The sequence below is a fragment of the Anolis carolinensis genome, chromosome 2, assembly GCF_035594765.1.
Source record: "Anolis carolinensis isolate JA03-04 chromosome 2, rAnoCar3.1.pri, whole genome shotgun sequence".
Lineage (NCBI taxonomy): Eukaryota > Metazoa > Chordata > Lepidosauria > Squamata > Dactyloidae > Anolis > Anolis carolinensis.
The window spans coordinates 35,227,736-35,371,914 of NC_085842.1; the positions used below are offsets into that span (position 1 = coordinate 35,227,736).

The 144,179-nt window shown below is 41.2% G+C and overlaps 2 protein-coding genes and 2 long non-coding RNA genes across 6 annotated transcripts; 3 read left to right on the forward strand and 1 right to left on the reverse strand.

Annotated features, from left to right (window-relative positions):
* Positions 1-10,874: 10,874 nt before the first annotated feature.
* arih2 (ariadne RBR E3 ubiquitin protein ligase 2) lies at positions 10,875-50,798 on the reverse strand. 2 transcript variants are annotated; one of them, XM_008105437.3, is made up of 16 exons: positions 50,645-50,785; positions 41,199-41,241; positions 38,048-38,392; positions 26,447-26,514; positions 25,642-25,705; positions 22,872-23,019; positions 21,983-22,104; positions 19,097-19,206; positions 16,839-16,956; positions 15,073-15,123; positions 14,924-14,945; positions 14,578-14,729; positions 13,826-13,969; positions 13,151-13,219; positions 12,231-12,314; positions 10,875-11,413 (listed from the first exon to the last, which is right to left on the reverse strand). In XM_008105437.3, the coding sequence occupies exons 3-16, from the start codon at positions 38,294-38,296 to the stop codon at positions 11,342-11,344; spliced, it is 1,473 nt and encodes a 490-aa protein (XP_008103644.2). In that variant the 5' UTR covers positions 38,297-38,392; positions 41,199-41,241; positions 50,645-50,785; the 3' UTR covers positions 10,875-11,341. The 2 variants fall into 2 exon arrangements, with proteins under 2 accessions (XP_008103644.2, XP_003217892.2); XM_003217844.4 differs by lacking the exon at positions 41,199-41,241 and having other exon boundaries at positions 50,645-50,798.
* Positions 50,799-50,822: 24 nt separating this feature from the next.
* On the forward strand, positions 50,823-52,301 carry LOC134297093 (uncharacterized). 2 transcript variants are annotated; one of them, XR_010003821.1, is made up of 2 exons: positions 50,823-50,913; positions 51,882-52,301. It is a non-coding gene; the product is annotated as an uncharacterized LOC134297093 (long non-coding RNA). The 2 variants fall into 2 exon arrangements; XR_010003822.1 differs by having other exon boundaries at positions 50,847-51,326.
* Positions 52,302-56,014: 3,713 nt separating this feature from the next.
* Positions 56,015-61,642, forward strand: LOC134297094 (uncharacterized). The gene is made up of 2 exons (XR_010003823.1): positions 56,015-56,649; positions 59,739-61,642. It is a non-coding gene; the product is annotated as an uncharacterized LOC134297094 (long non-coding RNA).
* Positions 61,643-62,595: 953 nt separating this feature from the next.
* Positions 62,596-89,269, forward strand: slc25a20 (solute carrier family 25 member 20). Its single transcript, XM_003217858.4, has 9 exons — positions 62,596-62,870; positions 69,964-70,056; positions 74,797-74,924; positions 78,364-78,454; positions 79,777-79,894; positions 80,403-80,475; positions 81,641-81,750; positions 83,530-83,654; positions 86,015-89,269. The coding sequence occupies exons 1-9, from the start codon at positions 62,754-62,756 to the stop codon at positions 86,075-86,077; spliced, it is 918 nt and encodes a 305-aa protein (XP_003217906.1). The 5' UTR covers positions 62,596-62,753; the 3' UTR covers positions 86,078-89,269.
* The last annotated feature ends 54,910 nt before the right edge of the window (positions 89,270-144,179 follow it).

Genomic DNA, 144,179 nt, shown 5'->3' on the forward strand with positions numbered 1-144,179 from the left:
CTGCCTCCAAATTGTCCTCGATTCCCCAAGTCTCTTTAAGGTGGTCCAAGAAGCGTTGCGCGGATCCTAGGTGTGGAGAGGCTTGGTCGAACAGTGCCGTCGCCCAGTTGGCCGCTGGCCCGTCTAGAAGACTGTAAACCCATGCCACCTTGATGTCTTCTTGGGGAAACTCGGCAGCACGGGCCTCTAGATAAGCTTGGCATTGGCGACGGAAAACATGAACCTTAGAAGCTTCTCCAGTAAACTTGGTTGGCAACGCCATGGCCGGAAGACGGATTCCGCGTTCCTTCAAACCTTTTATTTCCCCATCCTGTGCATTGAGCTTATCACGGATTCGGTCCACCTCATCCTTGTCGATGGTGTAGGTAAGCGGCTGCCCACCCGGCACGGTTCCGGTAGACATTCTGGCCTTGGTTAATTGGTGCTTATGGGTGGCGGAGTCAAACTGTCAGGACCCAGGCTGCAAAGGCACCAATAACCATACACAGAGGCCAGAATCTATCTAATATCTTTATTAAGGAAATATATAAAGTTAATAAAATCAAGTGTAGGAAATAGTCCAGAAGTAGACCTTTCAGGAAAGGTCAAAATTAGTCCAAAAAAGCAATGTCCAATATGAAATATTAAGGTCCAAAGTTGTAATCCAATAACCGAAACACTCACTTTGCCAGGCAAAGTGAGGGGAGATGGCAAGGTCCTTTAGTCCATGAACTTGAGCAAGGCTAGGAAATAACTTGATACTTGAAACAAGGCTTGAATCGTGGAACAAGGTAACGTGGAACAAGAACAAGGTCCGTGGAATAACTTGGTAAAATCCATGAAACAAGGCAAGGTTTAGTCCTGGGAAACAAGGCAAGGTCCGTAGGTAAACAAAGGCTGGGAAACAGGAGCGAAGGCTGGAAACAAGGGCAAGGCTTGAGCAGGAACGAGGCTTGGATCGGAGCGCGCTGTCCAGACACAACTCGCTCCGGAGGCTGACGAATTGACTCCGCGAAGTTACTACGCGGGTAAAACACCTATATAGAGTCTAACTTTCCCGCCGAAGCAGATCTCTGGGAACCAGAAACGAAAGCTAAACTCTGAGACCAGATGTTTGACTCCTTAAAGATTCTCACGAAAAGCAGACTTAATTGGCCACATTCTTAGCTGCTATTCTAGCACTCCTGCGCGAAGCTGCTTCCAAACCCCTCTGTTGTTTACAAAACTCATGGCGAGAGAACACGGGAGATGTAGGCTCAGGGTTTGTTTGACATACTTCTGGGACACAACTTTCTTGCAGGTGCAAGGTTCCCAGATCTGCCTGGGAAAGATCTGGCTGAGAAGATTCCAGTTCTGACTGGGAAGGTAAAAAACCCAAGTTTTCTTCATCATCAGGCATCACAATGTCATGAGCAGGACTACAAGGCCCATGAGTCATCACATTCGGTACCGTGAGAAACATTGAGCTCGGATGCCGATGGGGTTTGAAAGAGTCTATAAACCATCTCTGGAGAGGTCTGAGACGTAATCTGGCGAAAGGGGTAACCATGACCGTGGAGGCCATGTGACCCAGAAGAACTTGGACCGCGTGGGCTCGGATCCTGCGGTTGCGGAGGAGGAGAGAAAGGTGCTGTTGAAGGGCTAGGAACCTGTCCTTCGGTAGGGAGGCGGTTTCCGTGATGGAGTTGAAGAGAGCTCCAATGAAGCGGATCTCTGTGGTTGGGAGGAGTTGAGACTTTGAGACATTCAACTGAAGGCCCAGCCGTTGCAGGAGAGAAAGAGTCTGTGAGACGTGGTTTTGAAGGGATGAGGGGTCGGACGCGACAATCATCCAATCGTCCAGATAAGGAAAGACCATAATGCCCTGTTTCCTGAGGTGCGCTGCCACCATGGCGACCACCTTTGTAAAGACCCTTGGGGCTGTGACGAGGCCGAAAGGGAGAACTGTGAACTGGTAAGAGTGTCCCAGGAGCTTGAAGGAAAGGAAGCGTCTGTGGGATCGACGCACCGAGACGTGGAAATACGCGTCGCGTAAGTCTATTAGAGGCGAAGTAGTCTCCGTGTCGGAGCATCGGGAGGATGGAGGCCACTGAAACCATTCGAAATTTTGAAGGCAGAATGAAGAGGTTTAGAGCCCGTAGGTCGAGGATAGGCCGAAGACCTCCGCCCCGCTTGGGAACCGTAAAGTATCTCGAGAAGAAACCTCGAGTGTCCTGCTTGGAAGGAGAAGGCTGGATTGCGCCCTTCGCCAGAAGGGAGTCGACCTCGGCGCATATTTCCGGTGAAGGGTCGGTGTGGAGGATGTGACCCGTGGGTGGCAAAGTTTCGAATTCCAAGGCATAGCCGTCTCTGACAATGCGAAGAACCCAGGCATCTGAGGTGATAGACTCCCATTCGCGGTAGAAAGGAGCTAGGCGGTCGAGAAAAGAACAGAGAGGAAGGATCTGGTCGGGGCCTAGGAACGGCATGGTAGTGGCAGTAGTAGTGGAGATAGAAAGATCCCCGAGAGAGTGGGCGTCAGGCCCGTCGTTGGGGTTGTGGCATGGCTGCAGGACCTTTGCCCCGACCTTTCGGGACCTGGTGCTGGCGGCGAGGTTGTTGCTGATGACTGTGGTGACTCGAGCTCGACGAGCGTCGAAACGGCTGGTGACGAAAAGGCTGAGGGTAGCGACGGTACCGTTGCGGGAACCATCGGGTCCGCTGAGCCTGAGGTTGATCGGTCCCGCACTTTGTTGCGAGAATCTTGAAGTCGTGATTGGACTTAAGTTTGTCATCAGTGCCAGAATTGAAAAGGCCTTGGGTGTCGAAAGGAAGGTCTTCGATCACTTGTCGAGAGGAAGAAGAGAGTCCTGAGGACCGAAGCCATGCATGCCGTCTGATCGCGACCGCGTGGGCAATCATTTTTCCGGCGGTATCACCGGTATGCTTAGCCATTTGAATTTGGTGGTGTGCGAGAGAGTCCGCCTCCTGTTGGAGGGTCGAGAGGACTGACCGGTCTTCGTCAGAAAGCTTGGCGAAGAAGGGTTGGGCTTTCTCCCAGAGGATCTGTTGGCCATGCAGGCCCCGTAGTTTGCCATACGGCAAAGGAGGAGAGCACCGGAGTACAGCTTGCGGCCTACCGCATCGAAGCGTTTGCCCTCTCTGTCGGCAGGGGAGTTGGAGTGTCGACCCGACGATTGGGAGGCCTTTACCACCATGGAGTTTGGGTCAGGGTGATGCTTGAGCCATTCCAAGGCTTCGTCATCGGTTCGGTACCAGGCCTCTATTTTCTTAGAGGTTGGAGGTATCGAAGATGGAGTCTTCCAAGATGCCTGGATTACGTCCAGGAGGTATGGAAGAAAAGGCAGCAAGGTGGCTGGCGGGGCTTGGGCCTGAACCCTCTTGAAAACGGGGTCGGTAACGGCCTTTGAAGTTTGTTTAATTTCCATCCCCAGAGCGTCTGCCATTCTGACCATCTGGTCGGAGAAAGCCCGAATATTATCCGTCGGGGAAGGTGGGTCGACCTCGTAGGCGTCGTGAGGCGGGGAGAGGTCGAGGCCGAGAGAGACAACGGAGGCGGAGAGTATCGACTCGGGGCGTTCGATATCGGGGTCATCCTCCTCGGGCCCTTGAGGGGACCGGGGAGGAGAAACAAGCACAGAGTCCTGATGAGGTATTACCTCAGGAGCAGGGAGAGCCGGCTGTGGAGGAACGCCCTTGGACGCGGAGGCCTGGGCGGCGCGGGCTAAGCGCGTCATCTGTCTACCCCTCTTAGGTGTTTGAGCCGGGGGAAAGAGTTCTTGTCGAGCCGGAAGACGAGATGGTGCCGGCTGGGGAGCCTTAATAACTGTCCTGACCGACCGGTCGGGGGAGGCTTGAGCGTCCGCATCCGAGGACTGACCATGAGGAGAGGAAGAGGAGCGGAGGCGTTGTGCTGGTTGGATAGGAGAGGATCTCCTAGAGGAAGGCCCAGAGGAGGGGACGTCCTTCTTCGAAGACGCTGAGGAGGACGACCTCTGGATCATTCGTTTCTTTGCTGGGGGTTGTTTCGACACGACCCTCAGCGATTTTCCCGGCGTCGGGGGAATCGGGCACACAGCTGCCGAGTCAGATTGAGCCCGTCTGGATTCTTCCTGAGCCCTCTTGAAGGCAATCTTCATGGCGGAAGAAGATGGCGGCGAAGCCAGGCGGGATCGAGTGGAAATGGCCGAAGCCACCGAACTCGAAGTTGATGAAGGGCCCATCTTGCCCGACCGGGTGGATACCGTAGCGGTGGTCACCGTGCAGGGCGGTTTGGTCGGTCGCGGTCTCGAGGTTTTTGAGGTTTTAGATGATACCGACGGAGCAGGCCTGGACGCCATCGAGGCCGAGGTGGAAGTGGAAGCCTCAGGAGCAAGAGTTTTTTCGTAAAGAGCTGCACGGAGTCTCGCAGCGCTATTCCTTCTGGCCTGAGCTGTAAAGGCCAGGCAAAAACGGCAGGTACCGACGACGTGGCTTTCGCCAAGGCAGAAAAGGCACTTAGCGTGGCCGTCGGAATCTGGAATCTTAGTGGCACACTGAGTGCACCGTTTAAAACGCGTGGTTGACATAAGAACGAAGAGTCCGAAGTGAGCTTTGCGGCGGAAAAAAAGGAACTGGAGAGCGGGCGCGGAGGGCGCCCTTTATACCCTCCGGGAAGAGGGGCGGGGTTACCGCCAAATTTCAAACTTTAGCTTGGAAGAGTATCCATTGGAGCCTGCGCAGGCGCAGCCTTCTCCATTAGTGTGCATTCACAGAGTACACGAAGAAAAATCACAGGATATCTTAAATACACCTGTTGATAGACTCTATAATTTTTCTGGCATCCCCCCCCCCCCCCAATGTATGATGGGAAGTGGCTACTAAGTGCAAGAGAAATAAGGTTGAACACTGTGAAAGCCATCCACTGTATGGCTATCAGCCTCCTCCCAGTAGACTCCAATCAAGGAAAAGCTTCATGACAACCACCACTCCTCTCAACGTTCCTCCAGCAGCAGCAGGAGTATCCCTCTGGGCAGCTAAACCAGGCTATCCCAACTGGATGGCCCTGCATGAGGGTCTTCCTCCAGGGGCAAACTAAGAATGGGCAACTTGGAAGTCCCTGAACAGACTCAGAAGTGGAGTGGGCAGATCAAAAGACAACCTGGCAAAATGGCACTATCTAGAAGAATCCTCCACCTTATGCGACTGTGGAGCAGAACACACAACTCAGCATCTGTATGCTTGTCCACAATGCCCTGCCTCATGCACAGAGGAAGAATTGTTTAAAGCTACAGACAATGCGGTTGCTGTTGCCTGTTTTTGGTCAAAAATTTAACCGCTTGTTTCCTATTTTATATATATTTATTTATGCAATGCTTTTGACACGAAATAAACATGAATGCAGTTTTGTCTATCAAGGAATCTAATAGTTAAGGGTTGTTTATTTGGACCTAATGTTTGGGCACCAAACATTCATAAATGGTACCTTCTTTTCAAATAGAGCCTAGAACAGGCACGGGCAAACTTTGGCCCTCCAGGTGTTTTGGACTCCCAACTCCCACAATTCCTATCAGCTGGTAGGCTATTAGGAATTGTGGGAATTGAAGTACAAACACCTGGACGGCCAAAGTTTGCCCATGCCTGGTCTAGAAACTCTTGGTTTTCATTGGTGGACTCCTGTCCAAGTACTAACCAGGGCTGATCCTGCTTAGCTTCCAGGATTAGACAGGATCTGGTGCCTTTTGAATGGTTAGCCTCTTGGGTTAGTTCTAATTACATTATTAGTGAATAATATTCATTGTATTAGCCTAATTATCAAAGGGGAGAAAGAGACTTGAGATATAGGATTGTAAAGTACATTGAATCAAAGTACAGCAGAAACAAAACTGCAAAAACAGGGAGCAAATATAGTTAGAAGGAATCAGGTGGACAATTTCCATATCCACCCTCCCCCCCCCCAAAGCTCTGGGTTGCTGCAAATGACCATGCTCCAGAAGCATTCTCTCCTCACGTTTTGTTCACATCTATGGCAGGCATCCTCAAAGGTTGTGAGGTATATTGGAAAACTAAGCAAGGGAGGTTTATATATCTGTAGAATGTCCAGGGCGAGAGAAAGAACTCTTTGTCTGTTTGAGACAAGTGTGAATGTTGCAATTGGCCACCTTGATTAGCATTGGCTGCTTCCTGCCTGGGGGAGTCCTTTGTTGGGTGGTGTTAGCTGGCCCTGATTATTTCATGTCTGGCTATATAAACCCCACTTGACTAGTTTCCAACAGATCTCACAACCTCTGAGGATGCTTGCCATAGATTTGGGCAAAACGTCAGGAGAGAATGCTTTTGGAACATGGTCATACAGAACTATTTCAATGTCTTGTCTATTTTAAATGTAAATCATCTGTGGCCATTACTTTTATTTTCGTAATGTTAGACTATAAACACGTTTGTATTTTCTCTTTAACTTGCTCCAGTAATTGTTCCAAGTCATCACTAATTTGTGCTTGTACAAATTGAGCATCCTTCACCTGGAATTTTGAAATCTAAAATCATCAACATAGGTTGCTAAGATAATACTTTCACTTCCTAACAGTACACAAAACGTTTTTCATGTATACAATTGCTTAGAATATTGTATAGTTGCCTTTGGGCTATGTTTATAATATGCCTGTATGTTGTAGTGGTATCAGCCTTGACTACTCCTGGAATCCTGGATTCAATTCCCTGCTTAGTCACCTTATGTGTGTGTGTCAAAACACCCCCAGCCCTAGAAAACCCCTTAGGGTTGTCATAAGACAAGAATAACTTGGAAGACACACACACACACTACCACCAAGGGCATGTATATGAATGTTGCATTTAGATTTGAGCTCCATATCCAAGATATCTAATTGTGTACGTACATACATGCAAATACAAGTGTCCTAAAATTTAAAAAAAAAACACCCCAACCTGAAATCCAAAACATTTCTGGTCTCAAGCATTTTGGATAAGGCATATTAAATCTGTAAGTATAATTTATATATAATCCACTCTGTAAAGTTATCTCGGCAGATTAAATAAACAAACCAATACAATTCAATATCCAGGAGATAAAGAGCAAAACTGTGTCAGAGTCAAGAACAGAAGTGTGACCTGTAATCATTTGCAGGTTGGTGGGTCAACAGTCTTCCAGCTCCAGATTAATTCAAATACCCGTGCTTTGGTTTCACCCCACAACTTGTTTCTCATTATTCAGTGATACATTCCACATCAATTAGAATGGAAGAAAAAGACAAAACACCTCTTTTAAAATTAGAAATTCACAATTTATTTCAAATAAACAATTTCAGGAAGGGAAACTTTGAGGGCTTTTTCGCGGGCCCCTTCCCATCCCAATGCCGGAAAAGTGTTGGCAGTTTCTTGAGATTGCTTTCCCTTCCCCCATACCTCAATGAGGGACAGAGCAAAGGCAGCCATGATAATGTAGCACTCTGCGTAATAAAAAAAGCTCCCATAGCAGAAGCTACTACCTGAAAACTTGGAACAGTCCAGACTTGAGTGAGCACGAAAGAGCTTTTTCCTAGGGAAAAGCCACTGAGAAATGAAGCTGATCTGAGAAACAAACACAAGTTTAAGATGAAGTGAGACAGTGCTGTAATAGGGACAGAAGTCTCTGGTTCCTCCGGTAGCACACACATGGCACACCGATGACATTCAGTTTCAGGTTAATATACAACTCCTAGCTGCAGCAAAAGAGTAGAGTGCTAGGAGAGTACAAGCAAAAAACTGATTAGAAAGAAGATCTCTCTCCTGTTTGTTATAGTCTCTTTTGATGTCTGGACGCAAGCTTTTGAGTGACACAGGAATCTGTTGGCCAGGAGAATTCGGTGTAAACTGAATGCCTCTATGTTCATTACCAGGAGTTGGTGTAAAAGTATTGCCTTAAGTGTTCTGTGTTTCTTTGCAAAAGAGCTGTGACAGGGAATACTAAATGTAAGGTAAGTAAGCACCGGAGACAAAGGTGAGCTGAGCCAAATTCTTTAAAAAGCAGAATGAAAGATGAAAATAGCTGCCAAATCAGTTAGGGAAATAGGAGGAAGACAAAAGCTCTGAGAGTATAGGATCTTAACTGGCAATGAATGAAATAAATTAACAGGGCTTGGGAAAGTGTGACCCTCCAGATAATTTTTGACTTCAGCTCCCATCAGCCCGAGTCAACATTGCCAATGGTATGAGATGAAGGAAGGCCATAGGTTCATCGCCTCTGCTCAGCTCAGATGCCACGGATTCTTAATTTCAGTCTCCCCATCCAAACCAGTTTGTGACAAGAGCAGTGGGGATTTTCCAAAGTGGGGGAAATATCACTTACTCTAGAACATGCTGGTGGTAAAAATTGCGCTATATTTTTCCACAGTGAAAAACACGATACATTCCTAGGGCATCGCCTATTTTCATCAGTGAGAAAATAGTGTCTGAGGGATTGTGCAAAATAGGAAGGATACTGTGGGAAAATAACAACCTGCTCATTTTGAGACTAAAAATGATAGGCTTATACATACACAAATGCTAATAGTTTAAGACTCAATGGCAGCTATTCTGATGAAATCCAACAGTATCTACTCACTAATGAAAAAGAATGGCAACCACCAATGAAGCACTTCTTCTCCTGACCTTAAGTCATAGCCTTTCATGAAATCTGCTTTCAGAGTTGGATACCCTCTAAAGCAAATTTTGGGGGCCATGCAGGGAAAAGGCAGGAAAATCTGTTGCAGAAGCAGATGTCCACTTGTGCAATGTTGGATGGAGCCCTACAACACTTGCTTACAGAACACACCCTCCATGCACTGTATAGAAAGCTTGGTTTGACGTTGCAAGCTGTGAACGCACCGCCACCAAATTCAACCAGCTCTTAAGTGTTTGCCAGATGCAGTGCAAGTCATACATCATTCCCTTTACTAAGCGACAGAACTCTGAATGCCTTAACACAATAAATGCAATAAGTGAGAGGATTCAGTCTAAGTTTAGGGGGGAAAAGATGTGTACCTCTTTCAGAGACTGAACACTGTGCAAGCAAGAAGGTCAGGTGAGCTTTGAAGAGTAGAAACTGGGAAGTTGAACACCCTCCATCTCTGGAAGCCAATCTGACTCGACTGCCGCTGGGTTAATGAAATAACCCTGCACTAGAAATTTATACACTCCATCTCCATCAAAACCAGTAACAGAATGAATGCTAACATATCCTGTAGGTAATTTATATCACACACAGACTGAACTTTTCGTACTTGCTAAAAGAGTTTGGCTCTGTTTCTATATATCAAAAGGCCCAGGTGTGGACATCATGCAGAGAAAATTGAAACATCTATCGCCAAGAGAACACAATCACATGACCTCCGCTTACAGCAGACCAACATGGGTTAAAGGAGCAAGCCAGATGAGGTTGTCATGCTGTATTAGCTACAAAGAGACTTATAAAAGACCAATGGGATGGGGGAAAAGGGAAATGGAAGAGGGAAGGAAGAGGAGAGGAGAGAATGGGCCTATGGGAGGTTACCTCCTAGGCATTTATGGTTGCCTAGCGCTATCCCTCCTATAGTTTAATGGGTGGTTAATGGGCTACTGGATGGGGAGATAGCCGTATTAAAAGGGCTTGGGGTCATCTATTAAGGGAGCAAGCAGGTGGAGGGTATCATCATATTCCTTGGAGTGCCTGAGGTAGTAGTAGCAGCAGCTAAAGGGGCAAAAGGTGGCATGGCAGATGAGCTGCAAGAGCCAGAGCAATCCATGTCCAAGTTGCAAATACAACTCAAAGGTCAGAAGGGCAGGTGAAATGAGCAGAGGATAAGGATCCAATCCATCCTCCAAATCCAAACAAGTCATGATCAATTCACAAAGAAAGGCTCAGTGCAACAAGCTTTTATAAAAGAAAGTGGCAATGGTATTCTCATTTCAGATCAACAGAGCAACTTCAGGGGGAATAAAAGCCAGCAGTTCCATCTTCCTCTCTAAGTGTCCACACATTGTACAAAGCAGTTTTTACACACTATTTTACAGCTAGCCTTTACCATGAATGGAGGAAAAAATGACCTTAATACACATCCAGGAGTCCCCTGTCAATCAAAAGCCACCAAAAACCTTCATACTAATTATGCAGCACTCTACTAATCTGATTTTCTGCCAGCTTTAGAGTAGTATCTAGGACAGGAGTATGTATTTATCATTTCAACATGTTTCAAAGGACTTGTCATGCTGTCAATAGTATTTTTCTAAATAATAATAATAATAATAACAATAATCAAACATCATGTTAAATGGCACAGCTTTCTCTCAATAGACAGAAGGAAGCTTGATCTCGTCAGGGCAAGAGGAATCAAGCTTGATGCGTCACCTTACAATCATGTCAAGGACCAGGTTGTCACACGACGTGATGGGATTGCACATCTCTGCAAGGCATAGACATAAACATGGCTTGTCCTGCAACCCCAAGGCAAAACCAAAACACCGGTGACTCTGCTACCAAGAGCTGAGGTTATAACTCACAGAATCCCTTCAAGTATTCAAATTTTGGCAGAAACGGGAAGCCCAGAGAAACAAAGCAATGAAGCAAATCCATGCTTGGGGGGGGGGGGGGGGGGAGAAAAACCTCAAGTCAGTGGAACAGTAGGATTGAAGCCATTTCCCATGCTGCCCTGAGAATTACTCAACTGCCGCAGCATGGCCAGAGGAGAGCCCTCAATGGTATGCCGGCCTCGGCACTGCTCACCTCATGCAGTCACAGGGCAAGCAATACCAAAAGGGTACTCCAGAGGTGCCAACAGATAGACAGACAGACAGACAAACAAACAGACTGCTGGTCTATTTTATAACCTTCAGTGCAAAAGAGGGGTGGAAGGAGAGGAAAGAAGCAGCCATTAAAGTTTACAAGCAACTTATCCAAAAGGAAACACACTCCAATTCCAATTTATTTTTTTAAAAAGGGGGGTTTGTGTTATTCTAGGGTCATTTTTGTATAATTGTACAACCGTTGAAAAATTATGCAAGTTTGTAATGATCTAATGCTATTAACAGCCCACTCAGGGAAAAGAAAAAAAGAGAAAAGAACCAACTCTCTCCCAGAACGATCCCAAGAGTGGAAGGGAGGAAGAAGTCCCAGGAAAAAGGTGCCAATCGGAACTCCAGCCTCTAGCTTGGCAAAAACGAAAAGCAGAAAAAGAGAAGAAAAACAGAAGACTATGCTGCGGTGGTGCTAGCTCGTGTCTGGCTTGCAAGGGGCGGGTGAAGTGTTGTCCTCAGCCCTTCTTGGCAGAGGTGGCGATGGGTGGCCAATTCCTTGTGCTGCTTCTGCTGCTGCTCCCGCCACCATCGCTTGGCCCTTGGCTCTTGCCCCTGCACCCTGGCCACTCCTGCTTCTTTATGTGTCATGGAAGTCTTTCAGCAGGGTCCTCCTCCTCTGCTCAGCTATGTGCATCTGGTTCTCCAAGTCCTGGGCAGGGAAAGAAAAAGTAAGACCAGCTTTTTCCTGCTGGCAAGGAAACTGGCAAATACTGAATGAATAGAAGAGGTGGTTTTCAGAAAAGGATGTGTGCATTATTATACACGAATATGGTGAAAGTTCTATGGACTGAAATTAACACAATTTCAATTCTACAATCTCTCCCCCCCCCCCTCCACATTTATGGGTTTGGCTTTTGTGGATTTGATTAAAAATGTTCACAAGGAATCTTTAGGTCTTGCAGTGTGATTCTATTGCCAACTTTTGCCAGAAGTTGCTGGAGAACCTAGAGATTCCTAAAGAGGTTTCTCTAAGGCAAAACGTATGTTTTTTATTGTGGTTTTTTTTAACTTTCAGGGGGTGCTGTACCCATAATTCAGTGAATTTCCCTTTTGGGAAGTTTAGAACATGAACCCATCTAATAAACTCTAATCTTATGGAGCTTTTCATTAATTGCAGTGAGCAAAGAAAATGGCAGTTAAGTAATGTCCTTACAAAAGTTTCAACTCCATCTCTAATGTAATGAAATAACCAACGTACACCATGTTTCCCAGATGTGACAGTTTATGTTAAAGATAGGGAAGTTAAGTGTCAAGGATATCAAGGAGCTAACCATGTCTCCAACTATGATATTAGCTATCACAGTACCAAACATGAGATTTGTTGATCTCCTCTGACTAGACCAGGCATGGGCATTTGTGGAAGTTGAATTCCAAAACACCTGGAGGGCCCAATTTTGTCCATGCCTGGTGTAGTCACTGAGTTCATGAAATAGGCAGAAGGAAGATAGCCAAACCTTGTTACTCACCCCTCTGTCATAACTGTCTGCTCTCTCTACCTTCCATGAGAGATTTTCAATTTCTGCTTCCAGCTGAGCCTGCTGGTATTCAAACTGAAAAAACAAAAACAGAATAAAAATCAAAAGGAAAAAGATACTCTTTCTGTCCTCTTTCCCTCCCTTCCTACATCTCCTGCCCTAAAAAATAACTTGTTTTATGTCACTTGTCTTCTTCCCTTCAAGACAAATACAAAACAAAACAAGAATTCAAAGAAAATGCTGTTTAGCCTTAAAGATGAGGAGAAGATGAAAAAAGTTTAAAAGATAGTCAGAATACAGTACGACCAGCTTATCAATGGATTTCACATCCATAGTTTACTTGTATCCCCAAAAAAATTCCCACACAGTGGAAAGGTTTGTGGGCCTCTCTAAGTCTTACAGTGTGATTCTATGGTATACTTTTGGTTCATATACAGGCAAAACGTAGAGTTCGCTATTATCTGTACTTTCAGTTATCCTCAGTGTTTGTGTATCTTGGAACACATCCCTTGTGGATAAGATGGACATATTGTATTACATGATTTTGTCCATAGTGCTGCAAATAAATTATACTCAACATCATGGGAATATTTAATTTGTGATTGAAATGTTGTATTCTGCCATTATTGGTAAAGATAGTCACGGAAGACAAAATAAAAACAAAATAAGAAATCTGTTACACTTATATCTCACTCTTGCTTACAACATCTACCCACTGGCTTAGATGTTCTTCCCCAGTAACCTTCCATTCCAATTCTGCAAGGTCAGAACTTCCTTTTATCAGTTGATTTCCATGATGTGCCTTTGGGTCAATCTCAGATAAGGACAGGATAAGAACTTTTATCTGACCTTCCATGTTTCCCTCCTGCTTCATTAAAGTATTTACTTGCCATTAAATACAGATTTCTTACCAATTTCTTCCTGGGACCAGATTCCATGTAGTAGGCATAGGGATATGTGTACTGCAGCGTGTAACGACACTGTAGTAAAAAAAAGAAGAAGAAAAAGAATCAAAGGAAAATTGGTGAGCTTTTTTTTCCGTGTCAGGAGCGACTTGAGAAACTGCAAGAGCTGTCCTCTGCTCTTCTCCAAATCTTGGGGTCTGATGTCTGTCAGCTTTTAAGGTACATCCAATTAATATGCTTCAGTTTTATGATGTCACACAATGAGTAGAGCTACCAGTAAGATACACACACTGAATGAGTTGCATGTAGCCATCAAATGGCAAAACTAGCTCCAAGAGCTTTCAAAGGCTACATTTAGACACAAAGGCATACAAGAAATGCTACCATGCTCTGATTGTCCAACAGTATAATAGAATTTTAAGGTACAAAAAACCCAACACAGTTTATAATTCAGATTTCTAGCCAGTATGAATTCACACTACTAAGAAATGCAGTCTGATGCCTTCCATGATTGATGCCTTTTGTTTATGCCATCAATGTGTCATCATTTAAACTCTTCAAGTCATGGATAAGACTCCATGGCTAAATAATTAATGAACTATTACTGTGTCTGATCACACCATATCCCTTTCGTATACACACAAAATGGAGCTGCATTTAACAGTCAACACATATACACACCTTAGCCAGTAGCTTTGCCGCATTCTGTAGGTACTGCCAATCTATCCAAGTTCCCAGGTTATTCATCACCCTTTCCTGTATCTTCTCTTGAATCCGTTGGTATGTCTGCGCCTCCAACTGTAAGCTCTTATTGTGGTTTTCCCACTACAAATGTGAAAAAGGGGGTACTACAATTAAATGTTGACTGGGAAAGCAAGTAAAGAAGAAAAGCTGACAAACAAGAACTGATCTGAAAATACTCTAGAGAAGTTTCTTTTAAATTTAGATACACTTTTGTATCAAATTATCTTTTGACAATGGGATCTAGGAGAAATATAACATTTCCACTGGAGGGCCACAGAAAATGACATGGCATGCTGGATTCAGCATGACAGTCTTGAATTTGATGCATGTGATCTAAGGAGTGTTTTTAGACTTGGTGCAGGGGAACACAGATTTATGAAAGGCAAGCAGCATAGTCATGAAAGGCTTCCCTATAGAGCACAGGCAGCTCAATATTGTAAGATTGAAAGCAAAGAAATGCTATGGACTTCAAAAGGGAGCACTCATTACCGGCCTGACAGGGATTCTCTGCAGAGAAGCACCCATCTGGAAAAATAACCTTGAGCAAGAATCTAAATGCACTGATGTAACAACTGTGGCTACAGCACATTGCTCCAATGAGCATATGCAAACGCAGGCTTTGTTGGCATTGACCGTTGGCTCAAGACAAGATGCCTACAATTAACTCTAGCCAAAAAGTCATCACCTACCCTCTCAAAATAGAACAAGTACTTCTTAAGGGCCTCTCTGGCCTGTGCTTGCTGACTCTGGTTTACAATATCAGGATTTTCTTTGTACCGACTGCATTCGTAGTATTCACTGCCATGGGTCTTCCAGTCTCCTAGACACATCCAGCAGAAGTCTGTAGGAGATAAGGGGGGGGGGGGGGGTCCAGGTTACTGCAGGAGGCGTATGGGGTAACGGCTCATATTAGGAACAATCTCATTGCTACTGAAGGGTTTCCCACTTAAAAGTACATTACTGGATTGCCAGAGTATTTTCAATGGGGAATAAATCTTTATCCCAACGCTCAAAGACTCACTGCTGTGCACTTACCATGTTTGCATTTTGAACATTGCTGCACAAGAAAAAGTGGGAGGGGGAAAAACAGAAAAAAACATCATCAAGGTACAAGGAAAAATAGGCTTAATTAAAATTAAGCAATATGTTGAAAAGAGTCCTGATTTTTTTCAGGAACAGCTTACCATGTGATTGCAGCCACCATTCTTTTCAATACAGATATTGCACTTGGGACACTAGGGAGAAAATATGGAAGTGCATTAGATCTCTTCCTGTATTTCCAATCAGTAGACTGATCTTCAATGCCTACCATTCTTTCCTGTCTTGCCTTCCAGTTTCCATCCTCTTTATTCTCCCACTTGCTTTAATTGTACTTCAGTCATACTCCTGCCTTTCCTAGCAATACAATGTGATTTCTAGGAAAAGCAGGAAGAGGACTGACATGTACCAAATAAGCCTATAGGCCTATTTATCTATAATGGCTGGAAGTCACTCCTTGGGTCTCAGAAACTTTCTCAGAGATGCCAAGGAACTTCTTGTACACAAAACATGCTACTAACAGCCCATTCAGGAACTAAAAAAATATCTTCAATTGTATCTTGGGACTACTCACCCATTATTTAATGTATGCTATACACTATTATTGCCACAGCTGAATGATAGAGCACATGTGTATGTTTAGTCTGCAGAAGAGAAGGCTGAGAGGGGACATGATAACCATGTATAAATATGTGAGGGGAAGTCATAGGGAGGCGGGAGCAAGCTTGTTTTCTGCTGCCCTGGAGACTAAGATGTGGAACAATGGCTTCAAACTACAGGAAAGGAGATTCCACCTGAATATCAGGAAGAACTTCCTCACTGTGAGAGCTGTTTGGCACTGGAACTCTCTGCCCCCAACTGTGGTGGAGGCTGCTTCTTTGGAGGCTTTTAAGCAGAAGCTGGATGGTCATCTGTCGGGGGTGCTTTGAATGCAATTTGCTGCTTCTTGGCATGGGGTTGGAGTGGATGGCCCATGAGGTCTTTTCCAACTTTCTATGATTCTATTTTGCATACAACTTGCAGAAAGTACCAAAGTTTGAGCCCTGCTCTCTTCAGTTAAAAGAGTGGAAGGGATAATGGTGAGGAAAAGACTTCCACCTTTAGACTTGGAGAGCTTTAAGTAGATGAATCTATTGTGTCCCATAGTGCAAAAAAGAAAAATGTTTTCTCTTCATGATTTGTAATTCATCATTTTCCCATGCTATCCAATATGTTTTTGTTTCTTTCATCAGTACTCCCCTTTGTACATCTGACTCCAATACCACAATCAAAATAACATCTGTTCTTTTCTTTCACCCTTTTCATGCTTCTTATTTATACTAAGGAGCAGTAGCAAGTTTTTATAATCCAGTGCCAAGGGAAATGAATTCATTGTCAAGAGATGTTGCTTTCTTTTGTCACACCTAGTCTGGTTTTTCGTTTTGATGTAAATCTTTCATTTTTAACTGTTTTGCTTCCTCAAGGAAATAAGACAAATTTATTTGGCTAAAAGATCTGAAAAGAAAATAGAACCCAGTCTTTCCTTTTGTGAGAGGTAAGTAGTACCCTAACATTTACCATATCTTTAGAAAATTAAATATCTATATATACAGTACTCAGTCCTATATAATTTGGATACCAGAAATGGAAAAACTGCAAGCTACAATACAAACATTATTTACTGATTACAGGTAATCTAAATAATATCAGACTAATTTAAGCCACCTATATTTTGACTACTGCAATCATGTTTACTCTTAGTATACTTGATGAGTATTGGTAAGGGCAGGACAAAACACGGAAGAGAATGAAAGAAAGACATTAATTAGGAAATGAATCCCCATAATTATACACTATGTCCTTTGTTATTTATTACTTATTACAAAAAACAAAAGCAAAGTTATAAATGAAAGGCTTCCTCCAACACACTTACATCTTTAGTGTGAGCACTGATGTAGTTGGCTGTTTCAGAATCGTCCGCACACTTAGTGAGCCATTTTCGGATGGTGGCACAGTCTGTGGGAGCGTGGTACATCTGCCGACACTTGAAACTTAAAAGAGACACATGTAACCAAATTACTATTTATAACAACAAGAAAAAAATAATGTAGACAATCAGATTAGTTTTTCTAAAAGACAAAACCGTAATCATACAAATTGTGTGTTCTTTGCAATTCAATACAAGAGCTATTCAAACTTTGAGTAGGTCTATACATTTCACATATGACCCTAAATACCTTAAAGCCATGTGATCTCAGAATCAAAGTAGTACCGTACTTGGATGGGAATCTGCCAGTGAATATCCAGTGATGTAGATTATTTCAAAGGAAGAAACTGGCAAAACTAGCTGAGTGTTCCTTGTCTAGTAAAACCCTAAGAAATCTGGGGTCCATTAAGAAATAAATATTTTACTAATGCTTCAATATTGTAAAACTTTTCAATCTCTTTTTTCTCTTAGCAGAATAGTTCATATATGAAATAAATAAGATTTTGATAGCATTTAGCATAGCTTGCTCCACAGTTTTCTATTTTTTGTGCATGCGACCCCGTCTGTAATATTGTTGCCCTCTATCTCCCCATAACATACCTCCCTTTGATATTTAGTGAAAACAGCATCAGAACATATCTGCTTGATTGTGATTGGTCACTGTACCTCTAAGTTGCTTATAGAACATGTCCAATATAACTATGTATTTTAGTTAAAAGAATAAAAAAAATGAGTCAGCTTAACCATAGGTCAATGTGAATATTGTAGGTAAACTGTAATTAAAATATAATAATAGTAATAACAACAACAACAACTACTACTACTACTACTACTTATATCCCGCCTCTATCTCCCTGAAGGAACTTGGGGCAGCTTACATGGGGAACATGCCCAATTCAACAATTAAAACCAACCACAGATTGTACATAACTTAATAAAATTAATATTACAAAAACAATAACATAACATAAAACAGCATCATCAACCAAAGGAACCGCCCACTTCTCTGAGCAGAGTGGCAAAGGACAAGAGCTTAGTCCATCCTAGGAAAATCTAAAAGAAGCACCTACCCTCTCTACTTTCTCCGCCATGGCACTGCTTCTGGACTTTTTGAAAACTTGGGTGGGAAAATGGTAGTAGGGCACCAAGGCAGCATTGTTCTTGCCCCTTTCTGCAGAAGGACCCTCAACTTATCCATGGGTCATATCAAAATTCATAATTTTGTGCCCCAAACATGCTCTTGATTTAAACACAATGTCAACTTGTACATGAGTATATACGGTACATTGTATTTTGCAGTTTTGTATGTCTTTTCATACTGTAATCTTGATTGTACATTAAAATTCAACCACAGATTTGTCTTAAGAGTCAGATCTATGTGCCATTTTTGTTTAGAACAGGTATGAGCGAACTTCAGCCCTCCTACAGGCTGTTAGGAATCGTGGGAGTTGAAGTCCAAAACACCTGGAGGGCCAAAGTTTTCCCATGTCTGGTTTAGAAGGTTCTACAGTCATGAGACACATTTTCACTTATGGCTTAGGAAGGAGCCTTGAATATTCACTTAAGATTGATATTGAGCTCACTGTATTTTATCTGGCCTGCATGGCACCAGAAGAGGTTCTTTTCAGTTCTACTTGCTTGACATGGTGAGAGTAAGGCATTCATGAAGACTCCAGAGCAGGTCTTCTTGAATCTTTTCCACTCAACCACTTTCTGCCTGATAAATGTTACATGACCACAGGTATATAGGTATAAAAAAGGTATAAAAATCAAACACTGGTGATAATAAATCAGCATTTGCAAGTTTTTCGAAACAGGCTGATTTTCATTTCTGTGGAGAACAGCTGAAGCATTTTCTGCTAACTCACTATAATCCTTTCATGTTGTTGCTAACAGATTCGTGTAAATGAGTAGTGTTCTGAAAACTTTTACTGTTGCCAATTTTTGGGACCCCAATATTGAGCTAAGGGGACCCCAAATGGGGTCTGGACCCACAGCTTAAGAAGCAGAGATCCAAATGATGCCCCATATTTTAATACCCCCTAATCCCTCAATGGCCACATCTGCTGAGCAACTACATAGCCACTTCTAGTCAATAAAGAGAATATGAGCTGCATAATTTCCAGATCTATACCAGAACTAAGAAAAACCTATGCCTATAGTTTTCATTGTACTCAGTTCAACACGCCGCTCTACTTCCTTACCAGAAAACTTCATTGCAGCGATTGCACTGCACTCGGCGGGCTTTGGGCTCCTGTACCTGTATGACCATAGGGCAGTCTGCGCCAGGACAAAGCTGCAGCTGGAAATGGCTCTGTGAAGCAAGAGACTCCATTAGAAACACATCTAAAAATTGGCCTGTAGGGAACAGTTATTTTCAGTGTTCTATGTGCAAAAAATAAAAACAAACACAATCTCAAAAAATTCAATTTGAATTCGTACCTCCCAAAGTCCATCCTTACAGACATTCAAGGAAAGATGTAAAGCTTTCTTGTGGCTAGGATGTTACGCCAATATACCACCTTTATCCTTTTTTTAACAGTTCAACCACAACTGTGGTTTTATGTCCTTGTTTCTCGATATATTTGTTTTAAACACAGGTATACCTCAGTGTTACCTATTATTACTTTTTAACAGAAGTAACGATATCAGTGACAAAAATAACATAGAAAGAATAGAGATAATTTCCAACTCTACAAGAAGGAAGGGTGGTTCAATGACAACGTTATTGCAGTCAACAGACCATTAGGCAATGCATAAAATATATATTATAACAAATTGATAAAAAATATTCATCTTAAATATAAATACTATTAGGAGCACCTGGTGGCGCCGTGGGTTAAACCCTTGTGCCAGCAGGACTGATGACTTGAAGGTTGGGTTGCTGACCTGAAGGTTGCTGGTTCAAATCCATCCCGGGGAGAGCGCAGATGAGATCCCTCTATCAGTTCCAACTCCATGTGGGGACATGACAGAAGCCTCCCACAAAGATGGTAAAAACATCAAAACATCCGGGTGTCCCCTGGGCAACGTCCTTGCAGACGGCCAATTCTCTCACACCAGAAACGATTTGCAATTTCGCTCTCGACATGAAAAAAAGCAATGTAAAAGTATATTAAATGGTCATGTGTTATTTCTGCTATTATCCTTTGTTGTGCAGTTCAACAAATTGCAACCAAGTTTTTATTCAAAACTAACAATATGCCCAGAAGAAAGGAAATATCCAGGTCAGCTAAGGCTTACATTAGCAAAGAAAAAATATGTTGAATCTTGTGGAGACTATTTGAAAGTTTCTTCCAAAAGTTAACTTAGGGATGCTATCCTGTGCATTCACCAGACTCCAGTTTTCTTATGATTTCCATTTTTGTTATTGGATGTAAAGATCTATGCCTTTTAAAATCATATTGAGGGGAGCTGATGAGGCCATCGAATTTACTTTCATTGCTGTTTTTCTGTTCACACATATAGTAGAGCCATGCTTATCCGAGCTCCGTTTATCCGACACTCCTTATTATCCAATGTGCTGCCAGGGGCTTGGCGGTGCATTGTATTCTCCTCGCACCTCGCTTGCTCACCTTTGAGGCCTGGGCCCCGCTGTGCTTCCCTAGGCCGGGGCGCCTGCCGAAGGGAGAAGTTTCCTCCCTCCGGCAGGGGCCTGAGCCTTTTAAGAAGCACGGAGCGTGCCGCTAAGAAGTGGCACCCCCAGCGTTTCCACAGCTCCGGTTATCTGACAGATCTGGGCATCCAAGATTAGTCTGCCCGTTTAAGTCAGATAACCGAAACTCTATTGTACTTAGTAAGATTCTGGAGACAGCTGCTGTTTATCTTGTCTGTTGTAGGTAAGTACGCACAGCTAGAGTAGAATACCATTCTTTTAAAGGTCAAACTTTATTGCAATGTCTGTATCAAACCCAGCAATCTGTTTCTCCTGCCCTTCTTTCACAAACCTCTCAATGCTCAAATTACCAAAAATAAAATAAAATCTACCACCACCACCAACAACAAACAACAGCAACAATACTCCTCTTCTAGATAAACAAATACCAAGAGATTAAGCCTGGTTAGGAGTAAAAAGACTTTGTAAAAAGAAGCATCATTGGTAGATGCTTAATAATAATAATAATAATAATAATAATAATAATAATAATAATAATAATAATAATAATAATAAAATAATAATATTTTCGCATCATCCGAAAATACATCACACAGTCCTAGACACTTGGGAAGTGTTCGACTTGTGATTTTGTGAAACGAAATCCAGCATATCTATCTTGTTTGCTGTGTCATACAACGTCGTTGTGACAATAATAATAATAGTGTTTAATTTATTAACTACCTCTTCTTATGGCTCAAGGCAGAGTTAACAGAGTTAAATAATCATCATAATAAAATACATTCAATAAGAAGCACATATTACAACGTATTTCTATAAAATACAAATATTAAAATACATGGGACAAAGATTAACTGAGGTACACCTGTAAAGCCACCTGAGTTGTAAATCTATTTTAAGAAATAAGCTAATTCATATGTCTAAAGGTTCAGTGGTTTCCAACCTTTGGTCCTCCAGGTGTTAGGAATTCAGTTCCTAATAACTGGTAAGATGGCTGGGATCTCTGGGAGTTGAAGTCCGAAACACCTGGAGGACCAAAGGTTGGAAACCACTGATCAAGAAGGTACTGAAGATGCAATTAATGTATTTTCAGATGAGATGGGGTTTTGCTGTATTTGCATTTATTGTGTTTGATGAAGAAACTTAGTTGTAATGTCAGGAAGGCTAACTTATATTGAGTCAAGCTAACTTTACCATCTGTCTTGTTGAGTGCCTGCAATAACTGTATTAGATAAATGGTTTTAAATATGTTTATTTCTTATTGTAAATTTGTTTTTATAGGTTATTGTTTTACATACGTATTTTGTTTTGTATTGTCTTTTACATAATGTTGGGAGCCGCTTTGGGTTCTTTTTAGGGAGAAAAGTGGGATACAAATAAAGATTTATTATTATTATTTCTATTTAGACATTTTTTGGAAAAAAAAACCAGGGAGAGAGAATAGGAGGGGGGAGCGCCTCAAAGTGAGCGATACCTCAATGTAATCCCTGAAGAGGTAGCGTCTGTATTTATCTTTCAGCTCCTCGCTAGGTAGCAACGGAAACACAAAATCCTCTGGGGTCCGGAGCAGACAGTCCTGAGCCATGCAGGAAACGCCTGTTTAAAAAACAAAAAAAGTGGAAAAAAAAACCCTATTATAGTGGAAGTGACTAAACCAATGATATCAGAAGATTATGGCTATTCATTTTTTTAAAACTGCCAAATTCTCAAAATGCAATTTAATAGATTTCTGGAAAGTCGGACCTGGCATAATGTTACCAGAAGTGTTCAATTAGTAAAAAGCATTTGTGATTCTAGAGCAGTGACAGTTGAAAGAAAAATAATGAGAATAGTCCATACTATGAAAAGCTGAATTTTAAATATCTGGGAAGAATATTTAATATTCTTCAGCAGGTCACAATCAGAAATCAGAAAGAGCTGCAGGGAATTGGCTCACCCATCTCCTCAAAATGATCTGTAGTCACAGACTTGCAAACACTGTAAGGCATTTGCCTTTGATTGAACACATTTATGGAGCTTATTTCCAAATGGTATCAAATTCACCTGAACAAATTTGATAGGGATCAGGAAAAAGGTGCTGAGGATATGCATTCTTTTGTTATATAATGCAATTTTTGAAGTCCTGTGCCAAAGTGATATGATACATTTTGATCTGTACATAATATTCTACTCCAAGCCAACAATGTGCTGCAATCCATTTTTTTTGGATTTGGTTCTTTTTAGGAACAAGCTCCGCATCTATATTCCCTATATAAAAGGTCATCAAAGAAAGAAAGAGGAAAGAAGAAGATGGAAGGGAGAAAGTAAGGATAGAAAATCAGTGTAGCAAAACATTTCCAAATAACCCCTTGCTCCGAGCTCACCGACTCCGACTCCGTCCTTGACAAGTACTGTACAATGCTGCTCCCAACAGCTACGACAGAACTGGTGCTGACAAGTCAGAGACAACAAGTTTTCCTTTCGGACGAACTGCATACACACTGCACAGTGCTGGGAGGAATGTACCATGGCCTGAAATTAGAAAGAAAAAAAGTCACGGGCAAGAAAATGGGCCATAGTTGACTGCCTGAGCAAAAACCCTTAAACCCTTTGAAAGCATTCATTCAGAGGGAAATCAGATTAAAATGCAAAATGAGACAACTCTGCTTTCTCATTTTGAATTCAACAAGATTTTTTAAAACCAGGACTAATAGGTTAATTCAGGGCTTCTTAAACCTTTCCTACTCACAACCCTTTTCCACTTGAGAAATTTTCATGTTACCTCAGGTATATAGGTATATAAAATAATATAAAAACCAAACATTTACTGATAATAAACCAGCATTTGCAAGGTTTGCTAAACAGGCTGATTTTCCTTTTTGTGGAGTACAGCTGATGCATTTTCTGCAGAGTCCACTGTAAACACTGCATGCCGTTGCTAATAGCTGTGTGTGAATGGATGATGTTCAGAAACTATTACTGCTGCCAAATTATTCGTGATCCCAACATTAAGCTAAGGGGACCCCATTTTGGGTAGGGATCCCAGTTTAAGAAGCAGTGGGCTAATTGATTACAGCAGCTTAACTACATTTGTTTGGAATTCACTTTCTCTCTTGGGAGAGACTTCTATTCTCATCATGAATATCTTTGTTTTCAAAATTGGGTTAATGTATAACTCTCTCTCTTGTTCAGATGGGAGATGATGGACAGCACTGGAAAGAAAAAATCTGGCTTCATTCTGTGCCTAGATAAAAATTACTTGCTTATACAGATTGCCTTGAATGGCGTACTGGTAGCAAGGGGCTTTAGAAGCTGAGATCAACTAGTTCTCTGATTGAGAGTGAATATTGCAATGGTAATAACTATACTGCTTATACAATGACAAGTAGTCCTAATTGCATGGCTCAAACAATAAGAAAAACATGCATGGCGCCACTGAAAAGAACAGACAAAATAATTGTGAAATCTGCATGACTTGCCTTCACAACACATGTTTTTTCTGCAAACTGCAAATTCATGATTTGCACAAGAGTCTTTGTGTTGCACGGACTACTGAGACTTGGAACCTTTCTGTCCTGGGAAGCAGTGTTAAAATGACCTTTACATCTGAGAGTTACTAGTATCTTATATTACTGTCATGTGTTTGATACGCTGCACTAAAAACATAAATGTATAGGATAATAATAATAATAATAATAACAACTTTATTTTTATACCCCGCCCCATCTCCCCGAAGGGACTCGAGGCGGCTTACATGGGGCCTAGCCCGATAAAACAATCAATATCAGTAACACGACTATAAAACAATTATACCAGTAAAACATCAATAGCAATAAAACAATCGTTAAAATCGGCAAGAAGCATACGAAAAACATACAATATTAAAACAGGAGACTAGGATCTGGTAATAATCAAAACTGATAATAGCACAAGTTTGGCCAATAGTTGTCAATGATGAAAGGTGAAGCTTGTCTTTCAGACACAGATCTCTAGCTTGTTGCTGTGAATGTATGTCCACCAGCACTGCAGAAAATCAAATACAGACCATTCTAGCTACTGTAACAACTATTCCATTTTGTTCCAAAAAATAATTGCTCTAAATGGATATAAGGAAGTGACCCACTTTTTGTGGCGGACAACTAAACATGGCATGGCTAAATGGTTTGCTCAGGATTATAAACAACATTTCACATCAGCTGCTGTAGTGAAAGAGGGAAGCAAAAAAGATCTACAAGCTGACAGTTGGGGATAAGGGAAGAAAGCTAAGGCAACAAGTGTAGGGTAGGGCATTTTACTAAACATATTTTAAGTATTTGGTGAAACAATCTATGATGGAACAGAGCTGACCAACTCATCAGCAAACTGCAGGATGCTTGACAGATGGAAGGAGATCAAGGTTATTCAGAGTTCAGGGCAAATCATATGACTTTTAACTGAGCTCTACACAGCCCTTCCCTTTGAACTTCTTGTTTAGAGCATTTGGGGATATACTTTCCTCAGTCTCTAAGAAATAATGTCTGACTGTCACTTGAACATTACATCTGCACACAGACCTTTTCATCACACTAAGTGTCGAAGCCAATTTTCTAAATAAGTCTTTTCTTTTGGTCATAGGATTTACTAGATGCCCCGGCCCTCCCTGTCTGAACTTGAAACGGCTGCCTCTTTTTATACATGGTAATTTACTTATCTAACCCCTGGACATATTGGCTAGGAAGAGAAGTGTTATAAAAAAATCCACACATCCGTTTGGGAAGAAAATACTGCTCAAAACAACTATTACTAATTCTACAGAATGGCTTTTTTTAATATGCAAGAATTTTTTTCTTCAAAAAGTTGAAGATGCTAGCTTGCACCATTCCATAATTAGCAGTTGGTTAAAGTCCGCAGTGACAAGGGCATTTATATCTTTTTTGTGGTGAACATTCACTCAAACCTCATATCAAACCAAGAGATGCAAGCCAGGCTGCAAGGTCAAGTTCTTAGCTTCATGCTAGAATTTCATTACTGAATCCTCAAGAGCCTCACTTTTTGTACAGAAATAAAATCGGATTAGAAGTCAGCAGAAGGTAGACCAAAAGGGCAAGAGAACAGCCTTCAGAGGACCATACAAGGAGTTTTACTACCAAGAAAATACAATTGCCTGTTACTTACGTGTTTGGATGAGGCAGGTTGAACTCGTGCTTCCACTAGCAATTGGACAGAATTGGACTTGTGCCTGAAGGACAGGAAAAAAGCATTACAATTCTAGATAAATACAGTGCTGTCAATGACAAGCTAGTGAGATTAAGACAGCTACAGTATTTTGTGGAAGGTATCTATACTGGCTATGAATTCTAAACTTATCCCAATTCACAACTATAGGCAGTCATTGGGTTACAAACAAGATAGCAGTTTTTTTTAGTTTTGCATAGCATAATTTTGCATTAACACCCCTGTAAGACTTATTTTGCTGTCTGTGCCTCTCTTCAGAAGATTTCACCTTACTTTCTCTCCCTGTGACAACTGGTGTTTGACATGTTGGATTGTCATGGAAACAAGAACTGGTGAGAAAGCTTCAATGCAAACACCTTTTTCGCATCATAACTCTTTCAGGAGTGAATTTCCCTTCCAAGGAGTAGATTCCCTCTCACTTCCTATTGTCTCATCCCTGTTTGTAACTAGGAGTTGTATATGTGTTACTCAGGGACTGCCTGTACTGAGAAAGGAAAATCCTATTATTTGTAAACTTCCTGTTAATTGTAAGCTATCTTACAAATCAAGTATAAGGTTGAGAAAAAGATCTCTTTACTAAACCAGAGCATGCGTGTAAGCCACATATGGAACTTCATAAACCTTGGAGTGTTGTTTTAAAGTATCTTTGTGAGCTCTGAACAAGAGAGATAGCCTTTTTGAATTTTTTTAGACACAGAAAAGTGAGAGATAAGCAGCATCTCTGTATGAATTAAACATAGCTTACCTTTCCAAAATTTCTGAGATTTGCCAGTGGAAGCTAACTAATATAAGCTTAGCAACTGCATGTGAGACCTAAACAAGAAAGAAAGAAAATAAACTGAGGAACAGCAACATGGGTAGAGCATCATATGCTTTAGGCATATCCCTATGTTCCAAAGAATAAGGTTATTTTGTATTTTCACAATATTAATAAAATCCTTGAGAAAAGTCAAAGATTTCTCCTTGTTGATAATTTCCCCTTACATGAACCACAATAGTGTATTGGTTTGAGTGTTACAACTACAACTCTAGAAATCTCTGCTCGACCATAGAAACCCTTGGGCAAGTCACACTCTTTCAGCCTCAGAAGAAGGGAAAGACAAAAACAGCTCTGAATTGATTTTGGCAAGAAAACCCTATGAAAGGTTCACCTTAAGGTTGCCATAAGTCAGAACTGACTTGAGGGTACACAATAACAAATCATGCTATTAAGTTTTTTACTTTGACAACAGAAGCATTATTGCTCATTAATGTATATTGTAATTGCTTTAGCATCACAAATTCAGCCCTGAATAGAAACTTGATTCCTGCTTTCAGAAAAAGTCAAGTCAAAGGTACATTAATACTTTATTTTCTCTTTAGATCTAATGAGATGGAAACAAGGGGTAGTTCAGATGAGCAAAGCTGCAATGCAATTTAATTATTTATTATCAGTGTACTATCAGAAATGCATACAGCAAAGTAAGCCATGTACAACAGTGTACAAGGATGTAATTTGCTTGTTTTCAATGTATCCTATTTATGACATTCATCATCTATTCCATGTACTGATTACAGAATGCAGCTATGAGAGACTTTATATACATTGCACTGTATGCAAGATTTAAAACTCACACAAAACTGGGAATTATTTTGAAAGCTGAAAGCAGGGACTTGAGAAAAGGTCAAACAAGCATTAAGAGGACACAAAGGAAGAGAACTTCCCTGGATGATCAAGAACTGATTACCAGCTATACAGCTGCTTTGACATCTCTAGCAGAATTGCCAACTACTTGAGCTTCTCTGCAAATTTGAAAATTACATTGGAGTGAAGCAACATAAGCAAAAAAAAAGAAAGAAAAAGAAAGAAAGAAACTAAGGATTTCAGAATTGCTACTAATAGGGCAATAAATCCAATAATATAATTACATGGCAGAGGAGTTTGATTATATGATGCTTAGGCTCTGCGTTGTGTGGCTGCATTCAGATATTGTTTATTTAGGAAATCCCAAAGCAATTATTGGTTATTTTTGAAAAACAGGAAACTCCTAGAATCATAGAGCTGGAAGAAAACTAAAACTTGCTTGTTTTGAAGGTGCCACGGTTGGTTTTGATGCAGCAAATTATATCTCCTGGAAAGCAAAATAACTGCTTACATGAAGAAAGTACAATGGTGATTTCTTTGGGGAGAAACACGAGTATCCAAAACTATAATGGAAAGTAATGTCTTCTTAAACTATTCCACAAAGCAATTTGAAAATGTAAGAAGATGTAACTAGACTCATTAAGAGTTTCATATTGCAAGAAATCTGCAAACTTCAAGGGGTAGCACAGGCTTGGCCATTCGCTTCTACTGAAGTCAGACGTCTGCAAAACTGATTAGTAGGATACAACTCACAGCCAGAATCGTCCTATGTTCTGATGCCAGATGGGTTATTTGACCTTCATCTCATCATTTGATATCTCCATTCCTCCCATCAGACCCAGCTGGATGTGGAATACAGCTAGTGCTTGTTGGATTCAAAATGGCACTTAGAATGAAGTTTAGCAGTGGGCAAAAGAGCTTCTGGTTATATTGCTTTTTGACATATTAATAAGCAGCAGTGAAGGATTTCCTTCTGGCACACTGGATGCAAGAAATAAAATCCAAGCCACCATGGTTTGGTTTAGTTTCCCTGTCTTCTTCCGGGCACGGCAATTATAGAGAAGAAATCACACTTGAATTTCATCAATTCATTCCTGTTTTGCAAGGTTCCACTTCCTGTTGTCTCATCCCCATTCTTAACTATGAATCATTTCTAAGTCAGATGTTTGTAACTTGGGGTTTGCCTGTATATGCAAATACAGGTATTCTGAAGTCTGAAAATCCAAAACATCATCTTGTCCCAAGCACTGAGGACAGGGCAACCTGTAGTCCTCAGTCCCCTTGGGCTTCAACTCCAAGGGGCCATAGCCAGCTTGAATACTCAAGAATTCTGGGAGTTGAATTTCAAAACACCTGAACGGTCACAAGCTGAAGAGGCTTTATTTAGGATAAGGGATACTTGCCCTATTCCAAAGCTGCAACAGTGCTGTCATGATTTATGGGGGGAAAACATGTGAATGTTTGCAGCAGGGATGGGGACGATGTGAAACTTAGAAGATTGGCCATATGTGGGAAGCAAAGTGGCAAACAAGCTTCACTAAAAGAAACAATTGGAAAATTAGGTCAGAATGCTCTTGGTGATATATGCTAACATAACTGTGTGTTGCATTAAGTGACCTATATATTCATATATAAGTCTAGAAATTGTAATTAAAAAATCAGCCACAAAAACTTGGATCGACCTATCCATGGATCAATGTGAGTACTGTACTTTAACTCTCATAAAAAAAATGAACCACCCTCTTTTCTGAGTAGGGTGGCAAAAGACAAGAGCTCAGTCCATACTGGGAGAACTTAAAACAGGCATTGATCCCCTCTAATCTCACCGCTGTGGCACCACTTCTGTCCTTTCTGAATGCCTGGCAGGGAAATGGCGGCAAATGGCTGGAGTAATTGCCCCCCCCCCCCCAAGGTGACACTGATACTTTCACCTCTTTACAGAATAACTTATCCATGGCTTATAGCAAAATCCATAATATTGGCCCCCAAACCTGCCCTCAGCTCATACATGAGATCTACATATAGATTTGGCGTAGCCCAAAGGAAACACCTAGTAACTTCTTGCACAATTGTCCATATTTCACAACAGCTGCCAGGCAGTGCTAGAAATATTTCCATCTTGAACCAGCCGTCATTGAATGTGTACTGGGAGAATTCAGTTATGCTGTTGTCCCGTTAGCAGCTGTTGTCTGTACCGCCGCTTATCCTGGTAGAACATTAAATTCCACCAGCATTAAATGCACTCTTGGTCTTATTAACTGATGAAATCAGAAATGTATGGAAGCATGGCCATAAAAATGAACTGAACTGAGCAACTGCGGATGTTGTTGCTTACCTGGTAATCCCTTTGAGTATTGATTTGATAAGCATAGTAACCTAAAATATTTCTGCTGCCTTGGAAATCTGAGAAACATAGCAGTACTTCTGATGCTGAAAACAATACCCTCTTATCCTTGAGCCCTGCAGTTATGTTCACCAAAACTTCATGCCAAGTATTCATACAAAATTTCTTCATACAGTTTAGCTTTTTGTTGGCAATTATAAGCCTTCTCCTGTACTGATTATATACTGAGCTAAGTCATCATGAACAACCATTTAGTACTGCATTTCTCAATTTTATAGGCTCAGCCTAGTCTCTTTAATTTCTCTGTTTATACTGCACCATAAACAATTTAGTGCCAACTATTTGTTTGGAAAGAAAGATTCCCACCTCAGTTTCACTCTTTTCTATTGGAGCACAATATTTCAGGTCTCCTATCTATTCAGGATCATGGGGAGCTGTAATAAGAAAGGGACTGTACAAAGCAACAGGAGGACAGAAAAGATAGCACACAAAGAAAAGGAAAGAAAACTGAGCTCTGGTTTTTCCAAGGCTTATACAGTGGGAACCCAAGGATGTATTTCCAGGATGTGATACTTCCTCAAATATGGTCTGCCTTTTCAAAAGCATTGAATCACTTGTAGAGTATTATCTCCTGAACAAATATCATGTGGCTCAAATTGACAGGGTCTCACCTCCAGATTGACTTATCAGAGTCTGTTGTCATGGAAAAGAGATCTGACTGCCAATCTGACAACTATTTCTACAGCACAGGATTTCAGTGAGCCATGTCAGTCTGGCCACATGTGCACAGATGCACTAGATCAGAGACATTCATAAAGAAGAATGCAGGGTCGGTAAGGACAACATGCTCCAGGAAGCAGATGTCAAGCACTCTATTCACTCCATACCAAATTAGACCATGGACTGAAAGAGGATATCTGGTTAAACCTTGGAACAATTTGTTCTTTGCATTTAATCTGTGTGTACTAGCCTTAACCCAACTTATCTCCACAGCTAAAATCTCTTTTAACAAGTGCAACTAGCAGGATTCAACATGTAAGAAAAAGCAGAACTTTTCAGGTTAAGAGGGAAAGAACCCCACAACAAGCCCTTTCAAGGTAAATATGCTATTTTTCAATGATTCTTTCATTGACTTTATCAAGCAAAACAATATCATGCTGCAGAAGTGGCATGCCATGAAATTTCTACCTGAAGACTCATATGCAAAGCGTCTTTGTTGCTATATACCAAAAGTCCCCTCTCTCGTGCTTTGGCTGCAATGCTATACATACTTAATTTCACTGAACTCATTAGTCTGGATGCATTGGACCACCAAAATAAATCAGAGCTCTCAATTTTCACTAAATACTTCTCCCACCTTCAGTTCCCAACTGTAGTAGCTACTACTTGCCTGAGTATAGGCAAGTATACTCAGTTTACAAATAGCCCCCCTACTATTATGTGGTGACCTTTATGATAATGTCGTGACAGAGACAACCTTGACACTGGACAATACACATTTTAGTACCTCAAATGTTAGACCTGTCTCTGGGTATATTTGACTGCTGACTCCAAAAATGGCACGTATTTTCTCCTATCAGTTTGAGTTTTTAAGATATAGAACATACCAGCCTTCATCAACTCACTGATATAAAATTATTATAACCATATCTAGGAAATTACAGCTGACGCAGTCGATCCAATGCATTTTTCTAAATCAGTACCCCAAATAACTCCAGGAACAACCCTAAAAACGAAGACACCAAGAAAAATGATCCAAACTGTTATTCTGATGAGCAGAGATAAAAAGAAAGTTAACTGATTTAAAGCTTTACTCCCTCAGATGTAAACCTTAATTAGAAAGCAAGTATGGGGCAAGTATAAATTCAGGGCTAAGACAAGATGTTAAACAGGAATTTGATCCAAGCTTACCTTCTTAACCTGTATTTGTCTCTCTACAATTATATGCCACAAAGATATTTTCAAATTTTCAAACACAAAGCAGCATACAAGATCTTATTTAACTTTTTAAAATTTTTTAAACTCTTTTAACTCTTAACCTTATCTCTGGAAGGTAATTCATTCTCTAACAAATGGAAGTGAACGAGGATTATCACAAATAAACAATACCACCAGCCCAATGTTTATTAATTATGCTTAAGATTATGATATGCAAAAACCTAAAGTAGCTACATCAGCTATAAATAAGTCATAACATGCATTTTCAGCGTGATTCAAATTACAACATTGCTTAATGAGTTCCTCAGTGTTAAAACAGATTTCTTCTAAGTGAACAGCAGAAAACTAGCTTTAGCAGGGCTAGGAGCAAGGCTAAACATATCACAGTATGGCTCTTTTCTATTTTTGCAGGCAAGCTGCTAGACTTCCATGCTGTGAGCTTGAGATGCTATCCACCAGCCAGTGTTGCTCATTTTATACACAAACTGCAGAAGCACTAAGTAGTATATGTTGACAGATTATTTAGACAGTTTTATGGTGCTTCCCCAAGTCCATCCTATATACTATAAAGATCAATAGCTGTCAAATTATACTTTTATCTCCCCGCAAATCCAAAAAAAGGGGATTTTGGGGAGGAAGGATGAGGATAGACATTTGCACAGGTCTGGGTATCCGGTTTTGGACCTTTGAACCCACCAAGAGAACATAAAGAAAATATCAAAAATGCCACAAAACAAAGTATCGAGAACTTCACTTCTGTTCTTGAAAAACAGGTATTTGGAGGTATTAAAACGGTGTGGACAAACTGCAACCTATTTGTATGTGGTGCTCCTTTTGAAGAGACCCAGGCCTCCCTGGCAACACTATACGCAGTCTTGCCAAAGAACCAAGCCAGGCATTTTGAAGCTTTGCCATGTGAGACATTTAATTTTACTTTATGCAAACTGATACGGCATTTCCAATGCCAAGCCTGAGACATTTGTCTGGGATAGGAAAGGCCAAATAGACCACAGTTTGGCTGAAAAAATTATATGCATCACAGAAGCTTTCAATATTTTTACAATATGTTAACTTCTAAGGAAAACACGAACAGGATTGTTCCTACAGGTTGCTGTATTCTGTGCATACTATCCTTCCCGCCCAACACGTTATTGCCTCATCTATATTTTGAGGGGATCATTCAATGGAGCACATGTCTTTAATACCCCACCCTACAATTGAAACGATCGTATTACTTGAGGGTAAGTGCTCTATACCTATGAAATTCTTGTTATTAGATTGAGAGAGGTTGAGAGGAGACAAGATCACCATATTTAAATATCTGAAAGGATGTCATAAGGAGAAGGGTGCAGGCTTGTTTTCTGCTGCCATGGAAACTAGGACTCGGAGGAAAGGAGATTCCACGTGAACATTAGGAAGAACTTCCTGATCGTGAGAGCTGTTCAATAGTGGAACTCTCAGCTACCAAGTGTGGTGGAGGCTTTTAAACAGAGGCGGGATGGCCATCAATCGGGGGTGCTTTGACTGTGCTTTTCCTGCATTGCAGGGGGTTAGACTAATGGCCCATGTGGTCTCTTTCAACCCTAGGTGATGCCACCTTTATCAAAACCTTCATAATCTACAGAGTGGGGGTGGTGTCAAACTATTCTTGTGACAAAATTAACATTTTCTCATCAGAATAGCCTTCTTATAAGAAAAAAAATATTGCTTAGAATCATAAAGTTGGAAGAGACCACAGAGGCCATCTAGTCCAACCCCCCTGCCATGTTTCATCAGACAAAAAGCTTTACAGCATTAATAAGTGTGAAATATAAGCCAGAAGGTGTCTAGTTCAGGTGTTACTTTTGCCTTAAGCAAGTCCCATCTACTGAGACCTAAACACCCACTCATCTCCACAAATAATAACAATGACCTGTCCCCTAGGACTGTTATTAAAATAACACAGAACAAACTGAACTCCTGTGATATTTATTATTTTGGTACCACAGTCTACCAGATGTTCCCAACTGCAGTTCTGGACTGTCAATTATTTGGATTCTAACCAAAATCTTGAAATCAGTGAGGTATGATCAGACAACACTGAAAATTATGTCATTTTTACTGTTCTTATAATGTTTCTAATAATGATCATCTTATTCATAGATTCTTACTGAAGTACTGAATATCAATTGTAGGTATGGATATTTCATTATCTCACTCTCATTATCTTCAATTCTGCTATCCTTAGGGACTGTTACATATATAATACAAATTTTATTTTTCTCAATTACAGCTATGTCTGGTATATTTGTTTGTCACTTAGAACTTCTTCAGCACTCCTCCAATTTTAAAGTTTTTATTCCTATCAGTTTTTTGCAGATGGTAAATCAAACCTTAGCATAGATTCCAGTGCATCACTACAGCCAATTTACATATTTTCTTACATTTAGTCTGTGCAATTTAGCTGCATGAATAAGGTGGTCAAGACTTTCAGCCTTTTCTTTGCAAAGACAACAGTTACTTATTTATTTGTCTTGATATGATTTGTTTGAAGCACCTGTTCTTGAGTCGCAATTTCAATGTATTGGTGTGAAATTATTTCAACATATTCCCCTTCTCAACTTTTCATTCTAAGCTTTTACTTCACTGCCCATAAAATGATTTGTTTCCCCAAGCTTCGAATTAATTTTTCATTATTTTCTTTTGATACACATATTTTGTATCTTTTCTGTCCTACATATCTGTTAACAGCTTCTTTATTTTTTTTTCCTTGGAAGGAAAGCAAAGGCAGGCACAGCTCCATTATGCCTATGCCCAGTAGTAGTAGAAGACCCTCACATAGAAGGAGATAACAACCAGCATGTGCTGGCCTTAATCTCCTCCAACGTCAACCCATTTTCCTTGTGTATTATGTTTTTCTATATTGTAAGCCCAAGAACAGGGAAGTGTCAAATTAACAATTGTAAATTGCTAGTGTAAAGTACCATGTACTCTGATGGCATTGTATTAATGATAGTAACAGTCCTCTCAAGTACCTTTTCTCTTCTTCAGCAGTTTGTTTCATTGTCTGCCTATTTTATATGGTAGTTGAGAATGTAAAATACTATTTGCTGTCATCACTTGCCAATTTTTACAATTTAGTGCATTAAGCATACATACTCCTAAGTCATCTTCATGTATCAATCAAGGACAAGTTTTCAGGCCAAAATTATGGATTTTGATTTGACCAATAGATATGTCGAGGGTCGTTCCTCATACACAGAAGTGCCAACACTGCCTCAGAGGGACAGTCGCCTCTGGCCACTATTGCCACCATCTTCCTAACCATTATATCAAAAAGGCAATGGAATAAAAACCGCATTGTAATTCATGCAATTACTTCACAGTGGTCTTCAAATTAGTGGATTTTTCAGCCTTAATGGAGTCATTGTATATGCACTTGTTATACCTTTATGGTTTGTATATATGGTCTGATTTATCATTAAAAACTAAATTAATTTTTAAAGCCTTTGGGAACTCCACTCAGAGAAGAGGATGGTTTCTTTTTTGATAAAAGTTAAAATACATTATTAAGTCTTATAAAAAATGGCACCATCGCCTCCTCCAACTCAAGTAGCAAAACATGAAAACTTAATTTATTCCAGGAGAACCAAAAAGAAACACCACTGTTTCTTCAAGGGAAAAGCGTCAAAAAGAGCCTCCACCACAGTTTTGCTGCCCAAGCATTCAAACAGGACAGAAGTGGCACTATGGTGGAGAGAAAACAGGTTGGTCCCTCTTTTAGGTTTGCCCAGGATGTTCCTGGGCAATATTCAAGACATAACAATGGCCAAGTTCCTGCCAATATTCAAGACATAACAATGGCCAAGAAAAAGAAAGTTGGAATTAAAGCATTTTAGGCTTTCTGAGAGGGACTTCTAGAGTGTCTTTCTGCCAACACTCTAGCCTTCTTCTATTTGTTATATTTTCTTCTGGGGTAGCTTTTCTATCTATGTAGTGGCTTCTTGTGGATGCATCTCAGCACTGCCAATGCTCGTAGGCCATGATAAAAGTAATGCTACAAACAATAGGAATGGATTGTTTAGTTTCAACCCTGCCAGTATTTTAAGTTGGATAATGAAGGATATCTGTACCAGGTTTGGCCCAGATCCATCAAGCCATATAAGAGCCTTTGCAGAACAAACATACATACATATGTTTTTTGAATTTTATATAGATAATAGATAAGACTTACCTGGGTTGTGTAAACATTTCTCAGGCAAAAAGGAATCATGAATAGAAAAATCTTAAGATGACCTGGCATCCAGCACCAATTGAAGTATACCATCCAAAAATAAATGGTGGCCCTGTTTGCCTTTCAGTATCAGAGCATCCAATGCATTTATTAAGTTGTCTTTTGAGAATTTGGGATTCCATTGCTCTTTTCAGAAACACTTGACACTGAATGTAAACACATGCAACAGGACTGCTCATCTCTATTATGACTTGATAAGCTTTCTAGAATTATGAAAGCCCAGTTTCATTTGGAACATGATTTCAGACTAGTGACACCAGGCCAGGTTTCAAATATCGATAAAACAATCAAAAGAGAGACCACACACGTCTATTTTACACTTCGCACCACTAGTGATAACAGATTCAGTTGCTAACAGATTTAAAGTTCATGACAGGCCATTATGATGTGTCATGATGATACCAGATGGTTCAGTACAAGTGCCAAGTACCCTCAGCTTAGAAACTGAACTCTTTTCTGAGCACTACAGCAGGGCTTGCAAGCTTTATCAAGACTATGGCCTAAACAGTATTAGCCAAACATGGAGGCAATTATTGCTCTTTTCAGTTCAGCGTGTATAGAAATTGTCTTTCTTTATGAGGAGTAATTAGTCATTGGTACAGCAGGAGGCAAGAGCACATCCCTCTAAACAAACCTCTTGTCATGGTAATAACAGGGTTTTTGGAGTGCTGATCTGCTTCTCTTGAAGTCTATGATTATTCCTTCTCAAGGAGACAATGCAATAGCCAGTTGCCAGATTGGAAATTCAAATATTTTTTGTTCCTCTACTTCTTTTGGCCCATTTTAGATTCATAATTGCTTTAAGCTTAATAGGCACCTCAAAGATCTATTTTTTAAAATGATTTCCAGAGCAATATGCATTTTACAGGTAAAGGGGCACCAACTATAATGCAACTAAAAGTTAATACATGGTCCTCTTTCGTAACCCAGTAAGAATCTCAAAAGCAGGATTTCACAAAGAGGATAATTTCTTTATTTAGTGAGGATTTAATTTTTGGGATTAACATATTGTTTTGTATATTAGCAAAAAGTATCTTCAGGTCAATAAGTTGCCCACAAATTCCTTTCTTAGAAAGTTCAGCAAACTTCAGTTCTACTTCAGTCCTCTTTCCAAGGAACAAGACAAATGTAGCAGCTTGGTTTCAATGATGTCAAGGGAAAGGTCAAAGCACCAGATAAACAGGCAAGCCTCTTATTTCTATGGCCAGTAGGAGTAGTATTCTTTTCATACATCCGAAGTCAACCAGAAAGGGAGAGACATAAAAAAGAGACACTGCCACAAGTCTATGGGAATTTATGACAGTCACATTGCTTTGTTTTACAGTGGACAGCTGGTAAGGATTCAGATTAGAAGTTGGGAAAAGAAGGGATGATTGCTAAAAAGATAATATGGGCACCATAAGGATAATAAGACATTAAACCAGAAGTAGGAACTAAGGTTGCTGAACTGCATCCCCTAGATGCCATAACCAGCTTAGCCAACAGTGAAGAATTATGGGAGTTGTAGTTTAAAAACATAAGAATATCATACACTTTCCACTCTGAACAGCTGCTAGATGTGGACATTGGAGCAAGTAATCCACGTATGAATGTAAGTCGTTATAAAATAAGATTGTAAAAGACTCTTGGAGGCAAGATTAAATGTTGCATGAACAGATTTTCTTTTGCCTAATTGAACTTTTTCTTATTCTCTCCTTCACTCTCCATAACCCCAGCCCTCACCCCAAAACCGCTCTGAAATATTCTCAAATGTTCCAAAACAGATGAGGAATTGTCTGTTTCCATTTATCCCACCTGAAAGGAGTTATTTCATATGCAGGACTTCCTAGGTGGACACGCTGAATGGATGCTTAGCTGGAACTCTCAGCACTAGAAAACCTTTCATTAGAAAAAGGAAATATTCTATGTTGGGATGTACTTAAATAAGCAAAATAAAGAGAGGGGGGAAATTTTGTTCTTTATAATTATTAAATGACATTTGTATTCAAGAAACCAGAGCTATCTGAAAAGGTGCAAAAAATAGCTATAAGACAACAGCAATGACAATGGTATCTCAGTCACCCAGGATTTATAGCATTTTAGGTTAATGATCACTTACAGCTTTAATAGGAGTCAAAATTATTCAAGTTTCTTAGTCTGAAAGGTGCTGCTATAGTGCATTTCTCACCTTTAACGCAGAGGCCAAGCTGACCATGTGCTCATTCAAGGTACTCTCAGACTCTTTATAGGTCAGGCAGGTGAACTGATATTCCTCCGGATCGAAGGCATCTGCTCCCTGCTGCTCCACGTCATTTGCCACCCCCACATAGTAATCCTCAATGTCCCCAGGATCTTCATCCTCTTCCTCCTCATCACAGTTTGGATCATAGTCCTCTTCATTGCTGTCAGAGCCTTGGCTGTTCATGTCCACAGACATCTTAGTGCCCCGCCAAACTGCAGAGCAGCGATACAATGTCTCCTTCGTTCTCCACCACTTTATTGTTCTTTTGACTTCATTTGACTGGTCTGCCTCCTAAATTTGGGTGCGGGGTGGAAGACAGGTGGATAAGAGAAAGAGGAAAAAACAGCTCAGTTGTTATACTCACGAAGTATAAACAAATAGTCTACCAATAACCTAATTTTAAAAGAAAGCAAAAATGTGGCATAATTAAAATAAGGTTCTCACCTAAAATAGGCTCTCAGCCACTTTCTGGTAAGTGTTCAAATCTAGCCACATCATTCTTATAGTCCACTGCTTAAGGATTCACATTCAAATTCCTGCTCATGTATGCTCGTCATTGTTTGCCTGTTTACTTTCCCAACTTAGTTTCCTTCACAAGACTATCACACAAATACCAGCAAAAATAAGTAAATATAAAAGATTTGTCACTTGAGAAAGTGCTACAGAAAAATGCAAATGAAAAATGTCCCTGTTCTCAATTGTCGTCTTTGTCTCGGTTCCTAGTAAAGACATAAAATCAGTTCTTAAACTGTAAACTATTCAAGATTCATATCTTTGTAGTGCTTAACAGCTCTCATTTGTGCTATTTCCTATTTCAGACATCTCATCCAGATGCTATTTTCTCAATTTAAAAATTGCTTTTTTCTACTCCTGCCTTTGCATTTTCAGTTCCTGATGTTACATGCACATCAACAACCTCTTCCTTACCTTCACACCTACAAATAGCTCCTTTTCTGCCTTCAAAATGTACTTTTCTGCAACACGTATGTTGAAGCACCACAGCCTTGCCTTTCTGCATTATGTGTTAACACTTTATCCTCACAACTTTCTCACCTAAATGTTAATCTATATAGGGAAGAACTATGGCAGTAATGTTTGTGGCACTAGATAAACTGTGCACAGTAACAGTGACACCTTGTACCTTTGAAGTATGCAACTCATTTCACATGACTTTTAAGAGGTAAAAGTACTTGCATTACTCATAGTAGAAAGGCATATAGCCTGGAATACCAGTAGAAAAGGGAAATTGAGAAATGTGCTAGTTTATAACCCAATTAGAAGTTAGTGGCTAAAAGGCAAACAAACCAAGAGCTGTCACATGTATATGGGTTTTTGATAAAGGTGCCATCACCTAGATATGGCCGTAGTCTTCTTAAAACCATGATGAGAAAATATCTTTCAGGCTTACAAAATAGTACAAAACAAGTCTTCTACACAAGACAGATCTCTCACTTTGGGCCTAGTCTAATACAACACATTTCACACTCGAATACAGTGATAGAGGTGTTCTACTTTTAACAAAAGTAATTACAGCTTGGCTCAAGAAAAATACCATTATCCAATATAATACAGTCATCCATCCTATCAACGGATTCTGCAGTTATGAATTGAACCATCCAAACCTTGAAAACATATATTTATTGTGGGGGAGGGGGGGAGCTGAAGGAGGAAAACCATTTTCCCCATTTCAGCTGGTTATTCCCTCCACACTTCCCATATCATAAAGGAGGATTGTTTCCACAACGGGGACATGGGTGGGGGGAATAACAGGAAAACGGGGAAATTGTTTAACTTCTTCAACTCACCCTCCAACCCATAAAATGGATTATCCTTCTCTCTCTAGTGCCCTCCACCCAGATAATGGAACAGTACCAGAGCTTCTATGAAAACATAGTGTTTCTACAGAATACTGTACTGATTTCTATGGTCAAGAGCATGTCAAATTTCAAAAATAGGTTGGCAGTTCCAACATACTACTGAAAAGACGAATGCATACATACTTTCCCGAGGCAGACATTCATGTTTTTAGAAGAAAGTGGGCAATTGCCAAGGCACACAACACGAAATGTGATGTTAAAATATCAATTAACTGGGAGAAATGGTATTTAATGCCAGAGTTCAATAACCTTCATATTCTAGTAAAAGTATATTCAGAAGTTATGTCATTTCAAAACCAAACCCTATCCTCAAGTCCTTTAGAGAATAACATTTTCTGTTGCAACAAGAACTCAATATGCCACACCATTTAATTAAAACAAAACATTGCCCCTCAGAACAGTAAAGATTATACATTTTCAAAATACTTCAGTGTGTGTTACCAATAAATGACTGTAGAAACCCCATCATTTTTATAGATGTCCATGCCATGACAGCATGAGTAAAAGGTATGGATTGGGGAAAGATCAAAAATCATAGTACAGGGACTGATGAAGAATTGAGTACTCATCTGTGCACAGTGTGTCCCCCTTCTTTAATATTGATAGAGATCTACTCTGATCAGGTAAAAATTTAGGAGGGGAGGAAGAGGATAGAACCTGGCATAGCTAAACGTATTCACTTATAACACACAGCCTCTTTAGTTTTTCATTCTAAAATTCTATCTATATTACCATGCACAACATAACAAAAGTCTTTAACCTAACAAACTTATGTGATGGCATGGAATGCCATGTGTAGTACAGAATCTCTAGGAAGAAAAGAATTGATCTTTGCATCCTAGATTTTGTGAGTTGTTAGTTTGGCGAGGATTAATATATTATACAGATCCAGGAAGACTTTAGTAGGATTGAGAAAAGTGAAGAAGCAGTTTGGTTAAAAGAAAATTGAAAACCAGACAACCAACTGAGAAATAAAGAGCTGAAGGAAGGTTTCTGATGTTTTTGAGGGCTATGGATCATAGGCCATAGATAATGAAGTCTAGAACTTGACATGAACTACACAGATGGAAATTCTACATGTCAAGGCTTCCACTCTGTATTATACCACAGAGGCATGAAATCTTACAATGGATGCCTATTAAAAATATCACTCAATTACACGAGAAAACAGAAAGTACAGCTGGGACAAAACCAAAGAAAAAGGACAAATTTTTTCTTACATCTCCCTGTTCTTTTCAGAATAGAATGCTGAAGCCGGCTTATCTGCAAAGAAATCAAAAGTAACTACCAGCAACTTTTAACAATTTGTTCTAAACTACATTGTCTGACAGAAACTAACACGTAGCACTACATTATCAAATCATTGACAGTATCTCTAATACAGTGTGAAAATTTTTAGAAAGTAAATGTTATGGACTACTTTCTGACAGGATTATAAAGAATTTTTTTTACACTATAACTAAACTCCCATGGTTAAACCTTCATAGAATATTTTCTTTTCTTTTTTTTAAGATGGCAGATCTTTTGATCATTTTATACAGCCCTGACATGAAAAATTAGATCACCATGCCCTGGAAAATATTTGAGATCTCTGTTATTACTACACATTCAGACAGCTACCCTTTTGTCAAAATATCAATTATAATTTTTTTAAAATATCAGTACTAGAACAGAAATATTAATTTTCTAAAGAAGAATGAAGAAAACCCAATTTAATGCTTCATTGCAAAAGAAGGGTTTGCAAGACAAACCATTCTTTCCCATGTTTGCACGATGTTCACACATTGAAATCTGGAAATCTCACATAAGCTGCTGTCAGAGATTTTTCAACGGCAGTACAAAAGGAAATGCTTTCAACAAATTAGCTACCAAAACATGAAGACTAATCTGAGATTGACTATTTCAATTTAGGTGGTGCTCACCTTTATTTTGCCTAAGGAGTCGTTTATTAAGGTGATTAATGCAAATATATTACATTATTTGAGACAATGTAGTTATTTACAAATACTAGACTCTGAGACAGCTAGCTAACATCATAAGCTTGAATGCAGAAATAACTGCAAGAACATTCACACACAAGAGCATCCACCCATTTTAGTCTAAATCAAACAGGAAGATGACTATTACATAGACTTGTTAAGTAACATCAAGCCTATTCACTGTCGGGGAGGGCTTTGATCTCAGGAAGGGATGGCATTCATACATTTTGTATGGAAAAACCAATATTGAGAAAAACTTCTGAAACCATTTTATTAGGTGTTCCCTAATTAGAGTTTGGGATAGATATAAAAGGAATTTTTATACAAAAACACCATGATGGGTTTCCCCACTCGAAGCCAATCAAAGAAGATTACTTGGATAGGTGAAATGGTCACCATATAAAGATTTTCTGGTAGGGAAGTTAGACCTGCCTAGTTTAAAATCTCATCAAGAGATTCAGGAAAGATACAAGGAAGTTTCATGGCTTCATTACTTACAAATCAGGGAGCATTTCAATTTGGATAGAAAACTAGGATTCTCCAAAGATGATTATTGGGAAAAACTGACGCAAACTGAAAACAAACTAATAACATGGATATACAACAAATTGCTTAATTGGGCCACAGAAACAGAAGAAATAAAAAACTCAATGATAAAATGGGCTAGAAATATAGGCAGACCGATACAGCTCAAAGAGTGGGAAGAAATTTGGATGAACAAAATGAGATTCACTGATGCCTCAGATTTGAGGGAAAATTGGTTAAAAATGCTACACCGCTGGTACATGACACCGAATAAATTGGGAATGATGTACAAAGAGGCAGACAACAAATGTTGGAAGTGTAAGACCAGGGAAGGATCATACTTCCACATGTGGTGGTCTTGCGAGAAAACAATGGCTTACTGGAAAAGTATTCACAAAGAATGTAAAAAAATTCTTCAAAAGGATTTTTCTATGAAACCGGAATACTACCTACTAGGAATGTTCAACACTGAGCTCTTTGCGGATCGGAATAAAGACAAATTATTTACCTATTTAGTGACAGAGGCAAGACTGGTCTTTGCAAAAGATTGGAAGATGGACAAAATACCAGAGAAGACTTGGATACTTAAAGTTATGGAGATAAAGGATATGGATAAGCTAACATTCCTGCTGAAAGAGAGTACCGGTAGAGGAACTAAAATGACAGACTGGTCTACCTTTGAAGAATATTTACAGAAGAAATAAAGAACCGAAGGGGAAAGAAACAATTTCTATAAATATTTTCTTTTTTATCAAACCTGAGAATATAGAAGAAAGAAGAACGGAAGTAACGAACTACCCTTTATTACCCCTCCCCCCATTGCTCCCCCTTTTTCCCTTTTTCCTTTCCTACATGTGTGTGTGTATGTGTGTTTTTTTTCTCTTTTGGGGTTTTTCCTTTTTGGACATTTTTTTGTCTCTCTTCTACCTGTTTTTCCTACTTTCCTTTACCGAAGATGTTTTCCCACTTTTTATGTAGTAAAAACCTTTTTCTTTCTTGTAATAAAAAATATTTTTTAAAAGCCTATTCAGTGTAGCAAAGGCTTATCCCTGTGGAAGAAAAGTAGCTAAATCCAAATCCATCCATTAGTTTCATCTATTTGTTCACCTAGTCATTAGCATATCTTGCCAACATGGCTGGAATCACCAACTGAAGGAAATAATGACCCTCTAAATGGCACTTAACTAGGTCCCAACAGTGTTCATATATATAAAGCTGCAGAGGGGATCTGAATATTTTCACTTCAGTGCCTGCCATATTAACTGTCAAAGTGAATGTAGCAGGCCAAGAAGGTTCCTATGAATAATAGTGCCTTGTGTACCCCAGTGCAAACACAGCATACTCTCTAAACAGTGGCTATATTCATATTTAGAATCATAGAATCATAGAATAGTAGAGTTGGAAGAGACCTCATGGGCCATCTAGTCCAACCCCCCGCTAAGAAGCAGGAAATCGCATTCAAAGCACCCCCGACAGATGGCCATCCAGCCTCTGCTTAAAAGCTTCCAAAGAAGGAGCCTCCACCACAGTCCGGGGGAGAGAGTTCCACTGCCGAACAGCCCTCACAGTGAGGAGGTTCTTCCTGATGTTCAGGTGGAATCTCCTTTCCTGTAGTTTGAAGCCATTGTTCCGTGTCCTAGTCTGCAGGGCAGCAGCAAATAAGCTTGCTCCCTCCTCCCTATGACTTTATTTGTTAGCAACATTTACATCCTGACTTCTTTATGTGAGCTGAAGGTCGCATTTGTAGCTCTTCTACTCCTCACTTTATCCTTAGGCAGCAACCCTATGAGGGAGGTCACGATGAGAGACACTGAATGGTTCAAGGTCACCTAGACAGTTTCATGACTGTGGAGACTTGAACTGGAGCATTTCATGCACTATCTCAGGAGGAGAGGACTACTTTATTTTAGCTCCAAAGCATATTTGTCCGTACAGTACCTCACAAAATATTAAGAGAGCAATAATAAGAACATTTCTAAGAAAGCTCAGAGATGTCACTGTGGTTTCCCCTAAAAACAGGATTACAACAGTTGGAAGGGATGGCATGGGCCAACCAGTCCAACCCCATTCTGCCATGCAGGAACACTTATAACAGATGGTCATCCAAATTCTGCTTAGCACCGCCCGCCCCCCCCGCCCCCCGGCAAAAAAGGAGAGATTCCACCAGCCTCAAGGCAGCAGACTATCTCACTGTCAAACAGCTTTTATGACCAGGACATTATTCCTAATTTTCAGATATTGTAAAATGTCTTTCTCTGTAGTTTAAATCCATTACTCTGAGCTGGAACAGCAGCAAACAAGCAGGCTCCATCTTGGTCATCTTTTCAAATATTTAAACATGGCTCTCAGCTTTGAAAAGCCACTGGGTCATCCTTGGTAAATCATATTCTCAGGCTCACACAACCATATAACCCAGAATATCAAGGCAGAAAACCCCACCATATCTGCTTTGAACTGAGTTATCTGAATCTACACTGCCATATATTCCAGTTCAAAGTAGAAAATGTGGGATTTTATTCAGCTGTGTGGAAGTGGCCTCCAAGAAAATCCTGAGATAGGGTTTTTGCCATAACTTGGGAATGAAGTCAAGACACACAACAATACTCCCTAAATACACTTTCCCATCTGATATTGGAAACTAAGCATGATCAGCCTTGTTTGGGATAATGCCAATGAATAGTAGGTTCAGTAGTTTCTATTTCTGAGAGAAAAACTGGCCAATTCTCCTCTGAGTATTTCTTGCCCAAGAAAGCCCTGTAAAGCTCATGAGGTGTCCATAGGTTTACAGATGACTTGGAGGCACATAAACTCACACATACATCATGGTACCAGCCTGCAACAATACATCTCTTTCAACACCTCTCACTCCACATATTTTGTTTTCTCCCATTTACTTTACCTGATTTTTTTTGTCCAGTTCAAAAACAGGGATCTTGTAGGACAATACATAAAACAAATCTGGTAGCATGAGCTTTTGTAGACCAAGTCTTCCTGCAAATGCATCTGAGGAAGTAGATTTAGGTTGCAACTAAACTGCAGAATTAAAGCTGTTTGATGCCATTTTAGCTGCCATTGCTCAATGCTATGAAATTATGGGATTTGTTTTGTGGTGAGGTACTCAAATTCTTTGGCAACTAAGGCTAAAAACATAAAACTAGAACTTCTCAGGATTCTATAGCATTGAGCCGTAGCAGTTCAAGTGGTGTAAAACTGCATGAATTCCTCAGTGATTCCCAAACATCGGTACTCTGAGTGTTTAGGACCTCAGCTTCCAGAAGCCTGAGCTACATTGCCCAGCAGTTGAGATTTTGGGGAGCTGAAGACAAAAACATATGAGGGACCAAAGTTTGGGAGTTTATGATGGTGAACGAATGCAATTTGGCTCCACTTTAACTGCCATGGCTCAATGCTTTGGAATCATAGGGTCTACGGTTTCATAAGGTCTTCAGTCTTCTCGGACAAAGAGCACAGATGACTGACTAAACTACAATTCTCATGATTCCACAGCATTGAGCCATGACAGTTAAAGTGGGGCCAAACTGCATTCATTCTACACTGCAGTTGCTTTCTGAGAGAACACAATTATCAGCCGAAGCCTTTGTAAGATATCTACCAAGATTACACAGCATTCCACACATTGTAGAATTAATGGATGATGTACCTGGGCTACAACACGGCTGAAGTTTGCCCATGCCTGTACAAGACCCCATTACATACTGATCTTCCATTTTAAGTTGAATATCAACCTCATAGTAAAATAAGGCCCAGTCCTCGCCCTCTCATACATACTTTTAAAAATGCCAGCTTAAAATTCATAGTTTAAAATTGACATAACAGATGGGTCATTCTTTTTATTACTATGTAAAACAAGGCTCAGGTTGCTTCCCTAATGTCGCCCAGTCTTTTCCCTCTCATCCATTCTTGTAAAAATGCCAGCTTAAAATCCATAGTTTAAAATCAACATTAAAAATAGGTCTTTTTTATTACTATGATTAATGGGTGCATCTGAACTGTACAGTTACAGCAATCTGGCATTATTTCAATTGCCATGCCTGAACTAAAAACTAAACTAAACTAAAACTAAAAACACTCCCCCCTTACTCTCTTTTTAAAAAAACTGCTAAACACATTTATGTTCCATAGCATATAGAGGAAGAGGTTTAGAATATCATGTATAATTACCTCAAACTGGTAACTGCGTTTCACTCTAGGTTGGCTGGCTATATAAAAATCTTAATGAATTTTTAACAGATTTTAGATTTGTTTACATTTCTGTCGTGTTTTGATGTTAGATGTGTGGTTATGTTATTACTTAATTTTTGTTTATCTATCTGTTATGATTATAATTTTGTTAGTTGTGAATTTTCTTTTGGGATCTAGGGGGCGGGGGTTGTTTATTGTGTTGTCAAAGGCTTTCATGGCCAGAATCATTGGATTTCTTTGAGTTTTCCAGGATGTATGGCCATGCTCCAGAAGCATTCTCTCCTGATGTTTTGCCCATATCCATTGCAGGCATCCTCAGAGGTCGTGAGGAATTAGGCAAGTGGGGTTTATATATCTGTGAAATGTTCAGGTCTGGCTGTTTCCTGCCTGGGGGAATCCTTTGTTGGAAGGTGTTAACTGGCCCTGATTGTTTGTTGTCTGGAATTCCCTTGTCTTCTGAGAGTTGTTCTTTATATACTGTCCTGATGTTAGGATTTTTTTTTTTTGGAAGACAGGGAAACTCCAAACATGAAATAATCAGGGACAGTTAACACCTCCCAACAAAGGATTCCCCAGGCAGGAAACAGCCAGGCCTTGAAGCTATTTACTACTAATCAAGCTGTCCAATTGCAACATTCTCACCTCCCTCAAACAGAAAAGAGTTCTTTCTCCCACCCTGAACATTCCAGATATATAAACCCCACTTGCCTAGTTTCCAACAGACCTCACAATCTCTGAGGATGCCTGCCATAGATGTGGACCAAACATCAGGAGAGAATGCTTTTGGAACATGGCCATACAGCCCAGAAAATGCAAAGCAACTCTGTTATTTATCTTTGTTAGTGTATTTTGGCATTGAATGTTTGCCAATTAAAACTTGTACACCAGTTGTGCCCAGACCTTGGGAAGTCTGACTTGGCCATGGTGTTTCATGTTCTTGTTACATCTCATATAGACTACTGCAACACGCTCTACATGAGGTTGCCTTTGAAGACAGCCAGGAAACTTCGATTTGTCCATCAGGCGGCAACCAGATTTCTAACTGGGCCGGTGTACTACTCCTCTATTACGTTAGCTCCACTGGCTGCCAGTCTGCTACCAAGCCCAATTCAAAGTGCTGGCCTTAGCCTATAAAGCCCTATACAGTTCTGGTCCAACTTTCCTGGCCAAATGCATCTCCCTCTATGAGCCTATAAGACAGGGGTCCTCAAACTTTTTAAGCAGAGGGCCGGTCCACGGTCCCTCACAGTGTTGGGGGGCCAGACTATAGTTTAAAAACAAATATGAACAAATTCCTATGCACACTGCATATGTCTTATTTGTAGTGCAAAAAAAAAGGCCAAAGAAATGTTATGGTTTGCAAAGGCACTCTGCTATATTTGTGTGTTAACTGGAAAATGAAGTGCATGAAGCCGATTGGCTGAACCTGCAAAGGCCTGTAATTTGATTTGAAACTGTTTCTGTTCGGCTGCTAGAGAACCGGTTTGAACAAGTTTTTGTTCAGTGTGAGTCTGTGTGGTGACTGAGTACTGCCTGGGGAAGATGGCTCTGTACTCAGAGAGTCCTTGCTATTTCTGAGGCCTTGTTTGCTACTGGGAAAAGAGGATGAAGAACCAGGACTGTATTCTTCACTGAAGCAGATTTATGGACTGAAAAAGGGACTGTTTATGACTGCTGGGTTTCTGTAAGCAATCAGAGGGACCATTGTGAATACCATTGTTCTTTGGATCTCTTGGAATTAGTAAAGTTCTTGTATTATTTGTTCTGCAAATCTGAGTGGTGCGTCATTCTGCAGGGTGACTCTAGGCTCATGGGCACACGTAAGAGCTTCTGTTTACCATCTACAATGCGCAACATGAAAGAACAATACAGTATTTAAAAATAAGAACAATTTTAACCCACATAAACCTACCAGGATTTCAATGGGAAGCATGGGCCTGCTTCTTGCTGATGAGATAGTCAAGATAATTAGGATGGTTGTTGTTGTTGTTGTTGTGTGCCTTCAAGTCATTTCAGACTTAGGGCAAGCCTAAGTCTAAAACCGAGGACAGGGGCCGGATAAATGACCTTGGAGGGCCGCATGTGGCCCCCGGGCCTTAGTTTGGGGACCCCTGCTATAAGAGCTTAAGATCAACTGGGGTGGCCCTGCTCTCTGTCCCAATCTCTTCGCAAGCGCGACTGGTTGGGATGAGAGACAGGGCCTTCTCAGTGGTGGCCCTTGGCTGTGGAACTCCCTTCTCAGTGACATCAGGCAGGCCCCATCCCTCCTGGTTTTAAGAAAAAAACTTAAAACCTGGCTTTTCACGTAATCGTTTGGTGAATAGGAAACTACGGAATGAGACAGCTTGAATAATGGAATATGGATTTTGGAAAACTATTTGGATATGAGATCATGACTTTGCATGTTATCTTGTTTTCATCTGTTTAATTTAATCTGTTCTGAGTTCAAATTGTTTTATATACTTGTGCAGTGGTTCTCAACCTCGGGTCCCCAGATGTTTTTGGCCTTCAACCCAGATATCCTAACAGCTGGTTGACTAACTGGGATTTCTGGTAGTTGTAGGCCAAAAACATCTGGGGACCCCAGGTTGAGAACCACTGTACTAGTGGTTTTATTTTGTATTGTACTGTGTTTTTATTTTATGCGTTGTTTTAGGCACCTTGTGTCATATGTAAGCCACCCTGAGTCCCTTTGAGGAGATGGAGGCGGGGTACAAAAATAAAGTTGCTGTTGTTAATATTATTATTATTATGTATTTTAATTGCTCATGTTTAAATTGTTGATATTTTGTTGAGATGTATTTTAACGTTTGCAAGCTACCTTGAGTCCCCTCTGGGGTAGAGAAAGGCGGGATAGAAATGAAGTAAATTACAAAATAATGTTCTTTTTTGTTGGAAACCACCCTGAGTCCCTTTGGGGAGATAGGTAAAGGTAAAGGTTTCCCCTGACGTTAAGTCCAGTCGTGACCGACTCTGGGGGTTGGTGCTCATCTCCATTTCGAAGCCGAAGAGCCGGCGTTGTCCGTAGACACCTCCAAGGTCATGGGGCCGGCATGACTGCATGGAACGCCATTACCTTCCTGCTGGAGCGGTACCTATTGATCTACTCACATTTGCATGTTTTTGAACTGCTAGGTTGGCAGAAGCTGGACTTTAACATCGGGCACTCACTCCGCTCCCCGGATTTGAACCTGGGACCTTTCCAGTTCAGCAGCTCAGCGCTTTAACACACTGAGCCACCAGAGGCTCCTGGAGCCTCCGGTGGCCTAGGGGATAAAAGCCTTGTGACTTGAAGGTTGGGTTGCTGACTTGAAGGCTGCCAGGTTTGAATCCCACCCGGGGAGAGTGGGATGAGCTCCCTCTATCAGCTCCAGCTCCATGTGGGGACACGAGAGAAGCCGCCCACAAGGATGGTAAAAACATCAAAAACATCCGGGCGTCCCCTGGGTAACGTCCTTGCAGGCAGTCAATTCTCTCACTCCAGAAGCAACCTGACAGTTGCTCCTGACACAAAAAAAAACAGAGGCTCCTTTGGGGAGATAGGGCAGTATATATTATTATAATGCTAAGGAAAGATGAGAGTTATAGTTTGGTCTCTTGGCACCACTCTTTGGAAGGCGAATACAAACCACAGCTCCAAGGACCCCATAAGGCCAGGCATGGGCAAACTTGGGCCCTCCAGGTGTGTTGGACTTGAACTCCCACCATTCCTAACAGCCTCAGGTCCTTTCCTTTTTCCCCTCAGACGTTTAAGCTGAGGGATCTGAGGGGTTGCCAAGCTGCCTTAATTCGACGCTGTTGAATAGTGACAAGAATACAAAAAGAATGAAAGGCCTATCTTTTCATGAAGGGAGAAGCCAAGCACCATTCCCTTGAGGCTATGCGAGGCCCACAGACACCCCCTCCCTCCCTCCCTCCATGTAAACAAGGCCCGGCTTCTTCCCCTCAGAGACTCTTACCCTAAGAGCGGTGGGGATGGGCACGGCCTCTTCAGCAACGGCAAGCGAAAGGGAAGACCAAAGGGAGAAAGGAAAGGGGAAAAGATCCAATCACCTCCCCACCGAGGAGAAGAAGAGCTCCTCCATCTGTAGCCGGGCCGCTGTGGCCTGCGCACCGGAAGCCGTGGCCTCCAGCGCGGCGTCACTTCCGCCACCGAGAAAGCCGCTGACGTAGGAGGAGCTGGAGAGGCAGGATAGAACGAACCATTATTCGGAGCGCAAGGGGGGAAGTAAGGGAAGGGGAGAGAGAAAGCGTTCTATGGGCCGAACCATTTGGAGAGTGAAGAGGGGAAGGATCGAGTCTTTCTTCTTTCCTTCCTTCTTGCCTATCTTTTGCTGTGTTTGAAGGACTGCCAAAGGACGGTCCACTTTGTTGGAGGTTCTCAATAGAAGACCTACCCAGTTCAAGGCTGACATGAGCAGAGGATAATAATCATAATACATAACATTGAAAATTATATGTATATGTGTGTATATAAAAAGGTAAAGGTTTTCCCCTGATGTTAAGTCCAGTCATGTCTGGCTCTGGGGGTTGGTGCTCATCTCCATTTCTAAGCCGAAGAGCCAGCGTTGTCCATAGACACCTCCAAGGTCATGTGGCCGGCATGACTGCATGGAGCGCCGTTACCTTCCCGCCAGAGCGGTACCTATTGATCTACTCACATTTGCATGTTTTCAAACTGCTAGGTTGGCAGAAGTTGGAGCTAACAGCGGGTGCTCACTCTGCTCCCGGGATTTGAACCTGTGACCTTTCGGTCTGCAAGTCCAGCAGCTCAGCGCTTTAACACACTTCCCCACTGGGGCTCCTTTTATATGTGTGTGTGTGTATATATACACAGTAGAGTCTCACTTATCCAAGCTAAATGGGCCGGCAGAAGCTTGGATAAGCGAATATCTTGGATAATAAGGAGGGATTAAGGAAAAGCCCATTAAACATCAAATTAGGTTATGATTTTACAAATTAAGCGCCAAAACATCATGTTATACAACAAATTTGACAGAAAACGGAGTAATGTTATGTTGTAATTACTGTATTTACGAATTTAGCACCAAAATATCACGATATATTGAAAACATTGACTACAAAAATACATTGGATAATCCAGAACCTTGGATAAGTGAGACTCTACTGTGTGTGTGTGTGTATGGTATTACACATACACACACATATATATGTTGTGTATATATATATTTGCAGGACCACCTCAGCAAGCAAGAGTCCAAAAGTGGCAGGCTAGAACCCAGAACCTCAAGCCATGGCTGACACCCAATGAGAGACTCCCTCCTGGGCATACAGAAGACTGGGCGACTTGGAATGTGCTGAACAGACTGCGCTCTGGCACCATGAGATGCAGAGCCAACCTTAAGAAATGGAGCCACAAAGTGGAGTCTACGACATGCTAGTGTGGAGAAGAGAAGACCACAGACCACCTATTACAATGCAGTCTGAGTCCTGTCACATGCACAATGGAGGACCTTATAGCAACACCAGAGGCCCTCAAAGGACATTTAGTATAATGCCAAGTTTTAAACATTGTTTGTGTTTTTAAATACATTACAAATGTACCCTCGCTTTGTTTCTGACATGATAAATAAAATAAATAGTGGTATAGTACAATATAGTAATATTTAATACTAATATTGTTCTATGCTAATAATATAATATATACTGTATATACATATAATATTGATAATAATATAATGTAATACAATATAAGATAATCAATATAATAATACGTAATAATATAGTGATATAGTAAGACTACTAATATATTAAATACAATTATTACTGATATAATTACTACTTTCTTCTTCTTCCATTCCAGATTATCCTCTGCTGTGTTTGAAAGGCTGCCAAAGACAGTCTTCTTTGTTGGAGGATTTCCAATCGAAGACCTACCCAGTTCAAGGCTGACATGAGCAAAGGATAATAATCATAATACATAATAATAAAATTATATTATTATATATTACATGTAATATTACTAATAATATTGCAGTATAGTGGTATAATATCAGAGCCCCTGGTAGTGCAGCAGATTAAACTGCTGAGCTGCTGAACTTGCTGACTGAAAGGTCAGCGGTTCGATTCCGGGGAGCGGGGTGAGCTTCTGCTGTTAGCCTCAACTTCTGCCAACTTAGCAGTTTGAAAATATGCAAATGTGAGTAGATCAATAGATACCGCTCCGGTGAGAAAGTAGTAGTGCTTCATGCAGTCATGCTGGCCACATGACCTTGGAGGTGTCTACAGACAACGCCGGCTCTTATATATATACATACATACAGTGTGTATGTATATACACCACCACCACCCGACATATATATATAAGGTTTATTATGTATAATATATACTATTATAATATATATATAGTAGGTAAAGATTTCCCCTGATGTTAAGTCCAGTCGTGTTCGATTCTGGGGGTTGGTGCTTCTCTCCATTTCTAAGCCGAAGCATTGCGCCATGGCAATGAAAATACTGTCAAAGCGCATTAATGTCTACAGTGTAGATGCAACCCAGGAAGTTCTTAAACCCCTTATTCTGATGCATCAGTTCTGACATGGTATGCACATAATAATCATTAGTAGGAAAAAAAAACCATGCTTAGGGATTGTGGAAGACCTAGTCATCCTCAGTCTTGTGTTCATTGCTGACAAAGGAAACAGATACTGTACTGCTCAATCTTGCCACTAGATGGAGGAAAGTTGTTGCTAAGTCATTTTCAGCATTCTTTCCAGTCTGAGCAAATGCAGAACATTGTTCTATCTGAATTCAGACTGCAGATGAATTATTTAACAAATAGAGGCAACTAATGTCATCAAAACATTCTTCTGCATTGTACTTTTCTCTGTCTTCCTCTTACAAATAATATCAAGTGTTCAGCATGCCTTCTAAGTTTGTCTCCACACTGTAGAATTAATCTAGTTTGATACCACTCTCCCTACCATGGTTAAATGGTATGGGATCCTGGGAGTTGTAGTTTCGTGAGGCACCTGCACTGTTTCTTGGGGAGGGCAAAAGAACTTGTAAAATGACAACTCCCTTGATTTGTAAGTACTGTTGAACTTGCAGTGGTATCAAATTGCATCAATATCAAAAGTGAACGCAGAATTTAATAATCATTATGCGAGAAGATAATTGAGAATCTGAAACACATACGAGGTCTGATTTTATTCTAAGGGTATATCCAACTGTAGAATTAACACAGTCTGAAACCACTTTAACTGCCCTAGCTCAATGCTATGGAATCCTGGGGGTTATAGTTTTACAGTGTCTTTATCCTTCTCTGCCAAAGAGTGCTCTTGCCTCGCCAAACTACAAATCCCGGGATTCAAGATCATTGAGCCATAGCAGTTAAGGTGGAGCCAAATTACATTAATTCTACATTGTAGAAGAACCCCAAGATAAAATTTGCCCTATTTTTAAAAAGTCTCTAAATTTGTACTATTTTTTAGAAGTCCTTTCCCCAGACTATTTAAATTCTTCCCTTCAAGGCAGTAATGAGTGTTACTTCTGCAAATTTGTTTACTGTCCTCATGTTTACTGTATGGGCACAATTTAGCCCTTCAAACGTCATTTGAATACAGGTCCCAACATTCTTCCTCATTGACTGTACAGACAAAGGGTTTCTGTGTCTTAAAGTCGAATAATATCAGGAGGTTCACATGGTTAGCTTGAAATAAATTTTTGGAATGTGTCCATGAGAATTGTTGGCTTCTTGGTTTGGGAATTTCTGTATATAATAATGTATTATTTGACCTCATGTATAAGTTGAGGACAGGTTTGGGGGTTAGGATCTAGGAGTCTTCAAATCCAGTTCAAATAATGTGGATTAACTGCTTTGATAATCTGGGTTATATGGCAGCGGTTTAGTAGACCACAAAATGAGCAAGAGTCAACAGTGTGATGTGTCTTCTAAAAAAAAGCTAGGCTGCAAGAATAAAAATATAATGTCTAGATCGAGGGAAGTCATAGTCCCACTCCATTTTGCTTTGGTCAAAACTCACCTGGAATATTACTGTGTCCAGTTCTGGGCACCACAATTCAAGAAGGATATGGACAAGCTGGAAGGTGTCCAGAGAAGGGCGATCAAAATTATCAAAGCATTTGGAAACCAAGGCTGATGAGAAATGGCTAAGGGAGCAGGATTTGTTTAGCTTGGAGAAAACAATGCTAAAAGAGGCAATTGATGAGCGATTTCAGCTAATTGCTAACACTCAGATTCAGAGCCTGGCATACATTGCTTCTCCAAAGGCTAGATCAAGATACGAACCAGGTTTGAAGGCAAAACGAACAAAAGTTTATTCTTTCCATCCAGAAAGGATGAAAGTACAGAGTCTGCACTCAAAATAACTGGCATAAAGCATGCAGGGAAATACAAAGCATTTGACAGTCCTTCAAAACACCTGCACCCTCCCCTAATTGTCTGGAAAGCCAGCCCAGTTTGGATCTTGGTTTCAGTTGGCTGTGGATTTCTCCTGATGTCATTGGCTGGAGCTCCCCTCGTGGCGGGGGGGCGGGGGGGGAGAACAGTTGTGGATGGGTGGTTTAAAGTCCAAGGCTTTTTAAAGGTCCACCCCCATGAGGGATGTGAATCCAGGAATGGGTTGACATCAAATGTGAATTGCCCCTTGATTAATTTAATGTCCAGTCCAGGTAAACACAAAGAGTTTGGAAAACACAAAAGGATGCTTGGGATTATTTGATTGAATAATGGGCTGGTCTCGCTCACAGCAGTTACGCTGATCCAAATCAGTGAATATTCTCAGTTTCATCAATGGAAGCCAGGAAGTTTCCCAACACACAGAAAAGGATTTATTAACAGGAAGGAGATTTATCAATGATAAGGAGATTTGGTTCACAGAAGCACAATAGAAATTCCATCAACGGGACTCTGGCACCTTCAGGCTTTAATACATTAGCCAAGTCTCAAGGCATGAGACTGGACAAGTCAGTTTTACAAATCTGTAGTTTTAGATCAATAAGGATTAATTTAATTTGATATTTGTTGTTTATTCATTCAGCCACTTCCGACTCTTCATGATATAGTTTGTACAATTTCATACAGGTGGATTTCATAAACAAGGGGAGGAGCGGTATTTCGACTTTGCGAAATTGGTTAAAAGAAAAAAATAAAATTAATTTATTTTTAATTTATCTCTGTTAGTTCGTGTTTAATCATAAGGAGATCAATTTCTCGATAACAACATGATAGCCATGTTTAAATATCTGAAAAGATGTCACAGTGAGCAGGAGGCATGTTTGTTTTCTGTTCTGAAGACTAAGACATGGAGCAATAGTTTTAAATTGCAGGGAAAGGGATTCCACCTAAACATTAGGAAGAACTTCCTGGTGGCAAGAACTGTCCAATGCCATAGAATCCTAGGAGATGCAATTTGGTGAGGCATGAACATGCACCAGCATCAAAACCCTTGTGAAACTTCAATGATTCTATAGCATTGAGCAGTGATAACGTAGCGTCACACTGCAATCATTCTACAGATGTACCTTAAAACACAACTTTACCATTTTGTCTCAAAATAACTTGGTCTTAACAAGACTCCGGTAATTTTGAAAACGATTCCGAAGATATCAGCGAGCTGTCGCTGCCAAATATTGTCTTCTAATTCTCTAAAATATCCTAGAACACTGGCCTCTTTGCAGCCTATGAGTGTATTAAGATCTCTTCATTCCTTTGAAATGTTTCTGTGCCACTTATCTGTTGAAATGATATGCAAAGCAGCTTGCAGCAACCACCCTCAGTGCAAACCGCAAGTCATTGCTTGGAAAGATAATTTTTTTTGACTGCAGGGACATCCCTTTAGGCTGAAACTATATCAGCTGTTTGGAGGAACATTTCCTGGAAATCTACACAAAGCAGATGGGACCTTGCCCACGCACAGATGCCTTCTGCTCCTGCCGGCTGCCAATGCAACTACGATTAAGACAATCAGGAACAGTAATTGAGGTATCTCACCATTGCTAAGCATGTCTTGTTTTTGAAAGAACACCAGAAAAAGCCTTGTCTCTTAACAAGTAGGAGGGGAAAAAAGATTTCTGAGTGCTTTTCATTTTCTATTGCCTCATTATAGACACTCCACACATTTCTCTGTGTTATTAAGATGCCAATCTTTAGGGGTGCATCTATACTGTAAAATTAATGTGGTTTGACACCACTTAAAGTGCCATGACTCAATGCATTGGATTAATGGGATTTGTAGTTTGGTAAGCTACAAGCACTCTTTGTCAGAGAAAGCCAAGCACATTGTAAAGCTATGATTCCTATGACATTGAGCCCGGGTAGTGAATGCAGTAAGACCCGGTGGCGAAGTGCGTTAAAGCACTGAGCTGGAGACCAAAAGGTCCCAGGTTCAAACCCCGGGAGCGGCGTGAGCAGCCGCTGTTAGCTCCAGCTCCTGCCAACCTAGCAGTTCGAAAACATGCCAATGTGAGTAGATCAATAGGTACCGCTCTGGCGGGAAGGTAACGGCGCTCCATGCAGTCATGCTGGCCACATGACTTGGAGGTGTCTACGGACAACGCCGACTCTTCGGCTTAGAAATGGAGATGAGCACCAATCCCCAGTCAGACATGACTGGACTTAATGTCAGGGGAAACCTTTACCTTTGTAGTGAAAGTAGTATCAAGCTGCATTCATTCTATAATATAGGTATTATCTTCTGATCTCCAGTTTGAGGTCTAGCATTTGAATTCCTGTTCTTGTCCTATGTTAATGAGATCAGTATTAGAAATTAATCTTGTGTTTATTGCTTTATCTCATTGGCCTTTTCCTGCTCAATACTAGGTTGAGCTTTTCAGCCCTGATGCAAATTTGCGTTGTCATTTTGATATTTAAATTGTTTTACATTATTTCCCTGCAAAGCAGCCATGCTGTCATTTATTTCATGCTATGAGACGGATGGATTAAAAGTTGTTCCCGAGCTAAGACTATTGGGTAGGCTAAGGATTTATCTATACTGTGGAATGAATGCAGTTTGACGCCACTTTAACTGGCATGGCTCAGCATTATGGAGTCCTTAGATTTGGACACGGTTCGGGTCCTGCCTATCTTCGTGACCCCATCTCCCCCTATAAACCAGCATGGGCTCTAAGATCTGCCAGGGAGGCCCTCCTCTCAGTTCTGCCTCCATTTCAAGCATGGTTGGTGGGGACAAGAGAGAGGGCCTTCTCGGTGGTGGCCTGCGGCTCTGCAACGCTCTTCCCAGAGAGATTAGACAGTCCCGCTCACTATTAACCTTCAGGAAAGAGCTAAAAACATGGCTATGGAAACAGGTTTTTGACAATGGCTAAATGGTTTTACATCGAACATTGAAGAATATAATTAAAAATCTAATTGGGAATTAATTAGGAAAGTGGTGGGGAGGTTCTAAGAATAGCACAGTGTAAGTATTATGCATTATTTATTTTGTTTTATTCATGTATGATGTCTTTTTGTCTATTAAGGTTGGATTAATGTCGTTATTGTCAGTTGTGTATTTAATTTGAAACATTTACTTGTTTCATTATGTATTTTGTGATTTTCTATTGTTGTGAGCTGCTTCAAGTCCTTGTGGGGAGATGGAGCGGGATATAAATAAAGTTGTTATTATTATTATTATTATGAGGCACCAGCATTCATGGCAGAAAAGGCTAAATACCTTGTAAAATTACAACTCCTGTGATTACATTGCATGTATCCATGGCAGTTAAAGTGGTGCCAAATTGCATTCATTCTACAGAGTTAATACATCCTCGGTCTACTGTCCAGATGTTTACTGTTGACAAGCAACACTTGGGCTCAGCAGCTATCCCTTCTTGCATATGTATGCATGTTTAATCTTTAAAGATAATTTGACAATAACAATTCAAACAACACAATAACTTCCAAAGTTTGGCCCATATATGCTTAGGCTTTGACTTCCAGTCTTTATGTTTGCTACTCTTTCAGGGAGATGAGATTTGACAATTTCCGCAAGACCAAATGTTGAGTACCAGAGAAAGAGGAGATGCCTTCAAACATAAGACTGGCTTTTGTAATCTAGGCATATGGCTACTCTCCTTTTAATTATGCATTTGTGTCTGTAAACTGCCAACAAAGAAGCAAAATACACTGTTTTCTTCCACTAAAATAAGGGTTACCAAAGTGAAAACAAGAGGGACCCTGTATCTTGTGTAATAATAATAATAATAATAATAATAATAATAATAGCTTTATTTTTATAACTTGTCTCCATCTCTCCGAGGGGACTCGGGGTGGCTTACATGAGTACCCAAGCCCGAAACAAATATACAGTGTTCCCTCACTATGTCGCAGTTCACTTTTCACGGATTCGCTGTTTCGCGGTTTTTCAATAAACTCTAAAAGAATATTATAAATCATAAAAAATTACAATTTACAGCCTAAGGAAGGGAGGAAGGAGAAGCTGAAGGGAGAGAAAAGGAGCCCAAGCGGAAATGGTAGGAGAAGGAAGCGATTTATCAACACCCGATTGGTTGATAAAGACTTAAAATAGTGTATAACTACTAAAATAATGTATAAAATAAAATACATAACAGTAAATTAAAAACAGTTAAAACCACAGAGTAAAATATCATACAGACAATGTGATTTTCTGGATGTGTTTTCTCATGTTGTCTCTCATATTTGAGGTATACCTATGATGTCAATTACAGGCCTCTCGCATCTTTTTAAATGGGAGAACTTGTACAATTAGTATCTGACTACTTTTTTTGTACATCCATGTAGAAGAGGAGATTCTAGCAGTTGTTGCTTGTTACCTGTTTGTAAGAGAAAGAGTAAGCCAGCAGGATTCTTAAGGAAAGAAAAAAAAAACCAAAAACAAATGTAGGACGTAATCACACAAGAGATTTGTTTAACTATTGCACTGGGGTAGATCCATGATTCATCTTTATTTATCTTTAGTAAACTCTCACGTTGTTGCACAGCATTTCCATAGTTATTGGTTCACATTTTTAATGGTCAGGAAAAATTCATGAATAGCTTCCATATTGCTGCTGTTTGGCTACTGTTTGTAATGCAATCATTTCCTTCCACAGCAGTTCTGATATCCTGGCAATAATGTGATGTGAGTGGGCAGCGTTCTCCTCTTCCTCCCTGGCATCAAGAAGTGAAGTAATCTTGCTTTACACATGGTTTTTAAACAAATATTTGCCATAATTGCCATTGTGGGTCGCCAGGGTGCTGCAATTATACAGTGCCCTTAATTTGTAAGAAGCCTTGAAAAGGTGCAAATGTGGCATAAAAAGGAAAAAAAAAACATTAAATATCACACCTACACTGTTTAGGCCAGACACAAGTAAGAAGGCAGGGTCAAGCAAGGCAGTGCAGAAGACTGGGAGAATGTTAAAACATGAAGTGCAACCCTAGTGCTATTGGAGAAAAGTCTGAAAATTATTATTCCCATATGAATTTGTTTCCATCTGCTTAACACCATTGCTGCAAGGCAATAAACTGGTGTGATAAAACTGTAAAATATAGCTCAAAAATGTTTAATCTGTAATAACAAGTATGTTTCAAGCCTATGCATGTCTACTTCAGCTTCAGACTACTACCACTGTTCATCATTTCTAAATTTCAGCTTTCAGTTTACAAATCTTGTGAACCCATTGCATTTCTCTCTCTGTGTGTGTGTGTTTATATATCTGCCGATTTAGAATAATCTGTCATTGCATTAAACGGAGAATTCTAGTCCACAAACCCGAATGCCATAATAAATATCTTATTCTTAAACATGTTTGTTGTCCATGGGTAACACTTATATTGAGTGTATCTATGCTATAGAATTAGTGCAATTTGATACCACTTTCATTTCCATGACTCAGTGTTATGGAATGATGGTGATGTTGAGCACCGAAATTAATAAAATTATGAAATTGAGACCACAGCGATCAGAGTTCAGCTGACCTGTTATGCGGACAATTGGAGGTACAGAGGAGCACAGAAGCAGCTGCCATTATCCCGAATACATTCTATCTTCTCCCTTTATTACAAAAAATAACCCCTTCAATAAATGTGCATTGTGGTGTGTTATCCTATATTTTGATTCTTTGCATCCTTTTTGTCTCCTGTGTCTTTTCCTCTCTTCTTTTGCATCTTGCAGCCGGCCCCGATAACCACCTAGCCCCGTAGTCCCCACGGCCCTCAGAGCGGGGTTGCCTTCCTTACCTTCCCCAACATATAACCCCAACTGTCCCCCAAGTCAACCCTTGCTCCGTGGGTACCCCGGTTCCCGTGTTTGCGAGCCCCCGATAACCACAGACCCCCTGTATATATATATTTTTTTAATTTACAGTATTTATATTCCGCCCTTCTCACCCCGAAGGGGACTCAGGGCAGATCACATTATATACATATAGGGCAAACATTCAATGCCCATATACACATAGAACCAAGATAGAAACAGACGCAGAGGCAATTTAACTTCTCCTGAGGGGATGTTCGATTCTGGCCACAGGGGGGAGCAGCTGCTTCATCATCCACTCTGATGGCACTTCCTCATTCCAACGTCGTAAATTAGTTAAATTTGCCTCCCCACTTTATAAGTGGTACCTTATTTCCTACTTGATAGATGCAACTATCTTTCAGGTTGCTCGGTCAGCAACGACCAGGGGCTATTTTTTTTTAATTGACGGGTGCTCACCCCGCCACAGGCTGGCCTCAAACTCATGACCTCATGGTCAGAGTGATTTATTACAGCAGGCTGCTCACCAGCCTGCGCCACAGCCCAGCCCGGCCCTGCGCCACAGCCATATTTTGTGTTTCATATAAAACTTTTGGAAATCAAGACCCAGCTGTAGGCGGAATCTGGACTGCTCCCTCAGAAGTCCCAGGACTTCTGAGGGCACTGTCTGCAAAGCCCTCTTTCCGGGCTCCATAAACCTGGAATATCCGAGAGGGCACCCACGCTCTCCCAAACCCCCTTAAAAACTGGTTAAAATTTTTTTAAAAATTCCTCCTTTCTGTTGAAATTGTCCACATGCTTGTGAATTTCAATGGCTTCTCTGTGTAGTCTGACATGGTGATTGTTAGAGTGGTCACTGAAGTACACAAGCATGTGAACAATTTCAACTGAAGGGAGGAAACCATGAAAATGAACAAAACCTGGCGACCAGTATTTTTTTTTTTTTTAAAAAAAAACAAACTCTAAAATCAGAACAGTAAATAAAGGTCAACAGTCAGAAAACGGGAATTCCAGACAGGAAACAATCAGGGCCTGCTAACACCTCCCAACAAAGGATTCCCCGAAGCAGGAAGCAGGAAGCAGCCAGGCTTTGAAGCTGCAAGGCTAATCAATGCTAACCAAACCGGCCAATTGCAACATTTACAGACAAGAGTTCTTTCTCCCACCCTGGACATTATTCCACAGATATATAAACCCCACTTGCCTAGTTTCCAACAGACCTCACAATCTCTGACGATGCCAGCTGTAGATGTGGGTGAAACGTCTGGAGAGAATGCTTCTGGAACATGGCCATACAACCCGGAAAACTGTGAAAACAAATAGATACATTCTAACTGATCCTCAATGAGGACTGCAGACTTGAAGAGTGTGGGGTTAACTTCCCACAGTTTTCAGCTATGAAAGGTTCCAGGGAGAAAGCAGGTTTGAGTAAATGTAACCACAAAGGGTGCATCTACACCAGACCTGGGCAAACGTGGGCCCTCCAGGTGTTTTGGACTTCAACTCCCACCGTTCCTAACGGCCTCAGGCCCTTTCCTTTTCCCCCTCAGCCTGAGGCCGTTAGGAACGGTGGGAGTTGAAGTCCAAAATACCTGGAGGGCCCAAGTTTGCCCTATGGCTGCTTTACAGTATGAATACACCCTTTCATTCGTTATGCGCATTCGCTCTCTACTTTTCCTCTCTCTATGGGCACCCTCCTCGGCTAGAGACGGAAAGAGCCGGAGTGGCCGGCCGCTCCAGGCGCCTCGGAGGTCTGCCTCTATGCCCTCGTGCCTTCAGTCCTGGAAAAGGAGGGTAAAGGTCGCTCAGAGTGGCCACACCGCGAGGAGGAGGAGGAGGCGAGAGCCCGGCCTCTGCAGCAGCCGCAGCCATGGCGGAGAAAGCTAAGCCCTCCCAGGCGCCCGTCAGCCCCGTGAAGAACTTCTTCGCCGGGGGCTTCGGGGGTGTCTGCTTGGTCTTCGTGGGGCACCCGCTGGACACCATCAAGGTGAGCTTTGAGGAATATTGCCGAGGGAGAAAGACTACGAAACCCAGCATGCCTTGCGCGGCCAGGTTCAGAAGCGACGGGCAGAGAGGAGGTCCAAATAAGTACCACTTTTGACTTCTTCCAAAGGGTTTTTGAATGAGAGGTGAAGGGGGATCCATCTCTGAATACAATCACTTTGGGTGCATCGCCACTGTAGAATGAATACAGTTCAACTGCCATGGCTCAATGCTGTGGGATCATGGGAGTTGTAGTTTGTTGAGGCTCCAACACTTTAGCAGGGTAGGCAAAAGACATTGTGGAAGTTCACCTCCCAGGTTTGCATAGCACTCAGGGCCCTTCCACACAGCCATGTAACCCATATTATGAAGGCAGAAAATCCCACAATATCTGCTTTGAACTGGGTTATCTGAGTCCACACTGCCATATTACAGTTCAAAGCAGAAAATGTGGGGTTTTATTTAGCTGTGTGGAAGGGGCCCCAGAAAATCAAGGCAGAACATCCCACAATATCTGCTTTGAACTGGGTTATCTGAGTCCACACTGCCATATTACAGTTCAAAGCAGAATATCTGGGGTTTTATTCTGCTGTGTGGAAGGGGCCCCAGAAAATCAAGGCAGAAATTCCCATAATATCTGCTTTGAACTGGAATGTCTGAGGCCCCTTCCACACAGCTGAATAAAATCTCATATTTTCTGCTCAGATATCCCAGTTCAAAGCAGTTATTGTGGGATTTCCGGCCTTGATATTCTAGGTTATATGGCTGTGTGAAAGGGCCCTGGGTTATCTGAGTCCACGCTGCCATATATCCCAGTTCAAAGCAGAAAATGTGGGATTTTATTCAGTGGAAGGGGCCTTAAGTGAGCAGTCAGCTCACAGCAAACAGAAAGATGAAGTGTTGTTTGGCTGCAAAAGAATTCTGAGCTTAAAGGGCAAAGATGCAGAGTTCAATATTTAAATTACCAAAAAGGTTTATTTACAAATAAGAACTACATTCCTTGATAGGAAGAACTAGGGGCCCTTCCAGACAGGCCCTATACTCCAGGATCTGATCCCAGGTTTTCTGTTTATCCAGATTATCTAGCAGTGTGGACTGATATAATCCAGTTTAAAGCGGAAAACCTGGGATTAGATCCTAGGACGTAGGGCCTGTTTGGAATAATAAACTTAATAATAAACTTTATTTATACCCTGCCCTATCTCCCCAAAGGGACTCAGGGGGGTTTACAACAAATATCAGCAAACATTTAATGCCTTAAAGAAGCTTGAAGGGCCCTATATTGAATTGGTTGAGACTCTCTGAGATATTCATTGAAAAACTGTAGCAAAATGTGCTGCTGGACGTCCCGCAAAAACAAAGTTTTTGCAGTTTAATGAATGCTTCCCATGTTTTTATGACGGAACCAATGACATTTATAACTCAGAAACAAAAATGTGTTATATAGTGTGATCACAACAAGGCAGTTAAAATCACATTTAACACGTAAAAGCTCTTAAAATAATTAAAACACTATATGGCATCCATAGCTTGTATTCAAATGGTATCATACTGCATTAATTGTATATTGTAGATAGACCTCAAGACTGTTTGAAACCACTTTAAGCTATGGAATCTTGGGATTTGTAGTTTTACATGATCTTCAGCCTTTTCTGCCAAAGAAGGAAGGCACTTCATCAAACTACAAATCCTAGGAACCCATAGCATTGAGCTATGGCAGTTAAAATGGTGTCAAAATCCATTAATTCTACAATGTAGGTCTGTTGTTCATAGGGTCAACATAAACAAAAGTAGACTTGACGGCAATTAACAACAGCAACAACAAATGGACATCAAGTTCTACATATTTAAAATAAACCTCTAATGACTATCCCTGCCACAAGTTTTCTTCCATATTTGTCCTCAGGTGCAAGCAATGTGGCCTATATAGGATGAGTGATACCAGTCCAGCAACATCTGCAAAGCCAGAAGTTGCTCAACCCTGATACACAAACATGGATTGCAAGTTTTGAGCTCGTAAAATAGTCCTCTTTACATGCACCTCCACACCCATTGTCTTCTCAGGGCCATTTCACACAGCCATATAATCCAGAATATCAAGGCAGAAAATCCCATGATACCTGTTTTGAACTGAGCCCCCTTCCACACAGCTGAATAAAACCCCACATTATCTGCTTTGAACTGGAATATATGGCAGTGTGGACTCAGATAACCCAGTTCAAAGCAGATATTGTTGGATTTTCGGCCATAATATTCTAGATTATATGGTTGTGTGGAAGGGCCCTGGGTTATCTGAGACCACCCTGCCATATATCCTAGTTCAAAGCAGATAATGTGGGATTTTATTCAGCTGTGTGAAAGGGGCCTCAGAAGTAAAGTGAAAGTTAGTATAGTAAATGGCTTATAATGTGAATAAACCCAAGTTTTAAGAAAAAACCTCTGGATTACCCAGCATTCTTAGTTTTGTGTTGGTATCTCATCCTTACCAGTATCTTACATACGAGGTGCAACAAGTAGATCAGAGATGGGGAACTACTACATGAAAACTGCAACAACAACAACAATAATAATAATAATAACTTTATTTATACCCCACCACCATCTCCCCACGGGGACTTGGGGCGGTTTACGTGGGGCAGAGGCCCAAGCAACATAGAACAAAACATAGGCAACATAATACAAAAAGATAAAACAGTAATACAATATATCAATTAAAACAAAAATACAGGATAAAAAATTGCATTTAAAACACATAAATGGTAAAATACTCATATGACTCCTTAGATAAAACTATGGGTGCTGCTTGATGCCACTTTAACAGCCATGGCTCAATGCTATGGAGTTGTTGTTTTACAAGATATTTAGCCTTCTCTGCCATAGAGTGCTGGTGCCCCACCAAACTACCAATCATAGGATTCCATAGCATTAAGCCATGGCAGTCAAAGTGGGGTCAAATTGCATTTATTCTACAGTGTACTGTAGATGCACCCCAAAGGCTATTATGAGGGGCTCTGAAGACAGGTCATGATATTTTGGAACCCCAAAAAGCTTAACTGTAGAGCCTTAATGAATCATAGAGTTGGACCTTCCAGTCCAACCCAGTTCTGACATGAACATAGAATCAAAGCATCCCTGTCAGATGGGCCATCCAGTTTCTGGATAGTTTTTATACAGAAATGGATGGCCATCTGTTAGGAGTGTTTTGATTCTATGTTCCTGCATAGACATTTCCAATTTCTTGGTGATTTGTTATTTTTAAGATTATTTTATGATTTGCTGCCATTACTTTCTTGATTTCTTTTTTCTTCAAATTCCAAGCCTTGTGGCTTGAAATTATATTATTTCCTTTCCATCTCAATGCTTTCTATGAGCCTTGGTGGCTTAGCTTATTGGGGCACCTGGCAGAATTGCCTTTGAGCACGATATTATTGTTATCATTTATATTCCGCTTTTTCTCCCACAAGGAGAAAAAGCGGCTAATTCACCTTGTTATTTTGATTGTTTCAATAAGAGCGTTGCAGTGGAGCTTTCGAGTAATATAGGGTGACTCCTAGAACATCTGGGGAAATTGTTTTGTAGCACAAGGCTTATCTGCTTGCTTTATTTTTCCCACCATGCAAGAAGAACAAGATAAACCTGTTGTCTGAAATGTCTTAGCTTTAGGGCAAGGCAAGAGAAGTGCTGCCAATCTCTTGATAAGGATGTTTAAATTCTACAGAAGAGGACAATTTGGTATAGATCCCATTTGATCTTGGAAGCTAAGCAGATTCAGCCCTGGATAGTACTTGGATGGGAGACCAGTAAAAAATACCAAGTGTTTCAGAGAAAGGAACTGGCAAAACCACCTCTGAACTTCCCTTGCTTAGGAATACCCTATGAAATTATTGAGATTACCATAAAACGACAGGCAAATTGAAGGCACAATACCATATTTACAGAGGATGGATCTACACTGTCATGTAATCCAGTTCCTGAATCTAGATTATCTGCTTTGAACTGGAGTATATGAGTCTATACTGCCATATAGTCCAGTTCAAATCAGATAATCTGGGTTCAGAAACTGTATTATATGGCAGTGCAGATGGGGCCAGAGATTTCACCAAGTTTTTAAAAAATCAGGATTCTAGTTCTTTGAATAGCTTTTGAATGTATGCAGTTCAGATTGGATGAGGTAGAGGAAGGAGGCGACCCCATTCAGTGATGACAATTAATTCTCGAGAAATTATTTTTTTGTTTTGTTTGCAGAGTCATGCTTCCTTATCCTCTGCATATGAACAACTGATCAATGTTCTGCCCCTCCTTACAAGCTTTCGTGAAAGCCTTTTACATGCATTTTCAGTATATCTTTTACTTAGAACTGAATAAGTTAAAAGTTGTTTTTTTCTTGATAGACTTTGATCTTTGCCCTTATTGGTTATGTCTGTTAATAATTAGGCAAGGAGGTGGTAGCATTCTCCGCTCAAGGGCCAGATGTTAAGAGATCTTTGATCATACTATGTAAATCTATGCACATTTAGGGCAATGGTTCCCAAACCGTTTTCATCTTGGATCCTTTCAGAAGACATCTATTTTCGACGTAATTTTAAGTCTATTCCTGATTTGTTTGGTCAAAATATCATAAAAACATAGAAACTTAGGGCCCTTCCACACAGCTGTATAACCTAGAATATCAAGGCAGAAAATCCCACAATATCTGCTTTGAACTGGGTTATCTGAGTCCACACTGCCATATATTCCAGTTCAAAGCAGGCAATATTGGGTTTTATTCAGCTGTGTGGAAGGGGCCATAGAGTTAGAAGGGGCTTTCAAAGGCTATCCTATACAACTTCCAACTGCCACTCAGGAAAACATGATCAAAATAGTCCTGACAGAGGGGCATGCAGTCTCTGCTTAAAAACATCCAGAGAAGGAGACTTCACCACACTCCAATATATTCTGGATCATTTTACGCTGATGCAAATACTTCTTCCAGTTTCATCCAGAACATCTAGTTTTTGAGTCAATTTTACTCTTGATATTTTATGAATACTATCTCAAATGTCTTTTATCTCAAAACCTGTACAAAAAAGAAAAAAAGATTAAAAAGAAATGTGGAGTCAATGTGAAAAATAAACTACATGTGAATCACTCTTGTTGTAAAATTTTAAAATGTGTAGCTACGTAACTATATACTAACAGTTGTTTCACTAAATAGCTATTGCACTATGTAACATGATTTTCGTCCTTAGGTTATAAATGTAATTTCCTAATTGGTTCTGTCATAAAAAACATCGAAAAGTTTATTAAACTACACTTGGCTTGGAAATACCGTATTTCATGTAAAAGAGCTTTTTGAGTCTTATTAAACCACAAACTAAATTTGAGTCAACAGTGTGATGCGGCAGCTAAAAAAGCCAACATGAGTTTACGCTACACCAATAGGAGTATCTAGATCAAGTCATAGCCTCACTCTATTCTGCTTTGGTCAGACCTCATCTGGAATCATACTGTGTCCAATTCTGCGTAACACTATTCAAGATGAATATTGACAAGTTGGAAGGTGTCCAGGGAAGGGTGATCAAAAATGATCAAAGGTTTGGAAACCAAGCCCTACAAGGAATGGCTTAAAGAGCTGGGTATGTTTAGCTTGGAGATGAGAAGGCTAAGATAGGACATGATAGCCATGTTTAAAAATTGAGGAGGGGACAAGCTTGATTGATGTTCTGTTGCTCTAGAAATTGAGAAATGGAGCGATGGATTGAAATTACTGAAAAAGAGATTAGGAAGAACTTCCTGATTGTAAGAGCTGTTGAAGATGACTGAAGGTCTGGAAACCATGCCCCTAAATAGCTTCTTAGGAAACTGGCATGCTTAACCCAGAGATGAGAATGTTAATATATAACATCATACCATTAATATTTGAAAGGCTGAATAAGCTTGTTTTCTGCTGTTCCAGAACTTAGGACACAGAGAAATGTATTCAAATGGCAAAGTGATTCTAATATTAAGAAGAACTTCCTGATAGTAAAAGTTGTTTCACTGTGGAATAGGCTGCCTGGGAATGTGAAGGAGTTTCTTTTTCTGGAGGTTTTTAAACAGAAGTTGGATGGTCATCTGTCAGGAGTGAATGAATTGTTCATTCCTGGATGGCAGAACTGGACTGGATGGTCCTTACAGTCTCCTTCAACTCTGTTATTCTACTATGCTCAATTATCTCTTTTGATGATAATCACCTCCCCAAGAAGACAAGTACTGGTGTAAATATTGAAATCCCTCAAGACAGCTATTTTGAAATAGTCATCATAAAATTGGACTGCTTCATCTACTCGGGTAGAAACAATGTTGAAACTCTGGATGGTTTGTACATCAGTAGAGTTTCTAATTTGTCCAGATGACTCAACATGAGATGGAAACACTTGAAGTTAGCCGTTGACTAGGCAGAAAGGCCATCGAGAAAGATGATATACCAAGAAAACGCTGCAACACCTTCTTGACCACCACAAATCAACTTCTGTTAGGTCATCTACCCAAATCTGAGTAAGCTAGGCCAAACTGGTTGCCAGATCCAAAATTACATTCAGCCTGGGGCTTTAATCTCAAACTTGGTGCTCTAATGAATCATGCCAGCAATTTCTGGGCTCATCTGGAGAAAGAAAGGTGGTTTGATTGTAGGTTGAAGATGGTCAATTTATGGCTCTTCAGATGTTGCAGAACTGCCATTTCCATCAGCCATAGCTAGCTTTGTTGGTGGGAAGGGATCATGGGAATTGCAGCTCAAGAATGTCTGAAGGGCCACAAATTGTCCACCTATACTGTAGGTCTTTTCCATCTCTCTAAATAAGTTTCAAACTCATTAATAACACTTTATGCAACTAAGCGGGTAAATGGTTATTTCCTTTTCAACTTATAATGCTGCTCCATTTCTCCAGGTAAGGGGTGAGAATGGAGGGGAGAAATGAAAAGTGTTTGGATGAGAAAATGTCTGAGCTTATCAAAGTTATGGGTGGGTAAGCTGGCTATCTATTTAAAACAATTCATGATATAATAGGACCATCTAATATAAGAGAGAGATTTCATATTCACAGTATTTTTCTTTTCTCTCTCTGTTTGTTTGGCAGGTTAGGCTACAAACTCAACCGGCAGCTTTGCCAGGACAGCCTCCCCTCTACTCTGGAACCTTCGATTGTTTTAAGAAGACTCTTGTGAAAGAGGTATTGTGTCAAATGAATTGTAATCTCTGACAAAGGTGTCACTTCCTCAGTTATTTTATTGTGAAGAAATTGCGTCTCTCTTGAGATGGTAAATGCTTGTTTTGTCAGTTCAGATCGTTCAGATTCGTGTATCTGAAAATTCCTTTTTCAAGAGGAGAACTATCAGGAAACAAAGGTAGAGGTAATTACCCAGTTCTGAGGTACATATAACTGTGAAGATGAGATATTTATTTATTTATTTACTTGCTTATTTACTATTTCTATCCCGCTTTTCTCCACCCCGAAGGGGACTCAAGGCGGATTTACATAGAAGGCAACTATTTGATGCCTTGACAACAATACAACAATAAAAGACATTTAAGAAATTATAAAATTCAAATAAAACAGTTAAAACATTTAAAATCACAGTCATAATTAATCACATGATCCATAAACGTAATCCAAGCCATTCCTATAGTCAATAACATATTGATCTGTATCTGTTTGTTTATTGCACAGATTCTCTAAAAGCTTGGTCACAAAGCCACGCTTTTACTTTCTTGCAGAAGATCAAAAGGGAAGGGGCTGATCTACCTTCCCTGGGGAGGGAGTTCCAAAGCCGAGGGGCCACCACTGAGAAGGCCCTGTCTCTTGTCCCCACCAGTCGCACCTGCGAAGAAGGTGGGACTGAGAGCAGGGCCTTCCAGTCGATCTTAAACTATGAGATGGTTAGTAGAGGGAGATACGTTCGGAAAGGTAAGCTGGGCCAGAACTGGTTAGGGCTTTATAGGCTAAAGTCAGCACTTTATAGGCTAAAGCCAGCACTTTGGATATCAAACACTTTGGAGCTGTTCATAGAAGGACTTGGTTCACAGGTTTATTGTGAGATACACATGTTGTAGAGACCCCCAGATTCAATTACTTGCTCCTTGAATGGCCAACACAGCAACCCCTGAATATATTGACTTTCTCCTGTGTCCTCTGCCCACATGGTCTAAAGAAGTATCAGAGAAGGATTTGCCTCTTTTTTGTTAAATCATGACTCCCCATTTTGTCTGAGCCATAGATCCAAGCGTACCATTACTATGAATAATTTAAACAAGCCAGCATGGTATCTCATGGTATGGGTTTGAATAATTGAGGTTAAACTGCATCAATAGGAGGATAGTGTCCAGATTTATTCTGGTTTGGTGAGATCTTATTTGGAATGCTGTGTCCACCGTTCAAGAAGCACATCAACAGGCTGGAATGTGTCCAGAGAAGGACAATGATCAAAGGTTTGGAAACCAAACCCTATACTAAGATGTAAGTTAAGGAGCTTGCTGTGCTTAGATTGAAGAAAAGATTGAGAGATGATATGTTAGCCATCTTTAAATATTTGATAGCTTGTTTTCTGCTGACTCCACAGTCTAGACTCTAGGACATGAATCAATGGATTCAAATTACAAGAAAAGAGATTCTACTTAAACATGAGGAAGGATTTCCTGACAATAAGAGCTGTCTAGCAATAGACTAGGCTAGCTCAGGGTGTTACTATCCTTCTTTCAAGGTTCTAAACAGAGCTTGAATGTCTACCTAGTACTTTTAACTGTGTTTTTCTGCATGATGGTTGGATCAGATGACCCTTGTGGCCTCTTCCATTCTATGAAACTGACCACAATTCAGTCATGGAGAGTTCATGGACCTTCAGATATTGTTGGCATAGTGGGGGACCTCATTGTCCTGGTCATAGATGGTGCATATTCATGGTTCACATAAGATGGGGACGTGTTAGTAAAAGCAGACATTGCTTCTCTAGATGTTGCTTTTCATTCACATTCCCTGTGGTGTTCTCTCTTGTGTCTTTTTCCTGTCAAATCTTCCACTTTCCTTGCAAGTGTTGTAGCTCAGCAAGCGGCTGAGGATTTTTCTGATTTCTCTGACATGTCAGAGGATGAGAGATTTGATGGGTTTCAAAGTGAAGAATCTGTCAGGGTTAGGAGAGAATTGCAGCCAGATGAGGCTGATGTTTTGGATTCCACAGGGTAAAGTGAAAGTCCTCGATCCCTTGGGAAATGGCCTTCGGCTGATGGGGAATTTTTACGAGAAGCTAAATTAGGCTTGAGAACGAAGGGAGTGAAAAATATACTAATTAGGCGCTCTGAGAGACTTCGTAAGAAGACCTTGAAGACCAGATGTGTTTGACACGATCTCATGGCTACTTGGTCGGGCTTCAGTTAAGGAGTGCTGGCTTTATGCTTTTCAGAGGAGACAACATTGCCATAGGGATGGCTCTGCTGTCTCTGCTCTCATGTTCATGATTCAAGTATTCTTACGTTACCTGGTTCATGGAAGGGTTTACCTTGGAAAAGTTCTTGCTTTCTGATTTATGGATTTATGTTGGAAATACTGCTGTAGATTTTGGTTCTCTTGATTTTATGTACTTTGGCATTTTTGGATTACTGCATTTTGTATTCCCTATTTTGCTGACCCCTTTTGGAATTGCCCTTTTTCCCTGAGGTGTTCTCAGTGCTAACTTTCTTGACTTTTCTGTAGCAGCTCCTTGGAGCTCAAAAGCTTTGTAGTGCTCATCTTGCAACAGATTCCACTTTTCAAGGCTCCATAAAGTTAGGATGTACTAATCAGTTCACACAATGATATTTTCAGTCAATACATATAGAGTTGGAGCCAGTTGATCTGTACTGCTGTATTTTGTTTTGAACTTGGAAACTGCCTTGGGTTTTATGCTGGAAGAAATACGGGATATAAATGAAATGAAATGAATTAATTAATTATCTTGAATAGAATTCAAAGACATAGTCATATCTGTCAGAATTATCAGTATGCAATGGGATATTGCATCTTGGAAACTAATTGAGAAAATACAGTTGGTAGAATAAGCTATTCTAGACTAGTATTTGACTAAGTAGACTGACTGTAGTCAACAAAAGTTTATGATATTCACTTAATTCTCGCAGTTAGTCTCTAAAGTGTTTTCCCTGTAAGTCCTGTTAGAAGAAGACCTCAGCAGGAAAGGGCAGCTGAGGAGGAAAGGGGAAAACCCTTACATGGGAGACAGAGGGTACAAAATAAAAGCAGTGCCGTTGGCCTGCTAGCGGCCTCCCAGAATTTTTCCATAAAGGGGATAAAGCCCTTTTGATCTATACACTCAAATGGAAATAAGGCTGCTTTAATATTGCTCTGTAAAATTAAATTTAATCAGGTCTAGCCCTTCGTTACATGGGCAATCTTATTAAAGGACTAAATATTTATTTTCCGTATATATATATATATTGTATAAATCAACCTTGTGTATAAATCAAGGAAGTTTTTAGAATCAAATTTCTAGATTTTTCATAGAATCATAAAGTTAGAAGAGACCACAAGGGCCATCCAGTCCAACCACACTTCTGCCATCCAGGAAAAGCACAATCAAAGCACCCTGACAGATGGCCATCCATCTGCATGAGTCATTAATTATTCAAGCATCATACCTCAGATAGATGAAAGTACCAATGCATCCTCCACCCCCAACGGCCAATATTTCCTTGGCCAGGCATTCAAAAAGGCCAGAAGCAGTGCCACAGCAGAAAAAGTAGTCTATGCTTCTTTGCTTCTTTTAGGCTCTCCTGGGATGGGCTAATTTCTTGTCTTTTGCCACTATACTAAGGGAAGGGGATGGTTCCTTTTTAAAATGAGATTTAAGGTACAGTATGCACATTGACTCATGGAAATGTTGACCCAGTCTTTTGGATGATTTCTAGACTTATACAAAAGTCTATAGCAGAGCGTTCTAAACTGTGCGTCATGAAACATTAGTGTGTCAGCTGCAGTTATAGGTGTGCCATTCGAACATAACGGGAAATGACAAACATATTGGAAATATGTGTTATTTGACAAATTATATATTTTAAAATATAAAATGTTTTCATGAGATACGCTGTGTCTTCATGCATGTCATAATTACATTTTATGTATGTGCCTGTATCTCTTTAACCCTCCAGTTTGCTGATAACACTGAAGTACTATGTTGCAAAATGATGCATGTCAAAAAAGTGTGTCATCAGCATTTTTTTTCATGTCAGAGTTGCTTCTGGAGTGAGAGAATTGGCCGTCTGCAAAGACGTTGCCCAGGGGATGCCCGGATGTTTTTGATGTTTTACCATCCTTGTGGGGGGCTTCTCTCATGTCCCCGCATGGAGCTGGAGCTGAAAGAGGGAGCTTATCCACGCTCTCCCCGGGTGGGATTCGAACCTGGCAGCTTTCAGGTCAGCAACCCAACCTTCAAGTCACGAGGCTTTTATCCCCTAGGCCACCGGAGGCTCCTTGTCATCAGCATGAAATGTTTGGAAAGCTCTAATATATAGGGTATGTTTTGTTTGTATCAGTATATGCATATAGTAATCTCCTAATAAGGCATCACATATTCTTGTGTTTCAAAGGCACCTGCTATGTGACATTTCTGGATTTCTTATGCTAAAATCAACAAGGCAACTTTGAGTCATCTTGTCATACAATGTGGCAGAGCGGTCAAGAGGTTCTCTCTGAAGACTCTTAATTGTTGCCCATCAATGTAGAATGGCTAGTTTGACCTTGTTTTCTGGCTTGCGTTTCTTGAGAATATTTATGGGGGCAGGTGAAGGCACTACCTCCCTTTTGATCCCACATGCCAGTTGATAGGGACTTGTCTTGACTCGGCCAATATTCATTGGAGTGAAATTGTCTTTCCTAGTTATTTATGCTGAACAGTCGAGTGATCCACACACTTACCATGTCTTGCAGGGAGTCCGTGGCTTGTACAAGGGGATGGCAGCTCCCATTGTTGGAGTGACCCCCATGTTTGCTGTCTGTTTCTTTGGATTTGGCTTGGGCAAGAAACTCCAGCAGAAGACCCCAGATGACATCTTGACGTAAGTCCTGTAGTTGGAAACCTTGAGTTGATTTAGTAATGTATTTTCCAGACTTCCTAGCCTGCTGTTCTGTTCTTTTTTAAATTACACATTACAGCACTGCAGCCAAGCGCAGTGTTTTATTTTTACTCCTCAGATATAGATAGCTATATATGCATATGTATCCTTTCCCCTTTCCCTTTTTTGCTAAATCTGGCAAGTTTTAAGTCTCCTGGAAGCGTGGGACTGCTTGTGCTGGCTATAAACAGACATTGTGTGTGGGCTGTTGCTGCGCAATTCTCTTCTCGGTGAAAATTTACATCAATTTAGGAAGGAATATGTTTTAGATAAATGTGGTGTATGTTACATAATGGAAGGCTTGTAACGCTTTCTCACAAATGACATTAAATGCCTAGACAACCATTCTTCAGAGCCCACGTTGAGTTTTATACATAGTTCATCCTTCCCACAATGGATCTCCCTGTCCAATACTCCCTCCGTTCTGTATTTAACTGAAGACATCCAAATTACACTGTAATGATTGACTACGGTACTTAAATATTTCTTTATTGCCTTGCAGACTGTCAGGCCTCCAAGGCAATGTATAAGACATGGAACCAGTTAGAACATTCTTGAGAAACAAATCAAGCAATATTTTTAAGGAAAGCAGTTTCAAAGGACATCCTTGCAATTAAAACTGTTTGTTCAAAGCCCACCCACTATTCTCACTAGAATAATGAGTTGGGTTTAGATTTTAGTTGGATTTGTGTGATGCCTTTTTTACTTGTTAACACTGTAAGGTTTATAATTAATATTATAACATCTGATTTTAATAATATTAATAATCATCATCATCATCATCATCTAATTACCATCTTTACAACTTTTTAAGCTTACAGTTTCCAGAATCTCTTAGTGATGGTGCTAGTTGCAGGATTCTGGGAGTTGGAATAATAAAATGTAGCCATTTTAAATATTTGACGGAATGTGCATAGGATCTCAGACTATGTGGATCCCATCTGAAACACTTAGGAGGAAGTTTGGGTGAAATCGCTGCTTCTTAAACTGTAGGTCTTGACCCCAAGGTTGAGGTCACAAAAAAATTAGCAACAGTAAAAGGTTTCTGAACATGACCATTTACAGACATGTGTTGGCAACAACATGCAGTGTTAACATTGGACTGCAGAGAAAATGCTTCAGCTATACTCCCCAAAAAGGAAAATTAGCCTGTTTAGCTAGCTTTGGAAATGTTTGGTTTTTATATCTATTTTGTAAACGTATATACCTGCGGTCACGTAAAATTTCTTGGGCAGAAAGAGACTGTGAATGGAAAAAGTTTTAAAAGCCCTGGTAGAAATTATTGAAACTTGTTTCTGAGTAAATACAGTTCTGGACCAGGCTGTAAACTAGAATGCACAGAGTGGTGCTGGCAAAAAAGAGTAGATCTGGTTAACTGAGATTTGATTAATGAAGCTTTTTCTGCAGCCGCTGATAAAAGCAGGTTTGTGGAAAACCAAAATGTATAAAATATATGTCATTTGTTCTCCATGAACCTGCTTTTGAAATCATTTTGTGTCTGCATCTCTTCCTGTAGGTCCTCTTGTCTCTGATTCTGTTAGTTGTGTTTGTCTGAATGAATCTGCGGTTTTTGGCCCTTGAAAAGAGTCCTTGGAACAGTCTGGCTGTGACCTTGGTTAGTTTTGATTGGCTGGAACCATCCAAGGAGTGATAAATGTTTATCCTTGGTACATAGTGATTCCTTTTCCATTGAAGTAATAGGACTATAGAAAAAAACTTGGATCCTCAGGCCTGGAATATATATTTTTAAACTGGTTCCTACTTCACAACTGCGCAGTGTTAAATTTCATTGTTTTTGATAAGGTGATTCAACAGCATAGTGACCTCTGAATGAAACATGCTTTGAAGAATATAGATCAGGCATAAAAGTCTAGCTTGTGAACCACATGTAGCTGCCTGGACCCACTGCAGACTTACTGTTTCCCCCCCAATAACATTTCATGCCCCTGAAGCCACCTAATTATGCCTTATTTTTTAAAATGTTCTCATTCCCCCCTTCCCAAAAATATGCCAAATGGGAGTAAAATTACTATGGAATGACAAATAATGTTTTCTAGGGTCAATTTGCCATTTGAAAGACATTTTTCTCTGAGACGCATTGGAGGAACGGTACATTCTTCCGATGATGATGATGACTTCTTACCTGCCTCTCCCCATGAATCAAGCAACATCTTAAAAAAAACCACTATCACTTAAAATATGTAACTCATGTAAAACATCAGTTTAAAAGAACATATGCACTAAATAGATGTTAAACTGGCCAGTATATAATTTAAAATTCATCTGGATAGATCTGCCAGAAGAGACCGTGTTTATTGCTGTTTCAATGTAGGCAGTGTATTCGGCTATTCAGTATCTTCCAGCAAGCCATTCCTCAATCTAGGGGCATCTGAAGAAAGAGTCCTCTGAGATTTGGAATAAATATTCCCCAGAAGACCTGTTTGGGGTGAATTATATAGGGCGAGGTGATCCCGTAGGTAACTGGGACCCAAAACCATATAGAATATTAAAGATAATAACCAACACTTTGTACTTGTCCTGGAAACTGACTGGGAACCATTGGAGCAAATTTAGTATAGGAGTAATATAATCACCCCTAGATGTACCAGAGACCAATCCGGCTGCCATGTTTTGAACAAATTAGAATTTCTGGACTTGGTTCAGCGGTAGCCCAAGTCCAAGAAACATGCTAAAGTTGGGAACCTCCTCATTTGGGATTTGGTGGTTCATCTTGACTGAATAGAATTGAACCTTTCACATAAGAGCAGTTAGGAAATCTGAATCTGTCCCTGGAGCTCTAGAAAATATTCAGTCATAATGGAGGGCCCTCCTTAGAATAACAGCTCTTTTTAAGCTTTTAAGAGGTTGGTTAGGAACAATTCTCCTTTCCCAGTGAAGCATTAGTGGGAAATGTCAGTTTTATTGCTAACTTGTGGTGATTTCTTGGAACCCGCTGCTATTAGGGATTTTAATTGTTGTTCATGCTGGCTTTTAATTTTTAATTGGATTTTTCTCTTTTTTAATGCTTGTTCGCTGTCCTTTCTAAAGCAGCTGGCAGAAATATAAATTGGGAGAGAAAATAAAATGATAATCATTTAATTGTATTGTTCAATTATGTTCAGGATTTTGGGGAGGTTTTTTTGGAATTGGCATTTTTAACAATAGCCAGATAATTGTGAAGATTGTGTGGTATTTTTCATTCTTTTTTGTGCTGAAAAAGAAAGTGTCTTTAAAGAATCGCCCTTTGGAGAAAGAAGCATTCCCACTCTGTGGTTGGTTTTAATAATGTGTTCTTGCAAATCCACATCAGTCCTTTGTTTTGTGAAAATGGCAATCCTCTGATTGTATTGTCCTGTGATTAATATCCTGTTGTCCCGTGCAGATATCCCCAGCTCTTTGCAGCAGGCATGTTATCTGGAGTATTCACCACTGCAATCATGGCTCCAGGAGAAAGGATCAAGTGCCTTCTTCAGGTAAGAGAGCCCAAGGAAGTGATCTAGTTTCCTTTCTATGATGTGTAGTTCACTACTGTACACAAGCAGAAGTGTTACACCCTTATATTGTCTGGCTATTTCACTGAATAGGTCCTTCACTACCATCCACACAACACCATATAAATAGTTGTATCGTTGATTGAGTTTTATAAAGAACTTTGAAGCATTTTGATGCATTTGGAGAATCCTTTATATATTGGTGAGGAAGCATACGTATAAAGTATGGCCCTTTTTTCCATGTTCCAAGCTCCCCATTGCCCCTGTGGACACCAGAAACTGTGGATAATAGAAATCCCTATCCATTGGAAGGTTAATAATCATAGGCTCACAGTACTTTGTGAACTCCAGGGTTATTTCTGTTTCTTGTTGCTGCAACTTTCCCTTTCTTTGCAGCTCTGCAGGGTCCTTTGCAGTCCAATGCACAAATCCCTTCCTCACCTCCCCTTTCTCTAAATTTTCATTTACTGGATCTGGGAGGGAAAGGGGATGTTCATTCCAGGCACGTATTGGAGACATAAGAGTTCAAAAATCTTTTAACCTTCTCATATTCTCATCACGGCATTCAAAAATCTCCCATGGAGCACAACTTTTGTCCACCTGTTTCAGTTATCTGCAAATATTGGTTATTCACTTTCTCCTATACAGAGCATTCCTATTTATTTCCAAATAGCTTTCTGTCTTGAATGTTCCACAAGGTTAGGTCACAAAAGGAGGTTTTGTTACCCTTGATTATGATTAGTGCTCTTCCTAGAAGCAGATTTCACAATGTCTTTTGGAATAAGTGGGATATTAAAAACATGCTGATAGAAATTAAAACTGGAGATGCCATATGGGAAGGATAGGCAATTTAGTAGTTATAGTGCCATCATTTTGGTGTGTCATGGAATGTCTCGTGACTCCAAAAGCTGTCCTTCAGTGGCTTATTTAGTGATCATAGAATCAGAGTCGGAAGAGACACCAAGGGCCATTCAGTCCAACCGCCTGCTATGTAGGAAAAACACAATCAAAGCACCCCCAATAGATGGCCATCCGGCCTCTATTTAAAAGCTTCCAAGGAAGAAGTTTCCACCACACTCCGAGGCAGAGAGTTCCAGTGCTGAACAGCTCTTATAGTCAGGAAGTTCTTCCTAATGTTTTGGTGGAATCTCCTTTCCTGTAAACTGAACCCATTGCTCCAAGTCTTAATCTCCAGGGCAGCAGAAAAAAAGCCTGCTCTCTCTTCCTTATGACATCCTGTCAAATATTGAACATGGCTCTCGTGATAGATGTTGAAAAAATCTTTTTTTCTCCCAATTGCTTAGATCCAAGCAGCCTCAGGTGAAATTAAATATGGGGGTCCAGTGGACTGTGCCAAGCAGATCTATCGTGAGGCTGGCATTCGAGGTGTTTACAAAGGGACGGTCCTCACCCTCATGAGAGGTAATAGTTGGAAAGGTTCTGTGGGGGTTTTTTTGGGGGGGGGGGAGCTCTGGCCAAGAACTCTCTTTTTGGCTTGTTATCTCTATCCAGTCAAAGAATCAAGACCACTTTATTCTACTTCAGGATCAAGTATAGTCTTTTATTTATTTACAGCATTTATATTCTGCCCTTCTCACCCCGAAGGGGGCTGAGGGCGGATCACATTGCACACATAAAGGCAAACATTCAATACCATAATATAGAACAGAGACAGAGACAAGACGCAGGCACGGGCTGGCCTCGAACTCATGACCTCTTGGTCAGAGTGATTTGTTGCAGCTGGCTTGCTTTCCAGCCTGCGCCACAGCCCAGTCTGTAAAACACTTTTACAGTGTTTTTGAAATTCTGGTTATGATGAACAGAAGTTATTTGCCTTCCCTTTGCAGAATTCTGAGTTTTGGCTTGTTTCTGCAATAATCTCTGCTTGTACCTCTACTTTCTCTGAGTGTGTCTTTTATTATCTGCCCAGATGTTCCAGCCAGTGGGATGTACTTCATGACCTATGAATGGCTGAAAAGTGTTTTAACTCCTGAAGGGCAGAGGTAAATAGAAGAGCTTTTCACTCAGAAGATATTTTGTCTGTTGTAGAACTTTATCATACTGTGGGCCCTATACATTTGTGGATTTGATTATTTGTTGATTGCTGTATTTCCTGCTGCCTCCACTGCTGCCCTATACCATTTTAAACAGGGATTTTGATAATAATAGTGTCGCTAAGAGGGAATCTAACTGTTGGGATGACTGGTACCAGTCATGAGTGGTGAACCCTTGTTCTCTTGGGGTGGGAAGAGCTGAACATATGATTTTGGATCATGTGATTTTAATGTTTACATTAGGTGTTTTAAACTTGTTTTAATGTCTAAACGTTGTTTATATCCAATGTTTAATGGTCTTATTTATTTTAATGCATAGTCATATATGTACTGTTTGAGATATATAATTTGGTTTTACATGCATTGAATTTTGCCAGTACTATGTTGTAAACTTCTTCAAGTCCCCCCAGGGTGAGAAAAGCAATATATAAATACAGTAAATAAATAAATAAACAAACAAACATATGGGACGAAAGGAGAGCTTGTGCATGCATTTGCTCACTTGCATAGGCAGGAGCAGGATACGACTTTTTATTTTGCAGCGTTGTGCTGGAGGAGCTAAAGATGCCTAAAGAGAATTTATTTATCAAACCCAAGATGTTCTAAAGGACTGATGCCCCTCTCTCCCCCAGCTTTCTGCGGTCTCTCTTTCCCTCATATTTCAGATTCAAGAAATGTATCAGGAGATACATCTGCTAGGGAATAAATAACTATGCACTGGTTGCAGAGAACCTTTGTCCTGTTTGATATTTTGGCCCAAACCCTCCAGAATCCCCAAATGGCATGGCCAATAGTAAAGGATGGTGGGAATTACAAGCTAAATCATCTAAATGACCAAAGGTTCCTCACTTTTGGAATCGATTTTTGTGGAGCAACCAATTCATCAGATGTGTGGAGTGTTATTCTTCAGGTACAGGAAGAGGTGGTGAATTGGGTACAAACTGCAATTAAAAGTAGACCCTAATCTCAGACAGTTCAATTGAAACTTAAATGTCTGTGTCATAAACTCAGTGAACCATTCACAGTAACAGTAATTGGTATCAGATAAAGTTATAGGATGTTTTTCTCTGCCTTTTATTCTAACTTTATAGTCCTTTTCTGAATATTTTTGCAGTGTCAGCGACCTCAGTGTCCCCAGGATTCTCTTTGCTGGTGGCATGGCAGGAATATTCAACTGGGCTGTAGGCATTCCTCCAGATGTGTTGAAATCTCGCTTCCAGACAGGTGAGTTATCTGGTGCTGCAGTAAAGACTGTGTGAAGCAGGAGCCGTCTTGAGAGAATATTCCATTCTTAATCCTTTCAGTGTTCCTAGTCAGTGATTTTCTGAAAACGAGGTGGAAGAACTGAACCAGAACAAAGATGGTTCAGTGACTGCAGACATCTTGTGTAATTTATAATAGACTCTTCACTTTTGCAAGGATTAGGGGCACAGAATCCCTCCAGAAGCTGGAAAAACACAAATACCTGCTTTTTTTGAAAACTTGAAATTACTTCTCTAATAAAATGTGTAGGAATCTCTGGAAGAGAGCAGAGACTTGAAGATTATTTTATCCAAGCTCAATTTGCTCAACATTTTATTAGCACTCTTCTGAGTATCCTCCCAAGGAAACAGCCCAAGACACTATCTGGTTTAATTTGGCACGAGATGAGACATTCACATAATTGTTTGTTTGTTTGCTTTCTTTCTTTCTTTCTTTCTTTCTTTCTTTCTTTCTTTCTTTCTTTCTTTCTTTCTGTCTGTCTGTCTGTCTGTCTGTCTGTCTGTCTGTCTGTCTGTCTGTCTTCCTCCCTGTCTCTTTATTTATTTCTTCTTCCAAGAAGGAAAACATTCTTGTTATCCTTCAACCCTTCTATTTCTAAAGGCTCACTTTAGTGTTGTGACTCAGGCTAGATCTACACTGCCCTGATTGTAGATTATGTGCTTATCTCAGATTATCTGAAAGAGTCAACTCATATAATTCAGTTCAAAGTAGATAATCTGGGATCAGATCCTGGGATATAGAGCAGTGTAGATCCAGCCTCAGATTATCATGGGAATAAGAACCAAAGTGAAATATAATCCCACTTTGCAGATTTCCTCCACAAGGCCTTCTGATAAGTATTTTTTGAGGATGTGGAATTGATTCTGAGAGATGGGCTCAGGCTTGTAAATAGTTTCTTGTCTGATCAGTTGGGATGAATATAGTGGACTCCTGGCAAAAATCTGGATAGCTTTTCTAAACTAAGAAGAAAGCTCATTAAAGTTGTCATCTTCCATGGGACTTTTAAGGATGGGAAAAGAATAAGACTTTCTAATATTATTTTTATTGTAACATGCGTTGTTGTGTGTCCTCAAATTCTTTCTGGCCTATAGTGACATTAAGGCAAACTTGTTACATGGTTTTCTTGGCAAGATTTATGCAGAAGAGATTTGCCTTCCTCTGAGGCAAAGAGAGAAAAAGACAGAGACAGAGAGACTTGCCTGAGGTCACTTAGTGAGTTTGATGATGACTTTTGTCTCCCCTGAACTGAATTTCTTCCATCTGGGTTACATCTCTCTCTTTAGATCTCCTAATAGCAAGTATGCAGAGGGATCTTGTAGGATCTTTGAGACTGAAAGAAAAAAATGGTAGAATTTGAATAGAGTTATTGATTTCTCTGTTCTGCCAATGCTTATGTCTTTGTAATCCATGCTCAGCAGATGATCATTAACTTTTATGACCATTGGCTTTTATTAACTGGGGTTTTGGTTTTCCTTAGGATCATCGCCAAGTTAAATTCTCCTGGTGATTCTAAATACCAAATATTCCCAGATCCAGTCTCTGTGCTTTCCGCAACAGAAATCATATGTCTTGTTACTTTTGGAAGTCTCAAGGCCATTATTAATCTACTCATGTGATCTTTTCACATTCCTTCCTTGGTATTTTAGGGATTTTCCACTTCAGATCAATCAGATCTCTTAAGCTTATACTTCAGCCATTTGTGAACATAACTCTGTAACTTGCATTTCCTTAATTCAACAGCTCCTCCAGGAAAGTATCCCAATGGCTTCAGAGATGTTTTGCGAGAGCTGATCCGAGAGGAGGGAGTGATGTCTCTGTACAAGGGGTTCACTGCTGTGATGATCAGAGCCTTTCCTGCCAATGCAGTAAGTCAATCTAAGAATAGTGGGTTTTACTTGGACTCAGGAAGCTACAATTTGGACATCACCATATTTCAACACCTCCCCTCCTGCTAGCAGGCAGCTCCCCCAACTTCCTGCAACAAATCAAATTCATCTACGGCTGGCATGAGCAAATCAACTTACTGCCATCCAGAATAAGAGACCACAAGAATCACATGTTTATTTATTTGGTCATAGTTATAGTTTCAGTTTATAACAAGCCCCCAAAACAGCTGATTGCCAATGAAACAAGCCATTAAGGTTTGCACTTGAAAATTGAGCAAACTGTTCTGCAGAGAACGAGAACAGTTAGCCTACCTTTGAGAACTTAGATTTTGGTCAATGTTTTGGCTAAGTGGTATGGAGAGTAAATTAGACATTTCAGCAAACTCTGCAAGTGCATGTTGCCAAAATAGTCTTGATAATTGCAAACAATATGTATTCTGCAGTGGCAGGATGATACTGGAAAGGCTTCAAGTGTGTCTACCAAGCAGATTCAAAGCAGGAGCACGCTTCAGTTCTGCCATATCATCCCAAAGGAAACTTGATTGAGGTTGAAATTTGTACCACTTAGAAGGAGGATATTTAGTTCACAAGCACAAGCCTTAAAGATGCTCCAGTGGAGAAGGGGAAGTCAACTGATTTTAAACTACTGGACTGCTAAGTTGATATTTTTAGTGTTGCAGAGAGCATTTGTGACAGCTTCTTGGTGTCCCAGTTTTGGGAAAAATAACATAATAATAACTAATAACAACACTTTATTTATATTCTGCCCTTCTCCCCAAGGGGACTCAGACCAGATTACAACATATAAACAAACACAGGCAAACATTCAATGCCTTGTTACAAATGAAAATACAGTGAAACAGAAACAGAGACAAAGGCAAAGGCTTCTCCTTTCATTTCCAGCTTCTGAAGGCAGTCTCATCTCTGGCTCTAGGGCAGGTGCTCTTCTCTGTTTTCAAGCTGAGGAGCCTGCGTTGTTGCAGAATCCTCCTGGTCGTGTGGTTAGCAAGACTGCTGGGAATGTCTTTTTTGCCTTTCCCCCCTGAAGCGTTACCTATTTTTCTACTCACATTTGCATGTTTTCGAACTGCTAGGTTGCAGGAGCTAGGGCTAACAGTGGGAGCTCACCCCATCTTGCAGATTAGAACGATCAACCTTCAGGTCAGCAGTTCAGTAGCATAAGGGTTTAACCCATTGCACCACTGCAGCTCCTATAGGGCTGGATCAAGTTTATGAAAGGAGTGAAGAACCAATAAAGTATTTTACAGGAGCAGCTAAAGATTTTTAATTGGTCCTATTTCTCTGGGGTCCCCCATACATGAGGGAGGAATTGCTGCAATTGTTGTTCCATTCAGGGCCAATGAGCAGTGTCCAGTTCATGGGAACTGTGAGTCCAGACTATGATCTGTGCATGAGCACGTTAATAAAGTTTATTGTGGTCATTGTTCATCAATATATTTGATTCCCTTCAGCTATTAATTACCTAATAATGCTATAGATCATTTGCTACTCTTATCATACAAATCCTGTTGCTTGGTGAAATCACCTCCTGTGATATCACAGGCCTGGCTGTTGCTAGGTGAAGTGGCTTTCTGTAATGCCACTGGGAAAGAAAGATGACGTGTATGCGAAGAAGGGAGGGAGGGAGGGAAGAAAGACCACAAAGAGAGCCTACCCACTGTTACTAAAGTGCTGCTATAGAGACATGGTCCAGGCTTTAGCACAGCAGGTTTATCACCAAGCTGCAATAATCTTGCCATCCAGAAGCCTGGTTCAGGGTGAGCTCCTGACCTTTAGTCCAGCTTCTGCCAAGCTAGCAGAAAACAAATGTGAGTAGATAAATAGGAACCGCATTAAAAATGGGGAGGTATTTATCTAGGCTCGGTGTTTTGATCAGAAAAAGGAGAAAGCTTACGAACAAAGAAAGCCCTTTGGCAGGGAGATGGAGTGACAGCACACCCTGGTGACCACAACCAAGCACAGCTTCCAAAGATGCCGAAAGATGGGAAAGCCTATATATATCTCTATCTGTTGTCTGTTTTGTCATTGTTATAATCAGCATTGAATGTTTGCTGTATATGTGTTCTGTGATCCGCCCTGAGTCCCCTTTGGGGTGAGAAGGGTGAAATATAAATGCTGTAAATAATAAATTGTGAGATAAACCTTCTCAGAGCTGGAGAATGGAGAAAGTAGGCAAGTAGCAGTCCCAAAGACAAAGAGGAAATGCCGGGTACATATGCTAGTTTTATAATAGTGTTTCAAAATGGAACACTACCCATGGGAAACTACAGCCGAAGAAAAACCTTCTGCTGACATGTTCACTTGTACGTCTCTTCTAGGCCTGTTTCCTTGGTTTCGAATTCGCCATGAAATTCTTGAATTGGCTTGCACCAAGTCACTGAGGACCAGCAGGATGTGTTCCTGTGGAAACCCATCAACAAGAGGGGAAGTGGAACTGCATCAAGAGGAGGAAGACTGAATTAATGGATTGCTAGAAGCTAAAACAATGACTACTTTTCTAATAACCTTTTCTGCCTTACTCGCACCCCTTTGGGTGTTGCCATTAGGAATCTTGAGCCAAATCTCTTCCCAGCGGAGAGTTCAAGAGGCGTTCAGAAGAGACACCTGCTTTCTGAGCCCAAAGTTACCATAATGGTAATGCTGCTAACAGGAAACCTTATTGCTCTTAGCCGGCAAGATGTTTTTGTTCTTGTTCCTGCTCATTTATCTCATCAGGGAATAAAGGAGATAATGTTTTAATTTCCCCTTCCGACTTTAGTGAGAAAGTACATTGTCTGTAAATTGACCTGCATGAGTTTGGGTGCGAGTAGAGACTAGTCACTGTGCATGTAATGTTCAGGATAACAATTCACATTTAATGGCACAAGGTTGATCTAAGATTATTCTTTTGCTTTGATTTAAAAACATTGGACACAATCCGCCACAAGTTTCTGTGTAGGCTCCGTTGGAATTACTGGATCTTGTTCAAGGATGTTTATGCTCAAATGCAAGTTTTTGTTTTATTTCAGTGGCACTTACCTGGGACATTATTATATCAAGTACTGACTTAGAAGGATTTTCATACATTGCTTTAAGCCATATGGCCCACAGTCAGTAAAATAAATACAGGGAGCTTCATACTCCCCAGAAGATTTAGACTACAATTCTCACTGTCCCTTACCTACCCACACAATGGATAGGATCAATGGGAAATGTAGGTCGAAACACCTGCAGAAGGAAAGGCTTCCTACTGCTACAATTGCATGTCAGTGTTGCCTTGAACAAGTTCAGCTAAACCAAAAGAAGATAGAACAATATTAAAATTCAGAATGTCTTATAGATATTGAGTGCAGGTACTTAAATAAGAAATTACTGAAGCCCTCAGTTGTATTGCTGTGTTGTGAAAACCTCTTACAGATGAAATGCAAAGATGTGGGAGTAATTCCAGGTTTTCTTTGCAGATTGTAACATGTTGTCTGGAATAGGCCATCCATATAGAAATATCCCTATAAGAGTCCACTAAACTCTTCCTGATGGTGCTTTTAAGGTAAATGGAAATGCCTTAGGCAGTAGTTTCACAAGTGCCATGTAACTCTATGGCTATATTTAATAGTATTTGATTCCAAAAGGTACCAAATCCCCCAAAAATTGAAAAATGAGCACATAGTTGACTAGGAGTAGAATATTATGTACAGATCAAAACTATCAAAATGTATGAAATCACACCGGTATAAAGCTTAGGTAATTACATTTTTTAGTAAAATAATGCATAACCTCAGCACATTTTTTATTCCTGTGAAAATTGTTCAGATGGATTTGGAAACAAAGTCCACATCTGGAGTGCCAAAGTATGAATATTGGTACAAGTGAGATTAGTGTAATTTTGATTGTCATTATTCTTTTAATTTGAAAAACAACACCTTAGTGCCTCTGACAGCTTATTCTACCATTTCTTTCTCTCACTCTCAAAGGTGCTACAAGATTGTGTTGTCGAAGGCTTTCATGGGGTTGCTGGGTTGCTTTGAGTATTCTGGGCTGTATGGCTATATTTCAGAGGCATTCTCTCCTGATGTTTCGCATCTATGGCAGGCATCCTCAGAGGTTGTGAGGTCTTTTGGAAACTGGGTAAGTGAAGTTTATATGTCTGTGGAAGGTCCAGGGTGGGAGAAAGAACTCTTTGTCTGTTTGAGGAAAGTGTGAATGTTTCAATTAACCTTGCAGCATCACAGCCTGGTTGATTCTTGCCTGGAGGAATCCTTTGTTGGGAGGTGTTAGCTGCCCCTGATTATTTCATGTCTGGAATTCCCATTTTCAGACTGTTGTTCTTTATTTAATGTCCGATTTTGTAGTTTTTTAATACTGATTGCCAGATTTTGTTCATTTTCAGGGTTTTCTCCTTTCTGTGAAATTTCAGTGGCTTCTCTGTGTAGTCTGACATAGTGGTTGTTAGAGTGGTTCAGCATTCCTGTGTTCTCAGATAATATGCAGTGTCCAGGTTGGTTCATCAAGTGCTCTGCTATGGCCATATGGACAATTTCAACAGAAAGGAGGTAACCATGAAAATAAACCAGATCTGGCTACCAGTATTAAAAAACTCTAAAATCAGAACAGTAAATAAAGAACAACATTCTGGAAACAGGGGAATTCCAGACATGAAACTATCCGTGCTAGCTAACACCTCCCAACAAAAAATTCACCCAGGCAGGAATCTGCCAGGCTGTGAAGCTGCAAGGCTTTTCAATGCTAATCAAGGTGATTAATTGAAACATGCACACTTGCCTCCAACAGACAAAGAGTTCTTCCTCCACCCTGGGCCTTCCATAAATATTTAAACCCTACTTGATTAATTACCAACAGACCTCAGCAACCTGTGAGGATGCCTGCCATAGATGTGGGTGAAACATCAGGAGAGAATGCTTCTGGAACATGGCCAGACTGCCCAGAAAACTCACAGCAACCCAGTACTACAAGATTCCTTTGCACACTTGTTCACACTTGACAGGGGTAATTAATTTCTAATTCTGTACTCACTGCAGCCTTGCCTTGAGAGATTTTTATTACATATACTTGTACCACTGAAACACATCCTTTGGGTGGATAACAGATGCATAATTGTCACTTTGTAAAATGTTTCACACTCTAGAAGTTGGAAAACACCATGGCAAAATTGTCTTTGCACCTGCCCTTTGTAAGATGTTGAGTTATATCCAAATCATTCAACTGCAGCAGGTCCAGGAGCAAATAAACTGCCTCTGGTTCGGCCAGAATTGTCAATGAATTAAACAAAAGAAACAAAACTGGAAGTGGCCAGAAATCCACTCCTTGTTTTGGGCGGGAAAACATGGATATGTTAAAATGTTAAACAACACAGGGGTCCTGCTACTTGTTTGCTGTTTCTGGAGCCTGACGGGGTCAAAGTCTGCAAAAACAGTTGGGTTCATACACAGCCCCAGGGCTGCACATTGCTTACCTTTGCTCTGTGGCATTTCAACCAAATATTCTTTTTCCTACAATTCTTTCCCCCAAATGCCTCACCGAGATGAAATGTCACTGTTGTTCAGCACTCAGTAAACTTTGCTGATTCTCAACTGGAACCTGACTTGGTGTTCTTGTTTGTTGTGCATTTTGGAATTACTGCAATTAAGAAACAGAGCTTGGAACGTGACCTTATGTGGGAGAGGGACTATGATTCTCCAAATCACACATTTGTCTGGAATTATAAGCTCGTGCAACTTCCAGGCTCTGCTTTGTTTCATGGAGATCTGTTCTGTAGATGTGTTTTAAAAATAATCCCCACCATCCATTAAAAAGGTGGATGAAATTCTTTGGAAGTTTGTTTTTGTAAAATTTCCTGCATGGAGAATGCTTCTTTTGTTGTATGTCAGATTTGTCATCCAACTAATAATAATAATAATAATAATAATAATAATACATTGTTCTTCTGTCCTGCCTTCATCTCCCTGAAGGAACTCAGGGCGGCTAACGTAAGACCAAGCCCGAAGAACAAAGAGTAAACAGAATAAAATGCATATATAACCAACATCATCATACAAATAAAGTAACCAAAATTAAAACCACAAAATAGAAAATAATACAATAGAACAATAAAAGACAAAATTATAAAAGCAAAACCCCCAATTAAGGCAATTAGATACCGTGTTTCCTCGAAAATAAGACAGTGTCTTATATTATTTTTTGCTACCAAAGATGCTCTAGGTCTTACTTTCAGGGGATGTCTTATTTCTCCATGAAAAAGAATTCATATTTATTTTTGAACCAAAAAAAAAAAAGAACATTTATTATATACTGTACAGTAGTTGTCATTACAAACCAGCATAACCAGACAAACTGAATCCTATCAAGAATTTCTTGTTACTACCATTATTTCCATGTACAACAATCTATAGTACGTACATATACCAATCCTGCATGCTCTGGTGTTCTGTTTGGCGGGCATGCTTCCAAACACAAACTTTGCTAGGTCTTACTTTTGGGGGAGGCCTTATATTTAGCAATTCAGCAAAACCTCTACTAGGTCTTATTTTCTGGGGATGTCTTATTTTAGGGGAAACAGGGTAGATAAAATGAGAGGGTGGTCTGGAACAAATTGAAAAGGTATAATTGTAAGCACTAGTGTTCCATGAGTATCAAGTTCACCCAATATTAAATGTGCATGAGTGGACAGAGTGGGCTGTCTTTCTTAAACATTTATTGAATGTATATGTCATGTATTGCCCTGTACCTGTGGAAGTAGAACCCATGGTTTCAGCTACTCACATGACAAGATATGCCCTTTTTAAGAAATATCTAGATCCTACACGTTTTTTATGGTATACTTCTACTGGAAGGTACTATATAGTATGGTACCACTGGAAGCAGGGCCAGCTCTGGGTAATTTTCAAGTGTAAGCAAACAGTATTTTGGCGTCCCTCCCCCAAACCAATCACTGAAAAATAAAAGGTAGAAGGTAACGGTGAATAGTATAGATTAAAGAGTTACCTTACAAACTCTGACTGAAGCTTCTCCTCCCATAACATATATAGTATGTGATGAGATAGATATATAGCATCACATATATTTTTTGACAAGATGCAAAGTAAATGTATGTATCTATCTACTGTTGCACCTCAGAATAGTTCACCTTGCTGTTGACACCAAGTCACACACAACAATAGTCTTTTGTAATTTTATTAAGCTAAAGCAGAATATATATAATCAAAGCAGGCAGAAATAAAGATCCCAAAGTAGTTGCAAAAAAGAGTCAGTAAATTCAAAACTCTTCAGTCAAAAAGCATGAGTCCATTTCCAAAGAAACATTAGTCCACTGGTTGCAGGGATTCAAGAACAGGAGAATTTCCAAGGCATGAAAACACATCCACTCTGTTGAAGCGAGAATTTGCTTTGACAAAGAATTGTCTCTAAACACACACTTTTAAAAGCAACCCAAAAATGCATTTCTCTTCCCTTCAGAGGCCTCCCATTTTCCAGCTAATCTCAGGCTGCGCCTAGGCATTCCTTTCCATTGCAAACGATCTGCTCTAGATAGCAATGGCGCTCCTTGATTGTCAAGGTCAACTAATTCATTATTTTGCACCTGAATAGGAGCCTGAGACAAATCCAGCTCATTATTTCCCATGGGAATGTCTCCCTGGTTGTTATCTATGACAAGCTGGTTCAGGAGTTCATCCACAGGCTGCGCTTCTTGCCCTTCTGAACCAGCCTGTATAACTCCATGATTTCTCAGCCCCATGACTTCATCCTGGAATTCATCTTGCATCCCATCCTCTGGCTCATGCATCTGAAACCCAAAATTCCCTTCCTCACCTTCACTCTGGTTCTGCTCCTGAGTCACAACATCTACCTTGTTGCCCTAAGCAGGACACACGCCCCTTGAGCAAAGATAAGTGGAGCAGAACACCTAGAAGCCAAGGTGTTGCATGCAGCCCAAGTGCCCAGCAATGAGATGCAAGGAAGGGGCCAGTAATGAGGTGAGGAAACAGAGGTTGGAGGTAGGTGGGCATGAGCAAGGAAAGGGGGAGGGCTCCTTTGCAAACGGGTGGAGCTGTGGGTGTGGGCTTACCTCTGCCCTACAGCGAAGATGCAGCGGCAAAAAAAGTAGCAAAGAAAGCATGCAGCATTTTCCTCCTCTTCCCCCTCCTCCTCTTATCATTTCTTCCTCTCTTTTCTAAGCCAGACAGATGCGCCATTGCAATGAGTACTCACTTCTTATATACAGGCCCAGTCCCCTTCCTCACTTTTCAGGGCATTTTTCAGGGCTTGGGGAGGGGGGCAGAGTTTGGGAGCAAAAAAAGAGGGTTAAAAATGGGTGCTGGTGGAAACTGGGATGGGGTTGGGGAGGGGAAGGGAGAGAGAAAAAGGAGAGGAAAGAAAGAGCGAGCAACACGTGTTTTTATTTTTAAATATTGCATTGTTCTTTCATTGTTGTTGAGGTTTTTTGCACTACAAATAAGATATGCAGTGTACATAGAAATTTCAAATGATAATTCGGCCCCTCAGCAGTCTGAAGGATTGTGGACCGGCCCACTGCTTAAAACGTCTGAGGACCCCTGGTATAAAATAACAACAACAATTTTATTTCTTATGCACCTCGTGGCTCAAGGAAGGTCACAGCACATTCAAAACACACAAACATTTCAAAAATTCTATAAATAAATATATTAAAATGTAGTTCTATAAAAGATACATATTAAATATACAGGACAGTGGTTAAAACACAGGACACGAGTTTAAAATACATGATTAAAGCTGCCAGGGTAGGCCTGCTGGAAGAGATAGGTGTTTAGATGGCTTGGAGGACCTAGCGAATTCCTAAATGTGATTCTTCTCCAGCAATTTTCTAGGTCTTTCTAATCAACTTTGTAACTCTCAGTGGAAGTTGTTTATTTCAATAGGGTTTGCTATTATCTGTAGTAAGTTTGTTAATCTATTCCCCATAGATATAGGGTCATACTCTAATTGATATACAAAAAGTCATTCTACAAATCTTGGGGGACACCAGTATCTACTAATACCATCTTTTGTACATGGAAAGTGTCCGTTTGGCTACATAAGTGCCTTTACTTGCAATCATGTTAATGCTGCTGCTCAGTCGTTTAGTTGTCTCCGACTCTTCGTGACCTCATGGACCAGTCCACGCCAGAGCTCCCTGTCGGCCGTCACCGCCCCCAGTTCCTTCAAGGTCAAGCCAATCATGTTAATACACCTTGTATATTGGGAGGTGCATCACACATCCATCCATCCAGCAGTTGCTGAATGGCACCCCCGCCCCATCCTTGTGACCATTGACTTGCAAGGACTGATGAATATTGGAGGCTAACAATATCTAAAGGTCACATGATTTTTACCATTGGCATATACATGTAGTGGGATGCTCCAGGGAAGCCAAGTTCTTCTAAATTTGAAAACCATGGGTTCTGTTTTTAAGTTCACAAAACCGATTGGCTGGTAATGATCCTGCTACTTTATCTCATGCATATCCAAAGTATTATGGAGTTTTAAGAAGTTTCCTACAACCTATTTCCTCTATTCCAAAGTAAGGGCTGAATTCATTTTTTGTCCTGACAAGAGTAGATCAACTGAATGAAAATCCCCTTAGTCCCACTATTAAGTTTGCACCAACTGCTGATGAAGGTGTTCTCCTAATAATTGTTTAATGATTGTGGCATTGCATTTCATAAAATGTTAGTATGTTACATCATGATATACAACGTTAGTCTATTAAGAGGACAGTTGGTCATCTCTCCTCTTTGTGTAAGATTGAATATTGCTTCCTTCTACAAAACATTGCATCAAGTGCTTGGATCATCTGCAAGAATACTTGTAATTCAGCATTTTCCCAGCACTAAGGAAGGGGGTACAGGGCAGGCTTTTCAAAACATTTAAAAACTTAGTCTTTCATTAGGATTCCTAGTCCCTGAGCCCATCTTACCAATTAAAATAATGCGTAGGGGCATCAGATACAAGGGCCCACTACTCAAGGTTATCTTTAAACTGGACTGGCTTCAAAAAGCCCAGGGTGAAATGGAGGACTGCCATTTTATAAGTGGGACCACATGGGATTGTGGTGACGACAACAACTGCAGTGAAGGTATCAGCAATAGTACTATGCAGCAGCAAGCACCAGTGTTAGGTAGCTGGGTCTAGTTCCCATTTATATTCTCTACAGTACATCTAGCACAATAGATCTTACGTAGGAGGCTATTTCTTGATTTAACGCATTGGCTTGCTGTCTGATATGCGAACAGAGGATGGGCTGGAAATGTCACTTCCTTGGTCCTTTCTTTGCTGGCTGCTACTTCCCGATGGATGTGGTGCAATATCAGCTAAATAGTATAATTTCTCCAGTGGTGTCGGACATAGACATCCTGATATAATACAGCATGGCTCTTTAAGATCCACTGTTGTAATGTGGTGAGATGTGTTCCACACTGGGCATGTGTATTCAGCAGCAGAGTAGCAAAGCACAAGGGCAGATGTCTTCACTGTGTCTGGTTGTCAAGCAGTACTTCTTGTAAGTCAGAGCACGATCCAGAGTAACTCCCAGGTTACACTTTTGGTGTGTTGCAATGCTCCACTGGGATTCCTTCCCAGGTAATCCTCAGAGCTCAAGATGCTTGTCTATTCTTAAGATGAAAAGCACACTTCTGTATTTTAGGTGATTAGGAATCAGCTAGTTTTTTCTGTAATAGGCAGTAAGCACATAAAGCTCCAGAGAGTTTCTGTTCAAGCATTTCAAAGCTCCCTGCTTGAATGGTGATGGCACGATCATCAGCATAGATGAAACTCTCTGTCCCTTCTGGCAGTGGCTGATCATTTGTGTAAATGTTAAACATTGATAGAGCAAGCACGCTCCCCCGAGGCAGGCTGTTCTTTTGTTTTTACCATCTGCTTCTCTGACCCTCCAAAGGAGTGTATAGGAGATACTCCACTTCCTGGAGTAGAGGAGATTCCATGCACACTTTCCAATTCGTATAGCAAGCTATGTAAAGCAAGCAATGTCCCTCTTGTCTATAATCAGTTCAGGGATTCTTATCCTACTCCTCCTCTTGTTCTTCCCCTAATTCCCCTTCATCTTCCTTGTCCTCTCTTCCCACTAGTCTCTTCCTTCCTCCTCTTCTTTCCTTCTGTTTCTTCTTCATCATTTTCCTCTCCCTCTTTCCTCTTCCTTTCTTCCCATCTTCTTCTTTTCGTCCTCTTTCTTTATCTTCTTTCTTCCTCCCTCTCTTCCGCCTCTTCTTCTTCCCTTCCTTCGTCTTCCTCTCCTTCCCCTCCTCTTCCTTTTGCTCTCTTCCCCACCTTCTTTTTCCCTCTCCTCCTCCTCCTCCTTTATATTTTTCCTCTCCCTTCCTCTCCCCTCCTCCTATTCATTAATGTCTCACCTCTCTCCCAAAAAATGGGATTCAAGTTTAATAATTTAATATACTTTCTATATATTCCACTCTATCTCCCCGAGGGGACTCAGGGCGGATTACAGAACACACATATGGCAAGCATTCAATGCTGTTGTATAATTAACAAGGACAGACAATACACAACAGAGGTAAAGGCATTTCCCATCTTATTTCCAGCATCTTGGAGGCTGTGCTTGACTCTGGCCACGGGGGAAGGGAGGTGCTGTTGCTCTATCTTCCATGCCGAGGAGCTATGTCGTTCTTAGACGTCCTCCTGATTGATGTCTTTGAGTGCGCCTTTATGACTTCCCTGCTAAAAACAGTACCTATTTATCTACTCGCATTTCTGCTTTCAATCTGCTAGGCAGGCAGGGAGCTCAGGCTGACGGTGGGTGCTCACCTGGACCAGAGCTCGAACTACCGACCTTTCGGTCAGCAGGATTTTCTGCAGCTAGCAATTTAGCCCGCTGTGCTAGCCCCGCCCCCAACTTATTTATTTATTTATTTATTTATTTATTTATTTGCTGCATTGATATACCAGTTTTCTTACCCCTGGGGGGGATCTCAAAGCGGTTTCAAACATAACAATTGAAAAATTCAATGCCAAACATGCAACCAAATCAAAACCAAATCAGAATATCTAAACAATAATATATAGCTATGAATTAAAACCATTAAGACCATTAAAACATGAAGCATAAAGAACATTTAAACATTAAGACACAGAATTAAAACATCCTAGTATCAAAAGCAATCAAAGGTGTCCTGTCCTTTGCTTCTCAGGTTCTAAAGACCAGTAATGAATAGTTCTTGATATCCTCATCGTATCTTTTATTCATCTATCCTTTTAAAAGCCCCCTGCATAAACAAGTACTGACCATTGCCATCAGTTACAGTAGTAAATGCTCTAATTAAGCATTGTAGGAAGCAACACTTTTCTTTCCTGTCTACAATGCACAGCCAATCAGTTTCAGTAGATTAGTGGCAGTGGAGGGGGATGTAGCTATAGCCTATAAAAAGCTTGTCAATCTCTGCTAGGTATTTTTCCAGGCTTGGAAAGTTATTTTTATATGAATGAATGTAATGACGACGACCACAACAACAACCCATGTTTTATTGATATGTTTTATTGTTATGCTTTATTGATTTGTTTTACTTCAATGTGTTTTTACAATTGCTTTTATTATTTTGGCTTGGCCCCATGTAAGCCGCCCCGAGTCCCTTCGGGGAGATGGAGGTGTGGTATAAAAATAAAGTTGTTATTATTATTATTATTAACAACAACAACAACAACAACACTTTATTTATATACTGCCCTTCTCCTCGAGGGGACTCAGGGTGAATTACAGCATACAAACAGACATAGGCGAACATTCAATGCCTTGTTACAAATGAAAATTCAGTGAAACAGAAACACAGACACAGGCAAAGGCTTTTCCTTTCATTTACGGCTCTCTGGCTCTCTGGCTCTTCTCCATTTTCAAGCTGAGCAGCCTGTGTTGTTCGTAGACACCTCCTGGTCATGTGGCCGGCATGATTGCTTAGAGTGCTTTTTAATAATATATACTTTATTTATATTCTGCTCTATCTCCATGGGGGGACTCAGCGCGGATTACAGAAACATACATGGCAAACATTCACTACCGTAACACAATTAACAGCAAAGACAGACAGTACATAGACAGAGGCAAGGCTTCCCACTTTTTTCATCCCCCAGCATCTGAAGGTTGTGCTCAACTCAGCCATGGGGAGGTGCTGTTGTTCCATTTTCCACACCAAGTAGTCTGTTGTTCATGGACGCCTTCCTGATCGAATTGCCAAAATGCTTTTATCTCCTCGCCGAAATGGTACCAATTTATCTATTTACATTGCTGTTTTCGAACGGCTAGATAAACAAAAGCTAATGTTGATGGCAAGAGCTTACTAAAACCCATGACTGAAACTGCCGACCTTCCTGCTGACAAGATTTTTGCCTTTTCCCATCAAAGCGGTACCTATTAATCTACTCACATTTATATGTTTTCGAACTGCTAAGTTAGCAGGTGTTAGGGCTAACAGCAGGAGCTCGCCCCATCCTGCGGATTCGAACTGCCTACCTTCAGGTCAGCAGTTCAGCAGCACAATGGTTTAACCCATTGCAACACATTCCCTCCTTAAAGTGTAATCTCCCACTGGATGTCTTCAGTTTGACACTATATTCTTTCTTATTTGGTGTAGCTTATTGGGCTGCATTGTCTTCTGTTCAAGACCCTTCATAAATTCATAATTAAGGTTCTCCATTCTCTTTACAGTTTCCAATTCTACAATACAACCAGAAAAAGAAGGCTAATTAACTAATTGTGCACACTATGCTCCAAACCCAGGATGATTTTCCTGAAAGTGGATTACGTAATGCTTATTAACAATGATCCCTTCTTTCTGCTGATATCACTTTCTTGATTAATTGCTTTGCTTAGCTGCTTAGTCTTTGTTGCTACAATATGAGTAAACATATATTTATAAAACATCCGACTTAAACAATTTATTCTTCATTAGGAATTGAAAAAGATTGCAAGCATACGACAACTGGCTTGTTTATGTCAATAAGGTGAGCAGGGCCGTAGCCAGAAAAATTTTTTGGGAGGGGTTTTGAAAATTTCAGGGGGGGTTGAACCCCTAGCACATACCCCTCCCCGCTACAAACCTGTCAATATCTGCTTGAGATAGTGCCTGGAGGGACTCTTAATGTTTTGCATCTCATAGACTTAGCATGGGGATTTGGTTAACCAGTTAAAATTCATGAGTAAACGAGATTTTTTTTATAAAATTTCGGGGGGGGGGGTTTGAACCCCTACCCCTCCCCCCCCCCCCCCCCGCTACAGGCCTGAAGGTGAGCACAATTGCCAAGGTTCAGAATTGTTACATATAATAATAGCTCGGAGTAGTCAAATTCTTTCTTCTCATGTCCAGTAGAAATTACGATTTCTTGTTTCAAGCTTCACCTCTGCATTTTGCAATCACTATTATTTTGGGTACATCACAAGACAACTGACAAGTGGGCAGGAAAAGATTGTTTAGAAACTTAATTATACTTTTAAATCCACCAGCAAAATTATTTCAATATCCAGAAATGCTGGACCACTCTAAAAACTATCATGTCAGACTACACAGAGAAGCCACTGAAATCCACAAACATGTGGATGATTTCAACAGAAAGGAGGAAACCATGAAAATGAACAAAATCTGGCTACCAGTATTTAAAAACTGTAAAATTAGGACAGCAAATAAAGTACAACAGTCTGAAAACAGAAGAATTCCAGATAAGAAACAATCAGGGCCAGCTAACACTTCCCAACAAAGGATTCCCTCAGGCAGGAAGCAGCCTTGAAGCTGCAAGGCTGTTCAGCTCTAATCAAGGTGATTAATTGCGACATTCATACTGTACTCCAGCAGACAGAGTTTCTTTAACTCACCCTGGACCTTCCACAGATATATAAACCTCACCAGCCTAGTTTTCAATATATCTCACAACCTCTGAGGATGCCTGCCATAGATGTGGGCAATACGTCAGGAAAGAATGCTTCTGGAACATGGCCATACAGCCCGGAAAACTCACAGCAACCCAAAATTCCTGCTGTCATTAAGAGAAACTTGGTGGAAAAATAACATTTAGTCATTTACGGGTCCATTCTTAACTCTAGTGAAAGAGCGGCAAAAAAAATCTAGCACAGAGATGAAGAAGAGATGCTGCACCTGTTTGAGAAGAGCTGTCAAGCAATGACTAAAAGGTACAGAGTGTCTGCAAGAAGAATTAGTAGCTTCATTAATAAATTTTTGTATGTGAAAGAGGAAGTACTTTTTGAAAGTGAGATTGAATCTCGCAAGACATTTTGTTCTTTCAGACTGACAGGAAAGGTTAAAGTATTCTACCATCTGTAGCCCTGGATTTGCAGAGACTGAAAGTGTATTTACACTGTAGAATTAATGCAGTATAATATCATTTAACTGTCATGGTTCAATGCTTTAGAACAATGGGAATTGCAGTTCAGCGAGACGCTGGCACTCTTTGACAGAGAAGGCTAAAGGCCTTGTAAAATAATTCCCACGATTCTTTAGTATTGAACTGTAGCAATTAAAGTGGTGTCAAACTGCAATAATTCTGCAATACAGATATACCCTGAAGCACACTATTTTACTCAGTTCTGGGCTTCTACTAGTCAGTTCCATCTATTTAAGGCTGGATCTACACTGCCATATACAGTGTTCCCTCACTACTTCGTGGTTCACTTTTCGTGGATTCGCTGTTTTGCGGTTTTTCAATAAACTCTAAAAGACTATTATAAATAATAAAAATTACAATTTACAGTCAAAGGAAGCGAGGAAGGAGGAGCCAAAGGGAGCCCAAGTGGCAATGGGAGCCCAAGCAGCAACGGGAGTAGCCCAAGTGGCAACGGGAGGAGAAGGAGGCAATTTATCAACACACGATTGGTTGATAAAGACCTAAAATAGTGTATAACTACTAAAATAATGTATAAATATTAAAGTGTCCCTACTTTGCGGATTTTCACTTATTGCGGGTGGTCCTGGAACCTAACCCCCACGAGGGAACACTGTAATCCAATATCTGATCCCAGATTATCTGAACTGGATTATATGAGTCTACATTGCTAACCAGTGATGCAGCAGGTTAAACCGCTGAGCTGCTGAATTTGTTGACCAAAAGGTCAACAAATTTGAATCCTGGGAGCCGGATGAGCTCCCGCTGTTAGCACCAGCTTCTGCCAACCTAGGAGTTCTAAAACATGCAAATGTGAGTAGATCAATAGGGAGTGCTCCGGTGGGAAGGTAACGGTACTTCATGCAGTCATGCCGGCATCCGATCTTCTAGGTGTCTACAGACAACGCCAGCTCTTTGACTTAGAAATGGAGATGAGCACCAACCGCCAGAGTCGGACACAACTGGACTTAATGTCAGGGGAAAACATTTACCTTTATCCTTACACTGCTATATAATCTAGTTCAAAGCAGATAATCTGGATTTTATATGGCAGTGTAGAAGGAGCCTAAGGCATGGGGTTTCAAATTCATTTTCATCAAAAGCCATATCAGCCTTATGATTTTCTTCAAAGAGTAATTGAATCAATGGATAGATAATCCATGGATACAGAGGGCTAACTATATTTTTCTTACATAGTGGTTGGTGCTCTTGATTTTTTTTGGGGGTCCCCAGATGTTATTGAACAACAAGTCCCATCACTTTTAATTATCCACCACGAGGACTGTGGATAGTGGGAATTGCAGCCTTGGACTCTGTGGTTGGAGAAAGGTTAAAGGACATTTTAAAGTCAGGCATCATATCCACAAGCCTTGCATCTCAATTCAAACCCCACTCTCCTGACAAAACAGAACTGTTATGTGATTCTGCAAGAACTGCGGGTTTGGAGCCTGGCGTGCCAAGCTTCCCAGAAGAGTAGATGAGACACAGATGGGTTAAAAGCAAAATCAGTGGCTTTGTTCTCAATGGCAATAGAGGATGTCAGCAAAGTCTGCATTCTCAAAGAACTGACATACCGTGGTGTAAACCATAGACAGGACTTAAAACCATAGATCTAATGCATTAGGTTAAAGTAAAGGTTTTCCCCTGACATTAGATCTAGTCATGTCCGGCTCTGGAGGTTGGTGCTCATCTCCATTTCTAAGCCAAAGAGTTTATTTATTTATTTATTTATTTACAGTATTTATATTCCGCCCTTCTCACCCCAAAGGGGACTCAGGGCGGATTACAATGAACACATATATGGCAAACATTCAATGCCAACAGACAAACAACATACATTAGACAGACTCAGAGGCATTTTTAACATTTTTCCAGCTTCACGATTCCGGCCACAGGGGGAGCTGTTGCTTCACCGTCCAGTAGTGGCTGTACTTCCTCATTCCTTTCCTCGTGTTTTGCTGGCAGTTTTATGGGGTTGTAAATTAGCCTCCCGCATAAAGCGTCCCTAAATTTCCCTAATTGACAGATGCAACTGTCTTTCGGGGCTGCATAGGTCAACAACAAGCCAGAGCTATTAATGGTCGGAGGCTTAACCCGACCCGGGCTTCGAACTCATGACCTCTCGGTCAGTAGTGATTTATAGCAGCTGGTTACTAGCCAGCTGCGCCACAGCCCGGCCCCGGCGTTGGCATTGTCCATAGAGTTGCCGTTGTCCATAGACACCTCCAAGGTCATGTGGCCGGCAGTACCTATTGATCTACTCAGATTTTCACGTTTCTGAACTGCTAGTTTGGCAGAAGCATTAATAATAATAATAATAATAATAATAATAATAATAATAATAATAATGCATGAATAATAATACACACAGTCCTAAACACTTGGGAAGTGTTCGACTTGTGATTCTGTGATAAGAAATCCAGCATATATATCTCATTTGCTGTGTCATACTATGTCTTTGTGTCAATAATAATAATGCATTAACAGCCACTAAAAATTAGGAGACCGACACAGCAGACTCAGAAAAATCCACAATGAAATGGTATCAAATGTTTGAGGTCCTCTTAGTCCCATCCTTATTAGCAGGCACTGTGCTCTGTGTCAAGGAGCTGTTGGGAATAAGAGAAGCTATTTGAGCAGCCTTAGATAATGAGACTGGAAAGAACCTGGGAGAGAGTTTAGTCTACATCTCTGTGAAGCACTGGCATGAATCATTAAAAAGTATGCCACACCATCTGGTTTCTTCTAATCAGGTGTCCTGCTGCATTACATCCAGTTTAGTTTCTTCCAGGTCACTGGGAGTGATATTGAACCTACTGAGCACAAATAGGTCAATAAAACAGATGGAGCTGTTTGCAAAGGCCTGTACTTTCCACTCCTGTGCATATCAGAGCACCCATAATCTCTGGACAATATCATTTTTGCTGACATGAAAGTGGTTAGATCCACATTGCAAGAAGGATTAGGAACATTACTTGTTTGGATTACAATTCTCATCACCTCTCAGCCACCTTGACTAGTACCTATCATAGCTCAAGGTTTCTGGCAACCATCATGTAAAAAGTAACTTTTCTAAGCTCAGAGAAGGGTCCAGTAGCAGAACTTGGGTACCAAATGCTGCTTATTCAGGTTTAACAAAAATGAGGAGGCAAAGTTACAGATGCTCCTGCTTTATTTTGAGCGAAATTACTGGGCTGTGTCTTGCAACCGATATGACCCCTCCACCTTTGTTCACTTCTAGACAACACCTGGGGTACAGATTAGGCTGATCTTGCTTTTTTAAAAAGGAGGAACGGCACAATTCAATGTGACATGTCTCTTCAAACACTTGTCACCATGGTAACGCATAGACCCACAGGGAAATTGGGATGTGTTGCGTAGCAACATGATGCTCTTCGTAATATTCGGGGCTTCATTCTGTTCAAGAAGAGTCTGCTGGGATCTTTGGGTTGGTTTCTGGAAGGCAAGGTTCAGAGAAATGAGGAAAGATAGTGCTGTTTTGTTCAAAAAGGGAAGGCAGTTGCATTCAGAGGTATCCGATGCTTAGGTGGTGTCTTCATGTTGTGGATCCAATCAAGTGCTGATTTTGCATTTTTAACCTGATTGGAAAATCTTATGTCAACTATACATTTATTTTTAAAATAAATCTATTTACGCATTTAGTTTTTGCAGATTTCGTTGTTCACAGATTTGAATAAAATGTTTTTTTCTTGGAAACTCTAGATCAGTGGTTCTCAACCTGTGGGTCCCCAGGTGTTTTGGCATACAAGTCCCAGAAATCCCAGCCAGTTTACCAGATGTTTGGATTTCTGGGAGTTGAAGGCTAAAACATTTGGGGATCCACAGGGTAAGAACCACTGATCTAAATCTTATAGTGTGATTCTAGGGTCAACTTCCACTAACGTTGCTTTGGAGGTGTTCTCTAAGGTAAAAAAGCTTTAGGACAGTGGTTCTCAATCTGGGGTCCCCAGATGTTTTTGGCCTTCAACTCCCCGAAATCCTAACAACTGGCAAACTGGTTGGAATTTCTGGGAGTTGTAGGCCAAAAAACCCGTGGACCCCAGGTTGAGAACCACTGGTTTAGGACCTTTAATCCCAGAAAAACTGGGGGGTTTACTGTATTGCTGTTCTAGCAAATTATGAGCAACATAATTGTTACTAATGATAGCAGACGTGCACTTGACATATTCTGTTTTCTGGCCAGTTGGAAGGTACCAAAAACAAGTCCTTTTCAGGGATAGCTCAATATGTGTATTTTCCTCTCTCAATAATTTTCCTGACTGCAGGGTGTCTAGCGTATGCTCAACTAGGTTATGCTCAACATCTTAGTATACACATTAACCTTTTAAAAGGGTGAAACTACCCTTTATCAATGTCCCTGAGGTTGGATTGGTTCTGGACAATCGTTTCTCTAAAGAAGGTGACAATGCTTCTTAAAATTTAGAAGATAAAAGATTGGAAGTCTTTTTTGTGTATGTCTCACTCATGCCATCACAGCTGTTTTAGTCACCTCCTTGTTTTCCAGAGCTGGATTAGATGGGTTGAAGATTTACTTCCACTGGTCCCTGGGCAGAGGACTAAGTGAACACAGATAATTAATACATTTCCAAAAACTTCTGCTTTCATATCAGAGCCTAGTCTTGATTCTTTTGAATTTGCTTCTAGAGCCAAGGTATTTCATGTTGTAGTCAAGTGCTAACTTTAGTTAAAAACTTGGAATGCTAATACCAAATCAAAAAGTAATTTGGCTGCTGGTCCATAAGAGATCTAAATTGTTTGATAAGTCTTTAGATGAACTATTGGGGAAATGAAAGATTTTAAAAAAACCTTTGCTTTCTTTGCTAGGAAAAAAATAAGGAGAAGTAGTAATAGTAGTAGTAGTAGAAGTAATTTTGATCTGGAACCAGTTCTTTTGTCTGTACGGTTCTCAGTTCAGGTAGAACAAAACTGGGTTTTTCCCCCCAAACTACAGTTTAAGCAGCAACAGCCTTCAGAATTCAGTAAAAGCGATACTACTTCTTTCAACAAGCAAGCCAGAATATTCAACCAGCTGTTGTGACCTGGAGCAGCTCCCAGTAGGGGCACATCTCCAGCATTTTGCCCACCACTGGGAATAGACAGCTCTCAGTGCTTGGGTAGGCAGGACTGTGAGAGAAGCGAACTCTACAGACATCATCAAGAAACCCACAGATTTCTTTGTATAACCTACAGCCCTAGGGCTCAGGAGACGCACCAATGAAATCCTACTCATTTCTCTTCTTGGATCTGTTCTAAAGGGGAAGAGAGAGGAAATACATTTCAGTATCACCTTCACATGTTTTGAAAGGGGGTTATTTGATTTGGTTGGTGATGTGATGTATATACCATGTTTCCCCGAAAATAAGACAGTGTCTTATATTAATTTTTGCTCCCAAAGATGCGCTAGGTCTTATTTTCAGGGAATGTCTTATTTTTCCATGAAGAAGAATTCACATTTATTGTTGAACAAAAAAAAAGAACATTTACTATATACTGTACTATAGTTGTCATCACAAGCCAGCATAACCAGACAAACTGTGAATCCTATCAATAATTTCTTGTTACTGTACTCCCATTATTTCCATGTACAACACTCTATGGTATGTACATTTACCAATCCTGCATGCTCTGGTGTTCTGTTTGGTGGGCATGTTTCCAAACACAAACTTTGTTAGGTCTTACTTTTGGGGGAGGCCTTATATTTAGCAATTCAGCAAAACTGCTTTTAGGATTTATTTTCAGGGGATGTCTTATTTTTGGGGAAACAGGGTATGATGTGGGGTTTGAATGAAATTGTATGAAAGGTGTATGGTTGGGGCTTGGAGATGCCATCCTAAGAAATGAAGCCTGGAAAACTACAGAAGGAAAATTCATTAATTGTAATTAAAAGTTGCTGCTGACATTGATGACTAGAGACAAATGATTAATAGTTGAACTCTTGGTGGAAAACAACATGTTTACATTACCAAATGACTCTTTAAGTTAAGAAGGAAGCAAACAATGCTCCTTAAGAAGGAAAACCAGCTATCAGTTAAGAAGAAGAGCTAACATCTATCCAGGAGCTGATGGAGTCAGGATGTTTTAGCTGCCTGTCATTCATTTACAACCTTTTGGAGCAACATCAGCAAAATATTGCTATATAAGAGACACTATTACATTTGTGGCAGACTGGAAACTGGTCCACCTGCCAATCTTCTCCAAGGGACGGAGGAAGATGATGTATTTGCAGAATGTCTGATTTGCTAGGAACGCAATCTGGCCTACGTGCAGCTCTCTTTTCCAGGAGAAGGAAGAAGAGATAGTAATGCATGCATGATGATGAATGAATGTTTATATGGGTGTGAATGCTGAGTGCAATGTAAATCTTCCTTGTTTGTGTATCCAATGTCACTATAGAGCCTGTGTGTCTACTTTCTTTCTCTGTATTGCTTTGTGATATACTCTGTCTCATTGTGAATGAAATAAAAGAACCCTTTTAATGCTTTTTTAGTTTAAAAAGTATTTATAACTGACAGGTTAGAACTTTTCTTTCTAGGACTAACAGGTGATATTATGGGCTTTGGTGAAAGCTCTATTTGAGCCTCTGAGATCAGGGGATTTGAAGTTTCTTGTGTTGAAAGTGTTGTTTTGGTTGTGATTATCTCGGCAGAGTATCTGAGCGAAGGACATTGTTGAGTGTTCTTCCTAAGGATTCAGTTGTTCTTCAGTTAGATATTTCTTTTGTTCCCAAGGTGAACTCAGTATTTCATTGACCTCTGGAGATTTTTCTGTTTTCTTTCTGCTCAGATCCTACCACATAGGAAAAAGAGTGGCAGAGATTGGATATTTGTAGGGCTCTTACATTTTTCATGGGCACGACAAAAGGGTTTTGGAGATCCAATTATCTTTTTGTCTCCTTTCAGGAGTCTAAATGGGGTCAAGTGTCCTCTTATAGGCTTTGCATTGAATTGGCTTATGTAAACAGTTTCATACAGATTCCTAAGGAAATTCGGACTCATTCCACATCTGTGGCATTGACTATGATGGAGATTGGTAGAGATTTGTAGGGCTTTTCTGGCATTCTTTGTTAGACATTACAAAATTGACAAGTTTGATTTTGCAGGTGCATTTTTTGGTAATAAGTGTTCTGCAATTGGTGACATCTATATAATGATATATTGATCATGTAGTGGGTTTGGTGACTATTTGTAGAATGTAGAAATCAAACCCCATGAGGAATTGCTGAGGAAGCTGGGCATGTTTAGCTGGGAAAAAGAAAACTGAGATAGCCATGTTTAAATATTTGAAAGATGTCATATTGGGGAGGGGGCAAGCTTGTTCTCTGCTGCTTTGGAGACTAGGACATGGAGCAATGGGTTCAAATGGCAGGAAAAAAGATTCATCTTAAACATTAGGAAGAACCTGTTGTAGCTCAGCAGCCAGGGGATGATGGGTTCACTGATGATTCAGAAGGGGTTGTGGGATTTCCTGGGTTCAAAGTGATACAGGCCAAGGGAATGAAATTGCCTCAGACAGTGCTGAGTTCCAAGGTTAGTCACAGGAACCAGAAACAACATCATTAGATAACAGGTCAAGTGAAGAAGAATTAAGTGAAACAGAAAACTCTCAAGGGAAAGCACCTAGTGGTATGGAGATAAGCAAGGATCTCCGTCAAAGATCCTTTGACGGAGGATCAGGGCAAAGAAACAGCTCCATAGGTCAGTGAGACTAAGCGGGAAACAAATAGAGAAAGTTTGTGGGAAATGCCATGACTTCATGAATCCTTATTAAGAGCCAGTTATTTACCTTAATAGGCAACGTTGGTGTTCGAGGGAGAACCTAAGCCTGAGTTCTTGTGTCAAGTCAAGCCCTGCTCTTGGATTCAAGTATCCTGGAAGGTTTTTATATTCTTGTTTTATTATTCTTGCTCAAGTTTCTCTAAGGATATCTTTTGCTTATGGATTTATGCTGTACTTGTGATTTTTGGATTTTCCTGGACTGTGTGACCTTCGTTATCTTCATGAGACATTTGGAATCCTGTGTGATTGTCACCTATTGCTAATCCTGTTTTGGATTATTCCTCTTCTTTCTTTATTTCTGCTTTTTGCAAATTTTATATGTTGTTATAAGAAACTCTTTACTTATGGTCTGGACTCTTGTGTGGTGCTCTGGTCATAGGTGGCTCCAGGTTTGGGGTGCAACAGAATCTCCTGATGGTAAGAGCTGTTTGGCAGTGGAATATGTTGCTTTGAAGTATGATGGACTCTCCTTCTATTGAGATTTTTTAACAGAGGCTGGATGGCCATCTGTCAGAAGCGCTTCGATTGTGTTGGGCAGAATGGGCCTTGTAGTCTCTTCCAACTCTATGATTCTATGATTTACTGCTCATGATGTAGAAAAATGGAACATTAGTACTTACTGTGAAGGTTCTTTTTCTGAAGTGTTGGAAAGGAAATGCTTCAGAACTGATTGGTGATGTTTTTCATTTTAAAACTTCTGGTGGTACACATATTTTTCTTGATTATCCAGAGCTTTGTCATTCCTTCACTGGGAAAGGGCTGACTTTGCCACTTAGAGTGACATTCAGTAGCTGTCATTAAATAAAGAATGGTTGGCATTAAATGAAGCCCTACTTACTATAGGATCATGGAAAAACAAAACCCAGCATAAAGATTTCCGTAACTTCACACTAAGTACCAATGTTCCATTCTGCTTGGTTCCCTCATTTGTGGCATTCAGACTCTACAATTTCCACACCATCGTCTTACTCTTATAACTTACTTTTTGTATATTTTTATCCAATGATGCTTAATTTTTTTAAAAAAAAATAATGTCAAGCATTAGAAATTTTATTTATTTATTTATTACAATATTTATATCCCGCCCTTCTCACCCAACAGGGGACTCAGGGCGGCTTACAATAAAACAGACATATAAAAACAGTACAATACACTATAAATCAGTTAAAAAATTAACTTACATATAACATTCATAAAATGCATTTATAAAATATAGATAGGCGTGTACAAGTTTAAAAGACTGGGTCTGTCAATTGAGTTCCAGTATACATAATAGTAATTAATGCTGCTGATTCTTATTCGAAAGTCTGGCCCCACAACCAAGTTTTTACCTTCATACGGAAGGATAGGAGGGAGGGAGCCTGCCTGACTTCAATGGGGAGGACGTTCCATAGGCGGGGAGCCACTACTGAAAAGGCCCTGTCTCTCGTCCCCGCCAGCCGCACCTGTGAGGCTGACGGGACCGCGAGCAGGGCCTCATCCGACGATCTTAAGCTTCGAGGTGGGTCATAGCGGGAGACACGTTCGGACAGATAAGCTGGGCCGGAACCGTTTAGAGCTTTATAGGCTAAAGCCAGCACCTTGAATTGTGCTCGGTAGCTAATTGGCAGCCAGTGGAGCTGGCGTAACAGAGGAGTAGTACGCTCCCTGAACGCCGCTCCAGTTATTAACCTGGCAGCTTCCCGTTGGACTAATTGAAGTTTCCGAACAGTCTTCAAAGGCAGCCCCACGTAGAGTGCGTTGCAGTAGTCTAAACGGGATGTAACAAGGGCGTGGACCACCGTGGCCAAGTCTGCCTTCCCAAGGTACAGTCGCAGCTGGCGCACAAGTTTTAATTGTGCGAAGGCTCCCCTAGCCACCGCTGAGACCTGGGGCTCCAGGCTCAACGATGAGTCCAGGATCACCCCCAGACTGCGCACCTGCGCCTTCAGGGGGAGTGTGACCCCATCCAGCACAGGCTGTAACCCTATACCCTGTTCGGCCTTCCGACTGACCAGGAGGACCTCTGTCTTGTCTGGATTCAATTTCAATTTGTTGGCCCTCATCCAGTCCGACACAGCGGCCAAGCACCGGTTCAGGACCTGAACAGCCTCCTTAGTGACAGGTGGGAAGGAGTGACAGAGCTGGACATCATCTGCGTACAGATGACACCGGACCCCGAAACTCCTGATGATCTCTCCCAGCGGCTTCATGTAGATGTTAAACAACATGGGAGACAATACAGAACCCTGTGGGACCCCACAAGTCAACGGTTGTGGGGCCGAGCAGGCGTCCCCCAATGACACCATCTGGGACCGACCCTCCAGGAATGAGTGGAGCCACTGCAGGACAGTACCTCCAAGTCCCATTCCTGCGAGGCGTCCCAGAAGGATACCGTGATCGACAGTATCGAAGGCCGCTGAGAGGTCCAGCAGAACCAGCAGGGACACACTCCCCCTGTCCAGTTCCCGGCGAAGATCATCGACTAAGGCGACCAAGGCTGTCTCGGTACCATGCCCCGGCCTGAAGCCAGACTGTGCCGGATCCAGAAAATCAGTGTCCACCAAGAATCCCTGGAGCTGCGAGGCAACCACATGTTCCAAGACCTTGCCCAAATAGGGGAGATTGGAAATAGGCCGAAAGTTTCCGAATTGAGTGGGATCCAATGATGGCTTTTTCAACAGCGGCTTGATCACAGCCATTTTTAGGCTCGCTGGAAACTTGCCCTCCCGAAGGGAGGCATTCACCACCACCTTCACCCACTCGGCCAAACCCCCTCTGGCTTCTCTCACCAGCCAGGATGGGCAGGGGTCTAGGATGCATGTGGTCGGTCTCGCCTCTCCAAGGATCTTGTACACATCCTTGAGCTCAACCAATTGAAATGAATCCAACAAAACTGGACAAGCAGGTGCACTCGTTACATCCTCAGAGACTGCCGTTAATATGGTGTCAAAGTCGGAACGGATCAGAGCGACTTTGTCCGCAAAGAACCGAGCAAATGCTTCACAGCGGGCTGCCGAGTTATCAGGGCTCCCACCTTGATTGGTGGGAGTTAACAACCCTCTGATAACACGGAACAGCGCCGCCGGACGGTTCTGTGAGGACGCAATGTTGGCCGCAAGGTGGACTCTCCTTGCAGCTTTGATTGCCGCGGCATATGCCCTAAGATAGGAGCCGAGCCGTGTTCGGTCTGACTCGTTATACTCTGATCGCCACACACACTCTAGTTCCCTCTTCTTTCGCTTCATTGCTGCCAGCTCCTCAGTAAACCAAGGAGCTGGTTTAGCTCGGTTACTCGAGAGGGGACGCTCTGGAGCGATCGTGTCTATTGCCCTAGTCATCTCTCCATTCCAGAGAGAGACCAGAGCATCAACAGGATCACCTGCCGAGGAGGCGGGAAATTCCCCAAGAGCCGTCAGGAATCCTTCTGGATCCATAAGTCTCCTGGGGCGGACCATTTTAGGTCCACCACCCCTGCAGAGGTTGGGGGGCGCAGTAAGTCTAAACCTGATCAGGTGATGGTCGGTCCATGGCAAAGGAGCGATGGTGAGCTCCTCCACACCGCCACCTTCCTCCCATCCCTGACAGAATACCAGGTCTAGTGTGTGCCCCGCACTGTGGGTGGGACCAGATACGAGTTGGGACAGCCCCATGGTTGCCATGGCGGCCATGAAGTCCTGAGCCGCACCTGAAAGGTTAGCCTCGGCATGGACATTGAAGTCCCCCAGCACTATGAGCCGCCGGGACTCCAACGCCAGGCCTGAGACCACCTCAGCTAGCTCAGGCAGGGAGACTGTAGTGCAGCGGGGTGGTCGGTACACTAACAGAATCCCTAATCTGTCCCGGTCTCCCACCCTCAGGTGGACACATTCAAACATGGTCGACTGTGGGACGGGGCACCTGGTCAGGGGGATGGAATCCTTATAGACCACCGCGACCCCACCTCCCCTCCCTCCAGATCTCGGCTGGTGCTGTACAGAATAACCCGGCGGGCAGAGCTGGGTGAGATTAACTCCTCCCATCTCGTCCAGCCAGGTCTCCGTAATACATGCCAGGTCTACATGCTCATCCAAGATGAGGTCTTGGATGAAAGATGTTTTCCCGTTCACTGACCTGGCATTAAACAGCACCACCTTTAACCTGGAGGGACCGCCATCCTGGCTACCCAGGTTAGCTACGTCAGGAGACCGTTTTGGAACTATTAACATCCTACCAAAAACCCTAGGCCGAATTGAATGATTTGGTCTCCCTTTCCCGTATCTCCCCCTCCCAGACACCACCTCTATAGAGGCTCCCCACCCATCGGAACACCCTCCTCCCCTATCCAGCTGTCCTCTCTCTTTCTCTTCCCCTGGTCCAAATGATGTTATTTGGTTTACTAGTTTCCTGTTATAGATTGGCATCCTTACACACCCGTTCCCTTCCCCCACCCTACAGTCCCCATATCCCTCCAGCCTCCCCCACTCTCCTCCAACAATACAAAGTGCAAATGCAGTTGCAAAGCGCAGAGGGTGCAAGAGCAGCATAGGTATACGGGTCTAAGTTAACTAAGGTGCAAGCAGGCGGTGGTGAACTAATTCAATATGGTGCACTATGGTTTTATAATGTGCCAGGCGGGACCAATTAAGGATGATAAATTTGGTAAGTTAATCAGGAGGACCAGGCTTCACAGCACGTAATAGATGTTATAAAAGTATTTAAAAGTTGTTATAGCAGCAATATATAAACAAGGAGTGAAACAATGTGGCAATGTGTTTATCATCTTATGATGGATTGCTTTAAAAGGGAAGAGGTCACTTAAAACAGGTCATAAAACGCCCCCAGAAAAGAGAACGCATGGGGGCAAATCTACAGAGGAGAAGCAAATTGATGTGTATCATATATAGTGTATAAATATCTTACATTCCAAGAATTATTACCTCTAAAATAGTATCCCATGTGTTTTGTGAGTTATTGTCTGCCATGGTAGTGTAAGCTCTAGGCTTGGCATTCTGACTAGAAAATAAAAATAGCAGTTTTATGCTGTTAAGGAACTTGGCATCCTGTTAATTATAAGAGGAACTGTTCACATGAAATCCTCATTCACCCAAGAGAATGTGTGAAGTATATGTGGTAAAGTATAGAAGGATTGAACTCTGGCTTTTGATAAGCTGAAACTACCGTGAAAGAAAGAAAGTAGGAAAGCAGCATCATGCTTTGAGATGCAGCTTGTATGTTTGAGATTACTGTGGCAAATCTGCAAATTTAAATATTAGGGAATGAAAATAAAATAAAAGGGATGAACATAAGTCAAGCAACACAATGACATTCATTTTATGTGCACATTTCTATTTATTTACTTATTTAACATACTTATAGACACTAGATTTTCAAGTTGATTTGCTTATGTTTCTAGGTTATATGTTGTTGAAGGCTTTCATGGCCGGGATCACAGGGTTGTTGTATGTTTTCCAGGCTGTATGGCCATGTTTTAGAAGTATTCTCTCCTGACATTTCGCCCACATCTATGACAGACATTCTCAGAGGTTGTGAGGATGCCTGCCATAGATGTGGGCGAAACGTCAGGAGATAATATTTCTGGAACATGACCATACAGCCCGGAAAACATACAACAACCCTTTCTAGGTTATGTTTTTGTGTAGTGTTGTGAATCGGCAAAGTTGATATCCAGTGGGGTTTTTTTGTTTTGTTTTACATTTCCTCTTTGTCACCTCATAGCTGAGATACAATAACAGAAGTGGCCTATTGCTGTCATTACCTGCTTTTTAGGTTTCCCAGGAACATTTGCTTGGCCACCATTTAACTTCAGAAGCAGGAAGCAACCCCTGCTGGGCACTGTATTGAAGTTCCAGCCATACTATTGTAGATCAGCCTGAGACTGATGGGTTCATTGATGTTTTAGAGAAGATTGTGGGATTGCCTGTGGCACAAAGTGATAAAGATTTCAGTCAAGGGAATGATGCTTCTGTTAGTAAGAAAGTTGACTGGGAAAGTGAACATGCAGGCTTCCAAGATCAGGCAAAACAGCCAGAGACATTAGATAAGGAGGTGAGTGAGGAATTAAGTGATACAGAAGGCTCCCAGGAAAAAGTACCTGGAGATACAGAAATCAACACAGACCTCCATTTATAGAGCAGAGCAGACAATAGGTACCCCAGTGCGGAGCAGCTGTGTGGGAAAGTGGGAGAGAGATTTCAAGGGAGACAGAATGCTTTCATAGCCAGCTTTTAATTGGCAAGGTGTTGACTTTCAAGTTAGTTCAGGCATCGCAGTGTATGGAGTAAGAAACCTGGCCTGAGTTCCTGATTCATGTTTCTAGTCAAACCCTTTGGTTTTGGGATTCAAGTAACTTGGAAATTTCTGTTGTTGTGGCTGATAGGAGGGATATCACCTTTTGTTGAGGCCGAAAAGTCCGCTTTTATTTTCAGCTGAGAGTCTGGTGTGGACTTTCCTCCAAAAGCAAACTAGAGTGAGGATAAAGGCGTTGACATTGCCTTTTATACATTTTCAAAGACAGGCAGACAAAGAAACATGTTCTAACATACATCTCGTCATCAGTACATTACTTCACATGTCTACATACATGGGCATAAATATGCTTGTCTTAGCATTTCCCTATCTAAGCACTCTACCCAGCCTGTAGCAAGTTACAGATAACAAAGGTTCAGCTATGACATCAATCCTAGCTATGACATCAATTTTGACCTGTCAGGGGAGAGAAGTCCACTCTCCTTCCATTAGCCATACCAGGGACCACTGGAATTTATAGATAACAGTTGCACTTTATTGTCCATTTCAACTGTGAAATTACCTTCCCCATTTCGGCACATTCTGCACTGGGTTCTATGAATTAGTCTCCTGTTTTAATATTGTATGTTTCATGTCGATTTTAATGATTGTTTTTACTGATATTGATGTTTTTATTGGTATAATTGTTTTATTGCTGTGTTATTGATATTTGATTGCTTTATCGGGCTGGGCCCCATGTAAGCTGCCCCGAGTCCCTTCGGGGAGATGGGGGTATAAAAATAAAGTTATTATTATTATTATTATTATTATTATTATTATTATTATTATTATTATTATTATTATTATTATTATAACAGGCCCCCCCTTCTTCTTCCTGTCCTGCCAGCTTGTGCATCTCTGACAATCTAACACAGAGAGAGGCTGATTTTTCTACATTTCATTGCTTCTAATGTGCATACAATATCTGAAAATCTATATTTTCCAATACTTCCTTCTCACTGTGTCCCTGTTTTATATTCATGATCAAGTTTGTCTAAGGATACCTTTTGGTTGTGGACTTTAGCTGTTCTCTGTTACTGCATTTTTCCTATATTTTTGATATAGTCTACAATAAACTGTTTGTTTATATTCTGGACTCTTGTGTGGTGCTGTGATCTTAGGGGTTTCCAGGTCGGAGGTGCAACACATACATATCCACCAATCACAAGCTGTAAAACATGGCAACAATGAATGTACATCAAACCAATGAGACCATGGATTCTAATTAGCATTGATCAGAACAATGTCTGTTGTTTTAATGTCTATAAAATGTTGATGTCTGCGAGAAGGCATGTTAGATCTGTGGCTCTGCCTCATCTCTGTCATAACTGGAACTCATCAGAACCAGCACACTGGGAACTAGCTGAACTAGATCTCCCTTTAGTCAGCTCTCGCAGGATTCATTTTTATGTTCTATGCCTTTTCTAGTTTTGCATCTCAGTGTTCCTGCTGCTCCATGTTTCTGTCACTTCTGCATCAAAATCTCAGGAAAAATAAGTCTAGTTATATAAATATTGTTCTTGTTTGCTTTCAAGTGTTTTCAGTCTTATGGTGACCCTAAGCCAGTGGTTCTCAACCTTCCTAATGCTGCAACCCATTAATACACTTCCTCATGTTGTGATGACCCCCCAACCATAACATTATTTTCGTTGCTACTTCATAACTGTAATTTTGCTGTTGTTATGAATTGTAATGAAAATATCTGATATACAGGATGTGTTTTCATTCACTGGACCAAATTTAGCACAAATACCCGATACGCCTAAATTTGAATTCAGGTGTGGTTTGGGGGGATTTATTTTGTCATTTGGGAGTCGTAGTGTAGCGGAAGCCAGACTTCCCCTCTTCTCGGCTTCTCTTGTGTCTGTGTGGACGCAGTGGAAGTAGGAGACAGACAACTGGAGTTTTTTCCAAAGAAAGCAGTTTACTAAAATTCATGCAGCTGCAGAGGTTCATCCCACGCACAACTAGGTGCTGAAAAGGGAGAACCCCGCCGACAGGGTCAAGTGTCTATTTATACAATTCAATGGATTCGGTTTACGACCGCCCACATATCAAACCATTGGTGCATATTTGTGGTGCAGTATTACATTTCATTATTACTTTCGTTTCTCTCAAAACACATGATTTCGGGGAAATCATGTGATAACCCATTGGCTGTGTACCTGGCCTGCTCGTACCTCCTTATATGGCCATTTCCTCCTACCCCTTCATTCCTGCCTTATTCCCCCATTTTTTTTTTGCGAAGCGTGTATACAAAAGCTGAAGCAAACCAAATGAGCAGACTTATGGGTCCCTCCAATCCCTTCTAGCTTGCAGCCGGGCTATCTTTTCAGTGGAAAATGAGCGCAGAATAGCATTTGTACATAGTTTCATCACCAGAGGTAAACAACACATGAGGATTAAAAATATTAATCAGGTTTTAGAAAGGATATAGTCCACAGTAGAATTCTGATCTAGCCCAGTCATTTGGCTTCTTCCGATGATGGATTTGTTGCTATGGCCAGAGGTGGCCATTCACATACATGTCCAACTTTCAGGTCTTTTCAGTCTTTGGCATAAAGTCAAACTGGGGGTGTGTTTCCTCTTCCTTGATCAAAGGAATAATGTTCAGTTAATTTGAAGAAAGTCTCTTTTCGTCCAATCAAGTCTCTAGTCTCTAAGAATTGTCTCTGTGTAAAGAAAAGTCTGTAAAGAAAATCTCCATCTCTCACAGGGCTTTAGCTGTCATACCCAGTATACCCAGCGTGTGGTGTGGGGTAGACTCAACCCCTGCGGGTTTTGGATTCCAAAACAGGCCTTCCAGTAATAATGCCTTATGGATCTCCATTTTGGAAAACAGGCCTCTCAGTAACAATGCCTTATGGATCTCCAATTTAGGAACAGGAGTCCAAAAAGCTGAAAAAGAAAGCAGGAAGATAGTGAGAGAGAAGGGGGGAGGGGGAACGGATTACCCATCTGTCGATCATCCTGTTCGGCATCACTTTTGTCTCAGCCAATCTTGTTGAAATCCCTTGTCTCTCCACGGGTGGGGCAGGTAGGCCACTATTCAGCTCCCAAACGACCCCTCCATGGCCTCTTGAGAAACGATTCCTCCATGGGCCTTCTTTCGCGATCTGCAGCAATCCTTTTTACTCTGGTCCTGCTGCAATGGTTAACTTATTTTATTCTTTGTCACATTGTCTCCGTGCTATATCCTCCTTTTGGCTTAAAAAGCAAGGTTGTTAGATGGCATATGAAAAAGTCCCTCATTGTCTCTCAAATCCGGCAAAAATCCAAATTATTTGCAATGTCCCGTTACAAAAGGTCCTAACCAGGAGAGTTGGATCAAAATAGAAAATTGTATGTTGTTGAGTTGGTCAGCCCTTACAGCCTCCAGCCTGATGCCACACTCCATCACAGCCTTAGCACTCAGCAACACCTATAGGCCTTCCCAGGCCTCTCAATAAACATGTCTCATAGACTTCTGGGTTTATCCCATACAGGAGTTCAGGACCTGTAGCAAAAAACAATGAGAGGGAAAAGAAGGGGAGGGAAATACTCATCCTTCCAGGCTGTATGGCTCTTGAAGCACTCTCTCTAGTCGTTTCGCTCACATCCACGGCAGGCCTCCTCAGAAGTTGTGCCTTCGACAACACACTCATCTGTCTTGAAATCCAACAAAATCTTTCTTCTCCGCATCTTTTTCTTTTCTTTTCCGCAAACGATTTAACAATCGTCTATCCACTTGCTGCAATGCAATCTTCCACTCCAGTCCTGCTGCAGTGTTAAACTTATAGAATCATAGAATCATAGAATCATAGAATAGTAGAGTTGGAAGAGACCACATGGGCCATCTAGTCCAACCCCCTGCTAAGAAGCAGGAAATCGCATTCAAAGCACCCCCGACAGATGGCCATCCAGCCTCTGCTTAAAAGCCTCCAAGGAAGGAGCCTCCACCACGGCCCCGGGGAGAGAGTTCCACTGTCGAACAGCTCTCACAGTGAGGAAGTTCTTCCTGATGTTCAGGTGGAATCTCCTTTCCTGTAGTTTGAAGCCATTGTTCCGTGTCCTAGTCTGCAGGGCAGCAGAAAACAAGCTTGCTCCCTCTTCCCTATGACTTCCCTTCACATATTTGTACATGGCTATCATGTCTCCTCTCAGCCTTCTCTTCTGCAGGCTAAACATGCCCAGCTCTTTAAGCCGCTCCTCATAGGGCTTGTTCTCCAGACTTACTCAATTCCCCTTTTACACCGACTCGTTGCTACATTCTTTTTCTTCAGCTTTAACAGATCAAAATTTGTTAGTAACACACGTTGAAAAGCCTCCTGCCGCTTCTCAAATCTGGCAAAATCCAGGCTGGGGGCGATGGAAAAAATGCCCCTATTTGCATGATCTAATGTCCCGTTTACAAAAGTCCTAGTCCTCCCTTTCCGTAACCTTTAGAAAGAGCTGGGCCAAAATCACAAAGTCCAGAATCCAAATCTCACAAAATTATTATGAAGCAACATGAGATGTAGCCAATTATATCATGCCTTTGGTTCTCAAAAGGATAACTTTTTATCACTTGGGCACTAGCTCCCTTTTTGAATAAAATGTCAATCAAAAATTTAAAAATCAATGTCAGTTCTTAATCCTTCTGTGTCAGGAATATGGGATCAATTTTTTTTCCAAAAATAAATATATATTTTTTGCACTGCCACCTTGTGACAGTTTTCCATACAAAGTCACCACAACTAATAACTCCTCTCCTTGTCCTCTCTTTTCAGTATCCATCTCCTCTCCAAAACATTCATTCACATTCCTTCTCCTTCTTGACTTACCAAGATTACTTGTATTCCAAAGTGCTGCAAAAAAGAACTTTTAACATTTCCCTATAACCTGTAAGGGGTTTAAACAGTCTGTCGAACAGAAAAAGGGGGAAGTAGCCCACAGAGGCTTAAGTTTTCAAAAGTACACTTGTTCAGGCTCATTTTTTTTTCTTCTTGAGATTCAATTTCTGGGCAAATGTCCAGCTCTTATCTGTTGTATCACCATGTTTTCCAAAAACACTGAAGCATTGTTCTTTCAAAACAAGGATTTTTTTTTTCAAGCCTGAGACTATTTTTTTTCAAAAAAAAAGATATCTACAGCTTCCGAATTGCCTCTGAACAAACATGTTGGCTTTTTCTCAAGACATTTTCCCAGGTCAGAATGCACAGCACACAGAAACCAGGATTTTTTCTCATTTCAGGAAATAGCAGATATTTACACACAGAATGATTTAACCAAAATCACTCTACATCTCTTATTTAGAATCACATCACTCAATTGTCATCTTTTTTCATTAAATTCACATGTCCAACATACATTTTAAAATCTACTAACATTGTTTATAACTCTTTATGCATTTTGAATTCAACACATACATCTCATTCACACAAGGTCAACAGGAATTCTGATTAGTGGTTAGTTGTTTAGATAAAGTCACACACTCTCTCTCAGCTCATGAAACATTCTCACCCAGTTGTCCCAAAACAAGTCCAAAGCAAAGATTTAAGATCCAGGTGAAAGACAGAACCCCAATATATATATATATATATATATATACATTTACATCATCACTCATTTATCATCATTTTTCTTTCTTTTCTTTTTTCCCCCCTCATATTAAATTCACATTACATTTTTAAAACTCCACTAGTTCACAGCGGCTTTCGTTGACCTTGGCTGTCCACTGGAATTCCATTATCTTTCTCTGGGCATTTCGTCTGAGTTTAACAAGAATGACAGGGATGAAACATTCTAACAAACTTGGATCAGTTTTTTTTTAAGACACAGTTAACAAGTTCATAACTTATCGTTTTTACCTTGGACTGTCTGCCAAGATTTTCCCACTATCTTTTTTGGCATGAGGCCCAGGTGCAAAAGAAAACTTTTAAAGAAAACAGCCTTTGTTTCTCAGAAGTAACAAGGAAAACTCTTTTGAAACACAATTTAACCTTTTAAACATTTCTCATAGAAATTATATGCTTAGTTTCCATTTATGCCAAGTAACTCAAAATAATTCCAGTTTTCTTGCACACACAAGGTCCTCATCAAAGGCTCTCTTTTGAAAGACAGTCTCTGAACCTCAACACAATTTTAACAGCCTCCCTCCCTTTTTCTGGCCTCTCTGCAGCTTGTCAGCAAAAGTAAACTAACAACACAGACAGACCCTCTTCGAATCAGATTTTTCAACCGTAATAAAACATTTCTAGATATTTGTGCTCAACATTTTTTGTATAAATCTATAGACTCATTTTTTCATTTTCACTTCAATATTACCACGAAACATGCAGAACTTGAAACTCATTATTCCCCACACATGACAAAGAAATCAAACAGTTTTTTTTCCAAAAGGGTATGCCACCTTCCCTCTTTTCATTTTTTTTTCTTCCTTTCCCTGGGAGTTGCGACTCAGTCTTGGATGGATTTGCATCCTCATGAGTCCTGCACGACTTGGTCTTGGGGCACCCTCACAAGTCTTGTTCTCTGGGGAATTCCTTCTACGGCTCTACTTGCAACTGAGCCGAAATTGTCTAACATACACTGTAATGGTGTGGTGGATTTGAACCCACTGCCTCCCATCCTGCCTAATAGAGGGGACTGCCTTGGCCTGGGCACCCGGACACTCAACAGTATGCGTCAGGAATCACAAGACAGAACCCCTTTATACCTCCCTGGGAACCTTTGTGTTCCCCTCCCGGCGCCGGTGTTCCCTTAGTGTCTCATTTAACCACTATACTTGCCAGATTTCTGTAGACGTCGGACCAACCTTCGCCCCTGGACTTTTCCCTGGATCCTTTTCCTCCTGGCTGGTTTCTATGGAACCTCGCTGGTGTTGCAGCTCCCACCGTCGGCCGGCGTTGGCATCAGAGGCAAGTACCGCAGCCGGTCTTGCAATATTCAGGGGCCCCTTCTCGTCTCACGGTAGTTGCCTCCGGCCCCCACCGCCGAGTTGGGACCGTCCCGCCAACGGGATCCGTCTCCGACCTCCTGGCCCGTCTTATTGTGGAATCACGTCGGGGTCACCAAAAATGTAGCGGAAGCCAGACTTCCCCTCTTCTCGGCTTCTCGTGTGTCTGTGCGGACGCAGTGGAAGTAGGAGACAGACAACTGGAGTTTTTTCCAAAGAAAGCAGTTTACTAAAATTCATGCAGCTGCAGAGGTTCATCCCACGCACAACTAGGTGCTGAAAAGGGAGAACCCCGCCGACAGGGTCAAGTGTCTATTTATACAATTCAATGGATTCGGTTTACGACCGCCCACATATCAAACCATTGGTGCATATTTGTGGTGCAGTATTACATTTCATTATTACTTTTGTTTCTCTCAAAACACATGATTTCGGGGAAATCATGTGATAACCCATTGGCTGTGTACCTGGCCTGCTCGTACCTCCTTATATGGCCATTTCCTCCTACCCCTTCATTCCTGCCTTAGTAGTTGCTGGAATTTATAGTTCACCTACAATCAAAGAGCATTCCGAATTCCACCAACAATGGAATTGAACCAAACTCATCACACAGAACTTCTGTGACCAACAGAAAATACTGGAAGGGTTTGGTGGGCATTGACCTTGAGTTTTGGAATTGTAGTTCACTTACATCCAGAGAGTACTGTGGACTCAAACAATGGACCAAACTTGGCACAAATACTCAACATGCCCAAATCTGAACGCTGGTGGAGTTTGGGGAAAAGAGACCTTGACATTTGGGCGTTGTAGTTGCTGGGATTTATAGTTCACCTACAATCAAAGAGCCCCTTGAACCCTACCAATGACAGAATTGGGCCAAACTTCCCACACAGAACCCTCATGACCAAGAGAAAATACTGGAGGGATTTGGGAAGAACTGACCATGATTTAGGGGAGATGTAGGTCACCTACTTCTGCAGAGCATTGTGAATTAATATGTGTATACTGATGATATTTGGCTGAGCAGGAAATCAAACCCTGGTCTCAAGAGTCCTCAAACCCCTACACCACACTGGTTCTCTATATACATTTATTATTTATTTATTACAATATTTATATCCCGCCCTTCTCACCCAACAGGGGACTCAGGGCGGCTTACAATAAAACAAACATATAAAAACAGTACAATACACTATAAATCAGTTAAAAAATTAACTTACATATAACATTCATAAAATGCATTTATAAAATATAGATAGGCGTGTACAAGTTTAAAAGACTGGGTCTGTCAATTGAGTTCCAGCATACATAATAGTAATTAATGCTGCTGATTCTTATTCGAAAGCCTGGCCCCACAACCAAGTTTTTACCTTCCTACATGTAGTTACATATACATGTACATAAATATAATGAGCTATGTGGGTATGGGCCCCTGGTGGCACAGTGTGTTAAAGCGCTGAGCTGCTGAACTTGCAGACCAAAAGGTCTCAGGTTCAAATCCCGGGAGCGGAATGAGTACCCGCTGTTAGCCCCAGCTCCTGCCAACCTAGCAGTTCGAAAACATGCAAAGGTGAGTAGATTAATAGGTACCGCTCTGGCGGGAAGGTAACGGCGCTCCATGCAGTCATGCCAGCCACATGACCTTGGAGGTGTCTATGGCCGGCTCTTTGGCTTAGAAATGGAGATGAGCACCAACCCCCAGAGTCGGTCACGACTGGACTTAATGTCAGGGGAAACCTTTACCTTTACTTATGTGGAAACGGTATAATGTATTTTACAGCAGCCACTATGCCCAATTTCTTTTGCCATAAACTTGACATGTTTGCTTTATTATTATAGTTTATAACAGAAGTGGGTAACTGTTGGAATGTTGGGAGCCACACAATGTTCAGTGTTTGCCCCGAAACCCTCTGGGAGGGCATTGTTGCCATTCTTTGCCTCTTTGAGCCAATTTCAGGCAAAGGTGACTTTTTTTACAACAGGAAGCCCACCCTTCCTGTTCTGTTTTTTTTTTTTAATTCCTATGGGACACAAAAATGGTCCACCCCAGGTTTATAGAAATAACTTTTGTGGTCATCACAATGCAATCAAATTAAATAATTGGAAAACAATATTTTCTTTGTGTTGTCGAAGGTTTTCATGACCGGAATCACTGGGTTGCTGTGAGTTTTTCGGGCTGTATGGCCATGTTCCAGAAGCATTCTCTCCTGACTTTCCCATCTCACATCAATGGCAGGCATCCTCAGAGGTTGTGAGCTCTGTTGGAAATTAGGCAAATGGGGTTTATATATCTGTGGAAGGCCCAGGATGGAAGAAAGAACTATTGCCTCTTGGAGGCAAGCGTGAATGTTGCAATTGGCCAGCTTCATTAGCATTGAATAGCCTTGCACCTTCAAAGCCTGGCCACTACCTGCCTGGGGGTATACTTTGAAATACAGTGGAGTCTCACTTATCCAACACTCGCTTATCCAATGTTCTGGATTATCCAACGCATTTTTGTAGTCAATGTTTTCAATACATTGTGATATTTTGGTGTTAAATTCGTAAATACAGTAATTACTACATAGCATTACTGTTTATTGAACTACTTTTTCTGTCAAATTTGTTGTATAACATGATGTTTTGGTGCTTAATTTGTAAAATCATAACCTAATTTGATGTTTAATCGGCTTTTCCTTAATCTCTCCTTATTATCCAACATATTCGCTTATCCAACGTTCTGCTGGCCCGTTTACGTTGGATAAGCAAGACTCTACTGTATTTTCTTTCCCAATTGGTTTGGAAAAAAGAAAGCTTGCCATTGTTGCTACTGTAATATATAGTCCTAGTTATTGTTTTTTTTCTAAAGCTCAAATGTATTTCTAGTGTAAATAAATCTAAACTAGAAATGTTAATAAACGTTGACAATTACTAAAGTGTGTGTTTAATGAGAATCATTATGGTGTAAATAATGAAGTGTTAGCGTAGCCATTTGGGGAATCCTAGAATTTAACCCCATTAAGCTCTGTTGCTCAGTTGGTTAGTCTGGGCAAATTACTTTGTTTCAGCCTAATTTAATTCACTGTTGTTGTAAGAATAACATTTGAGGTATGAAGTGATTCATGGGGATAAACCTATCATAAATAAAATAAATGTAACTATTGAAGACAGATTCTGTACAGAAGGCATGGGCAAACTTGTCCCCTCCAGATGTTTTGGACTTCAACTCCCATAATTCCTAATAGCCGATAGGCTGTTAGGAATTGTAGGAGTTGAAGTCCAAAACACCTGGAGGGCCCAAGTTTGCCTATACCTGCTATACAGCATATAGTGGGCCCTTGGTATCTGCTGTGGTTTGATTCCAGGACTTTGCAGGAAGCATCTGTAGATGCTCGATTCCCTTGGATAGTTGAATCCGTGGATATGGAGGACTGATTATATCTCAAAATGATAAGGGTTCACAGAAAAGGCATAATCTATATTTACCCTTGTGAAAGAGAACATTGGAACCCGTGGAAGCCGTAACCAATTGGAGTAGATAAGCCATGAAGATAATATGTACAATTTAGACAGAATTATATGGAAATTGACAGAGGCATACACGAAGCATTCTTTTTTCCAACCTCCATTGCTTAGAGAAATCTATATATCTAGTAGCAATTGGGTGGAAGAGTTTTTGACTAAGCCTATAAGTAAATATTATAACCAAGTCTACATAGGGACCACCAAACACAGCATTGCCCAAACACAGATCAAGGAGCATGAAAGGTACTGCAGACTACTTCAACCAGAGAAGTCAGCTATAACAGAGCACTTGATGAACCAACCTGGACACAGAGTATCATTTGAGAACACAGAAATGCTGGACCACTTTAACCAAACCACCATGTCCGACTACACAGAGAAGCCACTGAAATCCACAAGCATGTGGAATATTTCGACAGAAAGGAGAAAACCATGAAAATGAACAAAATCTGGCTACCAGTATTTTTTTAAAAACTATAAAATCAGGACAGTAAATAAAGAACAAAACTGGGGAATTCCAGACAGTAAACAATCAGGGCCAGCTAACACCTCCCGACAAAGGATTACCCCAGGCAGGACTCAGCCAGGCTGTATGTCCAATGTTTGAAGCTGCAAGGCTATTCAGTGCTAATCAAGGCGATCAACTGCAATATTCACATTTGCCTCAAACAGGCAAGAGTTCTTTCTCCCTGGACTATATTCCGCAGATATATAAACTTCACTTGCCTGGTTTCCAATATACCTCACAACATTTGTGGATGCCTGCCATAATGCAGGCAAAACATCAGGAGAGAACATCAGGAAGAACTTCCTCACTGTGAGAGCTGTTCGACAGTGGAACTCTCTCCCCCGGGCCGTGGTGGAGGCTCCTTCTTTTAAACAGAGGCTGGATGGCCATCTGTCGGTGGTGCTTTGAATGCGATTTCCTGCTTCTTAGCAGGGGGTTGGACTGGATGGCCCATGAGGTCTCTTCCAACTCTACTATTCTATGATTCTATGATTCTATGATTCTGGAACATGGCCATACAGCCTGGAAAACTCACAGCAAGCAAGCAAAAAAGGAATTTAATGTTTTGTGGATGTTGAGCCTTTATGATGTGTTTTCAGCATGGGTCACTAGATGTCAATGGAGAGGCAAGCTGAAACCATGGAGAAAAGGTTGTATTACACTCTTAAGGGAAGAGGAAGAAGAGGAAAGGCCAGCAGTGTATTTTTATATGTTTCTGTGGCATCATAATACACTTGTCCAATAACTATGAAGAGGAAGTCCTTTATTAAATCTAATTTATTTGTTTATCTATCTGTATTTTGCCCTGTTCCAAAGATTAATCAGTTAAAACAATTCTTTTTAAAGGTGCCAGGATATATGTTGTTTATTTTTCACAATATAAGTTTTCATACACATTTCATATGAACATTTTGAGGTTGTTATATATAACTTAAATTACTCATGTATCCCATCAATACTACTTCCATCCCTCTCTGCACCTTACAAACAACAAAAGGATTAAAAATTAGAACTTGAAACTGACTTCCCACCACCTCCTTAAATATTGTTATCATTCCACTAAGTTTTTCTCATAAAGCATTTCTGTTCTACCTTACTACCCCATAGCTAATCTTCAAAACCAGTAAGCATTTTCCTATTTTTTTCAGTTACAAAAACTTCCCATTCAGTTAAGAAACTGTCTGTAGATTTCTCCTGTATTTTTCCTTTATAAAATCGTGCATTTCTGCCAATTCTAAAAGTTTTATAACTCGGGGTTTTTTTGCAGATAACGGTAAAGATAAAGGTTTTCCCCTGATGTTAAGTCTAGTCGTGTTCAACGGGGGTTGGTGCTCATCTCCATTTCTAAGCTGAAGAGCCAGCATTGTCCGTAGACACCACCAAGATCATGTGGCCAGCATTACTGCAGTGCTTATTAATCTACTCACATTTGCATGTTTTTGAACTGGTAGGTTGGCAGAAGCTGAGACTAACAGCAGGAGCTCACCCCGCTCCTTGGATTCAAACTGCCGACCTTTCAGTTAGCAAGTTCAGCAGCTCAGTTATTTAACCCGCTGCACCACTAGGGGCTCATTCAAAATCCGTTAATCCTTAAAATGAAATAAAGATCAGCAAATACCAGGATCAATTACTGGAAAGGATAAATTAATTTGCTTGCCATCAACCTGGGAATAAAGCATCTAACTAGCTATATCACTTGATGATATTAGTGTCCTCGATGTGTTACTTTACATGACCTTGACATAAAACTCAACAATTCCATCAATTCAATTGTCAAGACACCTGGCTCTTATGATGGGAACATAAAAGAAGAGACCCAGGGATGGGACAAAGTTTAGACCAGGGGTCCTCAAACTTTTTAAGCCAAGGGCCGGTCCACAATCCTTCTGACTGTTGAGGGGCCGGATTATCATTTGAAAAAAAATACAAACAAATTCCAATGCACATTGCATATGTCTTATTTGTAGTGTAAAAACAACAACAACAACAACAACAACAAAACAAGAAGAAGAAGAAGAAGAAGAAGAAGAACAAGAACAATGAAAGAACAATACTTAAAACAATACTTAAAACAATACTTAACAATACTTAAAACAATACTTAAAGAACAATATTTAAAAATAAAAACAATTTTAACCAACATACATTTATCAGGATTTCAATGGGCAGTGTGGTCCTGCTTCTGGCCAATGAGATAGTCAAGTTAATTAGGGTTGTTGTTGTTGTTGTTGTTGTGTGCCTTCAAGTCATTTCAGACTTTGGGTGAGCCTAAAATGTATTTATTATTTATGTACTGCATTTATTTACTTCTTTTGTATTACACCTTTCTCTCCCCAAAGGGGACTCAGAGTGGCTTATAAATTATATGTACATACAATATATTATATTATTAGCATAGCACAATATTAGCATTATATATTACTATATTGAACTATAACACTATACTGTAATATTATTAGAAATATTATATGTAATATAGAATATATAATCAATATTATTATATGGTATTATTATTAGTGTTATACTGTATTACATTATAATATTATTATCAATATTATATGTATATACAATATATTATATTATAAAACTGAGGGCGGGGGCCAGGTAAATGACCTCGGAGGGCCGCATCCGGCCCCCGGGCCTTAGTTTGGGGACCCCTGGTTTAGACAGTTGCTTTCATAATGCAGCTAGCTTTTAGGATGCAATTAGCGTATATTTCCGGTGTTGCTGGGGTGTCGCTGGGACCACTGCCTAACTGCCTTCTCCCTTCTCTAACTCACAATGTTTCCATGACAGCAATCTGGCAATGGCGGGCAGGCTCTCTTTGTGACTCTTTCCACCCTTCCTTGGTTTCCCTATTTGTAACTGGATTGATAAGCAAAGTACCTGTATGCTGAATACATGACATTTGTGAGTAAACCAACAATATTGCTTTTAAAGAAGTCTGCTTATTTTTGTCTCTAATAGTTCAAAGATATACCTAGGTACATTCGTTTAACAGCTGAGAAACCTAATTGCCTTGCAAGAATGCCATTTTCCAAAAGGTTATGACTCTAACAGGTTATGCTTTTTGCCAAGAGGTTATGGCATCATTTTTCAAAAGGTTATGACTTCTAACAAGGTCACGTCTTTCCAAAGATCATAAAATCTCCAAAAGTTTATGGAGATTTCCATTTTCTAAAACCATTTCTCAGAAATAATTATAAGACACACTTTTCTCCCATATAGACATCGAGAACGGGGTACATTTTAGAATTTTTGTGTGTGTGTCAGGAGCAACTTGAGAAACTGCACGTCGCTTTTGGTGTGAGAGAATTGGCCATTTGCAAGAACGTTATCCAGGGGATGCCTGGATGGTTTGATGTTTTACCATCCTTGTGGGAGGCTTTTCTCATGTCCCCACATGGAGCTGGAGCTGATAGAGGGAGCTCATCTGTGCTCTCCCCAGGTTAGATTCGAACTGGCAACCTTCAGGTCAGCAACCCAACCTTCAAGTCATCAGTCCTGCTGGCACAAAGGTTTAACCCACTGCACTATCGGGGGCTCCTACATTTTAGAATCACAGATATGTATATGCATGTGTGTGTGTGTGTGTGTGTGTGTGTGAACACACACATATATAGCTTTTTTTCTGTTGATGGACTCAAATTAGTGCATGTCTCAGAATTGTAGGTACAGTAGAGTCTCACTTATCCAAGCCTCGCTTAGCCACGGTTCTGGATTATCCAAGCATTTTTGTAGTCAATGTTTTCAATATATCATGATATTTTGGTGCTAAATTCATAAATACAGTAATTACAACATAACATTACTGCGTATTGAACTACTTTTTCTGTCAAATTTGTTGTATAACATGAAGTTTTGGTGCTTAATTTGTAAAATCATAACCTAATTTGATATTTAATAAGCTTTTCCTTAACCCCTCCTTATTATCCAAGATATTCGCTTATCCAAGCTTCTGCCGGCCCGTTTAGTTTGGATAAGTGAGAGTCTACTGTACTTAGTTCTAGTTATTTTTTAAAAATGAAACACATGAATCAACAGGCTGCTAGCCTGAGGTCCAAAATACATTCCCTTTTCATCAACTTCACGGTTATCTTTACACACATCATAAGGCAGGACCACAAGACACAGCACGAGCCAACATCTGAGTCTTCTGTACAACATGGAGAGAAAGATTACTATAATTTGCAAATTGTAGCTGACTGAATCACCATAAAAGCTGCAACAATGTGAGCCAGCCATAGATATAGCAAGCGGGTGGGAGGGGAGGATGACAGCATTCCTCCTTAAATAAGAATTCTGTCCCAACAATGACATTTTCCTCCTGTCCCCATATGAGACGATAAAGTTGAAGAGAAACTGGCAGGGATCGCTGGATTAGGCAGGTTAAACAGAGGAGTGTTTTGACACTAACTTATGAAGAAAGAAATGAATTGAGTGAAGAATAAGACTGCTTACACTGAAATGTTTTGACTATTTTTAAGTAATTACCCTGGCAAATACTGGCCTCTTTCAGGGATCCCTTCAAAGTGCTGGTACTAATTTATGAAGCCATAATGTATTGACACCTAGGACGCATCTAAACTGTGGAATTAAGGCAGTTTGGAGCAGGTTTACACTCATGTTGACTTCTGTGGCCAAAATGTGGAGGTTCTGCCAGATATCAATTGCTGAGTAAAAATTCAGTAAGAAGGGATCTTCTTCACCGTTTAATTTTCTTGTAATTGCCAGGATAACTGTTTTGCTCTATTTTTTTCCTCTGTATCATGAGTAACTTGAGAAACTGCAAGTTGCTTCTGGTGTGAGAGAATTGGCTGTCTGCAAGAATATTGCCCAGGGGATGCCCGGATGTTTTGGTGTTTTACCATCCTTGTGGGAGGCTTCTCTCATGTCCCAACATGAGGAGCTGGAACTGACAGAGGCAGCTCAACCGTGTTCTCCCCAGATTGGAACCGGCAACCTTCAGGTCAGCAATCCAACCTTCAAGTCAGCAGTCCTGCCAGCACAAGGGTTTAACCCATTGCACCACTGGGTGCTCCTGTTTTGCTCTATGAGGCAGCTACATACGAGGAACCCACAACTTATGTGCTTATGTTACCCTGCATTTCAGAGTTCTTGGCCATGATATGATCCATGTTCTTTGCATATGAGGAGGCCACAGGCGTACCTGTTCCCTCTGCTTCGCTAGGATGCTTACCTGAGAGGAAAGAGGACAAGAAGCTGCTTGCAATTGCTTAATTGCCTAGCAACTGCCAGATCTGCATTCCAATTGTTTCCAGCAGAACCTAGCAGCATGACTTCATCCGGCATTTATACACCTCTCTTTGAATAGTCAAAGGCTTCCATGTAAATTTGTCTTAGGACTTCATCCCACCATGATAGCAAAGCAGTACAGTTCTTGATCACATCATGGCGCCACAACTTACTTGGTACAGTGACCTTCCTCTCTTACTTTTCCCTAGTTGCAGCAATTAACAATGTATAGGGTTTAAAAAAACAACAACAAAACCTTCATTAAAATGGCAAAGTTTTTTTTAATGAAGTATGTTAAAGAACAACAACTTGGAGCAGGTTTATATCCATAACTGAAAGTACTGACAATAGATCATTAAAGTTTTGCAGTCACACAATATTTTGAGATGTAATAGGAACAGTAATCATGCCTGTAAGGCTCCATCTCCACTGCCATATTGTAGCGGAACCTTTGTGCTACAGTCCTTGTTGAGCGCAGTGGAGGGATTGGAGACGGACAACTGGAGTATTTCCAAGAAAGCAGTTTTATTTGGCAAGTGGCCACTAGGGTTCCCCCTCGCACAAAATCAGTGCTTTCCCAGGGAGAACCCCCAGCGGCGGGCTGAGTAAATATTTATACACACTACAGGGTTCGGGTTATGCCCGCCCACAAGCAAATTCATTGGCTTAGAGTTGTGACGCTGCTTGACTTGCACCCAATCAGCGCTGACCAGCGGCCCGGCCGCACTCTTTCTGTGCCGTGTTCACAATCATTCAGAGCGCCTGCATGCGCATGCGCTGTTTGTTTATCTTTAGCTTTCATTTCTTCAGAAACACATGATTTCCCAGAAATCACATGTTTCTGTGAGTTTATGCACCCGGGTCGCTAGCCGTCGCCATCTCTGCCCATATATGGTATTTCCTGGGGTTCTTTGACCTCCCGCCTCACTCCCCCATTTTCTTTTTGTGAAGCGCGTGTACAAAAGCTGAAGCAAAGCATTATGGTTCCATCCAATCCCGCTTGGCTTGGAGTATGGCTATCTTTTCTCCAGGTAAAGATTGTGTGACACACCTAGTACACATTTGCATCATTATTGGAGTGCAGCACATAACTATGAGAACAATGAACAATCCTAAAATCCCTACCAACAATATGTCCTTCAACCATTCTACTGAGGGTAACCAGCTAGTCACCCAGGAGAAGGGAGACCAACCTTCTACCTCATGGACATTATTGTAAATTAGCTTTTGCAATGACTCGATGTCATCTTCAATAGTACTATTCAAGTTATGAAATTTCACTACACAACGCCCTCTAACCATGGCGCATAAACCCCCCCCCCCCCCTGGCCGCCAGTAGGTAGTCAAGGGCCAGCTTATGCTGTAGGGCCATCTGGCTGATTTCTTCTACTTCAGACTGGATTTCCCGGAAAATTTTACCAGTGGCATTTATGGACTTTTCAAGACGGCAAGTCAGGCCTAGAACACTTCTACGATTTGCTTGAGCTACAATCCCTGGGTAGGCACCCAGGGTCAACAAGCCAGTGACCAAGCCTCCTCCTACACGAGAAGCTTCTGAGCCTGACAAAGCCTTATTAATAATTACTTCATCTATACATTCTGGTCCCAGAGGATCGGTTTGGATTATGTCTCGCTTACGTCTAAGTTGTGTTTTTTGATAAACTCTAACGGGGAAAGTTAAGTATCCTATTCCAACACATTGATAGCCTCCTGGGTGATAGTTTGTTGCCCACTTATCAAAAAAGAACCACAAGTTGGGGTCTCTGATTAACCATGAAGGCGGCGTATCAGGCAGGGTCCTAACGGGCCGTAGTACCTGACCAGTCCCCCAACTAAGATAAGGAAGATATCCCATCTTACCATCAGTAGAATTGTCAGTTTTGAACATGTCATCGGGGTGAATAGGTTCTGGGGGAAGATATTCGGGGTACATAGATGTCCACTCGGTATCAGCTAGATTAGGGAAGGCATATGATCTGTTATACAGACCATGTAGATAGAAACGGTCCCGGCAATAGGAGTAATTTCCTAACCGGGAAAAGAATGCCTGTCTGGGTCCCCAATGTTTCCACATGGAATTATCAACCTCCGGCCCCCCATGGCAGAAGCACAGGCCTCTTGTGGAGGCATGATATCTGAAACGCCGGAATCGGGTGGAGTTTAACTTCCGGGATATACTTGAAAATAGAGTGGGTGGCCACGCATTCTGGACCTTTACTAGTCCCTCTAAAACAATCTGTGGTTCATCAATCAAATCGGGAAGAAATGAAAAATCTCCTACGGTGAGGGGGTGTTCATAAATCAATGTTGCCTCTTTCCCATGTTGTTCAAACATATAATTGGCATGTTCTTTTATCCAATTCCCATGTGCTCTTTTTCCAAAAGAAAGAATAAAACTCAGCACAAATAATATACCAAACACAGTACGCTTTCCTCCCCTCCTCATAACTTGTCTCCCACTTTTTCCTCTCAAAATGTCTAGCCACCATCTCCCGGAGAGCGCCTTTGTTGGGCCATGCTGCGACATACTTGACCACCGACGCTCCGTTGCACCCGAAGGGATCAGCTTCATGGCCTTGTTGACCCCTCAGGGAGTTGCCGGATGATCCTGAGTCTCAGGTCCTCACCAGGAACTCGCTCCGTCCGCCACTCCTCAGGCGCTAGTTTTACACGGGTGTAATGTATCCACGGCTTAATCTCCTTCACCTTCACTGCAGTGGGGGTAGACAGGAGCACAACATAGGGTCCTCGCCACTTGGGTCCCAATGGCTCAATCTTCCAATCCTTGACCAAAACCTCGTCACCTGGTGAAAAACAATGTAGAGGTGTGGTAGGGAATGGTGGGTTCAATTCAGAAATGTATTTTTCTAACTGCTGCATTTGTCTGCCCAAAGCCTGAACCTGGGCCAATGTCTGTTTCTCTCCTATGAGGTGTTGCTCAGCTCCTGTCTCTAAGGCTCCCTTCAAGTTCAAAGGGGGTCGTCCATAGAGTCTTTCAAAAGGGGAGAGTCCTGTCCGTTTGTGTGGTGTACATCTGATTCCTAATAATGCCATGGGCAAAACCACCGTCCACGGCAATCCTGTCTCTTGGCAAAGTTTCCCAAGCTGAGCCTTTAATGTCCTATTCATTCTTTCCACTTTTCCAGAAGATTGGGGTCTATATGCACAATGTAACTTCCATTTTATGCCCAAAATTCTACATAATCCTTGCACGGCCTGTTGAATATATGCGGGGCCATTATCTGATCCAATTTCTAAGGGTATGCCAAATCTGGGAATAACATCTTTCATTAGAGCTCTTGAAACCTCCACAGCCTTCTCAGTCCTTGTAGGGTAAGCCTCCACCCATCCTGTGTATGTGTCCACGAACACCAATAAATATTTGTATCCTTTGTATGGGGGCATTTCTGTAAAGTCAGTGACTAAAGCTTCAAAGGGTACCCCACCCACATGTTGGACTCCTGGTGGCTTGAGGGGTCCTTCTCTGGGGTTATTTTTGATACATGTCCAGCATCTTCGGGCTGCTGCTGCCGTTAGGCTATGTAATCCATCGATATACAACTGTTGTCCTAGCAGATTTGCCAATGCCATTTTTCCTAAATGTGTGTTTTGGTGCATGTGTTGGACTAAGTGCCATGCCAAGTCCTTAGGGACGTAGACACGGGCGTCTGGCATCACTATGAGTTCTCCTGACCACTGACCCTTCTCCTTTAAGACCCATTCTTCTTCCTCTGGTGTATATGTAACGTTATGTTCAGTTAATTCTACCTGTAGGGCCATTACCTGATGTTCAATATAGGGCAGCCTAGCTGCCTCTTTGGCTGCCAGATCAGCCTGCCTATTTCCTTGCACTACGGGATCGTCTCCACGTTGGTGCCCTTTACAATGCATCACAGCCACCTGCCTTGGCTTCCAAACCGCCTCCAGGAGATCCACAATCTTTCCAGCATGTTTCACGCACTTTCCTCCAGACGTGAGGAGCCCGCGCTCCTTGTACAGTGCTCCATGTGCGTGGAGGGTAGTGAAGGCATATTTTGAGTCTGTGTAGACGTTAACCCGCTTTCCGCTTGACAATTCCAACGCTCGGGTCAGGGCAATCAATTCGGCCTTCTGGGCAGAAGTCCCCGGGGGCAGTGACCCTGCTTCCAGCGTCTCTCCCCCCCACCGGACAACCGCATAACCTGAGTGTCTTTGATTATTTTCCATAAAGGAGCTTCCATCTGTAAACAGAGTGTCGTCCACCTTAGTCAGTGGCACATCCTTCAAATCCGGTCGACTGGAGAATACCTCGTCCATCACCTGGGCATACTGATGGATCGTGGTGTCTCCTGGAGTCGGGAGCAGGGTGGCCGGATTCAGAGTGGAGCAAGTCTCCAGGGTCACCAGTGGGTTGTCACACAACAATCCCTCGTATTTCATTAACCTCTCACTTGTGAGCCAGCGCGGTCCCTTAGTGTCTAACAGTGCCTTAACGCTATGGGGCACCTTAACTGTCAGTGGCTGTCCTAGGGTCAATTTATTCGCTTCTTTGATTAAATCTATTGATGCTGCCACAGCCCTCAGGCAAGGTGGCAATCCACGAGCCACTGTGTCCAATTGCTTTGACAAGTAGGCAATCGGCCTTTTCCATGAACCTAGTGGTTGGGTCAATACTCCAACCGCTGTTCCTTTCCGCTCTGCAGCGAACAGAGTGAATGGTTTTTCCAAATCGGGCAGTCCTAATGCTGGAGATGACATCAATGCTTGACCTGATGTCCGGCCAGATTGCAGGTGCGTTCCTTGAGGAAGGGGCACTTCTGGGTCTTCCCAGACACCCCTATTACTTTCGTAGTTTCCCGAGTTGGTGGACTAATTTTTGTATTTACTACTGATTTTTCGGCACCTGTGTCCACTAAAAAGTCCAATTGTTGGTCCCCGATTTCAAGTGTGACCATCGGCTCCCCGGGGTCCAGCAAAACAAGAGCCTGGCTTCCTCATTCCTCTCCTCCATCCATATCTTCCCATTCTTCTTCCATCACAGCTGCTGCAGCTATCACCTCTCTCGCAGGAAAAGGTACGTAGTTTCCACGTCCTCTTCCCCTTCCTGGGTTTCTTCCTCTCTCAGGCCTTCCTCTTCCTCTCGGTCCTTCCTGACTTCCTTCTTTTCCTTCTGGGCATTCACCTTTCCAGTGTCCAAACTTCTTACATTTAGCACATTGGTCTCGACCTAACCTCCGAGGGGGCCCTCTTCTTCCTCCTTGTCCCCCTCTGGCATATCCTCCTCTTCCTCTCTGTCCACTTGCACTCTGTTCCATCATGGTGACTAATGCTTGGTATTCCTGCTTCTTCTTCCTGTCCTTCTTCTCCTCTTCTACCTGGTCCCTTGCCATATAAACTTGATCTGCGAGTGCCAACAATTCATTCATAGTCTTTCCTAGAAATCCTGGTTGCTTTTGAATCTTTCTCCGGATGTCAGGAGCCGCTTGACTGATAAAAGACTGTTGAATCGCCCTCCTACCGTTTTCATCCTCCAAATTATACGGGCTATACTTTCTATATGCTGCCTCCAGCCTTTCCAAAAAGGCTGTTGGTGACTCAAATTTTTCCTGTACCACTTCCTGAATTTTTATAATGTTGACGGGTCGCGGCGGGCCCCTCTTTACCGCTTCTACCAATATACGCTGGAATCCTTTCAGTCTCTGCAAATGTCCTTCTTCTGCGGTGTCCCATTGGGGATCTATTTCCACAGGAAACCTCTGTGCTCCCCACTCGGCTGCATCACCATCTTGTGGGGCCCCAACCTGGGCTATGGCTACCCCATTATTCAACACTGCTCTTCTCTCTTCTGATGTGAACAACATATTCAACAATTGTCTGCAATCTTGCCAGGTGGGATTATGGGTTGCCATAATCCCTTCCAATAGCCTAGCCATAGCTTGGGGTTCTTCACTATAAGGTGGAGTATTATTCTTCCAATTCAGAATATCACTATTACTGAAAGGCACTACCTGGTATGCTTGAACTATCTCATTCCTGTTGTCTGGCCTGTACACTCAACTGTAAATCTGGGTAGTCCTCCTCATTGGATTGGAAAACTTCCTTCTTTTTCCCTTCCTTCTTCACCACCATACATTTGCCATTCTTGCACTGTCGAACCCAACCTGGATCTTCTCTAACTACCCGTTCCCAGGTAGCAATATAGACCCACTGGTTCGGATGATTCACAGCACAATATTCTTCCACTGTTCGGATCAGTTTCAGATCCCACGTCCCTTCTACTTGCCAACCTAACCCAAACTCTGGCCATTCTCCCTGACACAAATTCCTCAGTCTATAATCTCTCAGGTCCCTTGGGTTCCCTGCTACGGCTCGGGTAGCAAAAGAGCCAAAATTATCTAAGATGCATTGTAAGGGAGTGGAGCTCTTTGAATTTTTCCCTCCCATCCTGCCTAATAGAGGGGACTGCCTTGGCCTGGGCACCCGGACACTCAATGGCATGCGTCAGGAAACACAAGACAGAGCCCCTTTCTACCTCCCTGGGAACTTTTTTGTGTCCCTCCCGGCGCCGGTGTTCCCTTAATGTCTCATGCAACCACTATACTTGCCAGATTTCTGTAGACGTCGGACCAACCTTCGCCCCTGGGCTTTTCCCTGGATCCTTTTCCCTCCTGGCTGGTTTCTATGGAACCTCGCTGGTGTTGCAGCTCCCACCGTCAGTCGGCGTTGGCATCAGAGGCAAGCACCGCAGCCGGTCTTGCAATATTCAGGGGCCCCTTCTCGTCTCACAGTAGTTGCCTCTGGCCCCTACCACTGAGTTGGGACCGTCCCGCCAACGGGATCCGTCTCCGACCTCCTGGCCTGTCTTATAGGAAATCACGTCGGGGTCACCAGAAAATGTAGCGGAACCTTTGTGCTACGGTCCTTGTTGAGCGCAGTGGAGGGATTGGAGACGGACAACTGGAGTATTTCCAAGAAAGCAGTTTTATTTGGCAAGTGGCCACTAGGGTTCCCCCTCGCACAAAATCAGTGCTTTCCCAGGGAGAACCCCCAGCGGCGGGCTGAGTAAATATTTATACACACTACAGGGTTCGGGTTATGCCCGCCCACAAGCAAATTCATTGGCTTAGAGTTGTGACGCTGCTTGACTTGCACCCAATCAGCGCTGACCAGCGGCCCGGCCGCACTCTTTCTGTGCCGTGTTCACAATCATTCAGAGCGCCTGCGTGCGCATGCACTGTTTGTTTATCTTTAGCTTTCATTTCTTCAGAAACACATGATTTCCCAGAAATCACATGTTTCTGTGAGTTTATGCACCCGGGTCGCTAGCCACCGCCATCTCTGCCCATATATGGTATTTCCTGGGGTTCTTTAACCTCCCGCCTCAATATAATGCAATTTCAAACTGGAATATATTGTCAGTACAAACTCATATAATCTGTTTTAATGGCATTGAATTGCCATATGTCTGCACTGCGTCTACATTGGCCATATAATGCAGTTTCAAACTGTATTATATGGCAGTAGAGATGGGGCCTTGGTTGCTTGATTGTGTGAATGTTGTGGAATGGCACCGCCATGCAATAAATGCAATAATAATAGCATCATAACGCCACTCCATACAGTCATGCCAGCTACATGGCCTTGGAGGTGTCTACTGACAATGCCGGCTCTTCGGCTTAGAAATGGAGATGAGCACCAACCCCAGAGTCAGACACAACTAGACTTAATGTCAAGGGGAAACCTTTACCTAATAGCATCATAAGGAATCATCAGTCTTTACATTAGAGTTGGCTCTTGTTGTTTTCCACTGTTTAGACAGGGAAGGTCAGGCTGTAGGGCAGAATTTGAGAAAGGTTAGCTGCCATGCCTAGTGTGCAGCTTATAAACAGAAATGGAAGGGATGAAGGCACTATGAGCACGAACAAGGTGAAAGAAATACATTAACACACTGGAGAAATAGGATGGCTGTGAGAGAGAAAGTGTATGTCCAGAATTATTCAGTGAAGAGTTGCTTTGACTACCGAACCAGCTAAAGTAGATTTTTATAGGGCCTGGCTGCTCCCTTTTGGTTTGCAAGGACAGTCAACACAGAATACAAATCAGCTTTGCAACCCTGAGGGTGCTCTTGCTCTGCACTGGCCAATTGTTTGAATGCTGAAAGCACCAGTAGCCAGGAAAGTGAAATGAAATTAGGTAGTATGCTGAAAACGTTAGCTGAGATAAGTTCCTGTTTGAGATCTCCAGCGAGACCTTGGGACGACGGCTCTCTTTGTGAGCTTTAGGACAAAAAGCCAATTTTTTCCAAGGCATGATCATGTTAAATGATTTGCAGCTTTCACAATGTTGCGAGTTCGGAGTCCCAGCGTGCCCAGGCTCTGAAGATCAAATGAGGACACAAACATGTTGAAAGCAAAGAACAAAGGCCTTATTCAGTTTGGCCAAAGTGAATTTCAGAAGAATCTATGCTCCTAAATCTGACATACCCACAATGGTTACATATAGAAGCATGTTTAGGAATTTGACAGCTATTCAAAACAATGGACTTTTGCCGCTACAAGCACTAATTGGTACAGGTTGGTGCCATCCAGGATCCATGGGCTGATTGGGTGGAGCACACTGCCTATTGCCACCGCTAATTGGTCTCCAGGTCTGGTAGGAACTTTAATAAACTGTCATTGCTCAGTTTGAAGTTTGTGGCTTTTTCTTGGGTAAGGATCGAGTTGATGGGTGCTAATGATTGTATTCCTGCCAGCCCGGGGTGGGACAATTAGGTCATCTGGCAAAACAATGGATGGCAATGGATGTTGGCATGTTTGGATGGGTTCCCAGGAAAGGACAAGGGCAGAGTGTTGGGCAACTTCTGTGCCCTTTTGGTCTGAATCAATTGTTGGGTGCAGGGAGGTATTGTTGCCTGAAGGGATAATAGGATTTGCCCTGCATTCTCCCCTGGGTGTATATGTACATGGTTGTGCCACTTGTAGATTCAGGCTAGAGATCGTTTGTGGAGGTTATCTGAAATGGGTTTCCGGGGAGAAGGTAACTCATGGACACTATCACTGAGACCCTTCTTGGCACTCCTGGGGTCATGGGTATTAAAATCCTTATGAGGTTCCTGGGCTTCAATAACAATCTTAAGACAGCAAATACGCTCATGTTGATATTTAGATTAGCTTTCATTTGAACCTGCTGTATCATGTTGGCTCTGTGTACTATACCGAAATTTTATTTATTTATTTACAGTATTTATACCCAACCCTTCTCACGCTGAAGGAGACTCAGAGTGGCTTGCAGAACACACATATGGCAAACATTCAGTGCCAATTATACAATTAACAGGACAGACAACACAAACAGAGGTAAAGGCAGTTTTTCTCATCTTATTTCCAGCATCTTGGAGGTTGTGCTCGACTCCAGCCATGGGGGGAGGGGGGGTTGCTGTCGATCCATCTTCCATACTGAGAAGCTTTCTTCTCGATCGACGTCCTTAAGGGCGCCTTTATTACCTCCCTGTTCAAAGTGGTACCTATTTATCCACTCGCATTTCTGCTTTTGACCTGCTAGGTGGGTCGAAATATTGCAAACATATCCTACAGTTGTTGGACAGGTACCATTATCCTATTCCATTAATCCCCAAAAAGACGAACAACTATTTCGATGTAGGAGATTACCACACAACTGTATAATCTGCATTGGAGGCTCCCTAGACATGAATAAAAAGACTTATTACTGGCGACATCATCTTAGTATCATCCCAAATCAAGTTTCAAGTTGTCTCAAACATATGTTTAATGAGAATTGGTTTCCTCTTTCTTTTGGCCTTTGAATGTGCTTTCAATCCATTTTAGAAAGCATATTTTACAAGTGGTAAGAGAAATCTGCTTTACCCACTCGTTTGGGAGGATGGGATGGTCTTGTGGGCTCTCCTCAGTTGCAAAGAAAAATCCTAACCTTTCCCCTCACAACTCTCCCAATCGCTTCATATACTTACCTAGGTGATCCCTCGTTGTCAGAGTATGATGGCCTTCCAAGTGTAGTGTCTTGGGAGTGGATATATAGATGACTATGGAGTCCTATTCTTGACCCGCATGTTCTACCACAGTGAGGACATCGCTTTCAAAGTGGAAGGCGGTCCTGGTCAGAGTTGACTGATGCACCTTTCACTTGGCACATTTCTCCCTTTCGCCCTCCATTCATGCCTCTTCAAACTCCACAGCACTGCTGGTCACAGCTGACCTCCAGTTAGAGCGCTCAAGGGCCAGGGCTTCCCAGTTCTCAGTGTCTATGCCACCGTTTTTAAGGTTAGCTTTAAGCCCATCTTTAAATCTCTTTTCCTGTCCACCAACATTCCGTTTTCCATTCTTGAGTTGGGAGTAGAGTAACTGCTTTGGGAGACGGTGATCAGGCATTCGGACAATGTGGCCAGTCGAGTGGAGCTGATGGCGTAGGAGCATCGCTTCAGTGCTGGTGGTCTTTGCCTCTTCCAGCACGCTGACATTTGTCCGCCTGTCTTCCCACGAGTTTTGCAGGATTTTTCGGAGGCAACGCTGATGGAATTGTCCCAGGAGTTCAGCGTGACGTCTGTAGACAGTCCATGTTTCGCAGGCATATAACCAGGTTGGGCAGACAAGAGCTTTATAAACAAGCACCTTGGTATCCCAACAGATGTCCAATACTCAAACACTCTCTGCTTCATTTGGAAAAATGATAGGATGGTGTTGTGGACTCTCCTCAGTTGTAAAGGAAAACCCCAACCCTTTCCCTCACAACTGTTTCAATCGCTCCACATACACACAACACACACACATACAGGAATTTTGACGGCTTTGCCAACACCGAGCCATTACCCGTTAATTGAATATTTCCTTTTCTTACAAGGCAACAATATTTTGCAGAAGTTTTCACTCATGCATGCCTTAAAGTATCCCTCCCACTGAATAAACACAATACCAAAAATATTTCAATTGCAAAGTGCTTATTAAGAAATATTTTAAAATATGTACAGCCGAAGCTCTGAAACTGTGAAAATAAGAGTGTTCCGGCGGTGCGCAGCTTCAAACGTATGAACTCTCGAAGTTGCGCAGTTATATAAAAAAGAAAAGAAAAGGGGGTGAGTGTATATGAAGATGGGGACAGCACAGATTGGGAGGAGTCTCATCCCTGCATCTGCAGTAAAATCAACACATTGTGAGCTTTCTCAAAGAGCGTTCGAAAATTATTTTTGTGAGAATAAGAGAGATAAGGCAGGCATACTCCCATCTCAGGCTAAACAGTTTTACCACAGCAAATGTCATTTTAGGAGACATGTCTGATAATGTCCATAGAAATATAGAGAAGGCCATTGGAGGTAACAAGAGTTTCTCGTGGTGCTTCAGATTTAGTGTCCAGAATCAACACATCCAAAGGGTAAACTGATTCTGCATAAATGGGAGATTTTTTGTTTGTTTTCTTAGGATTTGTGAGCATTTTTATCTATCTTTTCTAAACAAGAGAGCAATGCCTGGGATGGCTTAGTTACTGTATCCCTCAACTACCAATCTAATTCTGTTCGTCTATCCCAGGCATGGGCAAACTTTGGCCCTCCGGGTGTTTGGACTTCAACTCCCACAATGCCTAACAGCCTACCGGCTGTTAGGAATTGTGGGAGTTGAAGTCCAAAACACCCGGAGGGCCAAAGTTTGCTCATGCCTACTCTATTTGATAATAGGAAACCTGCCGAGAAATCAAATAGATGACTTAATCCCTCACAGCCTAAGATTTAGGGATGCTCTGAGCCTACAGTTCAATTTCCAGATAGTAATACCCAATCAGTGGTGGTTATTGATATTCTACCCACTCGCTAGGAGATTTAATTAGACTTTAAACTAATTTCATTGAGCAACAGAGGGACACACAGGATTTTTTTGTTAGCCAGGGACTTGAGCTGGATTTTTAAAAAGTGCTTTATTACAATACTTCAGAGCCATTAATTCACCTACACAGGCTCTTAATTTGTTATGTATGCTAAAACCCCAGCAGGTGCTGGCTGTCAAGAATAAAGCTCCAGGGATCTCTCGTTAATATTCACTCGGGGAAAATGCCTATAATGACACAAAATTGCTCCTTAAATTATTGGTGAATTGGACAACACGCTGTGCTACAAGCTTAATTAAAGTGACTACTAACAGGTGTAATGGAGCTCATGCAAGAAATTAAGAAAAGAAACCATCAAAACCAAAGGAGTGCGTGAAGTTCAGGTGCTAAAGGGGGAAAACCTCTCTTAATTTTGTAGAATTAAACCAAGCAGAATAATATGAAACAAACAAATAAGAGTCGAAATAAAGAAAAGACAACACTGGTTATTTCGGTCATTGCTAAATGCACCAGAAAACATTGCCAACATAATGAAGACAAGGGCTAATTAACAACATGAATAATAGAAGCGGGTGGCAGGGATAGCGCTACATAGAATAAAAACATTAAAGAAATAATTGGAAAGTGAACTGCAGCGAGGTAAAATTAGTTAGACATATTAGATCAAATTAAATATACACACTGGGTTTGACCAAGAATGACACTATGTATGAGATTATGGGGAACTTTGAAGCCGTGCCATTTTCTTTTGTGTGGGTGTCCTCAATCAACCGGACTTGGCAGATGCATTCCAGTCGAGGCCAAAAGAGAGATTTCAGAGCTATGAATAAATTGTCTGCATTAGATTTCATGCAAGGCTTAGGGTCATTTTGAATAAAGCAATGGCACAGCATGGCTCTAATATTCATTCTAGGATGGCTTGCAGGATTATTTTTGATAGTACTGTATTCTGCAACTGGATTTCGAAATGGTTTCATAGCAGGCATGATCAAACTTTGTAGGCTGTTAGGAATTGTTAGAGTTGAAGTCCAAAACACCTGGAGGGCCGAAGTTTGCCCAGGCCTGTTTCACAACCCTGTCTTCAATGCAAAGCAACAATGGGTTTATTGATTAGATTTGTAGCCCGCTTTTCTCCAAAATATGATTCTAGTGAAGCCAATAATTATAAAATCAAATAATACAAGTACAATTAAAAGTTAATGCAGATTAAATATACAGTTGGAGAATATCATTGAAAGAATGGTATTCACTTCAATTCCCTGCCACAGGGTTCCTCGCCTTCACAAACTACATTTCCTAGAGGCTGTCTGCATGAAAGCCTCCTTATGTATCCTCCTCCTCCTCCCTGAAAGTTTTGGTGGGAGAAAACCCATGTTCATTCTCTAAAGGGATTTCAAGATAAAAGGGGATTGTTGGGAGTTGAATCAACCCCGTGAGGTAGGCAAAGTTGCGATGTAGTGACTCCAAAGTTTACCTACTAGGTTTATTATTATTATTATTATTATTATTATTATTATTATTATTATTATTATTATTAATATTATTATTATTATTATTATTATTTCAAAGGCTGGGTAGGCATCTGTTGGGGGTGCTTTGACTGTGCTTTTCCTGCTTGTCAAAAGGGGCTTGGACTAGATGGCCCCTGGGGTCTTCCAGTGAAATAGCACTATTAAGTTTATGTTGGTTAAAATCAGTGGATGTGCCTATCTTTCTGAAACTTGGGGGGAATGATGCCCTGGTTATGTTGTATCATTGAAAACAGAAATAGAAGGAGTTAGCTCTTCTAGGTTTTTAAAAAATGTTGTTCATAAAAACACTGAAAAATTCCCAAAATTCAGCAATGATTTAAAAGTTCTGAAACTTGGGAGGGGGGGGGTTAACGGTGGTAAATGCGTTTTACCATTGTAGCAAGTTTCATCCCGATAACTCTAAAAACAATGGAGAAATGAGCCCCGGAAGCTTCCCCACTTGCGCTATTACATAATGAAATAGTAACATCGTAATAGTTACAATACGGACCCCTTAGGATATTTTACAGACCCTTTAGAAATTATTCACGCATACCCCCTAATTTATTAATGAATATTGAAACATTTTTTTTGTTTATCACACACCCCTAATATATCTATATATATAAAAGAGTGATGGAATCGCGGCACCGAGCAAAGCAACTAAACTACGGGCCCCCCAACCTTGACATTGGACAACACAACCCATCATCCACGCCTTAAGGTTGAAACAACACAAAATCACTTCACGCACCTCCACATGGAGAGAACCCACAACGCTCCATCGGGAGCCATGCCCGGGAGGGAAACAGAAAGTATAATGGCCGGCCGGCAACAGGGAAGGCAGGCAATGGGAAAAAGCTGTCCCCTGGGTCATAGCGCCTGCCCATCATCCGAATCATTTATCTCCACTCCAACCTTCTACAATATCCAATCCATTTTAATACTCTATATTTTAAATATATGCTATGAACCATGACAATCAACACAATCTCTCTCCTAATATTTTAACAAGCTTAAAATCACAACACCAAATAAAAAACAACACTCTTAAAACACGGGAATGCCAGACACTAAACAATCAGGGCCAGAGAACACCTCCCACGATTTGCCATGCAGGACACAATCCAAGCACTCCCAACAGATGGCCACCCAGCCTCTCAATAATAATAATAAGAAGAACAACATCATCATACAATCCTAAGGTTTGCAGAGGCTGACTATTTCTGTGGCCCTGACATGTCACATTTCTTTTTATGTTTGGAACCTTTAGAGTGTTTGCTTATCTTTTTCACATAGAAAGAAGATAGCTGTATACTAAGAGAGGCCTGACTATTTCTGTGGCCCTGACATGTCACATCTCTTTTTATGTTTGGAACCTTTAGAGTGTTTGCTTATCTTTTTCACATAGAAAGAAGATAGCTGTATACTAAGAGAGGCCTGACTATTTCTGTGGCCCTGACATGTCACATCTCTTTTTATGTTTGGAACCTTTAGAGTGTTTGCCTATCTTTTTCACATAGAAAAAGG

Coding starts and splice junctions, on each gene's coding strand:
- slc25a20 (XM_003217858.4), top strand. CDS start 62,754: ATGGCGGAGAAAGCTAAGCCCTCCCAGGCGCCCGTCAGCCCCGTGAAG. Junction 62,871..69,963: donor ACCCGCTGGACACCATCAAG/GTGAGCTTTGAG, acceptor TTTGTTTGGCAG/GTTAGGCTACAAACTCAACC. Junction 79,895..80,402: donor GGTCCTCACCCTCATGAGAG/GTAATAGTTGGA, acceptor TTATCTGCCCAG/ATGTTCCAGCCAGTGGGATG.
- arih2 (XM_003217844.4), bottom strand. CDS start 38,296: ATGTCTGTGGACATGAACAGCCAAGGCTCTGACAGCAATGAAGAGGAC. Junction 25,706..26,446: donor ATCTCAGAAATTTTGGAAAG/GTAAGCTATGTT, acceptor CCTGTCCTTCAG/GCACAAGTCCAATTCTGTCC. Junction 14,946..15,072: donor ATGGTGGCTGCAATCACATG/GTAAGCTGTTCC, acceptor TTTCTTGTGCAG/CAATGTTCAAAATGCAAACA.